Consider the following 143,706-nt stretch of genomic DNA (forward strand, 5'->3'; position numbering starts at 1 on the left):
TTCAAAAGGCAGTGGGATTATTGTCCAGTTGCTTTTCAGTTTAAGGCAAGTGTTTTAGGGGCTTCCAAAGCCTCCCTCCTGAATCAATTTATGAAAAAAAAAACAAAAACAAAAAATGAAGGAAAGGCATTATTAACCCAACTACATTGTCTTGGTGTAAAAATCCTAACATATAGCATAGTGGGGAAAGGTTCTGAATCATGACCTAAGAGATGTGAGTTCTAGACCCAGTTTTGTGAATGCATAGCTTGGTGGTTTTGTCAAGTCTCCTATTTAACAGGGAGGGATGAGAATTTTTCTGTATGGTTTCTGTACTATTCAGTAGTATTGTCCACAATTACTTTTGCCTAAGGAGTTTAGAAAATGGAGAGACACATGATAATGTTGCAGGAAGAGGGACCTCTTCCAGGGCCCAAGGGTGGGCTCTTGTCTACCACTCAGAAAAGAATTTTCTGAGGAGACACACGTGCTGACAAAGCAACAGACTTTATTGGGAAGGGGTGTCCGGGTGCAGAGCAGCAGGGGAAGGGAACCCAGGAGAACTGCTCTGCCATGTGGCTCGCAGTCTCAGGTTTTATGGTAATGGGGTTAGTTTCTGGGTTGTCTCCGGCCAGTCATTCTGACTCAGGATCCTTTCTGGTGGTGCACACATTGCTCAGCTAAGATAGGTTCCAGCGAGAAGGATTCTGGGAGGTTGGTAGGACATATGGACAGGAGTCTCCACTCTCCTTTTGACCTTTCCCGAATTCTTCCGGTTGGTGGTAGTTGGTTAGTGCCGCATTCCTTACCAGGACCTCCTGTTTTAAGATAACTCGTGCAAGTGGTTACTATCGGGCCTAGTCAGGGCAGGCAGTTTTGGGCAGTGGTTTCCCTAAAAATAAGATTGTGGTCAACAATTTTGGGTGGAAGTGATGTGTGTTACTTTTGGGCCAGAACTCACACTGCCAGTGTGAGGCTCCAGAATTCTTTCTCTCTACAAAGATGACTGAGAGAGGTGGCTTTGTCAAGCTGGGGGCAGGAATAAGGAAAATGAAGAGCAGAGCTCCTAGGCAGCCCATGATGGGCATGTACAAGGAGCAGGAAATGAACCTTTGTTGTTTTAAACCACTGAGATTTGGAGGAATTATTCAAGCTTATTCCTTTTTGTTTGTTTGTTTTGCAATATGCGGGCCTCTCACTGCTGTGAGAGGAAGATAATAACAATGACAAGTAGCAAAAGCTCTAAAATGGAGACTATACTCCATTATAGCCAATTAATGGGAGTGGGAAGCTCGGGCTCACTGTCCAGGACATAGAACTAAAAGCTGAGGAGGAGCTGAGGCATCTCTTGGATCTCTATAAGCCTCCATCATTTCTGCTGAGTAGGGTTGACAGATAAAATATAGGCTGTTGAGTTAAATATGAATGTCAGAAAAACAACGAGTACATTTTGAAGATAAGTATGCCCCAAATAGTACATAGGATCTACTTATACTAAAAGTGATGACTTATTATTCATGTGAAGTTCAAGTTTAACTGGGTATCCTGTATTTTTATTTAGTAAATCTGACAGCCCTACTGATGATCCACAATGGAGGCAGTTCAGGAGCGGTACATGCTGGCTCTCGGACAGTCAGAAATGGCTTCAGCAGATCCAGGTACAGTATGAAATTCTTTTTGGATGTAGCTCAGAAGCCATGGGCAGCCCTTGACTGCAAGTACTGCCTCGGGTTTCCCTGAGGTGGGGTAAACCTTCCTCTTAATGGCCTTTTGGTAAGTCTGGAAGACCATATCCAAGGGGAGCCCCAAAGTCAGTTTCATCCTCACAACCATGTTTCCAATTCCTGGAATTGGCTGCATGTGACTCCCAAGAGATGAGGAGGTTTGTGAAAATTGGGAGTGTCATAGCTTGAACCCTTTGTAGGTAAAGTTTTGGTGTTCTGAGAGTTTTAACAGGAGCAATGTGAAAGACTCCAGGTCCCCAGGTAGATAGAAATAATCCTGTTCTACTTCTGTGTATGTGACAAGTCTCTAATAGTTCACAGAGCAAATATCTGGTCTTAGAAAGAGTGATCCAAGCTTGGATGTTTCTGGTGACAAGGCAAGGTCGTGAGTTTGAAGTTCACCTTTTATGGTTGAGGAGACAATAAAGTTGTCAGAAGGGCAATCATGGAGGAGACGTTGGCTTCATCCATTGTGCAGGCTTGTATATGTGGTTCTATCTAGATTGTGTTTCAAAGGTGGAGCTTGTTTACAATTACGAACATTCTCTAACGTGCTTTTTGGCCCTTCATTCCCAGAGCAAGAGCAGTGCCGAGGCTCTAGAAATGCCATGGATATTCTGAGCTGTCGGTGGCCTTTCCCAGGTACTGTTCCCTTGGTGCTGCTCCTTGAAATGTCCAAAGGGATTATCATCTGTTTTGTGGCCGGTCCTAGCATTGTGAAAGGAAGCTGCTGCTCCGGGCTCAGAGGATTTGTGCTGTGGTGGGAGGAGTAGTAGTACTACGACTATAAATTGTATCACAGCATATCTATTCCAGCTTGAGAGTGGGGTTGGGGGGTTATGAAGGGGGACTTTTATTGTACTTTTATACATTGTCCCCTTGAAAATAATTCAATTTTTAAAAATTAATTAATTTATTTTGGGCTGCATTGGGTCTTTGTTGCTGCTAGCGGGCGTTCTCTAGTTGCAGTGAGCGGGGGCTGCTCTTGGCTGTGGTGCACGGGCTTTTCATTGCAGTGGCTTCTCTTGTTGCGGAGCACGGGCTCTAGGCACGCAGGCTTCCGTAGTTGTGGCACGTGGGCTCAGTAGTTGTGACACACGGGCTCTAGAGCGCAGGCTCAGTAGTTGTGGCACGCGGGCTTAGTTACTCCGTGGCACGTGGGATCTTCCCAGAACAGGGCTCGAACCCATGTCCCCTGCCTTCGCAGGCATATTCTTAACCACTGCGCCACCAGGGAAGCCCAATAATTCAGTTTTTTATAAAGAGAATATTCCTAATATTCTTCCAAAATTTTAAAAATATATAGTTGGATAACACTATGAAAAGTTAACTGATATATTTTTTTATTATTTCTCTTTGCTCCCTGGATTTTTTTCCCCCTGCAGTCAGCTAGGCACTCTGAGTTCACTGCATTAGGAAGGTAAAGACTCAGCAGAAATGAGGGAGAAAAAAAGAAAATTCTCAGCTTTGGAATGTTCAAAACAGAGGCCACAGTAGAACAGGTGAGAATTCTGTGCACAAAAAATAAATGTCGTCTCAAATGTAGAAAAGTATTCTCTGCACTGGGAGGCAGGAGAGGGAGGGAGGGAAGGACTGAAGGAGAGAGATCAGTGTGACCAGGGACATGGAGACTGTGCTTGAGGACGATAGGCCCAGGAAGAGAATCAGAATCTGGAGAAGATTCAGCCTGCACGCGATCATTGCCTCCAGCCAGCACCCTCATCTCAGACCTCGGGAAATTCAGAGAGAGAGTGGGAGTAAGTCAGGAGGGCCACGCGCATAGTCTGTGTGGCAGGGGTTGTGGCCATTCCCTATTTGTGAGAAGTCCCCAGCAATTTCCAGGCCTCCTTCTGGAAAATGCTGGCGGACGTCTCTAGTGCTTATGTGAAAGCTTGTTCACAAACCTTGAAAGATACAGATGTAGATGACTGATAGATAGATGCATAGATAGAAAAATGTAATTAACTCAAACATCCAGGAAAGGTTTGGAAAATGCCCTTTATTGCATAGGACGTTCATATTGTCATATGATGTTAGACTGAGTGCCGGTCTCTTCATCCTCCTTCAGACCACGGCATTCTGTCTGCTACTATCCCGAGGATCCTTTCTTCTCCCTGGAAGGGATAAAACAAATGAGGTAGAACAGGAAGAGACAAGCAGCACTACAAGCTCTGCTGGTCAGGGTTACCCTCCAGCGTTGCCTTAACGCTCAGAGCCACACACACCACAGTGAGCTTGGCTCCAGATCAACGACCACGCAACGAAGGTTCTGGAACATTTCAATTTCTTGGGGAACCTCATTTCCACGTGACTCTCTTTCATATTCCCCTTTGTCACAGAAGGCTAGGTACAGTGGTCTGGGTGAGATCTCAGCTCAGGCCAAAGGCTCTCAGACCTCAAAGTTCTGGTCCTGCAAGGGCCCCTGTCCTCTCTTGAGACCACTCCTGGCTCTCTCTGCCGAGAAGGAGCTGCTGGCGGTACGTCCTGTAAGAGTTGAGGTCCATCGTGCAGACCCTGAGAAAACTCCTAGGAAAAGGGTCCACATTCTTGTTGAAGTCAACAGAGCTCAATTCCTTTGGAAGTGCTGGGTGTGTCCCAAGTTGATGCAACTGCAGAGCCATTAGGTAAACCAGCACATGTGTGCGGCCCCTTCCCTTAGACTCCTCTGGGCCCTCGTGACATAGGCTCAGAAGACTGCCAGCCTCAAGCCTTACCTCTTCCAAGGCCACACCGTGTCCAGGATCTTCTGTCCCATGAATCTCAGTTGCTGTGTGGAAATCAAAAGAGAGAAAAGACCCTGCCTGCGGGGTCTCTTCGGGTTGGGGCCTTCTAGCTTCTCTTCCTCCTCCTCCTCGTCCTCCTCGTCCTCCTCGTCTCTCAGAGGTGGTCTCGGGTTCCACACTGCCCTCCTCCTCAGGGGTGCTCTCGAATTCCACATTGCCCATCCACTGGGCGATGTTGAGATGGAAGAAACGGCAGCCGAAGCCCTCCAGGACGCCGCCCTTCACGTGCTGCTGGAGGATCTCCAAGGTGGGGAAGACCCGGCAGCCGGCCATGCACCTGAAGCCAGTCTCCGTGGTCACCATCCAGTCCGGTGTCTTGGCCCTGGGTGTCTCCTGGACTGCAGGTGACCCTGATGGGCTGCCTGGCTCTGCCCTTTCCTCATACTCTTTCTCCTCCCCAGTGGGCTCACTGTCAGACAGGAGGCTTTCGGTGAACACATCAGAGGGTTAAGTGCCTACTGTGCACGCATCCTCAGGAGGGGTCACTGCTTCTATCGTCAGCTGCTTTTCAGGCAACTCCAAGGGTTTCTTTGTCTTCCAGGAGACAGCTACACCCTTGTTCACTTGTACCTGCATGTAGTAGATTTTCATGCCCCTTTCCTCTTTGTCTGGGTGCAGATAGTTCTTACAGGGTGAAGAGGGTGAGGAGGAGACACAGTGTGAAGGGGGAGCGGTCTCCCCTTTTTCCTGAACCTGGGCTAGGGGTGCTTTAGGCTGGGAAGTGTCTCGATGTGATCTCCGGATTCCTGAAAAAGGAAATTAAAAACATAATAACATGCATGGGCCGTGCCGGAAGTTGAGGGAGCAGGTGTGGTAGACGAGAGAGGGACATTTGCATGACGTAGCTATGTGGTGAGCTTGGTGTCTGTTGGGTGTAGGACGGAGCGGTGTATCTGGTGTCATCTGTGGGCTTTTCATGTGCGTGTGGGGGGATACTGGAGCGGTGTCTGTATACAGGGGTGTGGAGTATGGTGGTGAGGGCTGTGGTATGTGAGGGATGCGGCTGGATGCGTGTACGACGAGGAGTGTGAGTTTGGGAATATCGGTGGTGCATTACTTGTGGAATGGGGCTGTGGTGCTTGGGGTTTATGTGTGCTCTGAGAAGGGCTGTGCCTGGAGGGCGGATGTATGTGTCAGCTGTGTGGACCTGAGCTGGATGGTCCTGCTCTCAGGCTGGAGATCTATGATGTAGAATTCTGTCCTTCTCTGGAAGCAAAGGCAAAGAGAAACCCTACATTTTCCTCTGAAGATGCTTAATCTGGTCCCTCTTCCCTCCACCTCAAGCCCAGACCTTTCCGGCCCCTGCTCCTTGACTTCCCCACCATGGTGTTACCAGGATTCACACACCCCCGCCCCAGACTCAGCTGGGATCCACGCCCTCGTAACAGCTCAGCCATCCTGCCCAGGCTCCTCCACAGAGCCCTCATCACCTCTGATGACCCTGGGTTTCCTCTCAGCCTCCCTGTGATCTGTGTGCCTCCTGCCTCACAGCCAAGCACCCCCTCACCTGAGGAGCCCCGCGCCCTTACCAGCGTAGATGAGCTTGCGCGGAGAAGAAGCACAGGAGAAGTATGTAGAGGCAGAGGAGACCTCCCCTGCCCCTGGGCTGCAGCCTTGGGCCACCACAGTGGATCCAAGCTGAGGGGGATCCTCTTGTGACTTCGAGATTCCTGAGGGAGGAATGAAAGGCTCAGGGTGGGTTCATCAGTCCTCTGTCCACAAATATTTACCGAGTGTCTGGCACGTGTCAGGTGCAGTGAATACACACAGTTGAGAGTGTGGTTCCCAGTGGATACTCCAGTATTTAATTCAAATCAGTACTTACTCTGTCACTGTCTTGGTAATGTAGGCCTCGGTGGTGACTGTGAGTATGTGGGAAGAGTGAGTGATGTGTATCAGTTAAGTCTGTGGTAAGTGTGGGGTTGGCATGGGGAGCACAGTGCAGATGTGTCTTATCTGTGTCTGTGGCCTTTGTGTGCATGGTTTCTGTTCACAAGTCAGGAATTCTGGGACATGTAACTTTTCCTCATTACATGGTGTGGCTTGTATTTATGGTGTGTGTTCATTCATTCATTCACCAAGATTCAGTAAGCAGCTACTCCTGTGTATCCGGCACTCTTGCATTGTTCTAGTCTCTGGTAATGCTGCACATTCTACTAGAGGAAGACACACACTAAACAAAAATACAATAAATATATAATACCTGAGCTGGTGGTAAGTATATAAGGGTTGCCAGACTAAGCGAAGAAAAATACAGGGCACCCAGTTAAATTTCAGTTTCAGATAAACCCAGAATAATTTTTTCGTGTAAGTATTCCCATGCAGTATTTGGTCTTACTTATTTTTAGTGTAAGTATGGCCCATACAATATTTGGGACATACTGATACTGAAAAATTACTTGTTGTTTATCTGGAATTCAAATTGAACTGGATAGCCCATATTTTATCTGGCAACCCTGACATGGGTTAGTGAGACTGTGGTTTACTGTGGTTTGTACAAAGCGGGTCTGGCATTACTCAAGAATGTGTTACAAGTGTGGTGTGTATGACACGTGACTGGTTATTATAGAGGTATTTAGCAATGGCTGAAGTTAGCTGTGTTTGTGCGAGAGTTGAGGAGATACACACACATATATATATATATAGAGAGAGAGTGTGTGTGTGTGTGTCCTATATATATAGTGTGTGTGTCTATATACATATCTCATCTCCAGCGTTTGGTGTTGGAGGAGAGGATTGTGATACAGGTGGGTTGTATGAGAAGGTAGTACAGGAGGGATGCGTGTATATACCTACATGTGCTGTGTGTGGTTTAATACGGAAGTTATATATGGGGTGTGTGATATTTTTGCTGTATCAGAGTGTACATGGGTGTATGAGTTACTGTCTCATAAAACACCCCTAACAAGAATTCTGTATACACTCTTACGTACGCCGAGTGTCACCCAGGTCCAGACAGGGTGACAAGAACTTTACCACGCAGAGTTTATATCTGATAAGCACTCTACCCCCATTCATCCTGCTCTCCTCTGTACTACCACACACACACACACACACACACACACACACACACACACACACACAGGAACATAGCGAAAAATATTCTGAATGGTCAGGGGCAGTCATTGCCTTCCCCAGTCTGTCCCAGCCACTGCCTGAAAATCTGCCTGCTGTGTAGACCTCCATTCCCAGGGCCCATCCTACAGTCTCCAGGGCCCTGGGCCTGGTAGGAGCTACTGGGCTCTAATCTGGGGCAGAGACCTCTAGCTGGAACTCTGGTGTGACCACCCCCTCCCAGGGCAAGCTACTCGCCTACATTTAATGCACGCAGGCACCACGTGGCCCGTGGCTCTCAGAGCTCCCCGCAGGACCCTGAGGACATTTCTCATCCCCGCCCACGCGGTCTCATTCTCTGGAAAGCCCTTCCCTTCCCTTGGTCTCCTTTGGGAAATTGTTCCTGTTGAAGGAATAAAACCTCCTTGCTTTCAATATGACACCATCCCTAGGCAAACAATCGTCTTTCGAACTGCATTCCACTTGTCAAGATATTTTTCAACAGGGCCTTCAACTCATGGGGCTTCTCTTTCCACTTTGGTAAAAGAGGCCAAGCAACTCATGGGTCTCTCTCAGCATCCTTGCATCCTTCACATCCCCCACCTCATGACCCCAGGAAAAGATCCAAGAGAATAAGAGAGAAATCGGGGACTGAGAAAAGCTGCACCTCTAGGCAGGATGCAGCCTGCTGTGAGTCCGACAAAGCTCCAGGCCCGGCTGCCCCAGGAGAGAGTCCTCAGACCAGCGGAGCTGACCTCCCATCTCCCAGGGGCATCTGGCCGTTCTGTGCCGTCTCGCACCACAGGGACCCTCCGGATGGATACGGCAGCATCAGTGAGACAAGGTCTCTCGCTCCCTGCTTCACAGGTGACACGTTCTCAGTCCCCCGCTTCCTAGAGAAGGTTCAGTTTGGCAGAAACCCATGTGCCCCAGACAAGTTGCCCCCCACATACCTCCTCCGTTCTCGGCAGTTTCCTGGGACTCTTCATTTTCCAGATGTTTCCTCTTTTGTCGCCGTTTCATCGTACCAACTAGAAGTCTCCCTTAGGAGATGCCTCAAGAGATGTCCAACTCCTCCTCTCCCCTACAGGTTGGCCCTTCTTGGCTCTTGGGAAGTCCGTTGAAATGATTCAATACAAATAAAAATAGTCAAGTCTCCTAAATGGCTGAAAAACTTGTACCACTTAGTGAACCAGCAGTGCTGCCTAGTGCTCACCAGGGCTGTTAAGTTTGCAAGGTTGCCAGGCGCACAGCAGGATTCTGTGACCTCAATGATGACATCAGAGCATTCTGTGGACCTAGGTTCAGCACAGTCTCTGCAATAGCACAGGCCCCGTTTTCAAGAACAATTCCTGTTTCCCAGCCGAACCTTTCCCATGAAAGGGAAAGGTTCATACCATATCTATTATAAATTGTATCATACCATATCTATTATAAAATGAACATTTTTTTTAATTTATTTTTTATTTTTTTATTTTTTATTGCTTTATAACAAATTTAATCAGTTATACATATACATATGTTCCCATATCCCCTCCCTTTTGCGTCTCCCTCCCACCCTCCCTATCCCACCCCTCCAGGCGGTCACAAAGCACCGAGCTGATCTCCCTGTGCTATGCGGCTGCTTCCCACTAGCTATCTACCTTACGTTTGGTAGTGTATATATGTCCATGCCGCTCTTTCACTTTGTCACAGCTTACCCTTCCCCCTCCCCATATCCTCAAGTCCATTCTCTAGTAGGTCTGTGTCTTTATTCCTGTCTTACCCCTATGTTCTTCATGACATTTTTTTTTTCTTAAATTCCATATATATGTGTCAGCATACAGTATTTGTCTTTCTCTTTCTGACTTACTTCACTCTGTATGACAGACTCTAGGTCCATCCACCTCATTACAAATAGCTCAATTTCATTTCTTTTTATGGCTGAGTAATATTCCATTGTATATATGTGCCACATCTTCTTTACCCATTCATCCGATGATGGACACTTAGGTTGTTTCCATCTCTGGGCTATTGTAAATAGGGCTGCTATGAACATTTTGGTACATGTCTCTTTTTGAATTATGGTTTTCTCAGGGTATATGCCCAGCAGTGGGATTGCTGGGTCATATGGTAGTTCTATTTGTAGTTTCTTAAGGAACCTCCATACCGTTCTCCATAGTGGCTGTACCAATTCACATTCCCACCAGCAGTGCAAGAGTGTTCCCTTTTTTCCACACCCTCTCCAGCATTTATTGTTTCTAGATTTTTTGATGATGGCCATTCTGACTGGTGTGAGATGATATCTCATTGTAGTTTTGATTTGCATTTCTCTAATGAGTAAAGATGTTGAGCATCCTTTCATGTGTTTGTTGGCAGTCTGTATATCTTCTGTGGAGAAATGTCTATTTAGGTCTTCTGCCCATTTTTGGATTGGGCTGTTTGTCTTTTTGTTATTGAGCTGCATGAGCTGCTTATAAATTTTGGAGATTAATCCTTTGTCAGTTGCTTCATTTGCAAATATTTTCTCCCATTCTGAGGGTTGTCTTTTGGTCTTGTTTATGGTTTCCTTTGCTGTGCAAAAGCTTTTAAGTTTCATTAGGTCCCATGTGTTTATTTTTGTCTTTATTTCCATTTCTCTAGGAGGTGGGTCCAAAAGGATCTTGCTGTGATTTATGTCATAGAGTGTTCTACCTATGTTTTCCTCTAAGAGTTTGATAGTGTCTGGCCTTACATTTAGGTCTTTAATCCATTTTGAGCTTATTTTTGTGTATGGTGTTAGGGAGTGATCTAATCTCATACTTTTACATGTCCCTATCCAGTTTTCCCAGCACCACTGTCCTTTCTCCACTGTACATTCCTGCCTCCTTTATCAAAGATAAGGTGACCATATGTCCGTGGGTTTATCTCTGGGCTTTCTATCCTGTTCCATGGATCTATCTTTCTGTTTTTGTGCCAGTACCATACTGTCTTGATTACTGTAGCTTTGTAGTATAGTCTGAAGTCAGGGAGCCTGATTCCTCCAGCTCCATTTTTCGTTCTCAAGATTGCTTTGGCTATTCGGGGTCTTTTGTGTTTCCATACAAATTGTGAAATTTTTTGCTCTAGTTTTGTGAAAAATGCCAGTGGTAGTTTGATAGGGATTGCATTGAATCTGTAGACTGCTTTGGGTAGTAGAGTCATTTTCACAATGTTGATTCTTCCAATCCAAGAACATGGTATATCTCTCCATCTATTTGTATCATCTTTAATTTCTTTCATCAGTGTCTTATAATTTTCTGCATACAGGTCTTTTGTCTCCTTAGGTAGGTTTATTCCTAGATATAAAATGAACATTTTGATTGGAGATCTTTTAATGTCTTTTATATAGAGATTTAATATGAATATTTTAAATGGTCTCCAGTTTCCCTGTGGATTATTGACATTTTAAACTCTGCGCTTCCATTTTCCCTCAATACCTGTAATTTTGTCACGGCTATTTCTGTACTTAAAGATGAGGAACTATATAATTGATTTCTTCATTTTTTTCCCATCTCTTTCCAAGGTACTGAATTTGATTGTGTCTTACGAATTAGTGAAAAATGCTAGTCCTTGAGTCAGGACATTGGGCCCTTTACCAAGTCACTCAACCTGTCTGGGCTTCAGCTTCTGTCTGTGCTATCGAGAGGCTTGGCCAAGCTGACTTTTCAAATGCTGTGTTTCTTTGATTCACTCTCACTTACTGATCTGCTACTTAAGAAGAGGGCCTGTTCTCATAAAGTAAGAACAGTCGTTTTCTAATCCTTGGGTTGGGCGGAGTTTAAGTGGTCGTACTCAGTTTGTTAGTTATATTTACTTTTACGTATGCTTAGCTCTAAATAATTTATATGGCTCTTGTGACTATTTTTAGATCTTCTTTTTTTCTTATTTTCTTTTACAGTTTCTAATTTGTTATCGCCAGTGTAGAGGAGCCTGATTGATTTTTAAAATTTATTGATCTTGTATCTGTCTGCCTTGTTGAACCGTCTTATTAGTTCCTGCTAGTTTATCTGTGGGTTCTTTTGGGTTTCCTACATAAATGAACATATTAAATGTAAATAATGTGTTCTTTGGATAAAGTTTATTTTCTTGCATCTCTATATATAGAAGCAATATGTTGAATTGATTTAAATATTTAAATACTTACATACCTGTTATCATACTCTAAGATTCTTTATCTTATTTTCTTTCAATCAATATTATGTTTTCAAGATTTATCCACATCAGTCCATATAGATCTAGGTCTTTGATTTTTGACTGTTTGATATTATTTCATCACATGCGTATAGCATCATTTATTTTCCATTCAAGCATTATTGGACAATTGGATTGTTTCCCTCCCTTCTCTAGAACAAACAACGTTTCCTAGAATATCCCTGAAGATGTCTGACAGTCGAGAAGGGCCAGGCTCCCCGAAGATTCCTACTTGCTTTTAGCCACCTTCCAACAGGCCATCTCCAGCCAGCAATTTGAAGCACAGATGAAATGAAAACTCCCCCAAGTGTGGAGATCTTCGGAGCTTCCTAGAAGGTGGGAGGTTAATGATAGGCATCCTGCTGGGATCCCAGGGGAGTCTGAGCTGGCCTGAAGCTGATCTTCCTCCTCCACCTCTCAAGAGAAATGTGGAGGAAAGAAGACTTCAAAAACTGTGAGTAGGCAGAGGGAGAGAGATTGAGGGCCGAAGCTGCAGCTGAGGTCTTGGAGTGGGCTGTGAGGACGCAGAGCCTCTAGAGAGCCAGGCTCTGCCTTCTGAGCACTTCTCCCCTAAGGCTGCTCATCATTCAGGTGATAGCAGGCATATACAGCCGACTCGGCCCACACTGTCACAGAAAGCCTTATCAGGATCTCTTCGTCTTCATACACTCTTGTGTCTGTTACTTGGTTATTGCCTTTGGTACTCCACTGATGTGAACCACAGCTGCTAGGGGATGGAGGACACTAGTGACCCATCTTGCTCTGTGGCCTCAGTCCACAGCTTGAGGGTAAGGGAAGAGGCCAAATGAAGGTCAAGAAGGAAAGATGGAGTTTGAAGAGAAGACCTGAGTTAAGGGTGTCTTCTCAAGTCTTGATGAATGAAATGTAGCTCCAGTACCTGAAGTCCTGCTTGTTCTCAAGGCTGACCACGGGGCTGGGTGTACTCAGTGAAGGAACCGTATACACTTAGTATTTCATTGCTTGCTCACACTTGCCCTCCTCTGATACACACTCTGCAAGACTGATGTTCCCCTGAAACAACTTTCCACCTGCCACTGTCATCCCATGAATATTTGCTTCCCCTTCCTAGTGTCCCCCTAGAATGCTATTGCAGCCAATTCATAATTCGATAATCATGCTTCTTACCGTAGTCTCAGCAACTTCTGATAAATTTTAGTCACTTCATTCCATAGTCTTCACACGTCAATAATCTTCCTTAACTTCCTAGCTGCAGGTTAACCCATTCGGAATCATTTCTTTTTCTTTCTCTTCTTTGGCAAATCCTTTCTATCTTTTAAGGTCCTTTTCTTGTCTCTCTACCATCCTGCCTTCCTGAACTTTTTTTTTTTCCATTTAAGTAACCTTTCAATCTCCTTCCCCAATTTCCTCATAAACATTTAGAGTTTATTCCTCACAAGTTAGACAGAGGTTTATGAGTGGCCAGGCATAATGGACTCAGAATGAGTTGGCACCCCCGAGGTACCTGTTTTGCTGGGGAGCCACAGGTGAAGGGCTGGCTGCTGGACACATGTTTGCATGGAGTCAGGCTGAGTGGCCTCGGGGTGTTTGCTCTGCACTTGTGTGTGTTTCTCCCTAGTTGGTTTCCTTGTCCAGCCACCTCTGACCTCCCTCCATCCAGCCCAGGGCATCCTTCTCATCACAGGGGTAGGATGTTTGTCTCGTTTTCCATCACATCCTTTCCCCAAAGTTTGGTTGTGAGTTGTTCCCATTCCAAAGACCTTTCCTCTTTGAAGAGAAAAGAGAAAATCTTTTCTCTCCTTTTCTCTCACTTCACTTCTGCTCTATTATCTCCTCCGTCCAGAATGGCCCACTGACTCAAATGGGTGTAGATCCGAAGATGGCAAGAAATGCCAGCAATTCTGAAATAATAATACGGATGTATCAGGAAAACTTGAAAACCTTTATCCTGCCACATTAAAAAAAATTGCACTTCCAGTGTATTCAAAGTCTCAGTGTAGAAACACAAATGATGTAGAAATTGAATGACACTCAAGTTTTTCTTTCCTCCTTTCCTGATTTATTCTAATCCTCAAAGTTAACATGATTAACTATCTGTTATGTAAACTTTCAGACATTTTCTACGCATGCACACTTTTCTTTTTTTCACATAAGAGTGTGAACTAGGTCACTTTCAACACGCTGTGATTCTGTGATTCACTGTCTCCCACCGAGTCATCCACTGATAAAGTAATCTGTTTCATGGAGAAATATTTCCAATAGCTAATAGCCAATGTCTGTGGAGTGCTTACTCTGTGTCGGTTTCTTCTAACTACTTTACAGATAATTTGTACAACATACCCATGGACTAGGTACAATTATAACCCCCAAGGGACAGAAAAGTGCAGATAAGTACAAATAAATACAGAGGCCAAGTGACTTGCCCAAGACACTGGAGCAAATCAAAATCCCTGCCTCTGTAATGATTTTGCTCTATTGCCTCTGTCTGGGAGGCTTGATGATTTTGCAACTAAAACCTTAAATACCATGTTCCATTTTTATATCTCTGACAAAAGCGTGGGGCTGTGATACGGGGTAACTAACCTGACGACTTTTGAAAACCCTTATGCACCTGGATGAAAGTAAGCCAGGGACTGTAAGCTATAGATTTAAGATTTCCTACCAACTTTTAAAAATAGCTTCCTGAATGCAATTTATGTAATGTCAAGGCTAGGATGTAGTCCAAATAGTAACAGAAAAATGGAGATCTGTAGAAAAATACTTAAAGTTGACAAGTATTGGGAGTGTAGTATTTTTGGGGCCAGCGTGTAGACCACAGGAAAACTTGCTGTTTCCATCCCAAAGGGAAGAGCTCTGTATTGCAACTGCCAAGGTCCCTGGGGCAGCAAGTGTGCTCACTGCTTAGTAAAGAAGCATCCTCAGTTTGATAGAATCATATGGGAGCCTTACATTTGGTTAGCAGGTTCTACATTCTTGATGTAATAATATTTTCAGGGTGTGGGAGGGTATCAAGCTATGAAAATACCCTTGGAGAGATTTGCTTATTAAGTTTGGCTTTTTCAATCTCCCTAATACTTCTTTACTGAACACCGGGAGGTTTCCTTCACTTTTCAGAATCATGTTGTTTCTCCCTTGTCGAATGAACTTCCAAATACTTTTGGATGAGCTATTAAGTTTGGAAAAAAATAAACATGTCTTCAAAATAAGGAAGAAGATAACAATGACAAGTAGAGAAGGCTCTAAAATGGAGAATATACTCCATTATAGCCAATTAATGGGAGTGGGAAGCTCGTGCTCACTGTCCAGGACATAGAACTAAAAGCTGAGGAGGAGCTGAGGCATCTCTTGGATCTCTATAAGCCTCCATCATTTCTGCTGAGTAGGGTTGACAGATAAAATATAGGCTGTTGAGTTAAATATGAATGTCAGAAAAACAACGAGTACATTTTGAAGATAAGTATGCCCCAAATAGTACATAGGATCTACTTATACTAAAAGTGATGACTTATTATTCATGTGAAGTTCAAGTTTAACTGGGTATCCTGTATTTTTATTTAGTAAATCTGACAGCCCTACTGATGATCCACAATGGAGGCAGTTCAGGAGCGGTACATGCTGGCTCTCGGACAGTCAGAAATGGCTTCAGCAGATCCAGGTACAGTATGAAATTCTTTTTGGATGTAGCTCAGAAGCCATGGGCAGCCCTTGACTGCAAGTACTGCCTCGGGTTTCCCTGAGGTGGGGTAAACCTTCCTCTTAATGGCCTTTTGGTAAGTCTGGAAGACCATATCCAAGGGGAGCCCCAAAGTCAGTTTCATCCTCACAACCATGTTTCCAATTCCTGGAATTGGCTGCATGTGACTCCCAAGAGATGAGGAGGTTTGTGAAAATTGGGAGTGTCATAGCTTGAACCCTTTGTAGGTAAAGTTTTGGTGTTCTGAGAGTTTTAACAGGAGCAATGTGAAAGACTCCAGGTCCCCAGGTAGATAGAAATAATCCTGTTCTACTTCTGTGTATGTGACAAGTCTCTAATAGTTCACAGAGCAAATATCTGGTCTTAGAAAGAGTGATCCAAGCTTGGATGTTTCTGGTGACAAGGCAAGGTCGTGAGTTTGAAGTTCACCTTTTATGGTTGAGGAGACAATAAAGTTGTCAGAAGGGCAATCATGGAGGAGACGTTGGCTTCATCCATTGTGCAGGCTTGTATATGTGGTTCTATCTAGATTGTGTTTCAAAGGTGGAGCTTGTTTACAATTACGAACATTCTCTAACGTGCTTTTTGGCCCTTCATTCCCAGAGCAAGAGCAGTGCCGAGGCTCTAGAAATGCCATGGATATTCTGAGCTGTCGGTGGCCTTTCCCAGGTACTGTTCCCTTGGTGCTGCTCCTTGAAATGTCCAAAGGGATTATCATCTGTTTTGTGGCCGGTCCTAGCATTGTGAAAGGAAGCTGCTGCTCCGGGCTCAGAGGATTTGTGCTGTGGTGGGAGGAGTAGTAGTACTACGACTATAAATTGTATCACAGCATATCTATTCCAGCTTGAGAGTGGGGTTGGGGGGTTATGAAGGGGGACTTTTATTGTACTTTTATACATTGTCCCCTTGAAAATAATTCAATTTTTAAAAATTAATTAATTTATTTTGGGCTGCATTGGGTCTTTGTTGCTGCTAGCGGGCGTTCTCTAGTTGCAGTGAGCGGGGGCTGCTCTTGGCTGTGGTGCACGGGCTTTTCATTGCAGTGGCTTCTCTTGTTGCGGAGCACGGGCTCTAGGCACGCAGGCTTCCGTAGTTGTGGCACGTGGGCTCAGTAGTTGTGACACACGGGCTCTAGAGCGCAGGCTCAGTAGTTGTGGCACGCGGGCTTAGTTACTCCGTGGCACGTGGGATCTTCCCAGAACAGGGCTCGAACCCATGTCCCCTGCCTTCGCAGGCATATTCTTAACCACTGCGCCACCAGGGAAGCCCAATAATTCAGTTTTTTATAAAGAGAATATTCCTAATATTCTTCCAAAATTTTAAAAATATATAGTTGGATAACACTATGAAAAGTTAACTGATATATTTTTTTATTATTTCTCTTTGCTCCCTGGATTTTTTTCCCCCTCCAGTCAGCTAGGCACTCTGAGTTCACTGCATTAGGAAGGTAAAGACTCAGCAGAAATGAGGGAGAAAAAAAGAAAATTCTCAGCTTTGGAATGTTCAAAACAGAGGCCACAGTAGAACAGGTGAGAATTCTGTGCACAAAAAATAAATGTCGTCTCAAATGTAAAAAAGTATTCTCTGCACTGGGAGGCAGGAGAGGGAGGGAGGGAAGGACTGAAGGAGAGAGATCAGTGTGACCAGGGACATGGAGACTGTGCTTGAGGACGATAGGCCCAGGAAGAGAATCAGAATCTGGAGAAGATTCAGCCTGCACGCGATCATTGCCTCCAGCCAGCACCCTCATCTCAGACCTCGGGAAATTCAGAGAGAGAGTGGGAGTAAGTCAGGAGGGCCACGCGCATAGTCTGTGTGGCAGGGGTTGTGGCCATTCCCTATTTGTGAGAAGTCCCCAGCAATTTCCAGGCCTCCTTCTGGAAAATGCTGGCGGACGTCTCTAGTGCTTATGTGAAAGCTTGTTCACAAACCTTGAAAGATACAGATGTAGATGACTGATAGATAGATGCATAGATAGAAAAATGTAATTAACTCAAACATCCAGGAAAGGTTTGGAAAATGCCCTTTATTGCATAGGACGTTCATATTGTCATATGATGTTAGACTGAGTGCCGGTCTCTTCATCCTCCTTCAGACCACGGCATTCTGTCTGCTACTATCCCGAGGATCCTTTCTTCTCCCTGGAAGGGATAAAACAAATGAGGTAGAACAGGAAGAGACAAGCAGCACTACAAGCTCTGCTGGTCAGGGTTACCCTCCAGCGTTGCCTTAACGCTCAGAGCCACACACACCACAGTGAGCTTGGCTCCAGATCAACGACCACGCAACGAAGGTTCTGGAACATTTCAATTTCTTGGGGAACCTCATTTCCACGTGACTCTCTTTCATATTCCCCTTTGTCACAGAAGGCTAGGTACAGTGGTCTGGGTGAGATCTCAGCTCAGGCCAAAGGCTCTCAGACCTCAAAGTTCTGGTCCTGCAAGGGCCCCTGTCCTCTCTTGAGACCACTCCTGGCTCTCTCTGCCGAGAAGGAGCTGCTGGCGGTACGTCCTGTAAGAGTTGAGGTCCATCGTGCAGACCCTGAGAAAACTCCTAGGAAAAGGGTCCACATTCTTGTTGAAGTCAACAGAGCTCAATTCCTTTGGAAGTGCTGGGTGTGTCCCAAGTTGATGCAACTGCAGAGCCATTAGGTAAACCAGCACATGTGTGCGGCCCCTTCCCTTAGACTCCTCTGGGCCCTCGTGACATAGGCTCAGAAGACTGCCAGCCTCAAGCCTTACCTCTTCCAAGGCCACACCGTGTCCAGGATCTTCTGTCCCATGAATCTCAGTTGCTGTGTGGAAATCAAAAGAGAGAAAAGACCCTGCCTGCGGGGTCTCTTCGGGTTGGGGCCTTCTAGCTTCTCTTCCTCCTCCTCCTCGTCCTCCTCGTCCTCCTCGTCTCTCAGAGGTGGTCTCGGGTTCCACACTGCCCTCCTCCTCAGGGGTGCTCTCGAATTCCACATTGCCCATCCACTGGGCGATGTTGAGATGGAAGAAACGGCAGCCGAAGCCCTCCAGGACGCCGCCCTTCACGTGCTGCTGGAGGATCTCCAAGGTGGGGAAGACCCGGCAGCCGGCCATGCACCTGAAGCCAGTCTCCGTGGTCACCATCCAGTCCGGTGTCTTGGCCCTGGGTGTCTCCTGGACTGCAGGTGACCCTGATGGGCTGCCTGGCTCTGCCCTTTCCTCATACTCTTTCTCCTCCCCAGTGGGCTCACTGTCAGACAGGAGGCTTTCGGTGAACACATCAGAGGGTTAAGTGCCTACTGTGCACGCATCCTCAGGAGGGGTCACTGCTTCTATCGTCAGCTGCTTTTCAGGCAACTCCAAGGGTTTCTTTGTCTTCCAGGAGACAGCTACACCCTTGTTCACTTGTACCTGCATGTAGTAGATTTTCATGCCCCTTTCCTCTTTGTCTGGGTGCAGATAGTTCTTACAGGGTGAAGAGGGTGAGGAGGAGACACAGTGTGAAGGGGGAGCGGTCTCCCCTTTTTCCTGAACCTGGGCTAGGGGTGCTTTAGGCTGGGAAGTGTCTCGATGTGATCTCCGGATTCCTGAAAAAGGAAATTAAAAACATAATAACATGCATGGGCCGTGCCGGAAGTTGAGGGAGCAGGTGTGGTAGACGAGAGAGGGACATTTGCATGACGTAGCTATGTGGTGAGCTTGGTGTCTGTTGGGTGTAGGACGGAGCGGTGTATCTGGTGTCATCTGTGGGCTTTTCATGTGCGTGTGGGGGGATACTGGAGCGGTGTCTGTATACAGGGGTGTGGAGTATGGTGGTGAGGGCTGTGGTATGTGAGGGATGCGGCTGGATGCGTGTACGACGAGGAGTGTGAGTTTGGGAATATCGGTGGTGCATTACTTGTGGAATGGGGCTGTGGTGCTTGGGGTTTATGTGTGCTCTGAGAAGGGCTGTGCCTGGAGGGCGGATGTATGTGTCAGCTGTGTGGACCTGAGCTGGATGGTCCTGCTCTCAGGCTGGAGATCTATGATGTAGAATTCTGTCCTTCTCTGGAAGCAAAGGCAAAGAGAAACCCTACATTTTCCTCTGAAGATGCTTAATCTGGTCCCTCTTCCCTCCACCTCAAGCCCAGACCTTTCCGGCCCCTGCTCCTTGACTTCCCCACCATGGTGTTACCAGGATTCACACACCCCCGCCCCAGACTCAGCTGGGATCCACGCCCTCGTAACAGCTCAGCCATCCTGCCCAGGCTCCTCCACAGAGCCCTCATCACCTCTGATGACCCTGGGTTTCCTCTCAGCCTCCCTGGGATCTGTGTGCCTCCTGCCTCACAGCCAAGCACCCCCTCACCTGAGGAGCCCCGCGCCCTTACCAGCGTAGATGAGCTTGCGCGGAGAAGAAGCACAGGAGAAGTATGTAGAGGCAGAGGAGACCTCCCCTGCCCCTGGGCTGCAGCCTTGGGCCACCACAGTGGATCCAAGCTGAGGGGGATCCTCTTGTGACTTCGAGATTCCTGAGGGAGGAATGAAAGGCTCAGGGTGGGTTCATCAGTCCTCTGTCCACAAATATTTACCGAGTGTCTGGCACGTGTCAGGTGCAGTGAATACACACAGTTGAGAGTGTGGTTCCCAGTGGATACTCCAGTATTTAATTCAAATCAGTACTTACTCTGTCACTGTCTTGGTAATGTAGGCCTCGGTGGTGACTGTGAGTATGTGGGAAGAGTGAGTGATGTGTATCAGTTAAGTCTGTGGTAAGTGTGGGGTTGGCATGGGGAGCACAGTGCAGATGTGTCTTATCTGTGTCTGTGGCCTTTGTGTGCATGGTTTCTGTTCACAAGTCAGGAATTCTGGGACATGTAACTTTTCCTCATTACATGGTGTGGCTTGTATTTATGGTGTGTGTTCATTCATTCATTCACCAAGATTCAGTAAGCAGCTACTCCTGTGTATCCGGCACTCTTGCATTGTTCTAGTCTCTGGTAATGCTGCACATTCTACTAGAGGAAGACACACACTAAACAAAAATACAATAAATATATAATACCTGAGCTGGTGGTAAGTATATAAGGGTTGCCAGACTAAGCGAAGAAAAATACAGGGCACCCAGTTAAATTTCAGTTTCAGATAAACCCAGAATAATTTTTTCGTGTAAGTATTCCCATGCAGTATTTGGTCTTACTTATTTTTAGTGTAAGTATGGCCCATACAATATTTGGGACATACTGATACTGAAAAATTACTTGTTGTTTATCTGGAATTCAAATTGAACTGGATAGCCCATATTTTATCTGGCAACCCTGACATGGGTTAGTGAGACTGTGGTTTACTGTGGTTTGTACAAAGCGGGTCTGGCATTACTCAAGAATGTGTTACAAGTGTGGTGTGTATGACACGTGACTGGTTATTATAGAGGTATTTAGCAATGGCTGAAGTTAGCTGTGTTTGTGCGAGAGTTGAGGAGATACACACACATATATATATATATAGAGAGAGAGTGTGTGTGTGTGTGTCCTATATATATAGTGTGTGTGTCTATATACATATCTCATCTCCAGCGTTTGGTGTTGGAGGAGAGGATTGTGATACAGGTGGGTTGTATGAGAAGGTAGTACAGGAGGGATGCGTGTATATACCTACATGTGCTGTGTGTGGTTTAATACGGAAGTTATATATGGGGTGTGTGATATTTTTGCTGTATCAGAGTGTACATGGGTGTATGAGTTACTGTCTCATAAAACACCCCTAACAAGAATTCTGTATACACTCTTACGTACGCCGAGTGTCACCCAGGTCCAGACAGGGTGACAAGAACTTTACCACGCAGAGTTTATATCTGATAAGCACTCTACCCCCATTCATCCTGCTCTCCTCTGTACTACCACACACACACACACACACACACACACACACACACACACACACACAGGAACATAGCGAAAAATATTCTGAATGGTCAGGGGCAGTCATTGCCTTCCCCAGTCTGTCCCAGCCACTGCCTGAAAATCTGCCTGCTGTGTAGACCTCCATTCCCAGGGCCCATCCTACAGTCTCCAGGGCCCTGGGCCTGGTAGGAGCTACTGGGCTCTAATCTGGGGCAGAGACCTCTAGCTGGAACTCTGGTGTGACCACCCCCTCCCAGGGCAAGCTACTCGCCTACATTTAATGCACGCAGGCACCACGTGGCCCGTGGCTCTCAGAGCTCCCCGCAGGACCCTGAGGACATTTCTCATCCCCGCCCACGCGGTCTCATTCTCTGGAAAGCCCTTCCCTTCCCTTGGTCTCCTTTGGGAAATTGTTCCTGTTGAAGGAATAAAACCTCCTTGCTTTCAATATGACACCATCCCTAGGCAAACAATCGTCTTTCGAACTGCATTCCACTTGTCAAGATATTTTTCAACAGGGCCTTCAACTCATGGGGCTTCTCTTTCCACTTTGGTAAAAGAGGCCAAGCAACTCATGGGTCTCTCTCAGCATCCTTGCATCCTTCACATCCCCCACCTCATGACCCCAGGAAAAGATCCAAGAGAATAAGAGAGAAATCGGGGACTGAGAAAAGCTGCACCTCTAGGCAGGATGCAGCCTGCTGTGAGTCCGACAAAGCTCCAGGCCCGGCTGCCCCAGGAGAGAGTCCTCAGACCAGCGGAGCTGACCTCCCATCTCCCAGGGGCATCTGGCCGTTCTGTGCCGTCTCGCACCACAGGGACCCTCCGGATGGATACGGCAGCATCAGTGAGACAAGGTCTCTCGCTCCCTGCTTCACAGGTGACACGTTCTCAGTCCCCCGCTTCCTAGAGAAGGTTCAGTTTGGCAGAAACCCATGTGCCCCAGACAAGTTGCCCCCCACATACCTCCTCCGTTCTCGGCAGTTTCCTGGGACTCTTCATTTTCCAGATGTTTCCTCTTTTGTCGCCGTTTCATCGTACCAACTAGAAGTCTCCCTTAGGAGATGCCTCAAGAGATGTCCAACTCCTCCTCTCCCCTACAGGTTGGCCCTTCTTGGCTCTTGGGAAGTCCGTTGAAATGATTCAATACAAATAAAAATAGTCAAGTCTCCTAAATGGCTGAAAAACTTGTACCACTTAGTGAACCAGCAGTGCTGCCTAGTGCTCACCAGGGCTGTTAAGTTTGCAAGGTTGCCAGGCGCACAGCAGGATTCTGTGACCTCAATGATGACATCAGAGCATTCTGTGGACCTAGGTTCAGCACAGTCTCTGCAATAGCACAGGCCCCGTTTTCAAGAACAATTCCTGTTTCCCAGCCGAACCTTTCCCATGAAAGGGAAAGGTTCATACCATATCTATTATAAATTGTATCATACCATATCTATTATAAAATGAACATTTTTTTTAATTTATTTTTTATTTTTTTATTTTTTATTGCTTTATAACAAATTTAATCAGTTATACATATACATATGTTCCCATATCCCCTCCCTTTTGCGTCTCCCTCCCACCCTCCCTATCCCACCCCTCCAGGCGGTCACAAAGCACCGAGCTGATCTCCCTGTGCTATGCGGCTGCTTCCCACTAGCTATCTACCTTACGTTTGGTAGTGTATATATGTCCATGCCGCTCTTTCACTTTGTCACAGCTTACCCTTCCCCCTCCCCATATCCTCAAGTCCATTCTCTAGTAGGTCTGTGTCTTTATTCCTGTCTTACCCCTATGTTCTTCATGACATTTTTTTTTTCTTAAATTCCATATATATGTGTCAGCATACAGTATTTGTCTTTCTCTTTCTGACTTACTTCACTCTGTATGACAGACTCTAGGTCCATCCACCTCATTACAAATAGCTCAATTTCATTTCTTTTTATGGCTGAGTAATATTCCATTGTATATATGTGCCACATCTTCTTTACCCATTCATCCGATGATGGACACTTAGGTTGTTTCCATCTCTGGGCTATTGTAAATAGGGCTGCTATGAACATTTTGGTACATGTCTCTTTTTGAATTATGGTTTTCTCAGGGTATATGCCCAGCAGTGGGATTGCTGGGTCATATGGTAGTTCTATTTGTAGTTTCTTAAGGAACCTCCATACCGTTCTCCATAGTGGCTGTACCAATTCACATTCCCACCAGCAGTGCAAGAGTGTTCCCTTTTTTCCACACCCTCTCCAGCATTTATTGTTTCTAGATTTTTTGATGATGGCCATTCTGACTGGTGTGAGATGATATCTCATTGTAGTTTTGATTTGCATTTCTCTAATGAGTAAAGATGTTGAGCATCCTTTCATGTGTTTGTTGGCAGTCTGTATATCTTCTGTGGAGAAATGTCTATTTAGGTCTTCTGCCCATTTTTGGATTGGGCTGTTTGTCTTTTTGTTATTGAGCTGCATGAGCTGCTTATAAATTTTGGAGATTAATCCTTTGTCAGTTGCTTCATTTGCAAATATTTTCTCCCATTCTGAGGGTTGTCTTTTGGTCTTGTTTATGGTTTCCTTTGCTGTGCAAAAGCTTTTAAGTTTCATTAGGTCCCATGTGTTTATTTTTGTCTTTATTTCCATTTCTCTAGGAGGTGGGTCCAAAAGGATCTTGCTGTGATTTATGTCATAGAGTGTTCTACCTATGTTTTCCTCTAAGAGTTTGATAGTGTCTGGCCTTACATTTAGGTCTTTAATCCATTTTGAGCTTATTTTTGTGTATGGTGTTAGGGAGTGATCTAATCTCATACTTTTACATGTCCCTATCCAGTTTTCCCAGCACCACTGTCCTTTCTCCACTGTACATTCCTGCCTCCTTTATCAAAGATAAGGTGACCATATGTCCGTGGGTTTATCTCTGGGCTTTCTATCCTGTTCCATGGATCTATCTTTCTGTTTTTGTGCCAGTACCATACTGTCTTGATTACTGTAGCTTTGTAGTATAGTCTGAAGTCAGGGAGCCTGATTCCTCCAGCTCCATTTTTCGTTCTCAAGATTGCTTTGGCTATTCGGGGTCTTTTGTGTTTCCATACAAATTGTGAAATTTTTTGCTCTAGTTTTGTGAAAAATGCCAGTGGTAGTTTGATAGGGATTGCATTGAATCTGTAGACTGCTTTGGGTAGTAGAGTCATTTTCACAATGTTGATTCTTCCAATCCAAGAACATGGTATATCTCTCCATCTATTTGTATCATCTTTAATTTCTTTCATCAGTGTCTTATAATTTTCTGCATACAGGTCTTTTGTCTCCTTAGGTAGGTTTATTCCTAGATATAAAATGAACATTTTGATTGGAGATCTTTTAATGTCTTTTATATAGAGATTTAATATGAATATTTTAAATGGTCTCCAGTTTCCCTGTGGATTATTGACATTTTAAACTCTGCGCTTCCATTTTCCCTCAATACCTGTAATTTTGTCACGGCTATTTCTGTACTTAAAGATGAGGAACTATATAATTGATTTCTTCATTTTTTTCCCATCTCTTTCCAAGGTACTGAATTTGATTGTGTCTTACGAATTAGTGAAAAATGCTAGTCCTTGAGTCAGGACATTGGGCCCTTTACCAAGTCACTCAACCTGTCTGGGCTTCAGCTTCTGTCTGTGCTATCGAGAGGCTTGGCCAAGCTGACTTTTCAAATGCTGTGTTTCTTTGATTCACTCTCACGTACTGATCTGCTACTTAAGAAGAGGGCCTGTTCTCATAAAGTAAGAACAGTCGTTTTCTAATCCTTGGGTTGGGCGGAGTTTAAGTGGTCGTACTCAGTTTGTTAGTTATATTTACTTTTACGTATGCTTAGCTCTAAATAATTTATATGGCTCTTGTGACTATTTTTAGATCTTCTTTTTTTCTTATTTTCTTTTACAGTTTCTAATTTGTTATCGCCAGTGTAGAGGAGCCTGATTGATTTTTAAAATTTATTGATCTTGTATCTGTCTGCCTTGTTGAACCGTCTTATTAGTTCCTGCTAGTTTATCTGTGGGTTCTTTTGGGTTTCCTACATAAATGAACATATTAAATGTAAATAATGTGTTCTTTGGATAAAGTTTATTTTCTTGCATCTCTATATATAGAAGCAATATGTTGAATTGATTTAAATATTTAAATACTTACATACCTGTTATCATACTCTAAGATTCTTTATCTTATTTTCTTTCAATCAATATTATGTTTTCAAGATTTATCCACATCAGTCCATATAGATCTAGGTCTTTGATTTTTGACTGTTTGATATTATTTCATCACATGCGTATAGCATCATTTATTTTCCATTCAAGCATTATTGGACAATTGGATTGTTTCCCTCCCTTCTCTAGAACAAACAACGTTTCCTAGAATATCCCTGAAGATGTCTGACAGTCGAGAAGGGCCAGGCTCCCCGAAGATTCCTACTTGCTTTTAGCCACCTTCCAACAGGCCATCTCCAGCCAGCAATTTGAAGCACAGATGAAATGAAAACTCCCCCAAGTGTGGAGATCTTCGGAGCTTCCTAGAAGGTGGGAGGTTAATGATAGGCATCCTGCTGGGATCCCAGGGGAGTCTGAGCTGGCCTGAAGCTGATCTTCCTCCTCCACCTCTCAAGAGAAATGTGGAGGAAAGAAGACTTCAAAAACTGTGAGTAGGCAGAGGGAGAGAGATTGAGGGCCGAAGCTGCAGCTGAGGTCTTGGAGTGGGCTGTGAGGACGCAGAGCCTCTAGAGAGCCAGGCTCTGCCTTCTGAGCACTTCTCCCCTAAGGCTGCTCATCATTCAGGTGATAGCAGGCATATACAGCCGACTCGGCCCACACTGTCACAGAAAGCCTTATCAGGATCTCTTCGTCTTCATACACTCTTGTGTCTGTTACTTGGTTATTGCCTTTGGTACTCCACTGATGTGAACCACAGCCGCTAGGGGATGGAGGACACTAGTGACCCATCTTGCTCTGTGGCCTCAGTCCACAGCTTGAGGGTAAGGGAAGAGGCCAAATGAAGGTCAAGAAGGAAAGATGGAGTTTGAAGAGAAGACCTGAGTTAAGGGTGTCTTCTCAAGTCTTGATGAATGAAATGTAGCTCCAGTACCTGAAGTCCTGCTTGTTCTCAAGGCTGACCACGGGGCTGGGTGTACTCAGTGAAGGAACCGTATACACTTAGTATTTCATTGCTTGCTCACACTTGCCCTCCTCTGATACACACTCTGCAAGACTGATGTTCCCCTGAAACAACTTTCCACCTGCCACTGTCATCCCATGAATATTTGCTTCCCCTTCCTAGTGTCCCCCTAGAATGCTATTGCAGCCAATTCATAATTCGATAATCATGCTTCTTACCGTAGTCTCAGCAACTTCTGATAAATTTTAGTCACTTCATTCCATAGTCTTCACACGTCAATAATCTTCCTTAACTTCCTAGCTGCAGGTTAACCCATTCGGAATCATTTCTTTTTCTTTCTCTTCTTTGGCAAATCCTTTCTATCTTTTAAGGTCCTTTTCTTGTCTCTCTACCATCCTGCCTTCCTGAACTTTTTTTTTTTCCATTTAAGTAACCTTTCAATCTCCTTCCCCAATTTCCTCATAAACATTTAGAGTTTATTCCTCACAAGTTAGACAGAGGTTTATGAGTGGCCAGGCATAATGGACTCAGAATGAGTTGGCACCCCCGAGGTACCTGTTTTGCTGGGGAGCCACAGGTGAAGGGCTGGCTGCTGGACACATGTTTGCATGGAGTCAGGCTGAGTGGCCTCGGGGTGTTTGCTCTGCACTTGTGTGTGTTTCTCCCTAGTTGGTTTCCTTGTCCAGCCACCTCTGACCTCCCTCCATCCAGCCCAGGGCATCCTTCTCATCACAGGGGTAGGATGTTTGTCTCGTTTTCCATCACATCCTTTCCCCAAAGTTTGGTTGTGAGTTGTTCCCATTCCAAAGACCTTTCCTCTTTGAAGAGAAAAGAGAAAATCTTTTCTCTCCTTTTCTCTCACTTCACTTCTGCTCTATTATCTCCTCCGTCCAGAATGGCCCACTGACTCAAATGGGTGTAGATCCGAAGATGGCAAGAAATGCCAGCAATTCTGAAATAATAATACGGATGTATCAGGAAAACTTGAAAACCTTTATCCTGCCACATTAAAAAAAATTGCACTTCCAGTGTATTCAAAGTCTCAGTGTAGAAACACAAATGATGTAGAAATTGAATGACACTCAAGTTTTTCTTTCCTCCTTTCCTGATTTATTCTAATCCTCAAAGTTAACATGATTAACTATCTGTTATGTAAACTTTCAGACATTTTCTACGCATGCACACTTTTCTTTTTTTCACATAAGAGTGTGAACTAGGTCACTTTCAACACGCTGTGATTCTGTGATTCACTGTCTCCCACCGAGTCATCCACTGATAAAGTAATCTGTTTCATGGAGAAATATTTCCAATAGCTAATAGCCAATGTCTGTGGAGTGCTTACTCTGTGTCGGTTTCTTCTAACTACTTTACAGATAATTTGTACAACATACCCATGGACTAGGTACAATTATAACCCCCAAGGGACAGAAAAGTGCAGATAAGTACCAATAAATACAGAGGCCAAGTGACTTGCACAAGACACTGGAGCAAATCAAAATCCCTGCCTCTGTAATGATTTTGCTCTATTGCCTCTGTCTGGGAGGCTTGATGATTTTGCAACTAAAACCTTAAATACCATGTTCCATTTTTATATCTCTGACAAAAGCGTGGGGCTGTGATACGGGGTAACTAACCTGACGACTTTTGAAAACCCTTATGCACCTGGATGAAAGTAAGCCAGGGACTGTAAGCTATAGATTTAAGATTTCCTACCAACTTTTAAAAATAGCTTCCTGAATGCAATTTATGTAATGTCAAGGCTAGGATGTAGTCCAAATAGTAACAGAAAAATGGAGATCTGTAGAAAAATACTTAAAGTTGACAAGTATTGGGAGTGTAGTATTTTTGGGGCCAGCGTGTAGACCACAGGAAAACTTGCTGTTTCCATCCCAAAGGGAAGAGCTCTGTATTGCAACTGCCAAGGTCCCTGGGGCAGCAAGTGTGCTCACTGCTTAGTAAAGAAGCATCCTCAGTTTGATAGAATCATATGGGAGCCTTACATTTGGTTAGCAGGTTCTACATTCTTGATGTAATAATATTTTCAGGGTGTGGGAGGGTATCAAGCTATGAAAATACCCTTGGAGAGATTTGCTTATTAAGTTTGGCTTTTTCAATCTCCCTAATACTTCTTTACTAAACACCGGGAGGTTTCCTTCACTTTTCAGAATCATGTTGTTTCTCCCTTGTCGAATGAACTTCCAAATACTTTTGGATGAGCTATTAAGTTTGGAAAAAAATAAACATGTCTTCAAAATAAGGAAGAAGATAACAATGACAAGTAGAGAAGGCTCTAAAATGGAGAATATACTCCATTATAGCCAATTAATGGGAGTGGGAAGCTCGTGCTCACTGTCCAGGACATAGAACTAAAAGCTGAGGAGGAGCTGAGGCATCTCTTGGATCTCTATAAGCCTCCATCATTTCTGCTGAGTAGGGTTGACAGATAAAATATAGGCTGTTGAGTTAAATATGAATGTCAGAAAAACAACGAGTACATTTTGAAGATAAGTATGCCCCAAATAGTACATAGGATCTACTTATACTAAAAGTGATGACTTATTATTCATGTGAAGTTCAAGTTTAACTGGGTATCCTGTATTTTTATTTAGTAAATCTGACAGCCCTACTGATGATCCACAATGGAGGCAGTTCAGGAGCGGTACATGCTGGCTCTCGGACAGTCAGAAATGGCTTCAGCAGATCCAGGTACAGTATGAAATTCTTTTTGGATGTAGCTCAGAAGCCATGGCCAGCCCTTGACTGCAAGTACTGCCTCGGGTTTCCCTGAGGTGGGGTAAACCTTCCTCTTAATGGCCTTTTGGTAAGTCTGGAAGACCATATCCAAGGGGAGCCCCAAAGTCAGTTTCATCCTCACAACCATGTTTCCAATTCCTGGAATTGGCTGCATGTGACTCCCAAGAGATGAGGAGGTTTGTGAAAATTGGGAGTGTCATAGCTTGAACCCTTTGTAGGTAAAGTTTTGGTGTTCTGAGAGTTTTAACAGGAGCAATGTGAAAGACTCCAGGTCCCCAGGTAGATAGAAATAATCCTGTTCTACTTCTGTGTATGTGACAAGTCTCTAATAGTTCACAGAGCAAATATCTGGTCTTAGAAAGAGTGATCCAAGCTTGGATGTTTCTGGTGACAAGGCAAGGTCGTGAGTTTGAAGTTCACCTTTTATGGTTGAGGAGACAATAAAGTTGTCAGAAGGGCAATCATGGAGGAGACGTTGGCTTCATCCATTGTGCAGGCTTGTATATGTGGTTCTATCTAGATTGTGTTTCAAAGGTGGAGCTTGTTTACAATTACGAACATTCTCTGACGTGCTTTTTGGCCCTTCATTCCCAGAGCAAGAGCAGTGCCGAGGCTCTAGAAATGCCATGGATATTCTGAGCTGTCAGTGGCATTTCCCAGGTACTGTTCCCTTGGTGCTGATCCTTGAAATGTCCAAAGGGATTATCATCTGTTTTGTGGCCGGTCCTAGCATTGTGAAAGGAAGCTGCTGCTCCGGGCTCAGAGGATTTGGGCTGTGGTGGGAGGAGTAGTAGTACTACGACTATAAATTGTATCACAGCATATCTATTCCAGCTTGAGAGTGGGGTTCGGGGGTTATGAAGGGGGACTTTTATTGTACTTTTATACATTGTCCCCTTGAAAATAATTCAATTTTTAAAAATTAATTAATTTATTTTGGGCTGCATTGGGTCTTTGTTGCTGCTAGCGGGCGTTCTCTAGTTGCAGTGAGCGGGGGCTACTCTTGGCTGTGGTGCACGGGCTTTTCATTGCAGTGGCTTCTCTTGTTGTGGAGCACGGGCTCTAGGCACGCAGGCTTCCGTAGTTGTGGCACGTGGGCTCAGTAGTTGTGACACACGGGCTCTAGAGCGCAGGCTCAGTAGTTGTGGCACGCGGGTTTAGTTACTCCGTGGCACGTGGGATCTTCCCAGAACAGGGCTCGAACCCATGTCCCCTGCCTTCGCAGGCATATTCTTAACCACTGCGCCACCAGGGAAGCCCAATAATTCAGTTTTTTATAAAGAGAATATTCCTAATATTCTTCCAAAATTTTAAAAATATATAGTTGGATAACACTATGAAAAGTTAACTGATATATTTTTTTATTATTTCTCTTTGCTCCCTGGATTTTTTTCCCCCTGCAGTCAGCTAGGCACTCTGAGTTCACTGCATTAGGAAGGTAAAGACTCAGCAGAAATGAGGGAGAAAAAAAGAAAATTCTCAGCTTTGGAATGTTCAAAACAGAGGCCACAGTAGAACAGGTGAGAATTCTGTGCACAAAAAATAAATGTCGTCTCAAATGTAAAAAAGTATTCTCTGCACTGGGAGGCAGGAGAGGGAGGGAGGGAAGGACTGAAGGAGAGAGATCAGTGTGACCAGGGACATGGAGACTGTGCTTGAGGACGATAGGCCCAGGAAGAGAATCAGAATCTGGAGAAGATTCAGCCTGCACGCGATCATTGCCTCCAGCCAGCACCCTCATCTCAGACCTCGGGAAATTCAGAGAGAGAGTGGGAGTAAGTCAGGAGGGCCACGCGCATAGTCTGTGTGGCAGGGGTTGTGGCCATTCCCTATTTGTGAGAAGTCCCCAGCAATTTCCAGGCCTCCTTCTGGAAAATGCTGGCGGACGTCTCTAGTGCTTATGTGAAAGCTTGTTCACAAACCTTGAAAGATACAGATGTAGATGACTGATAGATAGATGCATAGATAGAAAAATGTAATTAACTCAAACATCCAGGAAAGGTTTGGAAAATGCCCTTTATTGCATATGATGTTCATATTGTCATATGATGTTAGACTGAGTGCCGGTCTCTTCATCCTCCTTCAGACCACGGCATTCTGTCTGCTACTATCCCGAGGGTCCTTTCTTCTCCCTGGAAGGGATAAAACAAATGAGGTAGAACAGGAAGAGACAAGCAGCACTACAAGCTCTGCTGGTCAGCATTACCCTCCAGCGTTGCCTTAATGCTCAGAGCCACACACACCACAGTGAGCTTGGCTCCAGATCAACGACCACGCAACGAAGGTTCTGGAACATTTCCATATCTCGGCGAACCTCATTTCCACGTGACTCTCTTTCATATTCCCCTTTGTCACAGAAGGCTAGGTACAGTGGTCCAGGTGAGATCTCAGCTCAGGCCAAAGGCTCTCAGACCTCAAAGTTCCGGTCCTGCAAGGGCCCCTGTCCTCTCTTGAGACCACTCCTGGCTCTCTCTGCCGAGAAGGAGCTGCTGGCAGTACATCCTCTAAGAGTTGAGGTCCATCGTGCAGACCCTGAGAAAACTCCTAGGAAAAGGGTCCACATTCTTGTTGAAGTCAACAGAGCTCAATTCCTTTGGAAGTGCTGGGTGTGTCCCAAGTTGATGCAACTGCAGAGCCATTAGGTAAACCAGCACATGTGTGCGGCCCCTTTCCTTAGACTCCTCTGGGCCCTCGTGACATAGGCTCAGAAGACTGCCAGCCTCAAGCCTTACCTCTTCCAAGGCCACACCGTCTCCAGGATCTTCTGTCCCATGAATCTCAGTTGCTGTGTGGAAATCAAAAGAGAGGAAAGACACTGCCTGCAGGGTCTCTTCGGGTTGGGGCCTTCTAGCTTCTCTTCCTCGTCCTCCTCGTCCTCCTCGTCCTCCTCGTCCTCCTCGTCCTCAGAGGTGGTCTTAGGTTCCACACTGCCCTCCCCCTCAGGGGTGCTCTCGGATTCCACATTGCCCATGCACTGGGCCATGTTGAGATGAAAGACACGGCAGCTGAAGCCCTCCAGGACGCCGAACTTCACGTGCTGCTGGAGGATCTCCAAGGTGGGGAAGACCCGGCAGCAGGCCATGCACCTGAAGCCGGTCTCCATGGTCACCATCCAGTCCGGTGTCTTGGCCCTGGGTGTCTCCTGGACTGCAGGTGACCCTGATGGGCTGCCTGGCTCTGCCCTTTCCTCATACTCTTTCTCCTCCCCAGTGGGCTCACTGTCAGACAGGAGGCTTTCGGTGGACACATCAGAAGAGGAGTCAGTGGCTAGTGTGCACACATCCTCAGGAAGGATCACTTCTTCTATCGTCAGCTGCTTTTGAGGCAACTCCAAGGGTTTCTTTGTCTTCCAGGAGACAGCTACACCCTTGTTCACTTGTACCTGCATGTAGTATATTTTCATGCCCCTTTCCTCTTTGTCTGGGTGCAGATCGTTCTTACAGGGTGAAGAGGGTGAGGAGGAGACACAGTGTGATGGGGGAGCGGTCTCTCCTTCTTCCTGATCCTGGGCTAGGGGTGCTGTAGGCTGGGCAGTGTCTCGATGTGATCTCTGCATTCCTGAAAAAGGAAATTAAAAACATAGTAACATGCATGGGCCGTGCCGGAAGCTGAGGGAGCAGGTGTGGTAGACGAGAGAGGGACATTTGCGTGACGTAGCTATGTCGTGAGCTTGGTGTCTGTTGGCCGTAGGACGGAGCAGTGTATCTGGTGTCATCTGTGGGCTTTTCATGTGCGTGTGGGGGGATACTGGAGCGGTGTCTGTATACAGGGTTGTGGAGTATGGTGGTGAGGGCTGTGGTATGTGAGGGATGCGGCTGGATGCGTGTACAACGAGGAGTGTGAGTTTGGGAATATCAGTGGTGCATTACTTGTGGAATGGGGCTGTGGTGCTTGGGGTTTATGTGTGCACTGAGAAGGGCTGTGCCTGGAGGGCGGATGTATGTGTGAGCTGTGTGGACCTGAGCTGGATGGTCCTGCTCTCAGGCTGGAGGTCTGTGATGCAGAACTCTGTCCTTCTCTGGAAGCAAAGGCAAGATAAACCCTACATTTTCCTCTGAAGATGCTTAATCTGGTCCCTCTTCCCTCCACCTCAAGCCCAGACCTTTCCGGCCCCTGCTCCTTGACTTCCCCACCATGGTAGTACCAGGATTCACACACACACCCCCAGACTCAGCTGGGATCCACGCCCTCGTAACATCTCAGCCATCCTGCCCAGGCTCCTCCACAGAGCCCTCATCACCTCTGATGACCCTGGGTTTCCTCTCAGCCTCCCTGGGATCTGTGTGCCTCCTGCCTCACAGCCAAGCACCCCCTCACCTGAGGAGCCCCGCGCCCTTACCAGCGTAGATGAGCTTGCGTGGAGAAGAAGCACAGGAGAAGTATGTAGAGGCAGAGGAGACCTCCCCTGCCCCTGGGCTGCAGCCTTGGGCCACCACAGTGGATCCAAGCTGAGGGGGATCCTCTTGTGACTTCGAGATTCCTGAGGGAGGAATGAAAGGCTCAGGGTGGGTTCATCAGTCCTCTGTACAAATATTTACCGAGTGTCTGGCACGTGTCAGGTGCAGTGAATACACACAGTTGAGAGTGTGGTTCCCAGTGGATACTCCAGTATTTAATTCAAATCAGTACTTACTCTGTCACTGTCTTGGTAATGTAGGCCTCGGTGGTGACTGTGAGTATGTGGGAAGAGTGAGTGATGTGTATCAGTTAAGTCTGTGGTAAGTGTGGGGTTGGCATGGGGAGCACAGTGCAGATGTGTCTTATCTGTGTCTGTGGCCTTTGTGTGCATGGTTTCTGTTCACAAGTCAGGAATTCTGGGACATGTAACTTTTCCTCATTACATGGTATGGCTTGTATTTATGGTGTGTGTTCATTCATTCATTCTCCAGGTTTCAGTAAGCAGCTACTCCTGTGTATCCGGCACTCTTGCATTGTTCTAGTCTCTGGTAATGCTGCATATTCTAGTAGAGGAAGACACACACTAAACAAAAATACAATAAATATATAATACCTGAGCTGGTGGTAAGTATATAAGGGTTGCCAGACTAAGCGAAGAAAAATACAGGGCACCCAGTTAAATTTCAGTTTCAGATAAACCCAGAATAATTTTTTCGTGTAAGTATTCCCATGCAGTATTTGGTCTTACTTATTTTTAGTGTAAGTATGGCCCATACAATATTTGGGACATACTGATACTGAAAAATTACTTGTTGTTTATCTGGAATTCAAATTGAACTGGATAGCCCATATTTTATCTGGCAACCCTGACATGGGTTAGTGAGACTGTGGTTTACTGTGGTTTGTACAAAGCGGGTCTGGCATTACTCAAGAATGTGTTACAAGTGTGGTGTGTATGACACGTGACTGGTTATTATAGAGGTATTTAGCAATGGCTGAAGTTAGCTGTGTTTGTGCGAGAGTTGAGGAGATACACACACATATATATATATATAGAGAGAGAGTGTGTGTGTGTGTGTCCTATATATATAGTGTGTGTGTCTATATACATATCTCATCTCCAGCGTTTGGTGTTGGAGGAGAGGATTGTGATACAGGTGGGTTGTATGAGAAGGTAGTACAGGAGGGATGCGTGTATATACCTACATGTGCTGTGTGTGGTTTAATACGGAAGTTATATATGGGGTGTGTGATATTTTTGCTGTATCAGAGTGTACATGGGTGTATGAGTTACTGTCTCATAAAACACCCCTAACAAGAATTCTGTATACACTCTTACGTACGCCGAGTGTCACCCAGGTCCAGACAGGGTGACAAGAACTTTACCACGCAGAGTTTATATCTGATAAGCACTCTACCCCCATTCATCCTGCTCTCCTCTGTACTACCACACACACACACACACACACACACACACACACACACACACACACAGGAACATAGCGAAAAATATTCTGAATGGTCAGGGGCAGTCATTGCCTTCCCCAGTCTGTCCCAGCCACTGCCTGAAAATCTGCCTGCTGTGTAGACCTCCATTCCCAGGGCCCATCCTACAGTCTCCAGGGCCCTGGGCCTGGTAGGAGCTACTGGGCTCTAATCTGGGGCAGAGACCTCTAGCTGGAACTCTGGTGTGACCACCCCCTCCCAGGGCAAGCTACTCGCCTACATTTAATGCACGCAGGCACCACGTGGCCCGTGGCTCTCAGAGCTCCCCGCAGGACCCTGAGGACATTTCTCATCCCCGCCCACGCGGTCTCATTCTCTGGAAAGCCCTTCCCTTCCCTTGGTCTCCTTTGGGAAATTGTTCCTGTTGAAGGAATAAAACCTCCTTGCTTTCAATATGACACCATCCCTAGGCAAACAATCGTCTTTCGAACTGCATTCCACTTGTCAAGATATTTTTCAACAGGGCCTTCAACTCATGGGGCTTCTCTTTCCACTTTGGTAAAAGAGGCCAAGCAACTCATGGGTCTCTCTCAGCATCCTTGCATCCTTCACATCCCCCACCTCATGACCCCAGGAAAAGATCCAAGAGAATAAGAGAGAAATCGGGGACTGAGAAAAGCTGCACCTCTAGGCAGGATGCAGCCTGCTGTGAGTCCGACAAAGCTCCAGGCCCGGCTGCCCCAGGAGAGAGTCCTCAGACCAGCGGAGCTGACCTCCCATCTCCCAGGGGCATCTGGCCGTTCTGTGCCGTCTCGCACCACAGGGACGCTCCGGATGGATACGGCAGCATCAGTGAGACAAGGTCTCTCGCTCCCTGCTTCACAGGTGACACGTTCTCAGTCCCCCGCTTCCTAGAGAAGGTTCAGTTTGGCAGAAACCCATGTGCCCCAGACAAGTTGCCCCCCACATACCTCCTCCGTTCTCGGCAGTTTCCTGGGACTCTTCATTTTCCAGATGTTTCCTCTTTTGTCGCCGTTTCATCGTACCAACTAGAAGTCTCCCTTAGGAGATGCCTCAAGAGATGTCCAACTCCTCCTCTCCCCTACAGGTTGGCCCTTCTTGGCTCTTGGGAAGTCCGTTGAAATGATTCAATACAAATAAAAATAGTCAAGTCTCCTAAATGGCTGAAAAACTTGTACCACTTAGTGAACCAGCAGTGCTGCCTAGTGCTCACCAGGGCTGTTAAGTTTGCAAGGTTGCCAGGCGCACAGCAGGATTCTGTGACCTCAATGATGACATCAGAGCATTCTGTGGACCTAGGTTCAGCACAGTCTCTGCAATAGCACAGGCCCCGTTTTCAAGAACAATTCCTGTTTCCCAGCCGAACCTTTCCCATGAAAGGGAAAGGTTCATACCATATCTATTATAAATTGTATCATACCATATCTATTATAAAATGAACATTTTTTTTAATTTATTTTTTATTTTTTTATTTTTTATTGCTTTATAACAAATTTAATCAGTTATACATATACATATGTTCCCATATCCCCTCCCTTTTGCGTCTCCCTCCCACCCTCCCTATCCCACCCCTCCAGGCGCTCACAAAGCACCGAGCTGATCTCCCTGTGCTATGCGGCTGCTTCCCACTAGCTATCTACCTTACGTTTGGTAGTGTATATATGTCCATGCCGCTCTTTCACTTTGTCACAGCTTACCCTTCCCCCTCCCCATATCCTCAAGTCCATTCTCTAGTAGGTCTGTGTCTTTATTCCTGTCTTACCCCTATGTTCTTCATGACATTTTTTTTTTCTTAAATTCCATATATATGTGTCAGCATACAGTATTTGTCTTTCTCTTTCTGACTTACTTCACTCTGTATGACAGACTCTAGGTCCATCCACCTCATTACAAATAGCTCAATTTCATTTCTTTTTATGGCTGAGTAATATTCCATTGTATATATGTGCCACATCTTCTTTACCCATTCATCCGATGATGGACACTTAGGTTGTTTCCATCTCTGGGCTATTGTAAATAGGGCTGCTATGAACATTTTGGTACATGTCTCTTTTTGAATTATGGTTTTCTCAGGGTATATGCCCAGCAGTGGGATTGCTGGGTCATATGGTAGTTCTATTTGTAGTTTCTTAAGGAACCTCCATACCGTTCTCCATAGTGGCTGTACCAATTCACATTCCCACCAGCAGTGCAAGAGTGTTCCCTTTTTTCCACACCCTCTCCAGCATTTATTGTTTCTAGATTTTTTGATGATGGCCATTCTGACTGGTGTGAGATGATATCTCATTGTAGTTTTGATTTGCATTTCTCTAATGAGTAAAGATGTTGAGCATCCTTTCATGTGTTTGTTGGCAGTCTGTATATCTTCTGTGGAGAAATGTCTATTTAGGTCTTCTGCCCATTTTTGGATTGGGCTGTTTGTCTTTTTGTTATTGAGCTGCATGAGCTGCTTATAAATTTTGGAGATTAATCCTTTGTCAGTTGCTTCATTTGCAAATATTTTCTCCCATTCTGAGGGTTGTCTTTTGGTCTTGTTTATGGTTTCCTTTGCTGTGCAAAAGCTTTTAAGTTTCATTAGGTCCCATGTGTTTATTTTTGTCTTTATTTCCATTTCTCTAGGAGGTGGGTCCAAAAGGATCTTGCTGTGATTTATGTCATAGAGTGTTCTACCTATGTTTTCCTCTAAGAGTTTGATAGTGTCTGGCCTTACATTTAGGTCTTTAATCCATTTTGAGCTTATTTTTGTGTATGGTGTTAGGGAGTGATCTAATCTCATACTTTTACATGTCCCTATCCAGTTTTCCCAGCACCACTGTCCTTTCTCCACTGTACATTCCTGCCTCCTTTATCAAAGATAAGGTGACCATATGTCCGTGGGTTTATCTCTGGGCTTTCTATCCTGTTCCATGGATCTATCTTTCTGTTTTTGTGCCAGTACCATACTGTCTTGATTACTGTAGCTTTGTAGTATAGTCTGAAGTCAGGGAGCCTGATTCCTCCAGCTCCATTTTTCGTTCTCAAGATTGCTTTGGCTATTCGGGGTCTTTTGTGTTTCCATACAAATTGTGAAATTTTTTGCTCTAGTTTTGTGAAAAATGCCAGTGGTAGTTTGATAGGGATTGCATTGAATCTGTAGACTGCTTTGGGTAGTAGAGTCATTTTCACAATGTTGATTCTTCCAATCCAAGAACATGGTATATCTCTCCATCTATTTGTATCATCTTTAATTTCTTTCATCAGTGTCTTATAATTTTCTGCATACAGGTCTTTTGTCTCCTTAGGTAGGTTTATTCCTAGATATAAAATGAACACTTTGATTGGAGATCTTTTAATGTCTTTTATATAGAGATTTAATATTAATATTTTAAATGGTCTCCAGTTTCCCTGTGGATTATTGACATTTTAAACTCTGCGCTTCCATTTTCCCTCAATACCTGTAATTTTGTCACGGCTATTTCTGTACTTAAAGATGAGGAACTATATAATTGATTTCTTCATTTTTTTCCCATCTCTTTCCAAGGTACTGAATTTGATTGTGTCTTACGAATTAGTGAAAAATGCTAGTCCTTGAGTCAGGACATTGGGCCCTTTACCAAGTCACTCAACCTGTCTGGGCTTCAGCTTCTGTCTGTGCTATCGAGAAGCTTGGCCAAGCTGACTTTTCAAATGCTGTGTTTCTTTGATTCACTCTCACTTACTGACCTGCTACTTAAGAAGAGGGCCTGTTCTCATAAAGTAAGAACAGTCGTTTTCTAATCCTTGGGTTGGGCGGAGTTTAAGTGGTCGTACTCAGTTTGTTAGTTATATTTACTTTTACGTATGCTTAGCTCTAAATAATTTATATGGCTCTTGTGACTATTTTTAGATCTTCTTTTTTTCTTATTTTCTTTTACAGTTTCTAATTTGTTATCGCCAGTGTAGAGGAGCCTGATTGATTTTTAAAATTTATTGATCTTGTATCTGTCTGCCTTGTTGAACCGTCTTATTAGTTCCTGCTAGTTTATCTGTGGGTTCTTTTGGGTTTCCTACATAAATGAACATATTAAATGTAAATAATGTGTTCTTTGGATAAAGTTTATTTTCTTGCATCTCTATATATAGAAGCAATATGTTGAATTGATTTAAATATTTAAATACTTACATACCTGTTATCATACTCTAAGATTCTTTATCTTATTTTCTTTCAATCAATATTATCTTTTCAAGATTTATCCACATCAGTCCATATAGATCTAGGTCTTTGATTTTTGACTGTTTGATATTATTTCATCACATGCGTATAGCATCATTTATTTTCCATTCAAGCATTATTGGACAATTGGATTGTTTCCCTCCCTTCTCTAGAACAAACAACGTTTCCTAGAATATCCCTGAAGATGTCTGACAGTCGAGAAGGGCCAGGCTCCCCGAAGATTCCTACTTGCTTTTAGCCACCTTCCAACAGGCCATCTCCAGCCAGCAATTTGAAGCACAGATGAAATGAAAACTCCCCCAAGTGTGGAGATCTTCGGAGCTTCCTAGAAGGTGGGAGGTTAATGATAGGCATCCTGCTGGGATCCCAGGGGAGTCTGAGCTGGCCTGAAGCTGATCTTCCTCCTCCACCTCTCAAGAGAAATGTGGAGGAAAGAAGACTTCAAAAACTGTGAGTAGGCAGAGGGAGAGAGATTGGGGGCCGAAGCTGCAGCTGAGGTCTTGGAGTGGGCTGTGAGGACGCAGAGCCTCTAGAGAGCCAGGCTCTGCCTTCTGAGCACTTCTCCCCTAAGGCTGCTCATCATTCAGGTGATAGCAGGCATATACAGCCGACTCGGCCCACACTGTCACAGAAAGCCTTATCAGGATCTCTTCGTCTTCATACACTCTTGTGTCTGTTACTTGGTTATTGCCTTTGGTACTCCACTGATGTGAACCACAGCCGCTAGGGGATGGAGGACACTAGTGACCCATCTTGCTCTGTGGCCTCAGTCCACAGCTTGAGGGTAAGGGAAGAGGCCAAATGAAGGTCAAGAAGGAAAGATGGAGTTTGAAGAGAAGACCTGAGTTAAGGGTGTCTTCTCAAGTCTTGATGAATGAAATGTAGCTCCAGTACCTGAAGTCCTGCTTGTTCTCAAGGCTGACCACGGGGCTGGGTGCACTCAGTGAAGGAACCGTATACACTTAGTATTTCATTGCTTGCTCACACTTGCCCTCCTCTGATACACACTCTGCAAGACTGATGTTCCCCTGAAACAACTTTCCACCTGCCACTGTCATCCCATGAATATTTGCTTCCCCTTCCTAGTGTCCCCCTAGAATGCTATTGCAGCCAATTCATAATTCGATAATCATGCTTCTTACCGTAGTCTCAGCAACTTCTGATAAATTTTAGTCACTTCATTCCATAGTCTTCACACGTCAATAATCTTCCTTAACTTCCTAGCTGCAGGTTAACCCATTCGGAATCATTTCTTTTTCTTTCTCTTCTTTGGCAAATCCTTTCTATCTTTTAAGGTCCTTTTCTTGTCTCTCTACCATCCTGCCTTCCTGAACTTTTTTTTTTTCCATTTAAGTAACCTTTCAATCTCCTTCCCCAATTTCCTCATAAACATTTAGAGTTTATTCCTCACAAGTTAGACAGAGGTTTATGAGTGGCCAGGCATAATGGACTCAGAATGAGTTGGCACCCCCGAGGTACCTGTTTTGCTGGGGAGCCACAGGTGAAGGGCTGGCTGCTGGACACATGTTTGCATGGAGTCAGGCTGAGTGGCCTCAGGGTGTTTGCTCTGCACTTGTGTGTGTTTCTCCCTAGTTGGTTTCCTTGTCCAGCCACCTCTGACCTCCCTCCATCCAGCCCAGGGCATCCTTCTCATCACAGGGGTAGGATGTTTGTCTCGTTTTCCATCACATCCTTTCCCCAAAGTTTGGTTGTGAGTTGTTCCCATTCCAAAGACCTTTCCTCTTTGAAGAGAAAAGAGAAAATCTTTTCTCTCCTTTTCTCTCACTTCACTTCTGCTCTATTATCTCCTCCGTCCAGAATGGCCCACTGACTCAAATGGGTGTAGATCCGAAGATGGCAAGAAATGCCAGCAATTCTGAAATAATAATACGGATGTATCAGGAAAACTTGAAAAACTTTTATCCCGCCACATTAAAAAAAATTGCACTTCCAGTGTATTCAAAGTCTCAGTGTAGAAACACAAATGATGTAGAAATTGAATGACACTCAAGTTTTTCTTTCCTCCTTTCCTGATTTATTCTAATCCTCAAAGTTAACATGATTAACTATCTGTTATGTAAACTTTCAGACATTTTCTACGCATGCACACTTTACTTTTATTCACATAAGAGTGTGAACTAGGTCACTTTCAACACGCTGTGATTCTGTGATTCACTCCCACCGAGTCATCCACTGATAAAGTAATCTGTTTCATGGAGAAATATTTCCAATAGCTAATAGCCAATGTCTGTGGAGTGCTTACTCTGTGTCGGTTTCTTCTAACTACTTTACAGATAATTTGTACAACATACCCATGGACTAGGTACAATTATAACCCCCAAGGGACAGAAAAGTGCAGATAAGTACCAATAAATACAGAGGCCAAGTGACTTGCACAAGACACTGGAGCAAAGCAAAATCCCTGCCTCTGTAATGATTTTGCTCTATTGCCTCTGTCTGGGAGGCTTGATGATTTTGCAACTAAAACCTTAAATACCATGTTACATTTTTATATCTCTGACAAAAGCGTGGGGCTGTGATACGGGGTAACTAACCTGACGACTTTTGAAAACCCTTATGCACCTGGATGAAAGTAAGCCAGGGACTGTAAGCTATAGATTTAAGATTTCCTACCAACTTTTAAAAATAGCTTCTGAATGCAATTTATGTAATGTCAAGGCTAGGATGTAGTCCAAATAGTAACAGAAAAATGGAGATCTGTAGAAAAATACTTAAAGTTGACAAGTATTGGGAGTGTAGTATTTTTGGGGCCAGCGTGTAGACCACAGGAAAACTTGCTGTTTCCATCCCAAAGGGAAGAGCTCTGTATTGCAACTGCCAAGGTCCCTGGGGCAGCAAGTGTGCTCACTGCTTAGTAAAGAAGCATCCTCAGTTTGATAGAATCATATGGGAGCCTTACATTTGGTTAGCAGGTTCTACATTCTTGATGTAATAATATTTTCAGGGTGTGGGAGGGTATCAAGCTATGAAAATACCCTTGGAGAGATTTGCTTATTAAGTTTGGCTTTTTCAATCTCCCTAATACTTCTTTACTGAACACCGGGAGGTTTCCTTCACTTTTCAGAATCATGTTGTTTCTCCCTTGTCGAATGAACTTCCAAATACTTTTGGATGAGCTATTAAGTTTGGAAAAAAATAAACATGTCTTCAAAATAAGGAAGATGATAACAATGACAAGTAGAGAAGGCTCTAAAATGGAGAATATACTCCATTATAGCCAATTAATGGGAGTGGGAAGCTCGTGCTCACTGTCCAGGACATAGAACTAAAAGCTGAGGAGGAGCTGAGGCATCTCTTGGATCTCTATAAGCCTCCATCATTTCTGCTGAGTAGGGTTGACAGATAAAATATAGGCTGTTGAGTTAAATATGAATGTCAGAAAAACAACGAGTACATTTTGAAGATAAGTATGCCCCAAATAGTACATAGGATCTACTTATACTAAAAGTGATGACTTATTATTCATGTGAAGTTCAAGTTTAACTGGGTATCCTGTATTTTTATTTAGTAAATCTGACAGCCCTACTGATGATCCACAATGGAGGCAGTTCAGGAGCGGTACATGCTGGCTCTCGGACAGTCAGAAATGGCTTCAGCAGATCCAGGTACAGTATGAAATTCTTTTTGGATGTAGCTCAGAAGCCATGGCCAGCCCTTGACTGCAAGTACTGCCTCGGGTTTCCCTGAGGTGGGGTAAACCTTCCTCTTAATGGCCTTTTGGTAAGTCTGGAAGACCATATCCAAGGGGAGCCCCAAAGTCAGTTTCATCCTCACAACCATGTTTCCAATTCCTGGAATTGGCTGCATGTGACTCCCAAGAGATGAGGAGGTTTGTGAAAATTGGGAGTGTCATAGCTTGAACCCTTTGTAGGTAAAGTTTTAGTGTTCTGAGAGTTTTAACAGGAGCAATGTGAAAGACTCCAGGTCCCCAGGTAGATAGAAATAATCTTGTTCTACTTCTGTGTATGGGACAAGTCTCTAATAGTTCACAGAGCAAATATCTGGTCTTAGAAAGAGTGATCCAAGCTTGGATGTTTCTGGTGACAAGGCAAGGTCGTGAGTTTGAAGTTCACCTTTTATGGTTGAGGAGACAATAAAGTTGTCAGAAGGGCAATCATGGAGGAGACGTTGGCTTCATCCATTGTGCAGGCTTGTATATGTGGTTCTATCTAGATTGTGTTTCAAAGGTGGAGCTTGTTTACAGTTACGAACATTCTCTGACGTGCTTTTTGGCCCTTCATTCCCAGAGCAAGAGCAGTGCCGAGGCTCTAGAAATGCCATGGATATTCTGAGCTGTCAGTGGCATTTCCCAGGTACTGTTCCCTTGGTGCTGCTCCTTGAAATGTCCAAAGGGATTATCATCTGTTTTGTGGCCGGTCCTAGCATTGTGAAAGGAAGCTGCTGCTCCGGGCTCAGAGGATTTGGGCTGTGGTGGGAGGAGTAGTAGTACTACGACTATAAATTGTATCACAGCATATCTATTCCAGCTTGAGAGTGGGGTTCGGGGGTTATGAAGGGGGACTTTTATTGTACTTTTATACATTGTCCCCTTGAAAATAATTCAATTTTTAAAAATTAATTAATTTATTTTGGGCTGCATTGGGTCTTTGTTGCTGCTAGCGGGCGTTCTCTAGTTGCAGTGAGCGGGGGCTACTCTTGGCTGTGGTGCACGGGCTTTTCATTGCAGTGGCTTCTCTTGTTGTGGAGCACGGGCTCTAGGCACGCAGGCTTCCGTAGTTGTGGCACGTGGGCTCAGTAGTTGTGACACACGGGCTCTAGAGCGCAGGCTCAGTAGTTGTGGCACGCGGGCTTAGTTACTCCGTGGCACGTGGGATCTTCCCAGAACAGGGCTCGAACCCATGTCCCCTGCCTTCGCAGGCATATTCTTAACCACTGCGCCACCAGGGAAGCCCAATAATTCAGTTTTTTATAAAGAGAATATTCCTAATATTCTTCCAAAATTTTAAAAATATATAGTTGGATAACACTATGAAAAGTTAACTGATATATTTTTTTATTATTTCTCTTTGCTCCCTGGATTTTTTTCCCCCTCCAGTCAGCTAGGCACTCTGAGTTCACTGCATTAGGAAGGTAAAGACTCAGCAGAAATGAGGGAGAAAAAAAGAAAATTCTCAGCTTTGGAATGTTCAAAACAGAGGCCACAGTAGAACAGGTGAGAATTCTGTGCACAAAAAATAAATGTCGTCTCAAATGTAGAAAAGTATTCTCTGCACTGGGAGGCAGGAGAGGGAGGGAGGGAAGGACTGAAGGAGAGAGATCAGTGTGACCAGGGACATGGAGACTGTGCTTGAGGACGATAGGCCCAGGAAGAGAATCAGAATCTGGAGAAGATTCAGCCTGCACGCGGTCATTGCCTCCAGCCAGCACCCTCATCTCAGACCTCGGGAAATTCAGAGAGAGAGTGGGAGTAAGTCAGGAGGGCCACGCGCATAGGCTGTGTGGCAGGGGTTGTGGCCATTCCCTATTTGTGAGAAGTCCCCAGCAATTTCCAGGCCTCCTTCTGGAAAATGGTGGCGGACGTCTCTAGCGCTTACGTGAAAGCTTGTTCACAAACCTTGAAAGATACAGATGTAGATGACTGATAGATAGATGCATAGATAGAAAAATGTAATTAACTCAAACATCCAGGAAAGGTTTGGAAAATGCCCTTTATTGCATAGGACGTTCCTATTGTCATATGATGTTAGACTGAGTGCCGGTCCCTTCATCCTCCTTCAGACCACGGCATTCTGTCTGCTACTATCCCGAGGGTCCTTTCTTCTCCCTGGAAGGGATAAAACAAATGAGGTAGAACAGGAAGAAACAAGAAGCACTACAAGCTCTGCTGGTCAGGGTTACCCTCCATCGTTGCCTTAACGCTCACAGCCACACACACCACAGTGAGCTTGGCTCCAGATCAACGACCACGCAACGAAGGTTCTGGAACATTTCCATATCTCGGCGAACCTCATTTCCACGTGACTCTCTTTCATATTCCCCTTTGTCACAGAAGGCTAGGTACAGTGGTCCGGGTGAGATCTCAGCTCAGGCCAAAGGCTCTCAGACCTCAAAGTTCCGGTCCTGCAAGGGCCCCTGTCCTCTCTTGAGACCACTCCTGGCTCTCTCTGCCGAGAAGGAGCTGCTGGCAGTACATCCTCTAAGAGTTGAGGTCCATCGTGCAGACCCTGAGAAAACTCCTAGGAAAAGGGTCCACATTCTTGTTGAAGTCAACAGAGCTCAATTCCTTTGGAAGTGCTGGGTGTGTCCCAAGTTGATGCAACTGCAGAGCCATTAGGTCAACCAGCACATGTGTGCGGCCCCTTCCCTTAGACTCCTCTGGGCCCTCGTGACATAGGCTCAGAAGACTGCCAGCCTCAAGCCTTACCTCTTCCAAGGCCACACCGTCTCCAGGATCTTCTGTCCCATGAATCTCAGTTGCTGTGTGGAAATCAAAAGAGAGGAAAGACACTGCCTGCAGGGTCTCTTCGGGTTGGGGCCTTCTAGCTTCTCTTCCTCGTCCTCCTCGTCCTCCTCGTCCTCCTCATCCTCCTCGTCCTCCTCGTCCTCAGAGGTGGTCTTAGGTTCCACACTGCCCTCCTCCTCATGGGTGCTCTCGGATTCCACATTGCCCATGCACTGGGCCATGTTGAGATGAAAGACACGGCAGCTGAAGCCCTCCAGGACGCCGAACTTCACGTGCTGCTGGAGGATCTCCAAGGTGGGGAAGACCCGGCAGCAGGCCATGCACCTGAAGCCGGTCTCCATGGTCACCATCCAGTCCGGTGTCTTGGCCCTGGGTGTCTCCTGGACTGCAGGTGACCCTGATGGGCTGCCTGGCTCTGCCCTTTCCTCATACTCTTTCTCCTCCCCAGTGGGCTCACTGTCCGACAGGAGGCTTTCGGTGGACACATCAGAAGAGGAGTCAGTGGCTAGTGTGCACACATCCTCAGGAAGGATCACTTCTTCTATCGTCAGCTGCTTTTGAGGCAACTCCAAGGGTTTCTTTGTCTTCCAGGAGACAGCTACACCCTTGTTCACTTGTACCTGCATGTAGTATATTTTCATGCCCCTTTCCTCTTTGTCTGGGTGCAGATCGTTCTTACAGGGTGAAGAGGGTGAGGAGGAGACACAGTGTGATGGGGGAGCGGTCTCTCCTTCTTCCTGATCCTGGGCTAGGGGTGCTGTAGGCTGGGCAGTGTCTCGATGTGATCTCTGCATTCCTGAAAAAGGAAATTAAAAACATAGTAACATGCATGGGCCGTGCCGGAAGCTGAGGGAGCAGGTGTGGTAGACGAGAGAGGGACATTTGCGTGACGTAGCTATGTCGTGAGCTTGGTGTCTGTTGGCCGTAGGACGGAGCAGTGTATCTGGTGTCATCTGTGGGCTTTTCATGTGCGTGTGGGGGGATACTGGAGCGGTGTCTGTATACAGGGTTGTGGAGTATGGTGGTGAGGGCTGTGGTATGTGAGGGATGCGGCTGGATGCGTGTACAACGAGGAGTGTGAGTTTGGGAATATCAGTGGTGCATTACTTGTGGAATGGGGCTGTGGTGCTTGGGGTTTATGTGTGCACTGAGAAGGGCTGTGCCTGGAGGGCGGATGTATGTGTGAGCTGTGTGGACCTGAGCTGGATGGTCCTGCTCTCAGGCTGGAGGTCTGTGATGCAGAACTCTGTCCTTCTCTGGAAGCAAAGGCAAGATAAACCCTACATTTTCCTCTGAAGATGCTTAATCTGGTCCCTCTTCCCTCCACCTCAAGCCCAGACCTTTCCGGCCCCTGCTCCTTGACTTCCCCACCATGGTAGTACCAGGATTCACACACACACCCCCAGACTCAGCTGGGATCCACGCCCTCGTAACATCTCAGCCATCCTGCCCAGGCTCCTCCACAGAGCCCTCATCACCTCTGATGACCCTGGGTTTCCTCTCAGCCTCCCTGGGATCTGTGTGCCTCCTGCCTCACAGCCAAGCACCCCCTCACCTGAGGAGCCCCGCGCCCTTACCAGCGTAGATGAGCTTGCGTGGAGAAGAAGCACAGGAGAAGTATGTAGAGGCAGAGGAGACCTCCCCTGCCCCTGGGCTGCAGCCTTGGGCCACCACAGTGGATCCAAGCTGAGGGGGATCCTCTTGTGACTTCGAGATTCCTGAGGGAGGAATGAAAGGCTCAGGGTGGGTTCATCAGTCCTCTGTACAAATATTTACCGAGTGTCTGGCACGTGTCAGGTGCAGTGAATACACACAGTTGAGAGTGTGGTTCCCAGTGGATACTCCAGTATTTAATTCAAATCAGTACTTACTCTGTCACTGTCTTGGTAATGTAGGCCTCGGTGGTGACTGTGAGTATGTGGGAAGAGTGAGTGATGTGTATCAGTTAAGTCTGTGGTAAGTGTGGGGTTGGCATGGGGAGCACAGTGCAGATGTGTCTTATCTGTGTCTGTGGCCTTTGTGTGCATGGTTTCTGTTCACAAGTCAGGAATTCTGGGACATGTAACTTTTCCTCATTACATGGTATGGCTTGTATTTATGGTGTGTGTTCATTCATTCATTCTCCAGGTTTCAGTAAGCAGCTACTCCTGTGTATCCGGCACTCTTGCATTGTTCTAGTCTCTGGTAATGCTGCATATTCTAGTAGAGGAAGACACACACTAAACAAAAATACAATAAATATATAATACCTGAGCTGGTGGTAAGTATATAAGGGTTGCCAGACTAAGCGAAGAAAAATACAGGGCACCCAGTTAAATTTCAGTTTCAGATAAACCCAGAATAATTTTTTCGTGTAAGTATTCCCATGCAGTATTTGGTCTTACTTATTTTTAGTGTAAGTATGGCCCATACAATATTTGGGACATACTGATACTGAAAAATTACTTGTTGTTTATCTGGAATTCAAATTGAACTGGATAGCCCATATTTTATCTGGCAACCCTGACATGGGTTAGTGAGACTGTGGTTTACTGTGGTTTGTACAAAGCGGGTCTGGCATTACTCAAGAATGTGTTACAAGTGTGGTGTGTATGACACGTGACTGGTTCTTATAGAGGTATTTAGCGATGGCTGAAGTTAGCTGTGTTTGTGCGAGAGTTGAGGAGATACACACACACACATATATATATATATATATATATATATATAGTGTGTGTGTGTGTGTTTCCTATATATATAGTGTGTGTGTCTATATACATATCTCATCTCCAGCGTTTGGTGTTGGAGGAGAGGATTGTGATACAGGTGGGTTGTATGAGAAGGTAGTACAGGAGGGATGCGTGTATATACCTACATGTGCTGTGTGTGGTTTAATACGGAAGTTATATATGGGGTGTGTGATATTTTTGCTGTATCAGAGTGTACATGGGTGTATGAGTTACTGTCTCATAAAACACCCCTAACAAGAATTCTGTATACACTCTTACGTACGCCGAGTGTCACCCAGGTCCAGACAGGGTGACAAGAACTTTACCACGCAGAGTTTATATCTGATAAGCACTCTACCCCCATTCATCCTGCTCTTCTCTGTACTACCACACACACACACACACACACACACACACACACACACACACAGGAAAATAGCGAAAAATATTCTGAATGGTCAGGGGCAGTCATTGCCTTCCCCAGCCTGTCCCAGCCACTGCCTGAAAATCTGCGTGCTGTGTAGACCTCCATTCCCAGGGCCCATCCTACAGTCTCCAGGGCCCTGGGCCTGGTAGGAGCTACTGGGCTCTAATCTGGGGCAGAGACCTCTAGCTGGAACTCTGGTGTGACCACCCCCTCCCAGGGCAAGCTACTCGCCTACATTTAATGCACGCAGGCACCACGTGGCCCGTGGCTCTCAGAGCTCCCCGCAGGACCCTGAGGACATTTCTCATCCCCGCCCACGCGGTCTCATTCTCTGGAAAGCCCTTCCCTTCCCTTGGTCTCCTTTGGGAAATTGTTCCTGTTGAAGGAATAAAACCTCCTTGCTTTCAATATGACACCATCCCTAGGCAAACAATCGTCTTTCGAACTGCATTCCACTTGTCAAGATATTTTTCAACAGGGCCTTCAACTCATGGGGCTTCTCTTTCCACTTTGGTAAAAGAGGCCAAGCAACTCATGGGTCTCTCTCAGCATCCTTGCATCCTTCACATCCCCCACCTCATGACCCCAGGAAAAGATCCAAGAGAATAAGAGAGAAATCGGGGACTGAGAAAAGCTGCACCTCTAGGCAGGATGCAGCCTGCTGTGAGTCCGACAAAGCTCCAGGCCCGGCAGCCCCGGAGAGAGTCCTCAGACCAGCGGAGCTGACCTCCCATCTCCCAGGGGCATCTGGCCGTTCTGTGCCGTCTCGCACCACAGGGACGCTCCGGATGGATACGGCAGCATCAGTGAGACAAGGTCTCTCGCTCCCTGCTTCACAGGTGACACGTTCTCAGTCCCCCGCTTCCTAGAGAAGGTTCAGTTTGGCAGAAACCCATGTGCCCCAGACAAGTTGCCCCCCACATACCTCCTCCGTTCTCGGCAGTTTCCTGGGACTCTTCATTTTCCAGATGTTTCCTCTTTTGTCGCCGTTTCATCGTACCAACTAGAAGTCTCCCTTAGGAGATGCCTCAAGAGATGTCCAACTCCTCCTCTCCCCTACAGGTTGGCCCTTCTTGGCTCTTGGGAAGTCCGTTGAAATGATTCAATACAAATAAAAATAGTCAAGTCTCCTAAATGGCTGAAAAACTTGTACCACTTAGTGAACCAGCAGTGCTGCCTAGTGCTCACCAGGGCTGTTAAGTTTGCAAGGTTGCCAGGCGCACAGCAGGATTCTGTGACCTCAATGATGACATCAGAGCATTCTGTGGACCTAGGTTCAGCACAGTCTCTGCAATAGCACAGGCCCCGTTTTCAAGAACAATTCCTGTTTCCCAGCCGAACCTTTCCCATGAAAGGGAAAGGTTCATACCATATCTATTATAAATTGTATCATACCATATCTATTATAAAATGAACATTTTTTTTAATTTATTTTTTATTTTTTTATTTTTTTTTTTGCTTTATAACAAATTTAATCAGTTATACATATACATATGTTCCCATATCCCCTCCCTTTTGCGTCTCCCTCCCACCCTCCCTATCCCACCCCTCCAGGCGCTCACAAAGCACCGAGCTGATCTCCCTGTGCTATGCGGCTGCTTCCCACTAGCTATCTACCTTACGTTTGGTAGTGTATATATGTCCATGCCGCTCTTTCACTTTGTCACAGCTTACCCTTCCCCCTCCCCATATCCTCAAGTCCATTCTCTAGTAGGTCTGTGTCTTTATTCCTGTCTTACCCCTATGTTCTTCATGACATTTTTTTTTTCTTAAATTCCATATATATGTGTCAGCATACAGTATTTGTCTTTCTCTTTCTGACTTACTTCACTCTGTATGACAGACTCTAGGTCCATCCACCTCATTACAAATAGCTCAATTTCATTTCTTTTTATGGCTGAGTAATATTCCATTGTATATATGTGCCACATCTTCTTTACCCATTCATCCGATGATGGACACTTAGGTTGTTTCCATCTCTGGGCTATTGTAAATAGGGCTGCTATGAACATTTTGGTACATGTCTCTTTTTGAATTATGGTTTTCTCAGGGTATATGCCCAGCAGTGGGATTGCTGGGTCATATGGTAGTTCTATTTGTAGTTTCTTAAGGAACCTCCATACCGTTCTCCATAGTGGCTGTACCAATTCACATTCCCACCAGCAGTGCAAGAGTGTTCCCTTTTTTCCACACCCTCTCCAGCATTTATTGTTTCTAGATTTTTTGATGATGGCCATTCTGACTGGTGTGAGATGATATCTCATTGTAGTTTTGATTTGCATTTCTCTAATGAGTAAAGATGTTGAGCATCCTTTCATGTGTTTGTTGGCAGTCTGTATATCTTCTGTGGAGAAATGTCTATTTAGGTCTTCTGCCCATTTTTGGATTGGGCTGTTTGTCTTTTTGTTATTGAGCTGCATGAGCTGCTTATAAATTTTGGAGATTAATCCTTTGTCAGTTGCTTCATTTGCAAATATTTTCTCCCATTCTGAGGGTTGTCTTTTGGTCTTGTTTATGGTTTCCTTTGCTGTGCAAAAGCTTTTAAGTTTCATTAGGTCCCATGTGTTTATTTTTGTCTTTATTTCCATTTCTCTAGGAGGTGGGTCCAAAAGGATCTTGCTGTGATTTATGTCATAGAGTGTTCTACCTATGTTTTCCTCTAAGAGTTTGATAGTGTCTGGCCTTACATTTAGGTCTTTAATCCATTTTGAGCTTATTTTTGTGTATGGTGTTAGGGAGTGATCTAATCTCATACTTTTACATGTCCCTATCCAGTTTTCCCAGCACCACTGTCCTTTCTCCACTGTACATTCCTGCCTCCTTTATCAAAGATAAGGTGACCATATGTCCGTGGGTTTATCTCTGGGCTTTCTATCCTGTTCCATGGATCTATCTTTCTGTTTTTGTGCCAGTACCATACTGTCTTGATTACTGTAGCTTTGTAGTATAGTCTGAAGTCAGGGAGCCTGATTCCTCCAGCTCCATTTTTCGTTCTCAAGATTGCTTTGGCTATTCGGGGTCTTTTGTGTTTCCATACAAATTGTGAAATTTTTTGCTCTAGTTCTGTGAAAAATGCCAGTGGTAGTTTGATAGGGATTGCATTGAATCTGTAGACTGCTTTGGGTAGTAGAGTCATTTTCACAATGTTGATTCTTCCAATCCAAGAACATGGTATATCTCTCCATCTATTTGTATCATCTTTAATTTCTTTCATCAGTGTCTTATAATTTTCTGCATACAGGTCTTTTGTCTCCTTAGGTAGGTTTATTCCTAGATATAAAATGAACACTTTGATTGGAGATCTTTTAATGTCTTTTATATAGAGATTTAATATTAATATTTTAAATGGTCTCCAGTTTCCCTGTGGATTATTGACATTTTAAACTCTGCGCTTCCATTTTCCCTCAATACCTGTAATTTTGTCACGGCTATTTCTGTACTTAAAGATGAGGAACTATATAATTGATTTCTTCATTTTTTTCCCATCTCTTTCCAAGGTACTGAATTTGATTGTGTCTTACGAATTAGTGAAAAATGCTAGTCCTTGAGTCAGGACATTGGGCCCTTTACCAAGTCACTCAACCTGTCTGGGCTTCAGCTTCTGTCTGTGCTATCGAGAAGCTTGGCCAAGCTGACTTTTCAAATGCTGTGTTTCTTTGATTCACTCTCACTTACTGACCTGCTACTTAAGAAGAGGGCCTGTTCTCATAAAGTAAGAACAGTCGTTTTCTAATCCTTGGGTTGGGCGGAGTTTAAGTGGTCGTACTCAGTTTGTTAGTTATATTTACTTTTACGTATGCTTAGCTCTAAATAATTTATATGGCTCTTGTGACTATTTTTAGATCTTCTTTTTTTCTTATTTTCTTTTACAGTTTCTAATTTGTTATCGCCAGTGTAGAGGAGCCTGATTGATTTTTAAAATTTATTGATCTTGTATCTGTCTGCCTTGTTGAACCGTCTTATTAGTTCCTGCTAGTTTATCTGTGGGTTCTTTTGGGTTTCCTACATAAATGAACATATTAAATGTAAATAATGTGTTCTTTGGATAAAGTTTATTTTCTTGCATCTCTATATATAGAAGCAATATGTTGAATTGATTTAAATATTTAAATACTTACATACCTGTTATCATACTCTAAGATTCTTTATCTTATTTTCTTTCAATCAATATTATCTTTTCAAGATTTATCCACATCAGTCCATATAGATCTAGGTCTTTGATTTTTGACTGTTTGATATTATTTCATCACATGCGTATAGCATCATTTATTTTCCATTCAAGCATTATTGGACAATTGGATTGTTTCCCTCCCTTCTCTAGAACAAACAACGTTTCCTAGAATATCCCTGAAGATGTCTGACAGTCGAGAAGGGCCAGGCTCCCCGAAGATTCCTACTTGCTTTTAGCCACCTTCCAACAGGCCATCTCCAGCCAGCAATTTGAAGCACAGATGAAATGAAAACTCCCCCAAGTGTGGAGATCTTCGGAGCTTCCTAGAAGGTGGGAGGTTAATGATAGGCATCCTGCTGGGATCCCAGGGGAGTCTGAGCTGGCCTGAAGCTGATCTTCCTCCTCCACCTCTCAAGAGAAATGTGGAGGAAAGAAGACTTCAAAAACTGTGAGTAGGCAGAGGGAGAGAGATTGGGGGCCGAAGCTGCAGCTGAGGTCTTGGAGTGGGCTGTGAGGACGCAGAGCCTCTAGAGAGCCAGGCTCTGCCTTCTGAGCACTTCTCCCCTAAGGCTGCTCATCATTCAGGTGATAGCAGGCATATACAGCCGACTCGGCCCACACTGTCACAGAAAGCCTTATCAGGATCTCTTCGTCTTCATACACTCTTGTGTCTGTTACTTGGTTATTGCCTTTGGTACTCCACTGATGTGAACCACAGCCGCTAGGGGATGGAGGACACTAGTGACCCATCTTGCTCTGTGGCCTCAGTCCACAGCTTGAGGGTAAGGGAAGAGGCCAAATGAAGGTCAAGAAGGAAAGATGGAGTTTGAAGAGAAGACCTGAGTTAAGGGTGTCTTCTCAAGTCTTGATGAATGAAATGTAGCTCCAGTACCTGAAGTCCTGCTTGTTCTCAAGGCTGACCACGGGGCTGGGTGCACTCAGTGAAGGAACCGTATACACTTAGTATTTCATTGCTTGCTCACACTTGCCCTCCTCTGATACACACTCTGCAAGACTGATGTTCCCCTGAAACAACTTTCCACCTGCCACTGTCATCCCATGAATATTTGCTTCCCCTTCCTAGTGTCCCCCTAGAATGCTATTGCAGCCAATTCATAATTCGATAATCATGCTTCTTACCGTAGTCTCAGCAACTTCTGATAAATTTTAGTCACTTCATTCCATAGTCTTCACACGTCAATAATCTTCCTTAACTTCCTAGCTGCAGGTTAACCCATTCGGAATCATTTCTTTTTCTTTCTCTTCTTTGGCAAATCCTTTCTATCTTTTAAGGTCCTTTTCTTGTCTCTCTACCATCCTGCCTTCCTGAACTTTTTTTTTTTCCATTTAAGTAACCTTTCAATCTCCTTCCCCAATTTCCTCATAAACATTTAGAGTTTATTCCTCACAAGTTAGACAGAGGTTTATGAGTGGCCAGGCATAATGGACTCAGAATGAGTTGGCACCCCCGAGGTACCTGTTTTGCTGGGGAGCCACAGGTGAAGGGCTGGCTGCTGGACACATGTTTGCATGGAGTCAGGCTGAGTGGCCTCAGGGTGTTTGCTCTGCACTTGTGTGTGTTTCTCCCTAGTTGGTTTCCTTGTCCAGCCACCTCTGACCTCCCTCCATCCAGCCCAGGGCATCCTTCTCATCACAGGGGTAGGATGTTTGTCTCGTTTTCCATCACATCCTTTCCCCAAAGTTTGGTTGTGAGTTGTTCCCATTCCAAAGACCTTTCCTCTTTGAAGAGAAAAGAGAAAATCTTTTCTCTCCTTTTCTCTCACTTCACTTCTGCTCTATTATCTCCTCCGTCCAGAATGGCCCACTGACTCAAATGGGTGTAGATCCGAAGATGGCAAGAAATGCCAGCAATTCTGAAATAATAATACGGATGTATCAGGAAAACTTGAAAAACTTTTATCCCGCCACATTAAAAAAAATTGCACTTCCAGTGTATTCAAAGTCTCAGTGTAGAAACACAAATGATGTAGAAATTGAATGACACTCAAGTTTTTCTTTCCTCCTTTCCTGATTTATTCTAATCCTCAAAGTTAACATGATTAACTATCTGTTATGTAAACTTTCAGACATTTTCTACGCATGCACACTTTACTTTTATTCACATAAGAGTGTGAACTAGGTCACTTTCAACACGCTGTGATTCTGTGATTCACTCCCACCGAGTCATCCACTGATAAAGTAATCTGTTTCATGGAGAAATATTTCCAATAGCTAATAGCCAATGTCTGTGGAGTGCTTACTCTGTGTCGGTTTCTTCTAACTACTTTACAGATAATTTGTACAACATACCCATGGACTAGGTACAATTATAACCCCCAAGGGACAGAAAAGTGCAGATAAGTACCAATAAATACAGAGGCCAAGTGACTTGCACAAGACACTGGAGCAAAGCAAAATCCCTGCCTCTGTAATGATTTTGCTCTATTGCCTCTGTCTGGGAGGCTTGATGATTTTGCAACTAAAACCTTAAATACCATGTTACATTTTTATATCTCTGACAAAAGCGTGGGGCTGTGATACGGGGTAACTAACCTGACGACTTTTGAAAACCCTTATGCACCTGGATGAAAGTAAGCCAGGGACTGTAAGCTATAGATTTAAGATTTCCTACCAACTTTTAAAAATAGCTTCTGAATGCAATTTATGTAATGTCAAGGCTAGGATGTAGTCCAAATAGTAACAGAAAAATGGAGATCTGTAGAAAAATACTTAAAGTTGACAAGTATTGGGAGTGTAGTATTTTTGGGGCCAGCGTGTAGACCACAGGAAAACTTGCTGTTTCCATCCCAAAGGGAAGAGCTCTGTATTGCAACTGCCAAGGTCCCTGGGGCAGCAAGTGTGCTCACTGCTTAGTAAAGAAGCATCCTCAGTTTGATAGAATCATATGGGAGCCTTACATTTGGTTAGCAGGTTCTACATTCTTGATGTAATAATATTTTCAGGGTGTGGGAGGGTATCAAGCTATGAAAATACCCTTGGAGAGATTTGCTTATTAAGTTTGGCTTTTTCAATCTCCCTAATACTTCTTTACTGAACACCGGGAGGTTTCCTTCACTTTTCAGAATCATGTTGTTTCTCCCTTGTCGAATGAACTTCCAAATACTTTTGGATGAGCTATTAAGTTTGGAAAAAAATAAACATGTCTTCAAAATAAGGAAGATGATAACAATGACAAGTAGAGAAGGCTCTAAAATGGAGAATATACTCCATTATAGCCAATTAATGGGAGTGGGAAGCTCGTGCTCACTGTCCAGGACATAGAACTAAAAGCTGAGGAGGAGCTGAGGCATCTCTTGGATCTCTATAAGCCTCCATCATTTCTGCTGAGTAGGGTTGACAGATAAAATATAGGCTGTTGAGTTAAATATGAATGTCAGAAAAACAACGAGTACATTTTGAAGATAAGTATGCCCCAAATAGTACATAGGATCTACTTATACTAAAAGTGATGACTTATTATTCATGTGAAGTTCAAGTTTAACTGGGTATCCTGTATTTTTATTTAGTAAATCTGACAGCCCTACTGATGATCCACAATGGAGGCAGTTCAGGAGCGGTACATGCTGGCTCTCGGACAGTCAGAAATGGCTTCAGCAGATCCAGGTACAGTATGAAATTCTTTTTGGATGTAGCTCAGAAGCCATGGCCAGCCCTTGACTGCAAGTACTGCCTCGGGTTTCCCTGAGGTGGGGTAAACCTTCCTCTTAATGGCCTTTTGGTAAGTCTGGAAGACCATATCCAAGGGGAGCCCCAAAGTCAGTTTCATCCTCACAACCATGTTTCCAATTCCTGGAATTGGCTGCATGTGACTCCCAAGAGATGAGGAGGTTTGTGAAAATTGGGAGTGTCATAGCTTGAACCCTTTGTAGGTAAAGTTTTAGTGTTCTGAGAGTTTTAACAGGAGCAATGTGAAAGACTCCAGGTCCCCAGGTAGATAGAAATAATCTTGTTCTACTTCTGTGTATGGGACAAGTCTCTAATAGTTCACAGAGCAAATATCTGGTCTTAGAAAGAGTGATCCAAGCTTGGATGTTTCTGGTGACAAGGCAAGGTCGTGAGTTTGAAGTTCACCTTTTATGGTTGAGGAGACAATAAAGTTGTCAGAAGGGCAATCATGGAGGAGACGTTGGCTTCATCCATTGTGCAGGCTTGTATATGTGGTTCTATCTAGATTGTGTTTCAAAGGTGGAGCTTGTTTACAGTTACGAACATTCTCTGACGTGCTTTTTGGCCCTTCATTCCCAGAGCAAGAGCAGTGCCGAGGCTCTAGAAATGCCATGGATATTCTGAGCTGTCAGTGGCATTTCCCAGGTACTGTTCCCTTGGTGCCGCTCCTTGAAATGTCCAAAGGGATTATCATCTGTCTTGTGGCGGGTCCTAGCATTGTGAAAGGAAGCTGCTGCACCTGGCTCAGAGGATTTGGGCTGTGGTGGGAGTAGTAGTAGTACTACGACTATAAATTGTATCACAGCATATCTATTCCAGCTTGAGAGTGTGGTTGGGGGGGTAATGAAGGGGGGCTTTTATTGTACTTTTATACATTGTACCCTTGAAACTAATTCAATTTTTTAAAATTAATTAATTTATTTTGGGCTGCATTGGGTCTTTGTTGCTGCTAGCGGGCGTTCTCTAGTTGCAGTGAGCGGGGGCTACTCTTGGCTGTGGTGCACGGGCTCCTCATTGCAGTGGCTTCTCTTGTTGCAGAGCATGGGCTCTAGGCACGCAGGCTTCCGTAGCTGTGGCACGTGGGCTCGGTAGATGTGGCACACGGGCTCTAGAGCGCAGGCTCAGTAGTTGTGGCACGCGGCCTTAGTTACTCCGTGGCACGTGGGATCTTCCCAGACCAGGGCTCGAACCCATGTCCCCTGCATTCGCAGGCATATTCTTAACCACTGCTCCACCAGGGAAGCCCAATAATTCAGTTTTTTATAAAGAGAATATTCCTAATATTATTCCAAAATTTAAAAAATATATAGTTGGATAACACTAAGAAAAATTAACTGTTATATTCTTTTATTATTTCTCTTTGCTCCCAGATTTTTTTCCCCATCCAGTCAGCTAGGCACTCTGAGTTCACTGCATTAGGAAGGTAAAGACTCAGCAGAAATGAGGGAGAAAAAAAGAAAATTCTCAGCTTTGGAATGTTCAAAACAGAGGCCACTGTAGAACAGGTGAGAATTCTGTGCACAAAAAATAAATGTCGTCTCAAATGTAAAAAAGTATTCTCTGCACTGGGAGGCAGGAGAGGGAGGGAGGGAAGGACTGAAGGAGAGAGATCAGTGTGACCAGGGACATGGAGACTGTGCTTGAGGACGATAGGCCCAGGAAGAGAATCAGAATCTGGAGAGGATTCAGCCTGCACGCGGTCATTGCCTCCAGCCAGCACCCTCATCTCAGACCTCGGGAAATTCAGAGAGAGAGTGGGAGTAAGTCAGGAGGGCCACGCGCATAGTCTGTGTGGCAGGGGTTGTGGCCATTCCCTATTTGTGAGAAGTCCCCAGCAATTTCCAGGCCTCCTTCTGGAAAATGGTGGCGGACGTCTCTAGCGCTTACGTGAAAGCTTGTTCACAAACCTTGAAAGATACAGATGTAGATGACTGATAGATAGATGCATAGATAGAAAAATGTAATTAACTCAAACATCCAGGAAAGGTTTGGAAAATGCCCTTTATTGCATAGGACGTTCCTATTGTCATATGATGTTAGACTGAGTGCCGGTCCCTTCATCCTCCTTCAGACCACGGCATTCTGTCTGCTACTATCCCGAGGGTCCTTTCTTCTCCCTGGAAGGGATAAAACAAATGAGGTAGAACAGGAAGAAACAAGAAGCACTACAAGCTCTGCTGGTCAGGGTTACCCTCCATCGTTGCCTTAACGCTCACAGCCACACACACCACAGTGAGCTTGGCTCCAGATCAACGACCACGCAACGAAGGTTCTGGAACATTTCCATATCTCGGCGAACCTCATTTCCACGTGACTCTCTTTCATATTCCCCTTTGTCACAGAAGGCTAGGTACAGTGGTCCGGGTGAGATCTCAGCTCAGGCCAAAGGCTCTCAGACCTCAAAGTTCCGGTCCTGCAAGGGCCCCTGTCCTCTCTTGAGACCACTCCTGGCTCTCTCTGCCGAGAAGGAGCTGCTGGCAGTACATCCTCTAAGAGTTGAGGTCCATCGTGCAGACCCTGAGAAAACTCCTAGGAAAAGGGTCCACATTCTTGTTGAAGTCAACAGAGCTCAATTCCTTTGGAAGTGCTGGGTGTGTCCCAAGTTGATGCAACTGCAGAGCCATTAGGTCAACCAGCACATGTGTGCGGCCCCTTCCCTTAGACTCCTCTGGGCCCTCGTGACATAGGCTCAGAAGACTGCCAGCCTCAAGCCTTACCTCTTCCAAGGCCACACCGTCTCCAGGATCTTCTGTCCCATGAATCTCAGTTGCTGTGTGGAAATCAAAAGAGAGGAAAGACACTGCCTGCAGGGTCTCTTCGGGTTGGGGCCTTCTAGCTTCTCTTCCTCGTCCTCCTCGTCCTCCTCGTCCTCCTCGTCCTCAGAGGTGGTCTTAGGTTCCACACTGCCCTCCCCCTCAGGGGTGCTCTCGGATTCCACATTGCCCATGCACTGGGCCATGTTGAGATGAAAGACACGGCAGCTGAAGCCCTCCAGGACGCCGAACTTCACGTGCTGCTGGAGGATCTCCAAGGTGGGGAAGACCCGGCAGCAGGCCATGCACCTGAAGCCGGTCTCCATGGTCACCATCCAGTCCGGTGTCTTGGCCCTGGGTGTCTCCTGGACTGCAGGTGACCCTGATGGGCTGCCTGGCTCTGCCCTTTCCTCATACTCTTTCTCCTCCCCAGTGGGCTCACTGTCAGACAGGAGGCTTTCGGTGGACACATCAGAAGAGGAGTCAGTGGCTAGTGTGCACACATCCTCAGGAAGGATCACTTCTTCTATCGTCAGCTGCTTTTGAGGCAACTCCAAGGGTTTCTTTGTCTTCCAGGAGACAGCTACACCCTTGTTCACTTGTACCTGCATGTAGTATATTTTCATGCCCCTTTCCTCTTTGTCTGGGTGCAGATCGTTCTTACAGGGTGAAGAGGGTGAGGAGGAGACACAGTGTGATGGGGGAGCGGTCTCTCCTTCTTCCTGATCCTGGGCTAGGGGTGCTGTAGGCTGGGCAGTGTCTCGATGTGATCTCTGCATTCCTGAAAAAGGAAATTAAAAACATAGTAACATGCATGGGCCGTGCCGGAAGCTGAGGGAGCAGGTGTGGTAGACGAGAGAGGGACATTTGCGTGACGTAGCTATGTCGTGAGCTTGGTGTCTGTTGGCCGTAGGACGGAGCAGTGTATCTGGTGTCATCTGTGGGCTTTTCATGTGCGTGTGGGGGGATACTGGAGCGGTGTCTGTATACAGGGTTGTGGAGTATGGTGGTGAGGGCTGTGGTATGTGAGGGATGCGGCTGGATGCGTGTACAACGAGGAGTGTGAGTTTGGGAATATCAGTGGTGCATTACTTGTGGAATGGGGCTGTGGTGCTTGGGGTTTATGTGTGCACTGAGAAGGGCTGTGCCTGGAGGGCGGATGTATGTGTGAGCTGTGTGGACCTGAGCTGGATGGTCCTGCTCTCAGGCTGGAGGTCTGTGATGCAGAACTCTGTCCTTCTCTGGAAGCAAAGGCAAGATAAACCCTACATTTTCCTCTGAAGATGCTTAATCTGGTCCCTCTTCCCTCCACCTCAAGCCCAGACCTTTCCGGCCCCTGCTCCTTGACTTCCCCACCATGGTAGTACCAGGATTCACACACACACCCCCAGACTCAGCTGGGATCCACGCCCTCGTAACATCTCAGCCATCCTGCCCAGGCTCCTCCACAGAGCCCTCATCACCTCTGATGACCCTGGGTTTCCTCTCAGCCTCCCTGGGATCTGTGTGCCTCCTGCCTCACAGCCAAGCACCCCCTCACCTGAGGAGCCCCGCGCCCTTACCAGCGTAGATGAGCTTGCGTGGAGAAGAAGCACAGGAGAAGTATGTAGAGGCAGAGGAGACCTCCCCTGCCCCTGGGCTGCAGCCTTGGGCCACCACAGTGGATCCAAGCTGAGGGGGATCCTCTTGTGACTTCGAGATTCCTGAGGGAGGAATGAAAGGCTCAGGGTGGGTTCATCAGTCCTCTGTACAAATATTTACCGAGTGTCTGGCACGTGTCAGGTGCAGTGAATACACACAGTTGAGAGTGTGGTTCCCAGTGGATACTCCAGTATTTAATTCAAATCAGTACTTACTCTGTCACTGTCTTGGTAATGTAGGCCTCGGTGGTGACTGTGAGTATGTGGGAAGAGTGAGTGATGTGTATCAGTTAAGTCTGTGGTAAGTGTGGGGTTGGCATGGGGAGCACAGTGCAGATGTGTCTTATCTGTGTCTGTGGCCTTTGTGTGCATGGTTTCTGTTCACAAGTCAGGAATTCTGGGACATGTAACTTTTCCTCATTACATGGTATGGCTTGTATTTATGGTGTGTGTTCATTCATTCATTCTCCAGGTTTCAGTAAGCAGCTACTCCTGTGTATCCGGCACTCTTGCATTGTTCTAGTCTCTGGTAATGCTGCATATTCTAGTAGAGGAAGACACACACTAAACAAAAATACAATAAATATATAATACCTGAGCTGGTGGTAAGTATATAAGGGTTGCCAGACTAAGCGAAGAAAAATACAGGGCACCCAGTTAAATTTCAGTTTCAGATAAACCCAGAATAATTTTTTCGTGTAAGTATTCCCATGCAGTATTTGGTCTTACTTATTTTTAGTGTAAGTATGGCCCATACAATATTTGGGACATACTGATACTGAAAAATTACTTGTTGTTTATCTGGAATTCAAATTGAACTGGATAGCCCATATTTTATCTGGCAACCCTGACATGGGTTAGTGAGACTGTGGTTTACTGTGGTTTGTACAAAGCGGGTCTGGCATTACTCAAGAATGTGTTACAAGTGTGGTGTGTATGACACGTGACTGGTTCTTATAGAGGTATTTAGCGATGGCTGAAGTTAGCTGTGTTTGTGCGAGAGTTGAGGAGATACACACACACACATATATATATATATATATATATATATATATAGTGTGTGTGTGTGTGTTTCCTATATATATAGTGTGTGTGTCTATATACATATCTCATCTCCAGCGTTTGGTGTTGGAGGAGAGGATTGTGATACAGGTGGGTTGTATGAGAAGGTAGTACAGGAGGGATGCGTGTATATACCTACATGTGCTGTGTGTGGTTTAATACGGAAGTTATATATGGGGTGTGTGATATTTTTGCTGTATCAGAGTGTACATGGGTGTATGAGTTACTGTCTCATAAAACACCCCTAACAAGAATTCTGTATACACTCTTACGTACGCCGAGTGTCACCCAGGTCCAGACAGGGTGACAAGAACTTTACCACGCAGAGTTTATATCTGATAAGCACTCTACCCCCATTCATCCTGCTCTTCTCTGTACTACCACACACACACACACACACACACACACACACACACACACACAGGAAAATAGCGAAAAATATTCTGAATGGTCAGGGGCAGTCATTGCCTTCCCCAGTCTGTCCCAGCCACTGCCTGAAAATCTGCCTGCTGTGTAGACCTCCATTCCCAGGGCCCATCCTACAGTCTCCAGGGCCCTGGGCCTGGTAGGAGCTACTGGGCTCTAATCTGGGGCAGAGACCTCTAGCTGGAACTCTGGTGTGACCACCCCCTCCCAGGGCAAGCTACTCGCCTACATTTAATGCACGCAGGCACCACGTGGCCCGTGGCTCTCAGAGCTCCCCGCAGGACCCTGAGGACATTTCTCACCCCTGCCCACGCGGTCTCATTCTCTGGAAAGCCCTTCCCTTCCCTTGGTCTCCTTTGGGAAATTGTTCCTGTTGAAGGAATAAAACCTCCTTGCTTTCAATATGACACCATCCCTAGGCAAACAATCGTCTTTCGAACTGCATTCCACTTGTCAAGATATTTTTCAACAGGGCCTTCAACTCATGGGGCTTCTCTTTCCACTTTGGTAAAAGAGGCCAAGCAACTCATGGGTCTCTCTCAGCATCCTTGCATCCTTCACATCCCCCACCTCATGACCCCAGGAAAAGATCCAAGAGAATCAGAGAGAAATCGGGGACTGAGAAAAGCTGCACCTCTAGGCAGGATGCAGCCTGCTGTGAGTCCGACAAAGCTCCAGGCCCGGCAGCCCCAGGAGAGAGTCCTCAGACCAGCGGAGCTGACCTCCCATCTCCCAGGGGCATCTGGCCGTTCTGTGCCGTCTCGCACCACAGGGACGCTCCGGATGGATACGGCAGCATCAGTGAGACAACGTCTCTCGCTCCCTGCTTCACAGGTGACACGTTCTCAGTCCCCCGCTTCCTAGAGAAGGTTCAGTTTGGCAGAAACCCATGTGCCCCAGACAAGTTGCCCCCCACATACCTCCTCCGTTCTCGGCAGTTTCCTGGGACTCTTCATTTTCCAGATGTTTCCTCTTTTGTCGCCGTTTCATCGTACCAACTAGAAGTCTCCCTTAGGAGATGCCTCAAGAGATGTCCAGCTCCTCCTCTCCCCTACAGGTTGGCCCTTCTTGGCTCTTGGGAAGTCCGTTGAAATGATTCAATACAAATAAAAATAGTCAAGTCTCCTAAATGGCTGAAAAACTTGTACCACTTAGTGAACCAGCAGTGCTGCCTAGTGCTCACCAGGGCTGTTAAGTTTGCAAGGTTGCCAGGCGCACAGCAGGATTCTGTGACCTCAATGATGACATCAGAGCATTCTGTGGACCTAGGTTCAGCACAGTCTCTGCAATAGCACAGGCCCCGTTTTCAAGAACAATTCCTGTTTCCCAGCCGAACCTTTCCCATGAAAGGGAAAGGTTCATACCATATCTATTATAAATTGTATCATACCATATCTATTATAAAATGAACATTTTTTTTAATTTATTTTTTATTTTTTTATTTTTTATTGCTTTATAACAAATTTAATCAGTTATACATATACATATGTTCCCATATCCCCTCCCTTTTGCGTCTCCCTCCCACCCTCCCTATCCCACCCCTCCAGGCGCTCACAAAGCACCGAGCTGATCTCCCTGTGCTATGCGGCTGCTTCCCACTAGCTATCTACCTTACGTTTGGTAGTGTATATATGTCCATGCCGCTCTTTCACTTTGTCACAGCTTACCCTTCCCCCTCCCCATATCCTCAAGTCCATTCTCTAGTAGGTCTGTGTCTTTATTCCTGTCTTACCCCTATGTTCTTCATGACATTTTTTTTTTCTTAAATTCCATATATATGTGTCAGCATACAGTATTTGTCTTTCTCTTTCTGACTTACTTCACTCTGTATGACAGACTCTAGGTCCATCCACCTCATTACAAATAGCTCAATTTCATTTCTTTTTATGGCTGAGTAATATTCCATTGTATATATGTGCCACATCTTCTTTACCCATTCATCCGATGATGGACACTTAGGTTGTTTCCATCTCTGGGCTATTGTAAATAGGGCTGCTATGAACATTTTGGTACATGTCTCTTTTTGAATTATGGTTTTCTCAGGGTATATGCCCAGCAGTGGGATTGCTGGGTCATATGGTAGTTCTATTTGTAGTTTCTTAAGGAACCTCCATACCGTTCTCCATAGTGGCTGTACCAATTCACATTCCCACCAGCAGTGCAAGAGTGTTCCCTTTTTTCCACACCCTCTCCAGCATTTATTGTTTCTAGATTTTTTGATGATGGCCATTCTGACTGGTGTGAGATGATATCTCATTGTAGTTTTGATTTGCATTTCTCTAATGAGTAAAGATGTTGAGCATCCTTTCATGTGTTTGTTGGCAGTCTGTATATCTTCTGTGGAGAAATGTCTATTTAGGTCTTCTGCCCATTTTTGGATTGGGCTGTTTGTCTTTTTGTTATTGAGCTGCATGAGCTGCTTATAAATTTTGGAGATTAATCCTTTGTCAGTTGCTTCATTTGCAAATATTTTCTCCCATTCTGAGGGTTGTCTTTTGGTCTTGTTTATGGTTTCCTTTGCTGTGCAAAAGCTTTTAAGTTTCATTAGGTCCCATGTGTTTATTTTTGTCTTTATTTCCATTTCTCTAGGAGGTGGGTCCAAAAGGATCTTGCTGTGATTTATGTCATAGAGTGTTCTACCTATGTTTTCCTCTAAGAGTTTGATAGTGTCTGGCCTTACATTTAGGTCTTTAATCCATTTTGAGCTTATTTTTGTGTATGGTGTTAGGGAGTGATCTAATCTCATACTTTTACATGTCCCTATCCAGTTTTCCCAGCACCACTGTCCTTTCTCCACTGTACATTCCTGCCTCCTTTATCAAAGATAAGGTGACCATATGTCCGTGGGTTTATCTCTGGGCTTTCTATCCTGTTCCATGGATCTATCTTTCTGTTTTTGTGCCAGTACCATACTGTCTTGATTACTGTAGCTTTGTAGTATAGTCTGAAGTCAGGGAGCCTGATTCCTCCAGCTCCATTTTTCGTTCTCAAGATTGCTTTGGCTATTCGGGGTCTTTTGTGTTTCCATACAAATTGTGAAATTTTTTGCTCTAGTTCTGTGAAAAATGCCAGTGGTAGTTTGATAGGGATTGCATTGAATCTGTAGACTGCTTTGGGTAGTAGAGTCATTTTCACAATGTTGATTCTTCCAATCCAAGAACATGGTATATCTCTCCATCTATTTGTATCATCTTTAATTTCTTTCATCAGTGTCTTATAATTTTCTGCATACAGGTCTTTTGTCTCCTTAGGTAGGTTTATTCCTAGATATAAAATGAACACTTTGATTGGAGATCTTTTAATGTCTTTTATATAGAGATTTAATATTAATATTTTAAATGGTCTCCAGTTTCCCTGTGGATTATTGACATTTTAAACTCTGCGCTTCCATTTTCCCTCAATACCTATAATTTTGTCACGGCTATTTCTGTACTTAAAGATGAGGAACTATATAATTGATTTCTTCATTTTTTTCCCATCTCTTTCCAAGGTACTGAATTTGATTGTGTCTTACGAATTAGTGAAAAATGCTAGTCCTTGAGTCAGGACATTGGGCCCTTTACCAAGTCACTCAACCTGTCTGGGCTTCAGCTTCTGTCTGTGCTATCGAGAGGCTTGGCCAAGCTGACTTTTCCAATGCTGTGTTTCTTTGATTCACTCTCACTTACTGATCTGCTACTTAAGAAGAGGGCCTGTTCTCATAAAGTAAGAACAGTCGTTTTCTAATCCTTGGGTTGGGCGGAGTTTAAGTGGTCGTACTCAGTTTGTTAGTTATATTTACTTTTACGTATGCTTAGCTCTAAATAATTTATATGGCTCTTGTGACTATTTTTAGATCTTCTTTTTTTCTTATTTTCTTTTACAGTTTCTAATTTGTTATCGCCAGTGTAGAGGAGCCTGATTGATTTTTAAAATTTATTGATCTTGTATCTGTCTGCCTTGTTGAACCGTCTTATTAGTTCCTGCTAGTTTATCTGTGGGTTCTTTTGGGTTTCCTACATAAATGAACATATTAAATGTAAATAATGTGTTCTTTGGATAAAGTTTATTTTCTTGCATCTCTATATATAGAAGCAATATGTTGAATTGGTTTAAATATTTAAATACTTACATACCTGTTATCATACTCTAAGATTCTTTATCTTATTTTCTTTCAATCAATATTATGTTTTCAAGATTTATCCACATCAGTCCATATAGATCTAGGTCTTTGATTTTTGACTGTTTGATATTATTTCATCACATGCGTATAGCATCATTTATTTTCCATTCAAGCATTATTGGACAATTGGATTGTTTCCCTCCCTTCTCTAGAACAAACAACGTTTCCTAGAATATCCCTGAAGATGTCTGACAGTCGAGAAGGGCCAGGCTCCCCGAAGATTCCTACTTGCTTTTAGCCACCTTCCAACAGGCCATCTCCAGCCAGCAATTTGAAGCACAGCTGAAATGAAAACTCCCCCAAGTGTGGAGATCTTAGGAGCTTCCTAGAAGGTGGGAGGTTAATGATAGGCATCCTGCTGGGATCCCAGGGGAGTCTGAGCTGGCCTGAAGCTCATCTTCCTCCCCCACCTCTCAAGGCAAATGTGGAGGAAAGAAGACTTCAAAAACTGTGAGTAAGCAGAGGGAGAGAGATTGGGGGTCGAAGCTGCAACTGAGGTTTTGGAGTGTGCTGTGAGGACGCAGAGCCTCTAGAGAGCCAGGCTCTGCCTTCTGAGCACTTCTCCCCTAAGGCTGCTCATCATTCAGGTGATAGCAGGCATATACAGCCGACTCGGCCCACACTGTCACAGAAAGCCTTATCAGAATCTCTTTGTCTTCATACACTCTTGTGTCTGTTACTTGGTTATTGCCTTTGGTACTCCACTGATGTGAACCACAGTCGCTAGGGGATGGAGGACACTAGTGACCCATCTTGCTCTGTGGCCTCAGTCCACAGCTTGAGGGTAAGGGAAGAGGCCAAATGAAGGTCAAGAAGGAAAGATGGAGTTTGAAGAGAAGACCTGAGTTAAGGGTGTCTTCTCAAGTCTTGATGAATGAAATGTAGCTCCAGTACCTGAAGTCCTGCTTGTTCTCAAGGCTGACCACGGGGCTGGGTGTACTCAGTGAAGGAACCGTATACACTTAGTATTTCCTTGCTTGCTCACACTTGCCCTCCTCTGATACACACTCTGCAAGACTGATGTTCCCCTGAAACAACTTTCCACCTGCCACTGTCATCCCATGAACATTTGCTTCCCCTTCCTAGTGTCCCCCTAGAATGCTATTGCAGCCAATTCATAATTTGATAATCATGCTTCTTACTGTAGTCTCAGCAACTTCTGATAAATTTTAGTCACTTCATTCCATAGTCTTCACACGTCAATAATCTTCCTTAACTTCCTAGCTGCAGGTTAACCCATTCGGAATCATTTCTTTTTCTTTCTCTTCTTTGGCAAATCCTTTCTACCTTTTAAGGTCCTTTTCTTGTCTCTCTACCATCCTGCCTTCCTGAACTTTTTTTTTTTCCATTTAAGTAACCTTTCAATCTCCTTCCCCAATTTCCTCATAAACATTTAGAGTTTACTCCTCACAAGTTAGACAGAGGTTTATGAGTGGCCAGGCATAATGGACTCAGAATGAGTTGGCACCCCCGAGGTACCTGTTTTGCTGGGGAGCCACAGGTGAAGGGCTGGCTGCTGGACACATGTTTGCATGGAGTCAGGCTGAGTGGCCTCAGGGTGTTTGCTCTGCACTTGTGTGTGTTTCTCCCTAGTTGGTTTCCTTGTCCAGCCACCTCTGACCTCCCTCCATCCAGCCCAGGGCATCCTTCTCATCACAGGGGTAGGATGTTTGTCTCGTTTTCCATCACATCCTTTCCCCAAAGTTTGGTTGTGAGTTGTTCCCATTCCAAAGACCTTTCCTCTTTGAAGAGAAAAGAGAAAATCTTTTCTCTCCTTTTCTCTCACTTCACTTCTGCTCTATTATCTCCTCCGTCCAGAATGGCCCACTGACTCAAATGGGTGTAGATCCGAAGATGGCAAGAAATGCCAGCAATTCTGAAATAATAATACGGATGTATCAGGAAAACTTGAAAACCTTTATCCCGCCACATTAAAAAAAATTGCACTTCCAGTGTATTCAAAGTCTCAGTGTAGAAACACAAATGATGTAGAAATTGAATGACACTCAAGTTTTTCTTTCCTCCTTTCCTGATTTATTCTAATCCTCAAAGTTAACATGATTAACTATCTGTTATGTAAACTTTCAGACATTTTCTACGCATGCACACTTTACTTTTATTCACATAAGAGTGTGAACTAGGTCACTTTCAACACGCTGTGATTCTGTGATTCACTGTCTCCCACCGAGTCATCCACTGATAAAGTAATCTGTTTCATGGAGAAATATTTCCAATAGCTAATAGCCAATGTCTGTGGAGTGCTTACTCTGTGTCGGTTTCTTCTAACTACTTTACAGATAATTTGTACAACATACCCATGGACTAGGTACAATTATAACCCCCAAGGGACAGAAAAGTGCAGATAAGTACCAATAAATACAGAGGCCAAGTGACTTGCACAAGACACTGGAGCAAATCAAAATCCCTGCCTCTGTAATGATTTTGCTCTATTGCCTCTGTCTGGGAGGCTTGATGATTTTGCAACTAAAACCTTAAATACCATGTTCCATTTTTATATCTCTGACAAAAGCGTGGGGCTGTGATACGGGGTAACTAACCTGACGACTTTTGAAAACCCTTATGCACCTGGATGAAAGTAAGCCAGGGACTGTAAGCTATAGATTTAAGATTTCCTACCAACTTTTAAAAATAGCTTCTGAATGCAATTTATGTAATGTCAAGGCTAGGATGTAGTCCAAATAGTAACAGAAAAATGGAGATATGTAGAAAAATACTTAAAGTTGACAAGTATTGGGAGTGTAGTATTTTTGGGGCCAGCGTGTAGACCACAGGAAAACTTGCTGTTTCCATCCCAAAGGGAAGAGCTCTGTATTGCAACTGCCAAGGTCCCTGGGGCAGCAAGTGTGCTCACTGCTTAGTAAAGAAGCATCCTCAGTTTGATAGAATCATATGGGAGCCTTACATTTGGTTAGCAGGTTCTACATTCTTGATGTAATAATATTTTCAGGGTGTGGGAGGGTATCAAGCTCTGAAAATACCCTTGGAGAGATTTGCTTATTAAGTTTGGCTTTTTCAATCTCCCTACTACTTCTTTACTAAACACCAGGCGGTTTCCTTCACTTTTCAGAACCATGTGGTTTTTCCCTTGTCTAATGAACTTTGAAATACTTTTGGATGAGCTATTAAGTTTGGGAAAAAATAAACATCTCTTTAAAACAAGGAAGATAATAACAGTGACAAGTAGAAAAAGCTCTAAAACAGAGAATATCCTCTATTATGGCCAATGACTGGGGGTGGAAGGTTCGTGCTCGCTGTCCAGGACGTAGAAATAAAAGCTGACGAGGCGCTGAGGCATCTCCTGGATCCCTATAAGCCTCCATCATTTCTGCTGAGTAGGGTTGACAGATAAAATATAGGCTGTTGAGTTAAATATGAATGTCAGAAAAACAACGAGTACATTTTGAAGATAAGTATGCCCCAAATAGTACATAGGATCTACTTATACTAAAAGTGATGACTTATTATTCATGTGAAGTTCAAGTTTAACTGGGTATCCTGTATTTTTATTTAGTAAATCTGACAGCCCTACTGATGATCCACAATGGAGGCAGTTGAGGAGCGGTACATGCTGGCTCTCGGACAGTCAGGAATTGCTTCAGCAGATCCAGGTACAGTATGAAATTCTTTTTGGATGTAGCTCAGAAGCCATGGGCAGCCCTTGACTGCAAGTACTGCCTCGGGTTTCCCTGAGGTGGGGTAAACCTTCCTCTTAATGGCCTTTTGGTAAGTCTGGAAGACCATATCCAAGGGGAGCCCCAAATTCAGCTTCATCCTCACAACCATGTTTCCAATTCCTGGAATTGGCTGCATGTGACTCACAAGAGATGAGGAGGTTTGTGAAAATTGGGGGTGTCATAGCTTGAACCCTTTGTAGGTAACGTTTCCTGTTCTGAGAGTTTTAACAGGAGCAATGTGAAAGACTCCAGGTCCCCAGGTAGATAGAAATAATCCTGTTCTACTTCTGTGTATGTGACAAGTCTCTAATAGTTCAGAGAGCAAGTATCTGGTCTTAGAAAGAGTGATCCAAGCTTGGATGTTTCTGGTGACAAGGCAAGGTCGTGAGTTTGAAGTTCACCTTTTATGGTTGAGGAGACAATAAGGTTGTCAGAAGGGCAATCATGGAGGAGACCTTGGCTTCATCCATTGGGCAGGCTTGTATATGTGGTTCTATGTAGATTGTGTTTCAAAGGTGGAGCTTGTTTACAACTATGAACATTCTCCGATGTGCTTTTTGGACCTTCATTCCCAGAGCGAGAGCAGTGCCTAGGCTCTAGACATGCCATGGATATTCTGAGCTGTCAGTGGCATTTCCCAGGTACTGTTGCCTTGGTGCCGCTCCTTGAAATGTCCAAAGGGATTATCATCTGTCTTGTGGCGGGTCCTAGCATTGTGAAAGGAAGCTGCTGCACCTGGCTCAGAGGATTTGGGCTGTGGTGGGAGTAGTAGTAGTACTACGACTATAAATTGTATCACAGCATATCTATTCCAGCTTGAGAGTGTGGTTGGGGGGGTAATGAAGGGGGGCTTTTATTGTACTTTTATACATTGTACCCTTGAAACTAATTCAATTTTTTAAAATTAATTAATTTATTTTGGGCTGCATTGGGTCTTTGTTGCTGCTAGCGGGCGTTCTCTAGTTGCAGTGAGCGGGGGCTACTCTTGGCTGTGGTGCACGGGCTCCTCATTGCAGTGGCTTCTCTTGTTGCAGAGCATGGGCTCTAGGCACGCAGGCTTCCGTAGCTGTGGCACGTGGGCTCGGTAGATGTGGCACACGGGCTCTAGAGCGCAGGCTCAGTAGTTGTGGCACGCGGCCTTAGTTACTCCGTGGCACGTGGGATCTTCCCAGACCAGGGCTCGAACCCATGTCCCCTGCATTCGCAGGCATATTCTTAACCACTGCTCCACCAGGGAAGCCCAATAATTCAGTTTTTTATAAAGAGAATATTCCTAATATTATTCCAAAATTTAAAAAATATATAGTTGGATAACACTAAGAAAAATTAACTGTTATATTCTTTTATTATTTCTCTTTGCTCCCAGATTTTTTTCCCCATCCAGTCAGCTAGGCACTCTGAGTTCACTGCATTAGGAAGGTAAAGACTCAGCAGAAATGAGGGAGAAAAAAAGAAAATTCTCAGCTTTGGAATGTTCAAAACAGAGGCCACTGTAGAACAGGTGAGAATTCTGTGCACAAAAAATAAATGTCGTCTCAAATGTAAAAAAGTATTCTCTGCACTGGGAGGCAGGAGAGGGAGGGAGGGAAGGACTGAAGGAGAGAGATCAGTGTGACCAGGGACATGGAGACTGTGCTTGAGGACGATAGGCCCAGGAAGAGAATCAGAATCTGGAGAGGATTCAGCCTGCACGCGGTCATTGCCTCCAGCCAGCACCCTCATCTCAGACCTCGGGAAATTCAGAGAGAGAGTGGGAGTAAGTCAGGAGGGCCACGCGCATAGTCTGTGTGGCAGGGGTTGTGGCCATTCCCTATTTGTGAGAAGTCCCCAGCAATTTCCAGGCCTCCTTCTGGAAAATGGTGGCGGACGTCTCTAGCGCTTACGTGAAAGCTTGTTCACAAACCTTGAAAGATACAGATGTAGATGACTGATAGATAGATGCATAGATAGAAAAATGTAATTAACTCAAACATCCAGGAAAGGTTTGGAAAATGCCCTTTATTGCATAGGACGTTCCTATTGTCATATGATGTTAGACTGAGTGCCGGTCCCTTCATCCTCCTTCAGACCACGGCATTCTGTCTGCTACTATCCCGAGGGTCCTTTCTTCTCCCTGGAAGGGATAAAACAAATGAGGTAGAACAGGAAGAAACAAGAAGCACTACAAGCTCTGCTGGTCAGGGTTACCCTCCATCGTTGCCTTAACGCTCACAGCCACACACACCACAGTGAGCTTGGCTCCAGATCAACGACCACGCAACGAAGGTTCTGGAACATTTCCATATCTCGGCGAACCTCATTTCCACGTGACTCTCTTTCATATTCCCCTTTGTCACAGAAGGCTAGGTACAGTGGTCCGGGTGAGATCTCAGCTCAGGCCAAAGGCTCTCAGACCTCAAAGTTCCGGTCCTGCAAGGGCCCCTGTCCTCTCTTGAGACCACTCCTGGCTCTCTCTGCCGAGAAGGAGCTGCTGGCAGTACATCCTCTAAGAGTTGAGGTCCATCGTGCAGACCCTGAGAAAACTCCTAGGAAAAGGGTCCACATTCTTGTTGAAGTCAACAGAGCTCAATTCCTTTGGAAGTGCTGGGTGTGTCCCAAGTTGATGCAACTGCAGAGCCATTAGGTCAACCAGCACATGTGTGCGGCCCCTTCCCTTAGACTCCTCTGGGCCCTCGTGACATAGGCTCAGAAGACTGCCAGCCTCAAGCCTTACCTCTTCCAAGGCCACACCGTCTCCAGGATCTTCTGTCCCATGAATCTCAGTTGCTGTGTGGAAATCAAAAGAGAGGAAAGACACTGCCTGCAGGGTCTCTTCGGGTTGGGGCCTTCTAGCTTCTCTTCCTCGTCCTCCTCGTCCTCCTCGTCCTCCTCGTCCTCAGAGGTGGTCTTAGGTTCCACACTGCCCTCCCCCTCAGGGGTGCTCTCGGATTCCACATTGCCCATGCACTGGGCCATGTTGAGATGAAAGACACGGCAGCTGAAGCCCTCCAGGACGCCGAACTTCACGTGCTGCTGGAGGATCTCCAAGGTGGGGAAGACCCGGCAGCAGGCCATGCACCTGAAGCCGGTCTCCATGGTCACCATCCAGTCCGGTGTCTTGGCCCTGGGTGTCTCCTGGACTGCAGGTGACCCTGATGGGCTGCCTGGCTCTGCCCTTTCCTCATACTCTTTCTCCTCCCCAGTGGGCTCACTGTCAGACAGGAGGCTTTCGGTGGACACATCAGAAGAGGAGTCAGTGGCTAGTGTGCACACATCCTCAGGAAGGATCACTTCTTCTATCGTCAGCTGCTTTTGAGGCAACTCCAAGGGTTTCTTTGTCTTCCAGGAGACAGCTACACCCTTGTTCACTTGTACCTGCATGTAGTATATTTTCATGCCCCTTTCCTCTTTGTCTGGGTGCAGATCGTTCTTACAGGGTGAAGAGGGTGAGGAGGAGACACAGTGTGATGGGGGAGCGGTCTCTCCTTCTTCCTGATCCTGGGCTAGGGGTGCTGTAGGCTGGGCAGTGTCTCGATGTGATCTCTGCATTCCTGAAAAAGGAAATTAAAAACATAGTAACATGCATGGGCCGTGCCGGAAGCTGAGGGAGCAGGTGTGGTAGACGAGAGAGGGACATTTGCGTGACGTAGCTATGTCGTGAGCTTGGTGTCTGTTGGCCGTAGGACGGAGCAGTGTATCTGGTGTCATCTGTGGGCTTTTCATGTGCGTGTGGGGGGATACTGGAGCGGTGTCTGTATACAGGGTTGTGGAGTATGGTGGTGAGGGCTGTGGTATGTGAGGGATGCGGCTGGATGCGTGTACAACGAGGAGTGTGAGTTTGGGAATATCAGTGGTGCATTACTTGTGGAATGGGGCTGTGGCGCTTGGGGTTTATGTGTGCACTGAGAAGGGCTGTGCCTGGAGGGCGGATGTATGTGTGAGCTGTGTGGACCTGAGCTGGATGGTCCTGCTCTCAGGCTGGAGGTCTGTGATGCAGAACTCTGTCCTTCTCTGGAAGCAAAGGCAAGATAAACCCTACATTTTCCTCTGAAGATGCTTAATCTGGTCCCTCTTCCCTCCACCTCAAGCCCAGACCTTTCCGGCCCCTGCTCCTTGACTTCCCCACCATGGTAGTACCAGGATTCACACACACACCCCCAGACTCAGCTGGGATCCACGCCCTCGTAACATCTCAGCCATCCTGCCCAGGCTCCTCCACAGAGCCCTCATCACCTCTGATGACCCTGGGTTTCCTCTCAGCCTCCCTGGGATCTGTGTGCCTCCTGCCTCACAGCCAAGCACCCCCTCACCTGAGGAGCCCCGCGCCCTTACCAGCGTAGATGAGCTTGCGTGGAGAAGAAGCACAGGAGAAGTATGTAGAGGCAGAGGAGACCTCCCCTGCCCCTGGGCTGCAGCCTTGGGCCACCACAGTGGATCCAAGCTGAGGGGGATCCTCTTGTGACTTCGAGATTCCTGAGGGAGGAATGAAAGGCTCAGGGTGGGTTCATCAGTCCTCTGTACAAATATTTACCGAGTGTCTGGCACGTGTCAGGTGCAGTGAATACACACAGTTGAGAGTGTGGTTCCCAGTGGATACTCCAGTATTTAATTCAAATCAGTACTTACTCTGTCACTGTCTTGGTAATGTAGGCCTCGGTGGTGACTGTGAGTATGTGGGAAGAGTGAGTGATGTGTATCAGTTAAGTCTGTGGTAAGTGTGGGGTTGGCATGGGGAGCACAGTGCAGATGTGTCTTATCTGTGTCTGTGGCCTTTGTGTGCATGGTTTCTGTTCACAAGTCAGGAATTCTGGGACATGTAACTTTTCCTCATTACATGGTATGGCTTGTATTTATGGTGTGTGTTCATTCATTCATTCTCCAGGATTCAGTAAGCAGCTACTCCTGTGTATCCGGCACTCTTGCATTGTTCTAGTCTCTGGTAATGCTGCATATTCTAGTAGAGGAAGACACACACTAAACAAAAATACAATAAATATATAATACCTGAGCTGGTGGTAAGTATATAAGGGTTGCCAGACTAAGCGAAGAAAAATACAGGGCACCCAGTTAAATTTCAGTTTCAGATAAACCCAGAATAATTTTTTCGTGTAAGTATTCCCATGCAGTATTTGGTCTTACTTATTTTTAGTGTAAGTATGGCCCATACAATATTTGGGACATACTGATACTGAAAAATTACTTGTTGTTTATCTGGAATTCAAATTGAACTGGATAGCCCATATTTTATCTGGCAACCCTGACATGGGTTAGTGAGACTGTGGTTTACTGTGGTTTGTACAAAGCGGGTCTGGCATTACTCAAGAATGTGTTACAGGGCCTCCCTGGTGGCGCAGTGGTTGAGAGTCCGCCTGCCGATGCAGGGGATACGGGTTCGTGCCCCGGTCTGGGAGGATCCCATATGCCGCGGAGCGGCTGGGCCCGTGAGCCATGGCTGCTGAGCCTGCGCATCCGGAGCCTGTGCTCCGCAACGGGAGAGGCCACAACAGTGAGAGGCCCGCATACCACAAAAAAAAAAAAAAAAAAAAAAAAAAAAGAATGTGTTACAAGTGTGGTGTGTATGACACGTGACTGGTTCTTATAGAGGTATTTAGCGATGGCTGAAGTTAGCTGTGTTTGTGCGAGAGTTGAGGAGATACACACACACATATATATATATATATATATATATATATATATATATATATAGTGTGTGTGTGTGTGTGTCCTATATATATAGTGTGTGTGTCTATATACATATCTCATCTCCAGCGTTTGGTGTTGGAGGAGAGGATTGTGATACAGGTGGGTTGTATGAGAAGGTAGTACAGGAGGGATGCGTGTATATACCTACATGTGCTGTGTGTGGTTTAATACGGAAGTTATATATGGGGTGTGTGATATTTTTGCTGTATCAGAGTGTACATGGGTGTATGAGTTACTGTCTCATAAAACACCCCTAACAAGAATTCTGTATACACTCTTACGTACGCCGAGTGTCACCCAGGTCCAGACAGGGTGACAAGAACTTTACCACGCAGAGTTTATATCTGATAAGCACTCTACCCCCATTCATCCTGCTCTTCTCTGTACTACCACACACACACACACACACACACACACACACACACAGGAAAATAGCGAAAAATATTCTGAATGGTCAGGGGCAGTCATTGCCTTCCCCAGCCTGTCCCAGCCACTGCCTGAAAATCTGCGTGCTGTGTAGACCTCCATTCCCAGGGCCCATCCTACAGTCTCCAGGGCCCTGGGCCTGGTAGGAGCTACTGGGCTCTAATCTGGGGCAGAGACCTCTAGCTGGAACTCTGGTGTGACCACCCCCTCCCAGGGCAAGCTACTCGCCTACATTTAATGCACGCAGGCACCACGTGGCCCGTGGCTCTCAGAGCTCCCCGCAGGACCCTGAGGACATTTCTCATCCCCGCCCACGCGGTCTCATTCTCTGGAAAGCCCTTCCCTTCCCTTGGTCTCCTTTGGGAAATTGTTCCTGTTGAAGGAATAAAACCTCCTTGCTTTCAATATGACACCATCCCTAGGCAAACAATCGTCTTTCGAACTGCATTCCACTTGTCAAGATATTTTTCAACAGGGCCTTCAACTCATGGGGCTTCTCTTTCCACTTTGGTAAAAGAGGCCAAGCAACTCATGGGTCTCTCTCAGCATCCTTGCATCCTTCACATCCCCTACCTCATGACCCCAGGAAAAGATCCAAGAGAATAAGAGAGAAATCGGGGACTGAGAAAAGCTGCACCTCTAGGCAGGATGCAGCCTGCTGTGAGTCCGACAAAGCTCCAGGCCCGGCAGCCCCAGGAGAGAGTCCTCAGACCAGCGGAGCTGACCTCCCATCTCCCAGGGGCATCTGGCCGTTCTGTGCCGTCTCGCACCACAGGGACGCTCCGGATGGATACGGCAGCATCAGTGAGACAACGTCTCTCGCTCCCTGCTTCACAGGTGACACGTTCTCAGTCCCCCGCTTCCTAGAGAAGGTTCAGTTTGGCAGAAACCCATGTGCCCCAGACAAGTTGCCCCCCACATACCTCCTCCGTTCTCGGCAGTTTCCTGGGACTCTTCATTTTCCAGATGTTTCCTCTTTTGTCGCCGTTTCATCGTACCAACTAGAAGTCTCCCTTAGGAGATGCCTCAAGAGATGTCCAGCTCCTCCTCTCCCCTACAGGTTGGCCCTTCTTGGCTCTTGGGAAGTCCGTTGAAATGATTCAATACAAATAAAAATAGTCAAGTCTCCTAAATGGCTGAAAAACTTGTACCACTTAGTGAACCAGCAGTGCTGCCTAGTGCTCACCAGGGCTGTTAAGTTTGCAAGGTTGCCAGGCGCACAGCAGGATTCTGTGACCTCAATGATGACATCAGAGCATTCTGTGGACCTAGGTTCAGCACAGTCTCTGCAATAGCACAGGCCCCGTTTTCAAGAACAATTCCTGTTTCCCAGCCGAACCTTTCCCATGAAAGGGAAAGGTTCATACCATATCTATTATAAATTGTATCATACCATATCTATTATAAAATGAACATTTTTTTTAATTTATTTTTTATTTTTTTATTTTTTATTGCTTTATAACAAATTTAATCAGTTATACATATACATATGTTCCCATATCCCCTCCCTTTTGCGTCTCCCTCCCACCCTCCCTATCCCACCCCTCCAGGCGGTCACAAAGCACCGAGCTGATCTCCCTGTGCTATGCGGCTGCTTCCCACTAGCTATCTACCTTACGTTTGGTAGTGTATATATGTCCATGCCGCTCTTTCACTTTGTCACAGCTTACCCTTCCCCCTCCCCATATCCTCAAGTCCATTCTCTAGTAGGTCTGTGTCTTTATTCCTGTCTTACCCCTATGTTCTTCATGACATTTTTTTTTTCTTAAATTCCATATATATGTGTCAGCATACAGTATTTGTCTTTCTCTTTCTGACTTACTTCACTCTGTATGACAGACTCTAGGTCCATCCACCTCATTACAAATAGCTCAATTTCATTTCTTTTTATGGCTGAGTAATATTCCATTGTATATATGTGCCACATCTTCTTTACCCATTCATCCGATGATGGACACTTAGGTTGTTTCCATCTCTGGGCTATTGTAAATAGGGCTGCTATGAACATTTTGGTACATGTCTCTTTTTGAATTATGGTTTTCTCAGGGTATATGCCCAGCAGTGGGATTGCTGGGTCATATGGTAGTTCTATTTGTAGTTTCTTAAGGAACCTCCATACCGTTCTCCATAGTGGCTGTACCAATTCACATTCCCACCAGCAGTGCAAGAGTGTTCCCTTTTTTCCACACCCTCTCCAGCATTTATTGTTTCTAGATTTTTTGATGATGGCCATTCTGACTGGTGTGAGATGATATCTCATTGTAGTTTTGATTTGCATTTCTCTAATGAGTAAAGATGTTGAGCATCCTTTCATGTGTTTGTTGGCAGTCTGTATATCTTCTGTGGAGAAATGTCTATTTAGGTCTTCTGCCCATTTTTGGATTGGGCTGTTTGTCTTTTTGTTATTGAGCTGCATGAGCTGCTTATAAATTTTGGAGATTAATCCTTTGTCAGTTGCTTCATTTGCAAATATTTTCTCCCATTCTGAGGGTTGTCTTTTGGTCTTGTTTATGGTTTCCTTTGCTGTGCAAAAGCTTTTAAGTTTCATTAGGTCCCATGTGTTTATTTTTGTCTTTATTTCCATTTCTCTAGGAGGTGGGTCCAAAAGGATCTTGCTGTGATTTATGTCATAGAGTGTTCTACCTATGTTTTCCTCTAAGAGTTTGATAGTGTCTGGCCTTACATTTAGGTCTTTAATCCATTTTGAGCTTATTTTTGTGTATGGTGTTAGGGAGTGATCTAATCTCATACTTTTACATGTCCCTATCCAGTTTTCCCAGCACCACTGTCCTTTCTCCACTGTACATTCCTGCCTCCTTTATCAAAGATAAGGTGACCATATGTCCGTGGGTTTATCTCTGGGCTTTCTATCCTGTTCCATGGATCTATCTTTCTGTTTTTGTGCCAGTACCATACTGTCTTGATTACTGTAGCTTTGTAGTATAGTCTGAAGTCAGGGAGCCTGATTCCTCCAGCTCCATTTTTCGTTCTCAAGATTGCTTTGGCTATTCGGGGTCTTTTGTGTTTCCATACAAATTGTGAAATTTTTTGCTCTAGTTCTGTGAAAAATGCCAGTGGTAGTTTGATAGGGATTGCATTGAATCTGTAGATTGCTTTGGGTAGTAGAGTCATTTTCACAATGTTGATTCTTCCAATCCAAGAACATGGTATATCTCTCCATCTATTTGTATCATCTTTAATTTCTTTCATCAGTGTCTTATAATTTTCTGCATACAGGTCTTTTGTCTCCTTAGGTAGGTTTATTCCTAGATATAAAATGAACACTTTGATTGGAGATCTTTTAATGTCTTTTATATAGAGATTTAATATTAATATTTTAAATGGTCTCCAGTTTCCCTGTGGATTATTGACATTTTAAACTCTGCGCTTCCATTTTCCCTCAATACCTGTAATTTTGTCACGGCTATTTCTGTACTTAAAGATGAGGAACTATATAATTGATTTCTTCATTTTTTTCCCATCTCTTTCCAAGGTACTGAATTTGATTGTGTCTTACGAATTAGTGAAAAATGCTAGTCCTTGAGTCAGGACATTGGGCCCTTTACCAAGTCACTCAACCTGTCTGGGCTTCAGCTTCTGTCTGTGCTATCGAGAGGCTTGGCCAAGCTGACTTTTCCAATGCTGTGTTTCTTTGATTCACTCTCACTTACTGATCTGCTACTTAAGAAGAGGGCCTGTTCTCATAAAGTAAGAACAGTCGTTTTCTAATCCTTGGGTTGGGCGGAGTTTAAGTGGTCGTACTCAGTTTGTTAGTTATATTTACTTTTACGTATGCTTAGCTCTAAATAATTTATATGGCTCTTGTGACTATTTTTAGATCTTCTTTTTTTCTTATTTTCTTTTACAGTTTCTAATTTGTTATCGCCAGTGTAGAGGAGCCTGATTGATTTTTAAAATTTATTGATCTTGTATCTGTCTGCCTTGTTGAACCGTCTTATTAGTTCCTGCTAGTTTATCTGTGGGTTCTTTTGGGTTTCCTACATAAATGAACATATTAAATGTAAATAATGTGTTCTTTGGATAAAGTTTACTTTCTTGCATCTCTATATATAGAAGCAATATGTTGAATTGGTTTAAATATTTAAATACTTACATACCTGTTATCATACTCTAAGATTCTTTATCTTATTTTCTTTCAATCAATATTATCTTTTCAAGATTTATCCACATCAGTCTATATAGATCTAGGTCTTTTATTTTTGACTGTTTGATATTATTTCATCACATGCGTATAGCATCATTTATTTTCCATTCAAGCATTATTGGACAATTGGATTGTTTCCCTCCCTTCTCTAGAACAAACAACGTTTCCTAGAATATCCCTGAAGATGTCTGACAGTCGAGAAGGGCCAGGCTCCCCGAAGATTCCTACTTGCTTTTAGCCACCTTCCAACAGGCCATCTCCAGCCAGCAATTTGAAGCACAGATGAAATGAAAACTCCCCCAAGTGTGGAGATCTTCGGAGCTTCCTAGAAGGTGGGAGGTTAATGATAGGCATCCTGCTGGGATCCCAGGGGAGTCTGAGCTGGCCTGAAGCTCATCTTCCTCCCCCACCTCTCAAGACAAATGTGGAGGAAAGAAGACTTCAAAAACTGTGAGTAAGCAGAGGGAGAGAGATTGGGGGTCGAAGCTGCAACTGAGGTTTTGGAGTGGGCTGTGAGGACGCAGAGCCTCTAGAGAGCCAGGCTCTGCCTTCTGAGCACTTCTCCCCTAAGGCTGCTCATCATTCAGGTGATAGCAGGCATATACAGCCGACTCGGCCCACACTGTCACAGAAAGCCTTATCAGAATCTCTTTGTCTTCATACACTCTTGTGTCTGTTACTTGGTTATTGCCTTTGGTACTCCACTGATGTGAACCACAGTCGCTAGGGGATGGAGGACACTAGTGACCCATCTTGCTCTGTGGCCTCAGTCCACAGCTTGAGGGTAAGGGAAGAGGCCAAATGAAGGTCAAGAAGGAAAGATGGAGTTTGAAGAGAAGACCTGAGTTAAGGGTGTCTTCTCAAGTCTTGATGAATGAAATGTAGCTCCAGTACCTGAAGTCCTGCTTGTTCTCAAGGCTGACCACGGGGCTGGGTGTACTCAGTGAAGGAACCGTATACACTTAGTATTTCCTTGCTTGCTCACACTTGCCCTCCTCTGATACACACTCTGCAAGACTGATGTTCCCCTGAAACAACTTTCCACCTGCCACTGTCATCCCATGAACATTTGCTTCCCCTTCCTAGTGTCCCCCTAGAATGCTATTGCAGCCAATTCATAATTTGATAATCATGCTTCTTACTGTAGTCTCAGCAACTTCTGATAAATTTTAGTCACTTCATTCCATAGTCTTCACACGTCAATAATCTTCCTTAACTTCCTAGCTGCAGGTTAACCCATTCGGAATCATTTCTTTTTCTTTCTCTTCTTTGGCAAATCCTTTCTACCTTTTAAGGTCCTTTTCTTGTCTCTCTACCATCCTGCCTTCCTGAACTTTTTTTTTTTCCATTTAAGTAACCTTTCAATCTCCTTCCCCAATTTCCTCATAAACATTTAGAGTTTACTCCTCACAAGTTAGACAGAGGTTTATGAGTGGCCAGGCATAATGGACTCAGAATGAGTTGGCACCCCCGAGGTACCTGTTTAGCTGGGGAGCCACAGGTGAAGGGCTGGCTGCTGGACACATGTTTGCATGGAGTCAGGCTGAGTGGCCTCAGGGTGTTTGCTCTGCACTTGTGTGTGTTTCTCCCTAGTTGGTTTCCTTGTCCAGCCACCTCTGACCTCCCTCCATCCAGCCCAGGGCATCCTTCTCATCACAGGGGTAGGATGTTTGTCTCGTTTTCCATCACATCCTTTCCCCAAAGTTTGGTTGTGAGTTGTTCCCATTCCAAAGACCTTTCCTCTTTGAAGAGAAAAGAGAAAATCTTTTCTCTCCTTTTCTCTCACTTCACTTCTGCTCTATTATCTCCTCCGTCCAGAATGGCCCACTGACTCAAATGGGTGTAGATCCGAAGATGGCAAGAAATGCCAGCAATTCTGAAATAATAATACGGATGTATCAGGAAAACTTGAAAACCTTTATCCCGCCACATTAAAAAAAATTGCACTTCCAGTGTATTCAAAGTCTCAGTGTAGAAACACAAATGATGTAGAAATTGAATGACACTCAAGTTTTTCTTTCCTCCTTTCCTGATTTATTCTAATCCTCAAAGTTAACATGATTAACTATCTGTTATGTAAACTTTCAGACATTTTCTACGCATGCACACTTTACTTTTTTTCACATAAGAGTGTGAACTAGGTCACTTTCAACACGCTGTGATTCTGTGATTCACTGTCTCCCACCGAGTCATCCACTGATAAAGTAATCTGTTTCATGGAGAAATATGTCCAATAGCTAATAGCCAATGTCTGTGGAGTGCTTACTCTGTGTCGGTTTCTTCTAACTACTTTACAGATAATTTGTACAACATACCCATGGACTAGGTACAATTATAACCCCCAAGGGACAGAAAAGTGCAGATAAGTACCAATAAATACAGAGGCCAAGTGACTTGCCCAAGACACTGGAGCAAATCAAAATCCCTGCCTCTGTAATGATTTTGCTCTATTGCCTCTGTCTGGGAGGCTTGATGATTTTGCAACTAAAACCTTAAATACCATGTTCCATTTTTATATCTCTGACAAAAGCGTGGGGCTGTGATACGGGGTAGCTAACCTGACGACTTTTGAAAACCCTTATGCACCTGGATGAAAGTAAGCCAGGGACTGTAAGCTATAGATTTAAGATTTCCTACCAACTTTTAAAAATAGCTTCTGAATGCAATTTATGTAATGTCAAGGCTAGGATGTAGTCCAAATAGTAACAGAAAAATGGAGATCTGTAGAAAAATACTTAAAGTTGACAAGTATTGGGAGTGTAGTATTTTTGGGGCCAGCGTGTAGACCACAGGAAAACTTGCTGTTTCCATCCCAAAGGGAAGAGCTCTGTATTGCAACTGCCAAGGTCCCTGGGGCAGCAAGTGTGCTCACTGCTTAGTAAAGAAGCATCCTCAGTTTGATAGAATCATATGGGAGCCTTACATTTGGTTAGCAGTTCTACATTCTTGATGTAATAATATTTTCAGGGTGTGGGAGGGTATCAAGCTCTGAAAATACCCTTGGAGAGATTTGCTTATTAAGTTTGGCTTTTTCAATCTCCCTACTACTTCTTTACTAAACACCAGGCGGTTTCCTTCACTTTTCAGAACCATGTGGTTTTTCCCTTGTCTAATGAACTTTGAAATACTTTTGGATGAGCTATTAAGTTTGGGAAAAAATAAACATCTCTTTAAAACAAGGAAGATAATAACAGTGACAAGTAGAAAAAGCTCTAAAACAGAGAATATCCTCTATTATGGCCAATGACTGGGGGTGGAAGGTTCGTGCTCGCTGTCCAGGACGTAGAAATAAAAGCTGACGAGGCGCTGAGGCATCTCCTGGATCTCTATAAGCCTCCATCATTTCTGCTGAGTAGGGTTGACAGATAAAATATAGGCTGTTGAGTTAAATATGAATGTCAGAAAAACAACGAGTACATTTTGAAGATAAGTATGCCCCAAATAGTACATAGGATCTACTTATACTAAAAATAATGACTTATTATTCATGTGAAGTTCAAGCTTAACTGGGTATCCTGTATTTTTATTTAGTAAATCTGACAGCCCTACTGATGATCCACAATGGAGGCAGTTGAGGAGCGGTACATGCTGGCTCTCGGACAGTCAGGAATTGCTTCAGCAGATCCAGGTACAGTATGAAATTCTTTTTGGATGTAGCTCAGAAGCCATGGGCAGCCCTTGACTGCAAGTACTGCCTCGGGTTTCCCTGAGGTGGGGTAAACCTTCCTCTTAATGGCCTTTTGGTAAGTCTGGAAGACCATATCCAAGGGGAGCCCCAAAGTCAGCTTCATCCTCACAACCATGTTTCCAATTCCTGGAATTGGCTGCATGTGACTCACAAGAGATGAGGAGGTTTGTGAAAATTGGGGGTGTCATAGCTTGAACCCTTTGTAGGTAACGTTTCCTGTTCTGAGAGTTTTAACAGGAGCAATGTGAAAGACTCCAGGTCCCCAGGTAGATAGAAATAATCCTGTTCTACTTCTGTGTATGTGACAAGTCTCTAATAGTTCAGAGAGCAAGTATCTGGTCTTAGAAAGAGTGATCCAAGCTTGGATGTTTCTGGTGACAAGGCAAGGTCGTGAGTTTGAAGTTCACCTTTTATGGTTGAGGAGACAATAAGGTTGTCAGAAGGGCAATCATGGAGGAGACCTTGGCTTCATCCATTGGGCAGGCTTGTATATGTGGTTCTATGTAGATTGTGTTTCAAAGGTGGAGCTTGTTTACAACTATGAACATTCTCCGATGTGCTTTTTGGACCTTCATTCCCAGAGCGAGAGCAGTGCCTAGGCTCTAGACATGCCATGGATATTCTGAGCTGTCAGTGGCATTTCCCAGGTACTGTTGCCTTGGTGCCGCTCCTTGAAATGTCCAAAGGGATTATCATCTGTCTTGTGGCGGGTCCTAGCATTGTGAAAGGAAGCTGCTGCACCTGGCTCAGAGGATTTGGGCTGTGGTGGGAGTAGTAGTAGTACTACGACTATAAATTGTATCACGGCATATCTATTCCAGCTTGAGAGTGTGGTTGGGGGGGTAATGAAGGGGGGCTTTTATTGTACTTTTATACATTGTACCCTTGAAACTAATTCAATTTTTTAAAATTAATTAATTTATTTTGGGCTGCATTGGGTCTTTGTTGCTGCTAGCGGGCGTTCTCTAGTTGCAGTGAGCGGGGGCTACTCTTGGCTGTGGTGCACGGGCTCCTCATTGCAGTGGCTTCTCTTGTTGCAGAGCATGGGCTCTAGGCACGCAGGCTTCCGTAGCTGTGGCACGTGGGCTCGGTAGATGTGGCACACGGGCTCTAGAGCGCAGGCTCAGTAGTTGTGGCACGCGGCCTTAGTTACTCCGTGGCACGTGGGATCTTCCCAGACCAGGGCTCGAACCCATGTCCCCTGCATTCGCAGGCATATTCTTAACCACTGCTCCACCAGGGAAGCCCAATAATTCAGTTTTTTATAAAGAGAATATTCCTAATATTATTCCAAAATTTAAAAAATATATAGTTGGATAACACTAAGAAAAATTAACTGTTATATTCTTTTATTATTTCTCTTTGCTCCCAGATTTTTTTCCCCATCCAGTCAGCTAGGCACTCTGAGTTCACTGCATTAGGAAGGTAAAGACTCAGCAGAAATGAGGGAGAAAAAAAGAAAATTCTCAGCTTTGGAATGTTCAAAACAGAGGCCACTGTAGAACAGGTGAGAATTCTGTGCACAAAAAATAAATGTCGTCTCAAATGTAAAAAAGTATTCTCTGCACTGGGAGGCAGGAGAGGGAGGGAGGGAAGGACTGAAGGAGAGAGATCAGTGTGACCAGGGACATGGAGACTGTGCTTGAGGACGATAGGCCCAGGAAGAGAATCAGAATCTGGAGAAGATTCAGCCTGCACGCGGTCATTGCCTCCAGCCAGCACCCTCATCTCAGACCTCGGGAAATTCAGAGAGAGAGTGGGAGTAAGTCAGGAGGGCCACGCGCATAGTCTGTGTGGCAGGGGTTGTGGCCATTCCCTATTTGTGAGAAGTCCCCAGCAATTTCCAGGCCTCCTTCTGGAAAATGGTGGCGGACGTCTCTAGCGCTTACGTGAAAGCTTGTTCACAAACCTTGAAAGATACAGATGTAGATGACTGATAGATAGATGCATAGATAGAAAAATGTAATTAACTCAAACATCCAGGAAAGGTTTGGAAAATGCCCTTTATTGCATAGGACGTTCCTATTGTCATATGATGTTAGACTGAGTGCCGGTCCCTTCATCCTCCTTCAGACCACGGCATTCTGTCTGCTACTATCCCGAGGGTCCTTTCTTCTCCCTGGAAGGGATAAAACAAATGAGGTAGAACAGGAAGAAACAAGAAGCACTACAAGCTCTGCTGGTCAGGGTTACCCTCCATCGTTGCCTTAACGCTCACAGCCACACACACCACAGTGAGCTTGGCTCCAGATCAACGACCACGCAACGAAGGTTCTGGAACATTTCCATATCTCGGCGAACCTCATTTCCACGTGACTCTCTTTCATATTCCCCTTTGTCACAGAAGGCTAGGTACAGTGGTCCGGGTGAGATCTCAGCTCAGGCCAAAGGCTCTCAGACCTCAAAGTTCCGGTCCTGCAAGGGCCCCTGTCCTCTCTTGAGACCACTCCTGGCTCTCTCTGCCGAGAAGGAGCTGCTGGCAGTACATCCTCTAAGAGTTGAGGTCCATCGTGCAGACCCTGAGAAAACTCCTAGGAAAAGGGTCCACATTCTTGTTGAAGTCAACAGAGCTCAATTCCTTTGGAAGTGCTGGGTGTGTCCCAAGTTGATGCAACTGCAGAGCCATTAGGTCAACCAGCACATGTGTGCGGCCCCTTCCCTTAGACTCCTCTGGGCCCTCGTGACATAGGCTCAGAAGACTGCCAGCCTCAAGCCTTACCTCTTCCAAGGCCACACCGTCTCCAGGATCTTCTGTCCCATGAATCTCAGTTGCTGTGTGGAAATCAAAAGAGAGGAAAGACACTGCCTGCAGGGTCTCTTCGGGTTGGGGCCTTCTAGCTTCTCTTCCTCGTCCTCCTCGTCCTCCTCGTCCTCCTCATCCTCCTCGTCCTCCTCGTCCTCAGAGGTGGTCTTAGGTTCCACACTGCCCTCCTCCTCATGGGTGCTCTCGGATTCCACATTGCCCATGCACTGGGCCATGTTGAGATGAAAGACACGGCAGCTGAAGCCCTCCAGGACGCCGAACTTCACGTGCTGCTGGAGGATCTCCAAGGTGGGGAAGACCCGGCAGCAGGCCATGCACCTGAAGCCGGTCTCCATGGTCACCATCCAGTCCGGTGTCTTGGCCCTGGGTGTCTCCTGGACTGCAGGTGACCCTGATGGGCTGCCTGGCTCTGCCCTTTCCTCATACTCTTTCTCCTCCCCAGTGGGCTCACTGTCAGACAGGAGGCTTTCGGTGGACACATCAGAAGAGGAGTCAGTGGCTAGTGTGCACACATCCTCAGGAAGGATCACTTCTTCTATCGTCAGCTGCTTTTGAGGCAACTCCAAGGGTTTCTTTGTCTTCCAGGAGACAGCTACACCCTTGTTCACTTGTACCTGCATGTAGTATATTTTCATGCCCCTTTCCTCTTTGTCTGGGTGCAGATCGTTCTTACAGGGTGAAGAGGGTGAGGAGGAGACACAGTGTGATGGGGGAGCGGTCTCTCCTTCTTCCTGATCCTGGGCTAGGGGTGCTGTAGGCTGGGCAGTGTCTCGATGTGATCTCTGCATTCCTGAAAAAGGAAATTAAAAACATAGTAACATGCATGGGCCGTGCCGGAAGCTGAGGGAGCAGGTGTGGTAGACGAGAGAGGGACATTTGCGTGACGTAGCTATGTCGTGAGCTTGGTGTCTGTTGGCCGTAGGACGGAGCAGTGTATCTGGTGTCATCTGTGGGCTTTTCATGTGCGTGTGGGGGGATACTGGAGCGGTGTCTGTATACAGGGTTGTGGAGTATGGTGGTGAGGGCTGTGGTATGTGAGGGATGCGGCTGGATGCGTGTACAACGAGGAGTGTGAGTTTGGGAATATCAGTGGTGCATTACTTGTGGAATGGGGCTGTGGTGCTTGGGGTTTATGTGTGCACTGAGAAGGGCTGTGCCTGGAGGGCGGATGTATGTGTGAGCTGTGTGGACCTGAGCTGGATGGTCCTGCTCTCAGGCTGGAGGTCTGTGATGCAGAACTCTGTCCTTCTCTGGAAGCAAAGGCAAGATAAACCCTACATTTTCCTCTGAAGATGCTTAATCTGGTCCCTCTTCCCTCCACCTCAAGCCCAGACCTTTCCGGCCCCTGCTCCTTGACTTCCCCACCATGGTAGTACCAGGATTCACACACACACCCCCAGACTCAGCTGGGATCCACGCCCTCGTAACATCTCAGCCATCCTGCCCAGGCTCCTCCACAGAGCCCTCATCACCTCTGATGACCCTGGGTTTCCTCTCAGCCTCCCTGGGATCTGTGTGCCTCCTGCCTCACAGCCAAGCACCCCCTCACCTGAGGAGCCCCGCGCCCTTACCAGCGTAGATGAGCTTGCGTGGAGAAGAAGCACAGGAGAAGTATGTAGAGGCAGAGGAGACCTCCCCTGCCCCTGGGCTGCAGCCTTGGGCCACCACAGTGGATCCAAGCTGAGGGGGATCCTCTTGTGACTTCGAGATTCCTGAGGGAGGAATGAAAGGCTCAGGGTGGGTTCATCAGTCCTCTGTACAAATATTTACCGAGTGTCTGGCACGTGTCAGGTGCAGTGAATACACACAGTTGAGAGTGTGGTTCCCAGTGGATACTCCAGTATTTAATTCAAATCAGTACTTACTCTGTCACTGTCTTGGTAATGTAGGCCTCGGTGGTGACTGTGAGTATGTGGGAAGAGTGAGTGATGTGTATCAGTTAAGTCTGTGGTAAGTGTGGGGTTGGCATGGGGAGCACAGTGCAGATGTGTCTTATCTGTGTCTGTGGCCTTTGTGTGCATGGTTTCTGTTCACAAGTCAGGAATTCTGGGACATGTAACTTTTCCTCATTACATGGTATGGCTTGTATTTATGGTGTGTGTTCATTCATTCATTCTCCAGGATTCAGTAAGCAGCTACTCCTGTGTATCCGGCACTCTTGCATTGTTCTAGTCTCTGGTAATGCTGCATATTCTAGTAGAGGAAGACACACACTAAACAAAAATACAATAAATATATAATACCTGAGCTGGTGGTAAGTATATAAGGGTTGCCAGACTAAGCGAAGAAAAATACAGGGCACCCAGTTAAATTTCAGTTTCAGATAAACCCAGAATAATTTTTTCGTGTAAGTATTCCCATGCAGTATTTGGTCTTACTTATTTTTAGTGTAAGTATGGCCCATACAATATTTGGGACATACTGATACTGAAAAATTACTTGTTGTTTATCTGGAATTCAAATTGAACTGGATAGCCCATATTTTATCTGGCAACCCTGACATGGGTTAGTGAGACTGTGGTTTACTGTGGTTTGTACAAAGCGGGTCTGGCATTACTCAAGAATGTGTTACAAGTGTGGTGTGTATGACACGTGACTGGTTCTTATAGAGGTATTTAGCGATGGCTGAAGTTAGCTGTGTTTGTGCGAGAGTTGAGGAGATACACACACACATATATATATATATATATATATATATATATATATATATATATATATATATAGTGTGTGTGTGTGTGTGTCCTATATATATAGTGTGTGTGTCTATATACATATCTCATCTCCAGCGTTTGGTGTTGGAGGAGAGGATTGTGATACAGGTGGGTTGTATGAGAAGGTAGTACAGGAGGGATGCGTGTATATACCTACATGTGCTGTGTGTGGTTTCATACGGAAGTTATATATGGGGTGTGTGATATTTTTGCTGTATCAGAGTGTACATGGGTGTATGAGTTACTGTCTCATAAAACACCCCTAACAAGAATTCTGTATAAACTCTTACGTACGCCGAGTGTCACCCAGGTCCAGACAGGGTGACAAGAACTTTACCACGCAGAGTTTATATCTGATAAGCACTCTACCCCCATTCATCCTGCTCTTCTCTGTACTACCACACACACACACACACACACACACACACACACACACACACACACACACAGGAAAATAGCGAAAAATATTCTGAATGGTCAGGGGCAGTCATTGCCTTCCCCAGCCTGTCCCAGCCACTGCCTGAAAATCTGCGTGCTGTGTAGACCTCCATTCCCAGGGCCCATCCTACAGTCTCCAGGGCCCTGGGCCTGGTAGGAGCTACTGGGCTCTAATCTGGGGCAGAGACCTCTAGCTGGAACTCTGGTGTGACCACCCCCTCCCAGGGCAAGCTACTCGCCTACATTTAATGCACGCAGGCACCACGTGGCCCGTGGCTCTCAGAGCTCCCCGCAGGACCCTGAGGACATTTCTCATCCCCGACCACGCGGTCTCATTCTCTGGAAAGCCCTTCCCTTCCCTTGGTCTCCTTTGGGAAATTGTTCCTGTTGAAGGAATAAAACCTCCTTGCTTTCAATATGACACCATCCCTAGGCAAACAATCGTCTTTCGAACTGCATTCCACTTGTCAAGATATTTTTCAACAGGGCCTTCAACTCATGGGGCTTCTCTTTCCACTTTGGTAAAAGAGGCCAAGCAACTCATGGGTCTCTCTCAGCATCCTTGCATCCTTCACATCCCCCACCTCATGACCCCAGGAAAAGATCCAAGAGAATCAGAGAGAAATCGGGGACTGAGAAAAGCTGCACCTCTAGGCAGGATGCAGCCTGCTGTGAGTCCGACAAAGCTCCAGGCCCGGCAGCCCCAGGAGAGAGTCCTCAGACCAGCGGAGCTGACCTCCCATCTCCCAGGGGGCATCTGGCCGTTCTGTGCCGTCTCACACCACAGGGAGCCTCCGGATGGATACGGCAGCATCAGTGAGACAAGGTCTCTCGCTCCCTTCTTCACAGGTGACACACGTTCTCAGTCCCCCGCTTCCTAGAGAAGGTTCAGTTTGGCAGAAACCCATGTGCCCCAGACAAGTTGCCCCCCACATACCTCCTCCGTTCTCGGCAGTTTCCTGGGACTCTTCATTTTCCAGATGTTTCCTCTTTTGTCGCCGTTTCATCGTACCAACTAGAAGTCTCCCTTAGAAGATGCCTCAAGAGATGTCCAACTCCTCCTCTTCCCTACAGGTTGGCCCTTCTTGGCTCTTGGGAAGTCCGTTGAAATGATTCAATACAAATAAAAATAGTCAAGTCTCCTAAATGGCTGAAAAACTTGTACCACTTATTGAACCAGCAGTGCTGCCTAGTGCTCACCAGGGCTGTTAAGTTTGCAAGGTTGCCAGGCGCACAGCAGGATTCTGTGACCTCAATGATGACATCAGAGCATTCTGTGGACCTAGGTTCAGCACAGTCTCTGCAATAGCACAGGCCCCGTTTTCAAGAACAATTCCTGTTTCCCAGCCGAACCTTTCCCATGAAAGGGAAAGGTTCATACCATATCTATTATAAATTGTATCATACCATATCTATTATAAAATGAACATTTTTTAAATTTATTTTTTATTTTTTTTTGCTTTATAACAAATTTAATCAGTTATACATATACATATGTTCCCATATCCCCTCCCTTTTGCGTCTCCCTCCCACCCTCCCTATCCCACCCCTCCAGGCGGTCACAAAGCACCGAGCTGATCTCCCTGTGCTATGCGGCTGCTTCCCACTAGCTATCTACCTTACGTTTGGTAGTGTATATATGTCCATGCCGCTCTTTCACTTTGTCACAGCTTACCCTTCCCCCTCCCCATATCCTCAAGTCCATTCTCTAGTAGGTCTGTGTCTTTATTCCTGTCTTACCCCTATGTTCTTCATGACATTTTTTTTTCTTAAATTCCATATATATGTGTCAGCATACAGTATTTGTCTTTCTCTTTCTGACTTACTTCACTCTGTATGACAGACTCTAGGTCCATCCACCTCATTACAAATAGCTCAATTTCATTTCTTTTTATGGCTGAGTAATATTCCATTGTATATATGTGCCACATCTTCTTTACCCATTCATCCGATGATGGACACTTAGGTTGTTTCCATCTCTGGGCTATTGTAAATAGGGCTGCTATGAACATTTTGGTACATGTCTCTTTTTGAATTATGGTTTTCTCAGGGTATATGCCCAGCAGTGGGATTGCTGGGTCATATGGTAGTTCTATTTGTAGTTTCTTAAGGAACCTCCATACCGTTCTCCATAGTGGCTGTACCAATTCACATTCCCACCAGCAGTGCAAGAGTGTTCCCTTTTTTCCACACCCTCTCCAGCATTTATTGTTTCTAGATTTTTTGATGATGGCCATTCTGACTGGTGTGAGATGATATCTCATTGTAGTTTTGATTTGCATTTCTCTAATGAGTAAAGATGTTGAGCATCCTTTCATGTGTTTGTTGGCAGTCTGTATATCTTCTGTGGAGAAATGTCTATTTAGGTCTTCTGCCCATTTTTGGATTGGGCTGTTTGTCTTTTTGTTATTGAGCTGCATGAGCTGCTTATAAATTTTGGAGATTAATCCTTTGTCAGTTGCTTCATTTGCAAATATTTTCTCCCATTCTGAGGGTTGTCTTTTGGTCTTGTTTATGGTTTCCTTTGCTGTGCAAAAGCTTTTAAGTTTCATTAGGTCCCATGTGTTTATTTTTGTCTTTATTTCCATTTCTCTAGGAGGTGGGTCCAAAAGGATCTTGCTGTGATTTATGTCATAGAGTGTTCTACCTATGTTTTCCTCTAAGAGTTTGATAGTGTCTGGCCTTACATTTAGGTCTTTAATCCATTTTGAGCTTATTTTTGTGTATGGTGTTAGGGAGTGATCTAATCTCATACTTTTACATGTCCCTATCCAGTTTTCCCAGCACCACTTATTGAAGAGACTGTCCTTTCTCCACTGTACATTCCTGCCTCCTTTATCAAAGATAAGGTGACCATATGTCCGTGGGTTTATCTCTGGGCTTTCTATCCTGTTCCATGGATCTATCTTTCTGTTTTTGTGCCAGTACCATACTGTCTTGATTACTGTAGCTTTGTAGTATAGTCTGAAGTCAGGGAGCCTGATTCCTCCAGCTCCATTTTTCGTTCTCAAGATTGCTTTGGCTATTCGGGGTCTTTTGTGTTTCCATACAAATTGTGAAATTTTTTGCTCTAGTTCTGTGAAAAATGCCAGTGGTAGTTTGATAGGGATTGCATTGAATCTGTAGATTGCTTTGGGTAGTAGAGTCATTTTCACAATGTTGATTCTTCCAATCCAAGAACATGGTATATCTCTCCATCTATTTGTATCATCTTTAATTTCTTTCATCAGTGTCTTATAATTTTCTGCATACAGGTCTTTTGTCTCCTGAGGTAGGTTTATTCCTAGATATAAAATGAACATTTTGATTGGAGATCTTTTAATGTCTTTTATATAGAGATTTAATATTAATATTTTAAATGGTCTCCAGTTTCCCTGTGGATTATTGACATTTTAAACTCTGCGCTTCCATTTTCCCTCAATACCTGTAATTTTGTCACGGCTATTTCTGTACTTAAAGATGAGGAACTATATAATTGATTTCTTCATTTTTTCCCCATCTCTTTCCAAGGTACTGAATTTGATTGTGTCTTACGAATTAGTGAAAAATGCTAGTCCTTGAGTCAGGACATTGGGCCCTTTACCAAGTCACTCAACCTGTCTGGGCTTCAGCTTCTGTCTGTGCTATCGAGAGGCTTGGCCAAGCTGACTTTTCAAATGCTGTGTTTCTTTGATTCACTCTCACGTACTGATCTGCTACTTAAGAAGAGGGCCTGTTCTCATAAAGTAAGAACAGTCGTTTTCTAATCCTTGGGTTGGGCGGAGTTTAAGTGGTCGTACTCAGTTTGTTAGTTATATTTACTTTTACGTATGCTTAGCTCTAAATAATTTATATGGCTCTTGTGACTATTTTTAGATCTTCTTTTTTTCTTATTTTCTTTTACAGTTTCTAATTTGTTATCGCCAGTGTAGAGGAGCCTGATTGATTTTTATAATTTATTGACCTTGTATCTGTCTGCCTTGTTGAACCGTCTTATTAGTTCCTGCTAGTTTACCTGTGGGTTCTTTTGGGTTTCCTACATAAATGAACATATTAAATGTAAATAATGTGTTCTTTGGATAAAGTTTATTTTCTTGCATCTCTATATATAGAAGCAATATGTTGAATTGATTTAAATATTTAAATACTTACATACCTGTTATCATACTCTAAGATTCTTTATCTTATTTTCTTTCAATCAATATTATGTTTTCAAGATTTATCCACATCAGTCCATATAGATCTAGGTCTTTGATTTTTGACTGTTTGATATTATTTCATCACATGCGTATAGCATCATTTATTTTCCATTCAAGCATTATTGGACAATTGGATTGTTTCCCTCTCTTCTCTAGAACAAACAACGTTTCCTAGAATATCCCTGAAGATGTCTGACAGTCGAGAAGGGCCAGGCTGCCCGAAGATTCCTACTTGCTTTTAGCCACCTTCCAACAGGCCATCTCCAGCCAGCAATTTGAAGCACAGATGAAATGAAAACTCCCCCAAGTGTGGAGATCTTCGGAGCTTCCTAGAAGGTGGGAGGTTAATGATAGGCATCCTGCTGGGATCCCAGGGGAGTCTGAGCTGGCCTGAAGCTCATCTTCCTCCTCCACCTCTCAAGAGAAATGTGGAGGAAAGAAGACTTCAAAAACTGTGAGTAAGCAGAGGGAGAGAGATTGGGGGCCGAAGCTGCAACTGAGTTCTTGGAGTGGGCTGTGAGGACGCAGAGCCTCTAGAGAGCCAGGCTCTGCCTTCTGAGCACTTCTCCCCTAAGGCTGCTCATCATTCAGGTGATAGCAGGCATATACAGCCGACTCGGCCCACACTGTCACAGAAAGCCTTATCAGAATCTCTTTGTCTTCATACACTCTTGTGTCTGTTACTTGGTTATTGCCTTTGGTACTCCACTGATGTGAACCACAGTCGCTAGGGGATGGAGGACACTAGTGACCCATCTTGCTCTTGTGGCCTCAGTCCACAGGTTGAGGGTAAGGGAAGAGGCCAAATGAAGGTCAAGAAGGAAAGATGGAGTTTGAAGAGAAGACCTGAGTTAAGGGTGTCTTCTCAAGTCTTGATGAATGAAATGTAGCTCCAGTACCTGAAGTCCTGCTTGTTCTCAAGGCTGACCACGGGGCTGGGTGCACTCAGTGAAGGAACCGTATACACTTAGTATTTCCTTGCTTGCTCACACTTGCCCTCCTCTGATACACACTCTGCAAGACTGATGTTCCCCTGAAACAACTTTCCACCTGCCACTGTCATCTCATGAACATTTGCTTCCCCTTCCTAGTGTCCCCGTAGAATGCCATTGCAGCCAATTCATAATTTGATAATCATGCTTCTTACCATAGTCTCAGCAACTTCTGATAAATTTTATTCACTTTATTCCATAGTCTTCACACATCACTAATCTTCCTTAACTTCCTAGCTGCAGGTTAACCCATTCGGAATCATTTCTTTTTCTTTCTCTTCTTTGGCAAATCCTTTCTATGTTTTAAGGTCTTTTTCTTGTCTCTCTACCATCCTGCCTTCCTGAACTTCTTTTTTTTCCGTTTAAGTAACCTTTCAATCTCCTTCCCCAACTTCCTCATAAACATTTAGAGTTTATTCCTCACAAGTTAGACAGCCGTTTATGAATGGCCAGGCATAATGGACTCAGAATGAGTTGGCACCCCCGAGGTACCTGTCTTGCTGGGGAGCCACAGGTGAAGGGCTGGCTGCTGGACACATGTTTGCATGGAGTCAGGCTGAGTGGCCTCGGGGTGTTTGCTCTGCACTTGTGTGTGTTTCTCCCTAGTTGGTTTCCTTGTCCAGCCACCTCTGACCTCCCTCCATCCAGCCCAGGGCATCCTTCTAATCAAGGGGGAAGGATGTTTGTCTCGTTTTCCATCACATCCTTTCCCCAAAGTTTGGTTGTGAGTTGTTCCCATTCCAAAGACCTTTCCTCTTTGAAGAGAAAAGAGAAAATCTTTTCTCTCCTTTTCTCTCACTTCACTTCTGCTCTATTATCTCCTCCGTCCAGAATGGCCCACTGACTCAAATGGGTGTAGATCCGAAGATGGCAAGAAATGCCAGCAATTGTGAAATAATAATACGGATGTATCAGGAGAACTTGAAAACTTTTATCCCGCCACATTAAAAAAAATTGCACTTCCAGTGTATTCAAAGTCTCAGTGTAGAAACACAAACGATGTAGAAATTGAATGACACTCAAGTTTTTCTTTCCTCCTTTCCTGATTTATTCTAATCCTCAAAGTTAACATGATGAACTATTTGTTATATAAACTTTCAGACATTTTCTACACACGCACACTTTTCTTTTTTTTCACATAAGAGTGTGAACTAGGTCACTTTCAACATGCTGTGATTCTGTGATTCACTGTCTCCCACCGAGTCATCCACTGATAAAGTAATCTGTTTCATGGAGAAATATGTCCAATAGCTAATAGCCAATGTCTGTGGAGTGCTTACTCTGTGTCGGTTTCTTGTAACTACTTTACAGATCTTTTGTACAACGTACCCATGGACCAGGTACAATTATAACCCCCAAGTGACAGATAAGTGCAGATAAGTACAAATAAATACAGAGGCCAAGTGACTTGCCCAAGACACTGGAGCAAATCAAAATCCATGCCTCTGTAATCATTTTGCTCTATTGCCTCTGTCTGGGAGGCTTGATGATTTGGCAACTAAAACCTTAAATATCATGTTCCATTTTTATATCTGTGACACAAGCGTGGGGCTGTGATACGGGGTAACTAACCTGACTACTTTTGAAAACCCTTATGCACCTGGATGAAAGTAAGCCAGGGACTGCAAGCTATAGATTTAAGATTTCCTACCAACTTTCAAAAATAGCTTCTTGAATGCAATTTATGTAATGTCAAGGCTAGGATGTAGTCCAAATAGTAACAGAAAAATGGAGATCTGTAGAAAAATACTTAAAGTTGACAAGTATTGGGAGTGTAGTATTTTTGGGGCCAGCGTGTAGACCACAGGAAAACTTGCTGTTTCCATCCCAAAGGGAAGAGCTCTGTATTGCAACTGCCAAGGTCCCTGGGGCAGCAAGTGTGCTCACTGCTTAGTAAAGAAGCATCCTCAGTTTGATAGAATCATATGGGAGCCTTACATTTGGTTAGCAGGTTCTACATTCTTGATGTAATAATATTTTCAGGGTGTGGGAGGGTATCAAGCTCTGAAAATACCCTTGGAGAGATTTGCTTATGAAGTTTGGATTTTCAATCTCCCTAATACTTCTTTACTGAACACCGGGAGGTTTCCTTCACTTTTCAGAATCATGTTGTTTCTCCCTTGTCGAATGAACTTCCAAATACTTTTGGATGAGCTATTAAGTTTGGAAAAAAATAAACATCTCTTCAAAATAAGGAAGATGATAACAATGACAAGTAGAGAAGGCTCTAAAATGGAGAATATACTCCATTATAGCCAATTAATGGGAGTGGGAAGCTCGTGCTCACTGTCCAGGACATAGAACTAAAAGCTGAGGATGCTCTGAGGCATCTCTTGGATCTCTATAAGCCTCCATCATTTCTGCTGAGTAGGGTTGACAGATAAAATATAGGCTGTTGAGTTAAATATGAATGTCAGAAAAACAACGAGTACATTTTGAAGATAAGTATGCCCCAAATAGTACATAGGATCTACTTATACTAAAAGTGATGACTTATTATTCATGTGAGGTTCAAGTTTAACTGGTTATCCTGTATTTTTATTTAGTAAATCTGACAGCCCTACTGATGATCCACAATGGAGGCAGTTCAGGAGCGGTACATGCTGGCTCTCGGACAGTCAGAAATGGCTTCAGCAGATCCAGGTACAGTATGAAATTCTTTTTGGATGTAGCTCAGAAGCCATGGCCAGCCCTTGACTGCAAGTACTGCCTCGGGTTTCCCTGAGGTGGGGTAAACCGTCCTCTTAATGGCCTTTTGGTAAGTCTGGAAGACCATATCCAAGGGGAGCCCCAAAGTCAGTTTCATCCTCACAACCATGTTTCCAATTCCTGGAATTGGCTGCATGTGACTCACAAGAGATGAGGAGGTTTGTGAAAATTGGGAGTGTCATAGCTTGAACCCTTTGTAGGTAAAGTTTTGGTGTTCTGAGAGTTTTAACAGGAGCAATGTGAAAGACTCCAGGTCCCCAGGTAGATAGAAATAATCCTGTTCTACTTCTGTGTATGTGACACGTCTCTAATAGTTCACAGAGCAAATATCTGGTCTTAGAAAGAGTGATCCAAGCTTGGATGTTTCTGGTGACGAGGCAAGGTCGTGAGTTTGAAGTTCACCTTTTATGGTTGAGGAGACAATAAAGTTGTCAGAAGGGCAATCATGGAGGAGACGTTGGCTTCATCCATTGTGCAGGCTTGTATATGTGGTTCTATCTAGATTGTGTTTCAAAGGTGGAGCTTGTTTACAATTACGAACATTCTCTGACGTGCTTTTTGGACCTTCATTCCCAGAGCAAGAGCAGTGCCAAGGCTCTAGACATGCCATGGATATTCTGAGCTGTCGGTGGCATTTCCCAGGTACTGTTCCCTTGGTGCCGCTCCTTGAAATGTCCAAAGGGATGATCATCTGTCTTGTGGCGGGTCCTAGCATTGTGAAAGGAAGCTGCTGCACCGGGCTCAGAGGATTTGGGCTGTGGTGGGAGGAGTAGTAGTACTACGACTATAAATTGTATCACAGCATATCTATTCCAGCTTGAGAGTGGGGTTGGGGGGTTATGAAGGGGGACTTTTATTGTACTTTTATACATTGTCCCCTTGAAAATAATTCAATTTATAAAAATTAATTAATTTATTTTGGGCTGCATTGGGTCTTTGTTGCTGCTAGCGGGCGTTCTCTAGTTGCAGTGAGCGGGGGCTACTCTTGGCTGTGGTGCACGGGCTTTTCATTGCAGTGGCTTCTCTTGTTGCGGAGCACGGGCTCTAGGCACGCAGGCTTCCGTAGTTGTGGCACGTGGGCTCAGTAGTTGTGACACACGGGCTCTAGAGCGCAGGCTCAGTGTTTGTGGCGCGCGGGCTTAGTTACTCCGTGGCACGTGGGATCTTCCCAGAACAGGGCTCGAACCCATGTCCCCTGCCTTCGCAGGCATATTCTTAACCACTGCGCCACCAGGGAAGCCCAATAATTCAGTTTTTTATAAAGAGAATATTCCTAATATTCTTCCAAAATTTTAAAAATATATAGTTGGATAACACTATGAAAAGTTAACTGATATATTTTTTTATTATTTCTCTTTGCTCCCTGGATTTTTTCCCCCGTCCAGTCAGCTAGGCACTCTGAGTTCACTGCATTAGGAAGGTAAAGACTCAGCAGAAATGAGGGAGAAAAAAAGAAAATTCTCAGCTTTGGAATGTTCAAAACAGAGGCCACAGTAGAACAGGTGAGAATTCTGTGCACAAAAAATAAATGTCGTCTCAAATGTAAAAAAGTATTCTCTGCACTGGGAGGCAGGAGAGGGAGGGAGGGAAGGACTGAAGGAGAGAGATCAGTGTGACCAGGGACATGGAGACTGTGCTTGAGGACGATAGGCCCAGGAAGAGAATCAGAATCTGGAGAAGATTCAGCCTGCACGCGATCATTGCCTCAGCTCAGACCTCGGGAAATTCAGAGAGAGAGTGGGAGTAAGTCAGGAGGGCCACGCGCATAGTCTGTGTGGCAGGGGTTGTGGCCATTCCCTATTTGTGAGAAGTCCCCAGCAATTTCCAGGCCTCCTTCTGGAAAATGCTGGCGGACGTCTCTAGTGCTTATGTGAAAGCTTGTTCACAAACCTTGAAAGATACAGATGTAGATGACTGATAGATAGATGCATAGATAGAAAAATGTAATTAACTCAAACATCCAGGAAAGGTTTGGAAAATGCCCTTTATTGCATATGATGTTCATATTGTCATATGATGTTAGACTGAGTGCCGGTCTCTTCATCCTCCTTCAGACCACGGCATTCTGTCTGCTACTATCCCGAGGGTCCTTTCTTCTCCCTGGAAGGGATAAAACAAATGAGGTAGAACAGGAAGAGACAAGCAGCACTACAAGCTCTGCTGGTCAGCGTTACCCTCCAGCGTTGCCTTAATGCTCAGAGCCACACACACCACAGTGAGCTTGGCTCCAGATCAACTACCACGCAACGAAGGTTCTGGAACATTTCCATATCTCGGGGAACCTCATTTCCACGTGACTCTCTTTCATATTCCCCTTTGTCACAGAAGGCTAGGTACAGTGGTCCAGGTGAGATCTCAGCTCAGGCCAAAGGCTCTCAGACCTCAAAGTTCTGGTCCTGCAAGGGCCCCTGTCCTCTCTTGAGACCACTCCTGGCTCTCTCTGCCGAGAAGGAGCTGCTGGCAGTACACCCTCTAAGAGTTGAGGTCCATCGTGCAGACCCTGAGAAAACTCCTAGGAAAAGGGTCCACATTCTTGTTGAAGTCAACAGAGCTCAATTCCTTTGGAAGTGCTGGGTGTGTCCCAAGTTGATGCAACTGCAGAGCCATTAGGTAAACCAGCACATGTGTGCGGCCCCTTCCCTTAGACTCCTCTGGGCCCTCGTGACATAGGCTCAGAAGACTGCCAGCCTCAAGCCTTACCTCTTCCAAGGCCACACCGTCTCCAGGATCTTCTGTCCCATGAATCTCAGTTGCTGTGTGGAAATCAAAAGAGAGGAAAGACACTGCCTGCAGGGTCTCTTCGGGTTGGGGCCTTCTAGCTTCTCTTCCTCCTCCTCCTCGTCCTCCTCGTCCTCCTCGTCCTCCTCGTCCTCAGAGGTGGTCTTAGGTTCCACACTGCCCTCCTCCTCAGGGGTGCTCTCGGATTCCACATTGCCCATGCACTGGGCCATGTTGAGATGAAAGACACGGCAGCTGAAGCCCTCCAGGACGCCGAACTTCACGTGCTGCTGGAGGATCTCCAAGGTGGGGAAGACCCGGCAGCAGGCCATGCACCTGAAGCCGGTCTCCATGGTCACCATCCAGTCCGGTGTCTTGGCCCTGGGTGTCTCCTGGACTGCAGGTGACCCTGATGGGCTGCCTGGCTCTGCCCTTTCCTCATACTCTTTCTCCTCCCCAGTGGGCTCACTGTCAGACAGGAGGCTTTCGGTGGACACATCAGAAGAGGAGTCAGTGGCTAGTGTGCACACATCCTCAGGAAGGATCACTTCTTCTATCGTCAGCTGCTTTTGAGGCAACTCCAAGGGTTTCTTTGTCTTCCAGGAGACAGCTACACCCTTGTTCACTTGTACCTGCATGTAGTATATTTTCATGCCCCTTTCCTCTTTGTCTGGGTGCAGATCGTTCTTACAGGGTGAAGAGGGTGAGGAGGAGACACAGTGTGATGGGGGAGCGGTCTCTCCTTCTTCCTGATCCTGGGCTAGGGGTGCTGTAGGCTGGGCAGTGTCTCGATGTGATCTCCGGATTCCTGAAAAAGGAAATTAAAAACATAGTAACATGCATGGGCCGTGCCGGAAGCTGAGGGAGCAGGTGTGGTAGACGAGAGAGGGACATTTGCATGACGTAGCTATGTCGTGAGCTTGGTGTCTGTTGGCCGTAGGACGGAGCGGTGTATCTGGTGTCATCTGAGGGCTTTTCATGTGCTTGTGGGGGGATACTGGAGCGGTGTCTGTATACAGGGGTGTGGAGTATGGTGGTGAGGGCTGTGGTATGTGAGGGATGCGGCTGGATGCGTGTACGACGAGGAGTGTGAGTTTGGGAATATCGGTGGTGCATTACTTGTGGAATGGGGCTGTGGTGCTTGGGGTTTATGTGTGCTCTGAGAAGGGCTGTGCCTGGAGGGCGGATGTATGTGTGAGCTGTGTGGACCTGAGCTGGATGGTCCTGCTCTCAGGCTGGAGATCTATGATGTAGAACTCTGTCCTTCTCTGGAAGCAAAGGCAAAGAGAAACCCTACATTTTCCTCTGAAGATGCTTAATCTGGTCCCTCTTCCCTCCACCTCAAGCCCAGACCTTTCCGGCCCCTGCTCCTTGACTTCCCCACCATGGTAGTACCAGGATTCACACACCCCCGCCCCAGACTCAGCTGGGATCCACGCCCTCGTAACAGCTCAGCCATCCTGCCCAGGCTCCTCCACAGAGCCCTCATCACCTCTGATGACCCTGGGTTTCCTCTCAGCCTCCCTGGGATCTGTGTGCCTCCTGCCTCACAGCCAAGCACCCCCTCACCTGAGGAGCCCCGCGCCCTTACCAGCGTAGATGAGCTTGCGTGGAGAAGAAGCACAGGAGAAGTATGTAGAGGCAGAGGAGACCTCCCCTGCCCCTGGGCTGCAGCCTTGGGCCACCACAGTGGATCCAAGCTGAGGGGGATCCTCTTGTGACTTCGAGATTCCTGAGGGAGGAATGAAAGGCTCAGGGTGGGTTCATCAGTCCTCTGTCCACAAATATTTACCGAGTGTCTGGCACGTGTCAGGTGCAGTGAATACACACAGTTGAGAGTGTGGTTCCCAGTGGATACTCCAGTATTTAATTCAAATCAGTACTTACTCTGTCACTGTCTTGGTAATGTAGGCCTCGGTGGTGACTGTGAGTATGTGGGAAGAGTGAGTGATGTGTATCAGTTAAATCTGTGGTAAGTGTGGGGTTGCCATGGGGAGCACAGTGCAGATGTGTCTTATCTGTGTCTGTGGCCTTTGTGTGCATGGTTTCTGTTCACAAGTCAGGAATTCTGGGACATGTAACTTTTCCTCATTACATGGTGTGGCTTGTATTTATGGTGTGTGTTCATTCATTCATTCACCAAGATTCAGTAAGCAGCTACTCCTGTGTATCCGGCACTCTTGCATTGTTCTAGTCTCTGGTAATGCTGCACATTCTAGTAGAGGAAGACACACACTAAACAAAAATACAATAAATATATAATACCTGAGCTGGTGGTAAGTATATAAGGGTTGCCAGACTAAGCGAAGAAAAATACAGGGCACCCAGTTAAATTTCAGTTTCAGATAAACCCAGAATAATTTTTTCGTGTAAGTATTCCCATGCAGTATTTGGTCTTACTTATTTTTAGTGTAAGTATGGCCCATACAATATTTGGGACATACTGATACTGAAAAATTACTTGTTGTTTATCTGGAATTCAAATTGAACTGGATAGCCCATATTTTATCTGGCAACCCTGACATGGGTTAGTGAGACTGTGGTTTACTGTGGTTTGTACAAAGCGGGTCTGGCATTACTCAAGAATGTGTTACAAGTGTGGTGTGTATGACACGTGACTGGTTCTTATAGAGGTATTTAGCGATGGCTGAAGTTAGCTGTGTTTGTGCGAGAGTTGAGGAGATACATATATATATATATATATATATATATATATATGTAGTGTGTGTGTGTGTGTCCTATATATATAGTGTGTGTGTCTATATACATATCTCATCTCCAGCGTTTGGTGTTGGAGGAGAGGATTGTGATACAGGTGGGTTGTATGAGAAGGTAGTACAGGAGGGATGCATGTATATACCTACATGTGCTGTGTGTGGTTTAATACGGAAGTTATATGTGGGGTGTGTGATATTTTTGCTGTATCAGAGTGTACATGGGTGTATGAGTTACTGTCTCATAAAACACCCCTAACAAGAATTCTGTATACACTCTTACGTACACCGAGTGTCACCCAGGTCCAGACAGGGTGACAAGAACTTTACCACACAGAGTTTATATCTGATAAGCACTCTACCCCCATTCATCTTGCTCTTCTCTGCACTACCACACACACACACACACACACACACACACACACAGGAACATAGCGAAAAATATTCTGAATGGTCAGGGGCAGTCATTGCCTTCCCCAGCCTGTCCCAGCCACTGCCTGAAAATCTGCGTGCTGTGTAGACCTCCATTCCCAGGGCCCATCCTACAGTCACCAGGGCCCTGGGCCTGGTAGGAGCTACTGGGCTCTAATCTGGGGCAGAGACCTCTAGCTGGAACTCTGGGGTGACCACCCCCTCCCAGGGCAAGCTACTCACCTACATTTAATGCACGCAGGCACCACGTGGCCCGTGGCTCTCAGAGCTCCCCGCAGGACCCTGAGGACATTTCTCACCCCCGCCCACGCGGTCTCATTCTCTGGAAAGCCCTTCCCTTCCCTTGGTCTCCTTTGGGAAATTGTTCCTGTTGAAGGAATAAAACCTCCTTGCTTTCAATATGACACCATCCCTAGGCAAACAATCGTCTTTCGAACTGCATTCCACTTGTCAAGATATTTTTCAACAGGGCCTTCAACTCATGGGGCTTCTCTTTCCACTTTGGTAAAAGAGGCCAAGCAACTCATGGGTCTCTCTCAGCATCCTTGCATCCTTCACATCCCCCACCTCATGACCTCAGGAAAAGATCCAAGAGAATCAGAGAGAAATCGGGGACTGAGAAAAGCTGCACCTCTAGGCAGGATGCAGCCTGCTGTGAGTCCGACAAAGCTCCAGGCCCGGCTGCCCCGGAGAGAGTCCTCAGACCAGCGGAGCTGACCTCCCATCTCCCAGGGGCATCTGGCCGTTCTGTGCCGTCTCACACCACAGGGATGCTCCGGATGGATACGGCAGCATCAGTGAGACAAGGTCTCTCGCTCCCTGCTTCACAGGTGACACGTTCTCAGTCCCCCGCTTCCTAGAGAAGGTTCAGTTTGGCAGAAACCCATGTGCCCCAGACAAGTTGCCCCCCACATACCTCCTCCGTTCTCGGCAGTTTCCTGGGACTCTTCATTTTCCAGATGTTTCCTCTTTTGTCGCCGTTTCATCGTACCAACTAGAAGTCTCCCTTAGAAGATGCCTCAAGAGATGTCCAACTCCTCCTCTTCCCTACAGGTTGGCCCTTGTTGGCTCTTGGGCAATCCGTTGAAATGATTCAATACAAATAAAAATAGTCAAGTCTCCTAAATGGCTGAAAAACTTGTACCACTTATTGAACCAGCAGTGCTGCCTAGTGCTCACCAGGGCTGTTAAGTTTGCAAGGTTGCCAGGCGCACAGCAGGATTCTGTGACCTCAATGATGACATCAGAGCATTCTGTGGACCTAGGTTCAGCACAGTCTCTGCAATAGCACAGGCCCCGTTTTCAAGAACAATTCCTGTTTCCCAGCCGAACCTTTCCCATGAAAGGGAAAGGTTCATACCATATCTATTATAAATTGTATCATAACATATCTATTATAAAATGAACATTTTTTTTAATTTATTTTTTATTTTTTTATTTTTTTTTGCTTTATAACAAATTTAATCAGTTATACATATACATATGTTCCCATATCCTCTCCCTTTTGCGTCTCCCTCCCACCCTCCCTATCCCACCCCTCCAGGCGGTCACAAAGCACCGAGCTGATCTCCCTGTGCTATGCGGCTGCTTCCCACTAGCTATCTACCTTACGTTTGGTAGTGTATATATGTCCATGCCACTCTTTCACTTTGTCACAGCTTACCCTTCCCCCTCCCCATATCCTCAAGTCCATTCTCTAGTAGGTCTGTGTCTTTATTCCTGTCTTACCCCTATGTTCTTCATGACATTTTTTTTTCTTAAATTCCATATATATGTGTCAGCATACAGTATTTGTCTTTCTCTTTCTGACTTACTTCACTCTGTATGACAGACTCTAGGTCCATCCACCTCATTACAAATAGCTCAATTTCATTTCTTTTTATGGCTGAGTAATATTCCATTGTATATATGTGCCACATCTTCTTTACCCATTCATCCGATGATGGACACTTAGGTTGTTTCCATCTCTGGGCTATTGTAAATAGGGCTGCTATGAACATTTTGGTACATGTCTCTTTTTGAATTACGGTTTTCTCAGGGTATATGCCCAGCAGTGGGATTGCTGGGTCATATGGTAGTTCTATTTGTAGTTTCTTAAGGAACCTCCATACCGTTCTCCATAGTGGCTGTACCAATTCACATTCCCACCAGCAGTGCAAGAGTGTTCCCTTTTTTCCACACCCTCTGCAGCATTTATTGTTTCTAGATTTTTTGATGATGGCCATTCTGACTGGTGTGAGATGATATCTCATTGTAGTTTTGATTTGCATTTCTCTAATGAGTAAAGATGTTGAGCATCCTTTCATGTGTTTGTTGGCAGTCTGTATATCTTCTGTGGAGAAATGTCTATTTAGGTCTTCTGCCCATTTTTGGATTGGGCTGTTTGTCTTTTTGTTATTGAGCTGCATGAGCTGCTTATAAATTTTGGAGATTAATCCTTTGTCAGTTGCTTCATTTGCAAATATTTTCTCCCATTCTGAGGGTTGTCTTTTGGTCTTGTTTATGGTTTCCTTTGCTGTGCAAAAGCTTTTAAGTTTCATTAGGTCCCATGTGTTTATTTTTGTCTTTATTTCCATTTCTCTAGGAGGTGGGTCCAAAAGGATCTTGCTGTGATTTATGTCATAGAGTGTTCTACCTATGTTTTCCTCTAAGAGTTTGATAGTGTCTGGCCTTACATTTAGGTCTTTAATCCATTTTGAGCTTATTTTTGTGTATGGTGTTAGGGAGTGATCTAATCTCATACTTTTACATGTCCCTATCCAGTTTTCCCAGCACCACTGTCCTTTCTCCACTGTACATTCCTGCCTCCTTTATCAAAGATAAGGTGACCATATGTCCGTGGGTTTATCTCTGGGCTTTCTATCCTGTTCCATGGATCTATCTTTCTGTTTTTGTGCCAGTACCATACTGTCTTGATTACTGTAGCTTTGTAGTATAGTCTGAAGTCAGGGAGCCTGATTCCTCCAGCTCCATTTTTCGTTCTCAAGATTGCTTTGGCTATTCGGGGTCTTTTGTGTTTCCATACAAATTGTGAAATTTTTTGCTCTAGTTCTGTGAAAAATGCCAGTGGTAGTTTGATAGGGATTGCATTGAATCTGTAGATTGCTTTGGGTAGTAGAGTCATTTTCACAATGTTGATTCTTCCAATCCAAGAACATGGTATATCTCTCCATCTATTTGTATCATCTTTAATTTCTTTCATCAGTGTCTTATAATTTTCTGCATACAGGTCTTTTGTCTCCTGAGGTAGGTTTATTCCTAGATATAAAATGAACATTTTGATTGGAGATCTTTTAATGTCTTTTATATAGAGATTTAATATTAATATTTTAAATGGTCTCCAGTTTCCCTGTGGATTATTGACATTTTAAACTCTGCGCTTCCATTTTCCCTCAATACCTGTAATTTTGTCACGGCTATTTCTGTACTTAAAGATGAGGAACTATATAATTGATTTCTTCATTTTTTCCCCATCTCTTTCCAAGGTACTGAATTTGATTGTGTCTTACGAATTAGTGAAAAATGCTAGTCCTTGAGTCAGGACATTGGGCCCTTTACCAAGTCACTCAACCTGTCTGGGCTTCAGCTTCTGTCTGTGCTATCGAGAGGCTTGGCCAAGCTGACTTTTCAAATGCTGTGTTTCTTTGATTCACTCTCACGTACTGATCTGCTACTTAAGAAGAGGGCCTGTTCTCATAAAGTAAGAACAGTCGTTTTCTAATCCTTGGGTTGGGCGGAGTTTAAGTGGTCGTACTCAGTTTGTTAGTTATATTTACTTTTACGTATGCTTAGCTCTAAATAATTTATATGGCTCTTGTGACTATTTTTAGATCTTCTTTTTTTCTTATTTTCTTTTACAGTTTCTAATTTGTTATCGCCAGTGTAGAGGAGCCTGATTGATTTTTATAATTTATTGACCTTGTATCTGTCTGCCTTGTTGAACCGTCTTATTAGTTCCTGCTAGTTTACCTGTGGGTTCTTTTGGGTTTCCTACATAAATGAACATATTAAATGTAAATAATGTGTTCTTTGGATAAAGTTTATTTTCTTGCATCTCTATATATAGAAGCAATATGTTGAATTGATTTAAATATTTAAATACTTACATACCTGTTATCATACTCTAAGATTCTTTATCTTATTTTCTTTCAATCAATATTATCTTTTCAAGATTTATCCACATCAGTCCATATAGATCTAGGTCTTTGATTTTTGACTGTTTGATATTATTTCATCACATGCGTATAGCATCATTTATTTTCCATTCAAGCATTATTGGACAATTGGATTGTTTCCCTCCCTTCTCTAGAACAAACAACGTTTCCTAGAATATCCCTGAAGATGTCTGACAGTCGAGAAGGGCCAGGCTGCCCGAAGATTCCTACTTGCTTTTAGCCACCTTCCAACAGGCCATCTCCAGCCAGCAATTTGAAGCACAGATGAAATGAAAACTCCCCCAAGTGTGGAGATCTTCGGAGCTTCCTAGAAGGTGGGAGGTTAATGATAGGCATCCTGCTGGGATCCCAGGGGAGTCTGAGCTGGCCTGAAGCTCATCTTCCTCCTCCACCTCTCAAGAGAAATGTGGAGGAAAGAAGACTTCAAAAACTGTGAGTAGGCAGAGGGAGAGAGATTGGGGGCCGAAGCTGCAGCTGAGGTCTTGGAGTGGGCTGTGAGGACGCAGAGCCTCTAGAGAGCCAGGCTCTGCCTTCTGAGCACTTCTCCCCTAAGGCTGCTCATCATTCAGGTGATAGCAGGCATATACAGCCGACTCGGCCCACACTGTCACAGAAAGCCTTATCAGAATCTCTTTGTCTTCATACACTCTTGTGTCTGTTACTTGGTTATTGCCTTTGGTACTCCACTGATGTGAACCACAGTCGCTAGGGGATGGAGGACACTAGTGACCCATCTTGCTCTTGTGGCCTCAGTCCACAGGTTGAGGGTAAGGGAAGAGGCCAAATGAAGGTCAAGAAGGAAAGATGGAGTTTGAAGAGAAGACCTGAGTTAAGGGTGTCTTCTCAAGTCTTGATGAATGAAATGTAGCTCCAGTACCTGAAGTCCTGCTTGTTCTCAAGGCTGACCACGGGGCTGGGTGCACTCAGTGAAGGAACCGTATACACTTAGTATTTCCTTGCTTGCTCACACTTGCCCTCCTCTGATACACACTCTGCAAGACTGATGTTCCCCTGAAACAACTTTCCACCTGCCACTGTCATCTCATGAACATTTGCTTCCCCTTCCTAGTGTCCCCCTAGAATGCCATTGCAGCCAATTCATAATTTGATAATCATGCTTCTTACCATAGTCTCAGCAACTTCTGATAAATTTTATTCACTTTATTCCATAGTCTTCACACATCACTAATCTTCCTTAACTTCCTAGCTGCAGGTTAACCCATTCGGAATCATTTCTTTTTCTTTCTCTTCTTTGGCAAATCCTTTCTATGTTTTAAGGTCTTTTTCTTGTCTCTCTACCATCCTGCCTTCCTGAACTTCTTTTTTTTCCGTTTAAGTAACCTTTCAATCTCCTTCCCCAACTTCCTCATAAACATTTAGAGTTTATTCCTCACAAGTTAGACAGCCGTTTATGAATGGCCAGGCATAATGGACTCAGAATGAGTTGGCACCCCCGAGGTACCTGTCTTGCTGGGGAGCCACAGATGAAGGGCTGGCTGCTGGACACATGTTTGCATGGAGTCAGGCTGAGTGGCCTCGGGGTGTTTGCTCTGCACTTGTGTGTGTTTCTCCCTAGTTGGTTTCCTTGTCCAGCCACCTCTGACCTCCCTCCATCCAGCCCAGGGCATCCTTCTAATCAAGGGGGAAGGATGTTTGTCTCGTTTTCCATCACATCCTTTCCCCAAAGTTTGGTTGTGAGTTGTTCCCATTCCAAAGACCTTTCCTCTTTGAAGAGAAAAGAGAAAATCTTTTCTCTCCTTTTCTCTCACTTCACTTCTGCTCTATTATCTCCTCCGTCCAGAATGGCCCACTGACTCAAATGGGTGTAGATCCGAAGATGGCAAGAAATGCCAGCAATTGTGAAATAATAATACGGATGTATCAGGAGAACTTGAAAACTTTTATCCCGCCACATTAAAAAAAATTGCACTTCCAGTGTATTCAAAGTCTCAGTGTAGAAACACAAACGATGTAGAAATTGAATGACACTCAAGTTTTTCTTTCCTCCTTTCCTGATTTATTCTAATCCTCAAAGTTAACATGATGAACTATTTGTTATGTAAACTTTCAGACATTTTCTACACACGCACACTTTTCTTTTTTTTCACATAAGAGTGTGAACTAGGTCACTTTCAACATGCTGTGATTCTGTGATTCACTGTCTCCCACCGAGTCATCCACTGATAAAGTAATCTGTTTCATGGAGAAATATGTCCAATAGCTAATAGCCAATGTCTGTGGAGTGCTTACTCTGTGTCGGTTTCTTGTAACTACTTTACAGATCTTTTGTACAACGTACCCATGGACCAGGTACAATTATAACCCCCAAGTGACAGATAAGTGCAGATAAGTACAAATAAATACAGAGGCCAAGTGACTTGCCCAAGACACTGGAGCAAATCAAAATCCATGCCTCTGTAATCATTTTGCTCTATTGCCTCTGTCTGGGAGGCTTGATGATTTGGCAACTAAAACCTTAAATATCATGTTCCATTTTTATATCTGTGACACAAGCGTGGGGCTGTGATACGGGGTAACTAACCTGACTACTTTTGAAAACCCTTATGCACCTGGATGAAAGTAAGCCAGGGACTGCAAGCTATAGATTTAAGATTTCCTACCAACTTTCAAAAATAGCTTCTTGAATGCAATTTATGTAATGTCAAGGCTAGGATGTAGTCCAAATAGTAACAGAAAAATGGAGATCTGTAGAAAAATACTTAAAGTTGACAAGTATTGGGAGTGTAGTATTTTTGGGGCCAGCGTGTAGACCACAGGAAAACTTGCTGTTTCCATCCCAAAGGGAAGAGCTCTGTATTGCAACTGCCAAGGTCCCTGGGGCAGCAAGTGTGCTCACTGCTTAGTAAAGAAGCATCCTCAGTTTGATAGAATCATATGGGAGCCTTACATTTGGTTAGCAGGTTCTACATTCTTTTTTTTTTTTTTTTTTTTTGTGGTACGCGGGCCTCTCACCGTTGTGGCCTCTCCCGCTGCGGAGCACAGGCTCCGGACGCGCAGGCCCAGCAGCCATGGCTCACGGGCCCAGCCGCTCCGCGGCATATGGGATCCTCCCAGACCGGGGCACGAACCCGTATCCCCTGCATCGGCAGGCGGACTCTCAACCACTGCGCCACCAGGGAGGCCCTACATTCTTGATGTAATAATATTTTCAGGGTGTGGGAGGGTATCAAGCTCTGAAAATACCCTTGGAGAGATTTGCTTATGAAGTTTGGATTTTCAATCTCCCTAATACTTCTTTACTGAACACCGGGAGGTTTCCTTCACTTTTCAGAATCATGTTGTTTCTCCCTTGTCGAATGAACTTCCAAATACTTTTGGATGAGCTATTAAGTTTGGAAAAAAATAAACATCTCTTCAAAATAAGGAAGATGATAACAATGACAAGTAGAGAAGGCTCTAAAATGGAGAATATACTCCATTATAGCCAATTAATGGGAGTGGGAAGCTCGTGCTCACTGTCCAGGACATAGAACTAAAAGCTGAGGATGCTCTGAGGCATCTCTTGGATCTCTATAAGCCTCCATCATTTCTGATGAGTAGGGTTGACAGATAAAATATAGGCTGTTCAGTTAAATATGAATGTCAGAAAAACAACGAGTACATTTTGAAGATAAGTATGCCCCAAATAGTACATAGGATCTACTTATACTAAAAGTGATGACTTATTATTCATGTGAGGTTCAAGTTTAACTGGTTATCCTGTATTTTTATTTAGTAAATCTGACAGCCCTACTGATGATCCACAATGGAGGCAGTTCAGGAGCGGTACATGCTGGCTCTCGGACAGTCAGAAATGGCTTCAGCAGATCCAGGTACAGTATGAAATTCTTTTTGGATGTAGCTCAGAAGCCATGGCCAGCCCTTGACTGCAAGTACTGCCTCGGGTTTCCCTGAGGTGGGGTAAACCGTCCTCTTAATGGCCTTTTGGTAAGTCTGGAAGACCATATCCAAGGGGAGCCCCAAAGTCAGTTTCATCCTCACAACCATGTTTCCAATTCCTGGAATTGGCTGCATGTGACTCACAAGAGATGAGGAGGTTTGTGACAATTGGGAGTGTCATAGCTTGAACCCTTTGTAGGTAAAGTTTTGGTGTTCTGAGAGTTTTAACAGGAGCAATGTGAAAGACTCCAGGTCCCCAGGTAGATAGAAATAATCCTGTTCTACTTCTGTGTATGTGACACGTCTCTAATAGTTCACAGAGCAAATATCTGGTCTTAGAAAGAGTGATCCAAGCTTGGATGTTTCTGGTGACGAGGCAAGGTCGTGAGTTTGAAGTTCACCTTTTATGGTTGAGGAGACAATAAAGTTGTCAGAAGGGCAATCATGGAGGAGACGTTGGCTTCATCCATTGTGCAGGCTTGTATATGTGGTTCTATCTAGATTGTGTTTCAAAGGTGGAGCTTGTTTACAATTACGAACATTCTCTGACGTGCTTTTTGGACCTTCATTCCCAGAGCAAGAGCAGTGCCAAGGCTCTAGACATGCCATGGATATTCTGAGCTGTCGGTGGCATTTCCCAGGTACTGTTCCCTTGGTGCCGCTCCTTGAAATGTCCAAAGGGATGATCATCTGTCTTGTGGCGGGTCCTAGCATTGTGAAAGGAAGCTGCTGCACCGGGCTCAGAGGATTTGGGCTGTGGTGGGAGGAGTAGTAGTACTACGACTATAAATTGTATCACAGCATATCTATTCCAGCTTGAGAGTGGGGTTGGGGGTTATGAAGGGGGACTTTTATTGTACTTTTATACATTGTCCCCTTGAAAATAATTCAATTTATAAAAATTAATTAATTTATTTTGGGCTGCATTGGGTCTTTGTTGCTGCTAGCGGGCGTTCTCTAGTTGCAGTGAGCGGGGGCTACTCTTGGCTGTGGTGCACGGGCTTTTCATTGCAGTGGCTTCTCTTGTTGCGGAGCACGGGCTCTAGGCACGCAGGCTTCCGTAGTTGTGGCACGTGGGCTCAGTAGTTGTGACACACGGGCTCTAGAGCGCAGGCTCAGTGTTTGTGGCGCGCGGGCTTAGTTACTCCGTGGCACGTGGGATCTTCCCAGAACAGGGCTCGAACCCATGTCCCCTGCCTTCGCAGGCATATTCTTAACCACTGCGCCACCAGGGAAGCCCAATAATTCAGTTTTTTATAAAGAGAATATTCCTAATATTCTTCCAAAATTTTAAAAATATATAGTTGGATAACACTATGAAAAGTTAACTGATATATTTTTTTATTATTTCTCTTTGCTCCCTGGATTTTTTCCCCCGTCCAGTCAGCTAGGCACTCTGAGTTCACTGCATTAGGAAGGTAAAGACTCAGCAGAAATGAGGGAGAAAAAAAGAAAATTCTCAGCTTTGGAATGTTCAAAACAGAGGCCACAGTAGAACAGGTGAGAATTCTGTGCACAAAAAATAAATGTCGTCTCAAATGTAAAAAAGTATTCTCTGCACTGGGAGGCAGGAGAGGGAGGGAGGGAAGGACTGAAGGAGAGAGATCAGTGTGACCAGGGACATGGAGACTGTGCTTGAGGACGATAGGCCCAGGAAGAGAATCAGAATCTGGAGAAGATTCAGCCTGCACGCGATCATTGCCTCAGCTCAGACCTCGGGAAATTCAGAGAGAGAGTGGGAGTAAGTCAGGAGGGCCACGCGCATAGTCTGTGTGGCAGGGGTTGTGGCCATTCCCTATTTGTGAGAAGTCCCCAGCAATTTCCAGGCCTCCTTCTGGAAAATGCTGGCGGACGTCTCTAGCGCTTATGTGAAAGCTTGTTCACAAACCTTGAAAGATACAGATGTAGATGACTGATAGATAGATGCATAGATAGAAAAATGTAATTAACTCAAACATCCAGGAAAGGTTTGGAAAATGCCCTTTATTGCATATGATGTTCATATTGTCATATGATGTTAGACTGAGTGCCGGTCTCTTCATCCTCCTTCAGACCATGGCATTCTGTCTGCTACTATCCCGAGGGTCCTTTCTTCTCCCTGGAAGGGATAAAACAAATGAGGTAGAACAGGAAGAGACAAGCAGCACTACAAGCTCTGCTGGTCAGCGTTACCCTCCAGCGTTGCCTTAATGCTCAGAGCCACACACACCACAGTGAGCTTGGCTCCAGATCAACTACCACGCAACGAAGGTTCTGGAACATTTCCATATCTCGGGGAACCTCATTTCCACGTGACTCTCTTTCATATTCCCCTTTGTCACAGAAGGCTAGGTACAGTGGTCCAGGTGAGATCTCAGCTCAGGCCAAAGGCTCTCAGACCTCAAAGTTCCGGTCCTGCAAGGGCCCCTGTCCTCTCTTGAGACCACTCCTGGCTCTCTCTGCCGAGAAGGAGCTGCTGGCAGTACACCCTCTAAGAGTTGAGGTCCATCGTGCAGACCCTGAGAAAACTCCTAGGAAAAGGGTCCACATTCTTGTTGAAGTCAACAGAGCTCAATTCCTTTGGAAGTGCTGGGTGTGTCCCAAGTTGATGCAACTGCAGAGCCATTAGGTAAACCAGCACATGTGTGCGGCCCCTTCCCTTAGACTCCTCTGGGCCCTCGTGACATAGGCTCAGAAGACTGCCAGCCTCAAGCCTTACCTCTTCCAAGGCCACACCGTCTCCAGGATCTTCTGTCCCATGAATCTCAGTTGCTGTGTGGAAATCAAAAGAGAGGAAAGACACTGCCTGCAGGGTCTCTTCGGGTTGGGGCCTTCTAGCTTCTCTTCCTCCTCCTCCTCGTCCTCCTCGTCCTCCTCGTCCTCCTCGTCCTCAGAGGTGGTCTTAGGTTCCACACTGCCCTCCTCCTCAGGGGTGCTCTCGGATTCCACATTGCCCATGCACTGGGCCATGTTGAGATGAAAGACACGGCAGCTGAAGCCCTCCAGGACGCCGAACTTCACGTGCTGCTGGAGGATCTCCAAGGTGGGGAAGACCCGGCAGCAGGCCATGCACCTGAAGCCGGTCTCCATGGTCACCATCCAGTCCGGTGTCTTGGCCCTGGGTCTCTCCTGGACTGCAGGTGACCCTGATGGGCTGCCTGGCTCTGCCCTTTCCTCATACTCTTTCTCCTCCCCAGTGGGCTCACTGTCAGACAGGAGGCTTTCGGTGGACACATCAGAAGAGGAGTCAGTGGCTAGTGTGCACACATCCTCAGGAAGGATCACTTCTTCTATCGTCAGCTGCTTTTGAGGCAACTCCAAGGGTTTCTTTGTCTTCCAGGAGACAGCTACACCCTTGTTCACTTGTACCTGCATGTAGTATATTTTCATGCCCCTTTCCTCTTTGTCTGGGTGCAGATCGTTCTTACAGGGTGAAGAGGGTGAGGAGGAGACACAGTGTGATGGGGGAGCGGTCTCTCCTTCTTCCTGATCCTGGGCTAGGGGTGCTGTAGGCTGGGCAGTGTCTCGATGTGATCTCTGCATTCCTGAAAAAGGAAATTAAAAACATAGTAACATGCATGGGCCGTGCCGGAAGCTGAGGGAGCAGGTGTGGTAGACGAGAGAGGGACATTTGCATGACGTAGCTATGTCGTGAGCTTGGTGTCTGTTGGCCGTAGGACGGAGCAGTGTATCTGGTGTCATCTGTGGGCTTTTCATGTGCGTGTGGGGGGATACTGGAGCGGTGTCTGTATACAGGGTTGTGGAGTATGGTGGTGAGGGCTGTGGTATGTGAGGGATGCGGCTGGATGCGTGTACAACGAGGAGTGTGAGTTTGGGAATATCGGTGGTGCATTACTTGTGGAATGGGGCTGTGGTGCTTGGGGTTTATGTGTGCACTGAGAAGGGCTGTGCCTGGAGGGCGGATGTATGTGTGAGCTGTGTGGACCTGAGCTGGATGGTCCTGCTCTCAGGCTGGAGGTCTGTGATGCAGAACTCTGTCCTTCTCTGGAAGCAAAGGCAAAGAGAAACCCTACATTTTCCTCTGAAGATGCTTAATCTGGTCCCTCTTCCCTCCACCTCAAGCCCAGACCTTTCCGGCCCCTGCTCCTTGACTTCCCCACCATGGTAGTACCAGGATTCACACACCCCCGCCCCAGACTCAGCTGGGATCCACGCCCTCGTAACAGCTCAGCCATCCTGCCCAGGCTCCTCCACAGAGCCCTCATCACCTCTGATGACCCTGGGTTTCCTCTCAGCCTCCCTGGGATCTGTGTGCCTCCTGCCTCACAGCCAAGCACCCCCTCACCTGAGGAGCCCCGCGCCCTTACCAGCGTAGATGAGCTTGCGTGGAGAAGAAGCACAGGAGAAGTATGTAGAGGCAGAGGAGACCTCCCCTGCCCCTGGGCTGCAGCCTTGGGCCACCACAGTGGATCCAAGCTGAGGGGGATCCTCTTGTGACTTCGAGATTCCTGAGGGAGGAATGAAAGGCTCAGGGTGGGTTCATCAGTCCTCTGTCCACAAATATTTACCGAGTGTCTGGCACGTGTCAGGTGCAGTGAATACACACAGTTGAGAGTGTGGTTCCCAGTGGATACTCCAGTATTTAATTCAAATCAGTACTTACTCTGTCACTGTCTTGGTAATGTAGGCCTCGGTGGTGACTGTGAGTATGTGGGAAGAGTGAGTGATGTGTATCAGTTAAGTCTGTGGTAAGTGTGGGGTTGGCATGGGGAGCACAGTGCAGATGTGTCTTATCTGTGTCTGTGGCCTTTGTGTGCATGGTTTCTGTTCACAAGTCAGGAATTCTGGGACATGTAACTTTTCCTCATTACATGGTGTGGCTTGTATTTATGGTGTGTGTTCATTCATTCATTCACCAAGATTCAGTAAGCAGCTACTCCTGTGTATCCGGCACTCTTCCATTTTTGTAGTCTCTGGTAACGCTGCACATTCTAGTAGAGGAAGACACACACTAAACAAAAATACAATAAATATATAATACCTGAGCTGGTGGTAAGTATATAAGGGTTGCCAGACTAAGCGAAGAAAAATACAGGGCACCCAGTTAAATTTCAGTTTCAGATAAACCCAGAATAATTTTTTCGTGTAAGTATTCCCATGCAGTATTTGGTCTTACTTATTTTTAGTGTAAGTATGGCCCACACAATATTTGGGACATACTGATACTGAAAAATTACTTGTTGTTTATCTGGAATTCAAATTGAACTGGATAGCCCATATTTTATCTGGCAACCCTGACATGGCTTAGTGAGACTGTGGTTCACTGTGGTTTGTACAAAGCGGGTCTGGCATTACTCAAGAATGTGTTACAAGTGTGGTGTGTATGACACGTGACTGGTTCTTATAGAGGTATTTAGCGATGGCTGAAGTTAGCTGTGTTTGTGCGAGAGTTGAGGAGATATATATATATATAGTGTGTGTGTGTGTGTGTGTCATATATATATAGTGTGTGTGTCTATATACATATCTCCAGCGTTTGGTGTTGGAGGAGAGGATTGTGATACAGGTGGGTTGTATGAGAACGTAGTACAGGAGGGATGCGTGTATATACCTACATGTGCTGTGTGTGGTTTAAAACGGAAGTTATATGTGGGGTATGTGATATTTTTGCTGTATCAGAGTGTACATGGGTGTATGAGTTACTGTCTCATAAAACACCCCTACCAAGATTTCTGTATACACTCTTACATACACCGAGTGTCACCCAGGTCCAGGCAGGGTGACAAGAACTTTACCACGCAGGCTTTATATCTGATAAGCACTCTACCCCCATTCATCCTGCTCTTCTCCGCACTACCACACACTTACACACACACACACACACACACACACACACACACACACACACACACACACAGGAATAGAGAGAAAAATATTCTGAATGGTCAGGGGCAGTCATTGCCTTTCCCAGCCTGTCCCAGCCACTACCTGAAAATCTGCCTGCTGTCTAGAGCTCCATTCCCAGGGCCCATCCTACAGTCTCCAGGGCCCTGGGCCTGGTAGGAGCTACTGGGCTCTAATCTGGGGCAGAGGCCTCTAGCTGGAACTCTGGGGTGACCACCCCCTCCCAGGGCAAGCTACTCGCCTACATTTAGTGCACGCAGGCATCACGTGGCCCGTGGCTCTCAGAGCTCCCCGCAGGACCCTGAGGACATTTCTCACCCCACCAACGCGGTCTCAGTCTCTGGAAAGCCCTTCCCTTCCCTTGGTCTCCTTTGGGAAATTGTTCCTGTTGAAGGAATAAAACCTCCTTGCTTTCAGTATGACACCATCCCTAGGCAAACAATTGTCTTTTGAACTGTATTCCACTTGTCAAGATATTTTTCAACAGCGCCTTCAACTCATGGGGCTTCTCTTTCCACTTTGGTAAAAGAGGCCAAGCAACTCATGGGTCTCTCTCCGCATCCTTGCATCCTTCACATCCCCCACCTCATGACCCCAAGGAAAGATCCAAGAGAATCAGAGAGAAATCGGGGACTGAGAAAAGCCTGCACCTCTAGGTCTCTGCAAGCAGGATGCAGCCTGCTGTGAGTCCGACAAAACTCCAGGCCCAGCAGCCCCAGGAGAGAGTCCTCAGACCAGCGGAGCTGACCTCCCATCTCCCAGGGGCATCTGGCCGTTCTGTGCCGTCTCACACCACAGGGACCCTCCGGATGGATACGGCAGGATCAGTGAGACAAGGTCTCTCGCTCCCTGCTTCACAGGTGACACGTTCTCAGTCCCCCGCTTCCTAGAGAAGGTTCAGTTTGGCAGAAACCCATGTGCCCCAGACAAGTTGCCCCCCACATACCTCCTCCGTTCTCGGCAGTTTCCTGGGACTCTTCGTTTTCCAGATGTTTCCTCTTTTGTCGCCGTTTCATCGTACCAACTAGAAGTCTCCCTTAGAAGATGCCTCAAGAGATGTCCAACTCCTCCTCTTCCCTACAGGTTGGCCCTTCTTGGCTCTTGGGAAATCCGTTGAAATGATTCAATACAAATAAAAATAGTCAAGTCTCCTAAATGGCTGAAAAACTTGTACCACTTATTGAACCAGCAGTGCTGCCTAGTGCTCACCAGGGCTGTTAAGTTTCCAAGGTTGCCAGGCGCACAGCAGGATTCTGTGACCTCAATGATGACATCAGAGCATTCTGTGGACATAGGTTCAGCACAGTCTCTGCAATAGCACAGGCCCCGTTTTCAAGAACAGTTCCTTTTTCCCAGCCGAACCTTTCCCGTGAAAGGGAAAGGTTCATACCATATCCATTATAAACTGTATCATACCGTATCTATTATAGAATGAACATTTTGATTGGAGATCTTTTAATGTCTTTTATATAGAGATTTAATATTAATATTTTAAATGGTCTCCAGTTTCCCTGTGGATTATTGACATTTTAAACTCTGCGCTTCCATTTTCCCTCAATACCTGTAATTTTGTCACGGTTATTTCTGTACTTAAAGATGAGTAACTATATAATTGATTTCTTCATTTTTTTGCCATCTCTTTCCAAGGTACTGAATTTGATTGTGTCTTACGAATTAGTGAAAAATGCTAGTCCTTGAGTCAGGACATTGGGCCCTGTACCAAGTAACTCAACCTGTCTGGGCTTCAGCTTCTGTATGTGCGATGAAGAGGCTTGGCCAAGCTGACTTTTCAAATGCTGTGTTTCTTTGATTCACTCTCACGTACTGATCTGCTACTTAAGAAGAGGGCCTGTTCTCATAAAGTAAGAACAGTCGTTTTCTAATCCTTGGGTTGGGCGGAGTTTAAGTGGTCGTACTCAGTTTGTTAGTTATATTTACTTCTACGTATGCTTAGCTCTAAATAATTTATATGGCTCTTGTGACTATTTTTAGATCTTTTTTTCTTATTTTCTTTTACAGTTTCTAATTTGTTATCGCCAGTGTAGAGGAGCCTGATTGATTTTTTAAATTTATTGATCTTGTATCTGTCTGCCTTGTTGAACCATCTTATTAGTTCCTGCTAGTTTATCTGTGGGTTCTTTCGGGTTTCCTACATAAATGAACATATTAAATGTAAATAATGTGTTCTTTGGATAAAGTTTATTTTCTTGCATCTCTATATATAGAAGCAATATGTTGAATTGATTTAAATATTTAAATACTTACATACCTGTTATCATACTCTAAGATTCTTTATCTTATTTTCTTTCAATGAATATTATCTTTTCAAGATTTATCCACATCAGTCCATATAGATCTAGGTCTTTGATTTTTGACTGTTTGATATTATTTCATCACATGCGTATAGCATCATTTATTTTCCATTCAAGCATTATTGGACAATTGGATTGTTTCCCTCCCTTCTCTAGAACAAACAACGTTTCCTAGAATATCCCTGAAGATGTCTGACAGTCGAGAAGGGCCAGACTGCCCAAAGATTCCTACTTGCTTTTAGCCACCTTCCAACAGGCCATCTCCAGCCAGCAATTTGAAGCACAGATGAAATGAAAACTCCCCCAAGTGTGGAGATCTTCGGAGCTTCCTAGAAGGTGGGAGGTTAATGATAGGCATCCTGCTGGGATCCCAGGGGAGTCTGAGCTGGCCTGAAGCTCATCTTCCTCCTCCACCTCTCAAGAGAAATGTGGAGGAAAGAAGACTTCAAAAACTGTGAGTAGGCAGAGGGAGAGAGATTGGGGGCCGAAGCTGCAGCTGAGGTCTTGGAGTGGGCTGTGAGGACGCAGAGCCTCTAGAGAGCCAGGCTCTGCCTTCTGAGCACTTCTCCCCTAAGGCTGCTCATCATTCAGGTGATAGCAGGCATATACAGCCGACTCGGCCCACACTGTCACAGAAAGCCTTATCAGAATCTCTTCTTCTACATACACTCTTGTGTCTGTTACTTGGTTATTGCCTTTGGTACTCCACTGATGTGAACCACAGTCGCTAGGGGATGGAGGACACTAGTGACCCATCTTGCTCTTGTGGCCTTAGTCCACAGCTTGAGGGTAAGGGAAGAGGCCAAATGAAGGTCAAGAAGGAAAGATGGAGTTTGAAGAGAAGACCTGAGTTAAGGGTGTCTTCTCAAGTCTTGATGAATGAAATGTAGCTCCAGTACCTGAAGTTCTGCTTGTTCTCAAGGCTGACCACGGGGCTGGGTGTACTCAGTGAAGGAACAGTATACACTTAGTATTTCATTGCTTGCTCACTCTTGCCCTCCTCTGATACACACTCTGCAAGACCGATCTTCCCCTGAAACAACTTTCCACCTGCCACTGTCATCTCATGAACATTTCCTTCCCCTTCCTAGTGTCCCCCTAGAATGCCATTGCAGCCAATTCATAATTTGATAATCATGCTTCTTACCATAGTCTCAGCAACTTCTGATAAATTTTAGTCACTTCATTCCATAGTCTTCACACATCAATAATCTTCCTTAACTTCCTAGCTGCAGGTTAACCCATTCGGAATCATTTCTTTTTCTTTCTCTTCTTTGGCAAATCCTTTCTATCTTTTAAGGTCCTTTTCTTGTCTCTCTACCATCCTGCCTTCCTGAACTTTTTTTTTTCCATTTAAGTAACCTTTCAATCTCCTTCCCCAATTTCCTCATAAACATTTAGAGTTTATTCCTCACAAGTTAGACAGAGGTTTATGAGTGGCCAGGCATAATGGACTCAGAATGAGTTGGCAACCCCGAGGTACCTGTTTTGCTGGGGAGCCACAGGTGAAGGGCTGGCTGCTGGACACATGTTTGCATGGAGTCAGGCTGAGTGGCCTCAGGGTGTTTGCTCTGCACTTGTGTGTGTTTCTCCCTAGTTGGTTTCCTTGTCCAGCCACCTCTGACCTCCCTCCATCCAGCCCAGGGCCTCCTTCTCATCACAGGGGTAGGATGTTTGTCTCGTTTTCCATCACATCCTTTCCCCAAAGTTTGGTTGTGAGTTGTTCCCATTCCAAAGACCTTTCCTCTTTGAAGAGAAAAGAGAAAATCTTTTCTCTCCTTTTCTCTCACTTCACTTCTGCTCTATTATCTCCTCCGTCCAGAATGGCCCACTGACTCAAATGGGTGTAGATCCGAAGATGGCAAGAAATGCCAGCAATTCTGAAATAATAATACGGATGTATCAGGAAAACTTGAAAACCTTTATCCCGCCACATTAAAAAAAATTGCACTTCCAGTGTATTCAAAGTCTCAGTGTAGAAACACAAACGATGTAGAAATTGAATGACACTCAAGTTTTTCTTTACTCCTTTCCTGATTTATTCTAATCCTCAAAGTTAACATGATGAACTATTTGTTATGTAAACTTTCAGACATTTTCTATGCATGCACACTTTTCTTTTTTTCAAATAAGAGTGTGAACTAGGTCACTTTCAACACGCTGTGATTCTGTGATTCACTGTCTCCCACCGAGTCATCCACTGATAAAGTAATCTGTTTCATGGAGAAATATGTCCAATAGCTAATAGCCAATGTCTGTGGAGTGCTTACTCTGTGTCGGTTTCTTCTAACTACTTTACAGATAATTTGTACAACATACCCATGGACTAGGTACAATTATAACCCCCAAGGGACAGAAAAGTGCAGATAAGTACAAATAAATACAGAGGCCAAGTGACTTGCCCAAGACACTGGAGCAAATCAAAATCCATGCCTCTGTAATGATTTTGCTCTATTGCCTCTGTCTGGGAGGCTTGATGATTTTGCAACTAAAACCTTAAGTACCATGTTACATTTTTATATCTCTGACAAAAGCGTGGGGCTGTGATACGGGGTAACTAACCTGACGACTTTTGAAAACCCTTATGCACCTGGATGAAAGTAAGCCAGGGACTGTAAGCTATAGATTTAAGATTTCCTACCAACTTTTTTTTTTTATTTTTTTATTTTTTTATTTTTTTTTATTTTTTTTTTTTTTGCGGTACGCAGGCCTCTCACTGTTGTGGCCTCTCCCGTTGCGGAGCACAGGCTCTGGATGCGCAGGCTCAGCGGCCATGGCTCACGGGCCCAGCCGCTCCGCGGCATATGGGATCCTCCCAGACCGGGGCACGAACCCGTATCCCCCGCATCAGCAGGCGGACTCTCAACCACTGCGCCACCAGGGAGGCCCTCCTACCAACTTTTAAAAATAGCTTGTTGAATGCAATTTATGTAATGTCAAGGCTAGGATGAAGTCCAAATAGTAACAGAAAAATGGAGATCTGTAGAAAAATACTTAAAGTTGACAAGTATTGGGAGTGTAGTATTTTTGGGGCCAGCGTGTAGACCACAGGAAAACTTGCTGTTTCCATCCCAAAGGGAAGAGCTCTGTATTGCAACTGCCAAGGTCCCTGGGGCAGCAAGTGTGCTCACTGCTTAGTAAAGAAGCATCCTCAGTTTGATAGAATCATATGGGAGCCTTACATTTGGTTAGCAGGTTCTACATTCTTGATGTAATAATATTTTCAGGGTGTGGGAGGGTATCAAGCTCTGAAAATACCCTTGGAGAGATTTGCTTATTAAGTTTGGCTTTTTCAATCTCCCTAATACTTCTTTACTAAACACCAGGCGGTTTCCTTCACTTTTCAGAATCATGTTGTTTCTCCCTTGTCGAATGAACTTCCAAATACTTTTGGATGAGCTATTAAGTTTGGAAAAAAATAAACATCTCTTCAAAATAAGGAAGATGATAACAATGACAAGTAGAGAAGGCTCTAAAATGGAGAATATACTCCATTATAGCCAATTAATGGGAGTGGGAAGCGCGTGCTCACTGTCCAGGACATAGAACTAAAAGCTGAGGATGCTCTGAGGCATCTCTTGGATCTCTATAAGCCTCCATCATTTCTGATGAGTAGAGCTGACAGATAAAATATAGGCTGTTCAGTTAAATATGAATGTCAGAAAACAACGAGTACATTTTGAAGATAAGTATGCCCCAAATAGTACATAGGATCTACTTATACTAAAAGTGATGACTTATTATTCATGTGAAGTTCAAGTTTAACTGGGTATCCTGTATTTTTATTTAGTAAATCTGACAGCCCTATTGATGATCCACAATGGAGGTAGTTCAGGAGCGATACATGCTGGCTCTCGGACAGTCAGAAATGGCTTCAGCAGATCCAGGTACAGTATGAAATTCTTTTTGGATGTAGCTCAGAAGCCATGGCCAGCCCTTGACTGCAAGTACTGCCTCGGGTTTCCCTGAGGTGGGGTAAACCGTCCTCTTAATGGCCTTTTGGTAAGTCTGGAAGACCATATCCAAGGGGAGCCCCAAAGTCAGTTTCATCCTCACAACCATGTTTCCAATTCCTGGAATTGGCTGCATGTGACTCACAAGAGATGAGGAGGTTTGTGACAATTGGGAGTGTCATAGCTTGAACCCTTTGTAGGTAAAGTTTTGCTGTTCTGAGAGTTTTAACAGGAGCAATGTGAAAGACTCCAGGTCCCCAGGTAGATAGAAATAATCCTGTTCTACTTCTGTGTATGGGACAAGTCTCTAATAGTTCAGAGAGCAAGTATCTGGTCTTAGAAAGAGTGATCCAAGCTTGAATGTTTCTGGTGACAAGGCAAGGTCCTGAGTTTCAAGTTCACCTTTTATGGTTGAGGAGACAATAAAGTTGTCAGAAGGGCAATCATGGAGGAGACGTTGGCTTCATCCATTGTGCAGGCTTGTATATTTGGTTCTATCTAGATTGTGTTTCAAAGGTGGAGCTTGTTTACAATTATGAACATTCTCTGATGTGCTTTTTGGACCTTCATTCCCAGAGCGAGAGCAGTGCCGAGGCTCTAGAAATGCCATGGATGTTCTGAGCTGTCAATGGCATTTCCCAGGTACTGTTCCCTTGGTGCTGTTCCTTGAAATGTGCAAAGGGATTATCATCTGTTTTGTGGCTGGTCCTAGCATTGTGAAAGGAAGCTGCTGCCCCTGGCTTAGAGGATTTAGGATGTGGTTGGGGTAGATGGGCCAAATTTAGGTAACTGGTGTTACTATAGACAAGGAGAACAAATTATTGGAAGTGGAGTTGTCTGGGATGGGAATGATGTTGTTGCAATTTCACAAATGCTCCAGGACCAAGGAAGACAACCAGAAGTACTGGGCTTTGTTTTAGGTTGCAGGTAAGAGAGGGAGGGATGGACTAGAGATTGAGCTCATACAGCTGGTCAGTGTGTTGTTCATTCATTCATTCATTCATTCATCCAACACGTATTTACTGAGTTACTATCATGTGTCACGTTAGTCTCTTAGGTTTTGTGATACGATAGTGAAGAAAACAACTTCTCAGTCTTTAAGGAGTGTATAGTTCAGTCAGAGAGACTGGTAAAGAAATAGGTAATTACAACATAGGAAATAAGTCATTTGATAGAGGAAGTAGGTGTTTGTGGGTGTAAACAGGAGGGTAAATTTAACTAAGTCCAGTGGTGGAGGTAGGGAATGGGAGACCCAGAGGGACTTCTTGAACGAAGTGATAGTGGAGATCAGCAGGGTGAGTAGCAATTTTCCAGGACCTTCCCAGGCAAAGATGGAAGGAAGAAAGAAAGTTTCAGGCAGAGGGACCACTCTGAACAGAATCCTTAAGATAAAGACAATATTTTATGTTCTTCAGCATGGCTGGGGCATGAACTCTGAGAAAGGGGGTTGATAGGAGATATGGCTGGAAAGAGAGCCATGGCTCTGTCATTTAGACTTTGTTCTGTAAGCAATGGGGATTCATTAAAGGTGAAGGCAGAGGAATGACTCCATCAGACTGTGTCCTAGAAAAGTCACTTAGGTGACTGTGTATAGGGTGGGTTTAACTGAGCATCAGCGTGGACAGTAAGCTCAAATTTTTCTGTGTGGGACCAGTGTCACACATGGGACTATGTAGGGCACCAGATTCAATGGGGCAATGAATGTTTTTTGGTTTTTTCCCCTTTTTATATGAGGCTAGGCAGATGATGCCATGCCTTCGTTCCATTAAGAGCAATGTGAAATCAGTGAAATCTCCTAAGATTCTTCAAGGCAGATTTTTCTTTGTATTATTTTAAATTCCCTCAAGACCTGAAAGGGCCATTGCTGTAGAAAAGGGGTCTGGTACATGTAACACCTGGATGGAAATAACAGCTTATGGGAAAAAATGGAATTTGAGGAATTCTGGGGCAGGATGCTGGAAGTAGATGACCGCAAAAGGCCTTTCCAAGTCACAGCCTTATAGCTCCTGGTCCTCTTTACCTTCTCCTCTTCCTGACCCCAACCTCATGAGGATGACAGTGTACTCTAGAGACCTTTGATCAAATCCTGCCCACAACAGTCTGTGGTTTGAAAGTTACAAAATTCCCTGAGAATTGGTAAGCTATCTTCCTCATTAGTCATTTAGTACCATTTATAATTTCCGAACAGCTACTGTTTATAGAGCCCTTGCTTTCCATTTCTGAGTGTGTTTTATCATTATTCTTTTTGATCTTGGAAATGGAATCTTTAACAAACCACCAATTAACCATGAAATGTCACTGCAGCAAAACATCAGTATTCTCCATGGGGTTTGTTGTACTTGGATTTGACCTTCATTGTTCATTCTTGGACTGTCTTCCTAGTTTGTGGCTTATTTGGATTCGCATTTCTTCTTTTTGTTGATTACTTGAAAGCTTTTGTGTAGAAATTAAGCTGGTAAAATAACATAGAAAGCTTTTCCCCTATGATAGTCCCTTTCTTTTGATACCAGTAATTAAAAGTGTGCTGTGATAGCATTAGAGGACTTAAAGTTTGAAGGTTTTTTTTTTTTCCTTTTTTTTGCGGTACACGGGCCTCTCGCTGTTGTGGCCTCTCCCGTTGTGGAGCACAGGCTCCGGACGCGCAGGCCCAGCGGCCATGGCTCAGGGGCCCAGCCGCTCCACGGCACGTGGGATCCTCCCGGACCGGGGCACCAACCCGTGTCCCCTGCATCGGCAGGCGGACTCTCAACCACTGCGCCACCAGGGAAGCCCAAGTTTGAAGGTTTTAAGAATGACTTGGAGGCTCAGGAGTGAAAAGGGACTAATACAAGTGAGTATGAATTATTATTTTGCTCAAAATACTATTTAAAAGAGATTAGAATTTAGGTTTATTGAAGAAAATGGTTATATTTGAGCTATTTGAAGTTCTAACAGTCAGATATTCTTTGAAAATCTATTTTAAAGTTCTAACTGGTGATCGTAGAATAAAATTGCCACTTGATGGAATGTGGAATGTGAAGAGGTGAAAGAAAAGTCAGACTGGAATGATGCTACAAAAAAAGAAACTTCCCATCATGACCAGGCAGAGCGAATGGAAATCAGGTGGGAAAGGACATAGAAGCAGAGATGGTTTTGTGATTCCTGGAGCCTGCAGCCCTTTGAAAGTGCTACCCACCATGGGGCAGGTGCAGAGCACCAAATGAGAGCCTCTCGTAAAAGTCCACGCGGCAGAGGTGGCAGGGGCACCAGGTGGGAAGTCTCTCCGTGTTTGGTACACAGGCTGGAATTTCCAAGATATGAAGACACAGGTCTTTCTCTGAAAGGGGCGGACTGTGACGTGTTTTAGATAGAATTTCCAGAGCTAATGACATACTCAAGCTAAAGAAAATATATCTGTCCATCTAGGGACACTGAAAACAGTGGGAGGCAGAAAGAGAAAATGTGTTGGCAACTGAGAGACCTGGGCTGGTGTCTGTTACTTCAGTAAATTACTTAATGCCTCTGAGTCCAGCTTCCTCCTCTATAAACTGGTGATGTACTAATAAGATTGTTGTGGGCATTAAATGAGATCATGGACGTTGGGCCATTGGTACAGTACCTGGCACATAAGAACTGTTTAATAAATGGAAACCAGCACTCATTATTCAAATGATAAGAATAGTGCATCTCAGGCTCTTGTTGAGAGAGGTTTCTTATTATCTATTCTAATTGCTAAGATGACTTGTGAAGCCCTCTGAATTTGCATTTGCCAGTTGCCTGCTATTGGCAATTTGTTCAATGTCCCTCCTATATTTCTTAGACCCTACCATTTTGTGCATGTGGCAAACTTTCAATTGCCATTATTTGGCATTTTCCAGCCCAGGAACTTCTGAAGCTGTTGAAGTCTGCTCTGCCTGTGTAGATGGCAGGAAGGAAGTGAGGGGAATTAATAGCTTCCCAGCAGCAGTCCTCAACCAAGGACTGATGGGAGTGGGTATCTAAATGCCCCAGCTCCCTGGCCCTTCAAGTTGGAAGCTTGTGTTTCCCAGAGTTTCTCTGTGGATTACCTCCACTTTTCCACACTATTACCTGGCTATAACACAGTATTTAATGCTTGCCTTCTCTTCCCTATCTCACTTTCCTATTGGAGTTTCTTCCATTTCTCATATTAACTATTTGAACTGGAATGTTTATGACTGGGTTTGATTCTGGGAGAACCCATAGGAAGTCATTTTCTTGAGAGAAAACAGTTGTCAAGTTGCCTTCTATGAAAAGGTATTAAATAATAGAAAAACTTAAGCTTTCTTTATGGTCGCTTCATTTTTCCCTATGCGCATTAATTGGCTACAGTATTGTTTAAATAATGATATAATATAGAAGTGATACAAAAAGCAAAAGGACACTGCTGATTTTAGAATATTTGTTTTCATGTTAAGCATCTAAGACACATCAGTTATGTGAAATGAAAACATGATGACCCAAAACCTATGGGATGCAGCAACTGCAGTTCTAAGAGGGAAGTTTATAGCAATACAATCCTACCTCAAGAAACAGGAAAAATCTCAAATAAACAACCTAACCTTACACCTAAAGCAATTAGAGAAAGAAAAACAAAAAAAGACCCAAAGTTAGCAAAAGGAAAGAAATCATTAAGATCACATCAGAAATAAACAAAAAAGAAATGAAGGAAACAGTAGCGAAGATCAATAAAGCTAAAAGCTGGTTCTTTGAGAAGAGAAGCAAAATTGATAAACCATTAGTCAGACTCATCAGGAAAAAAAGGGAGAAGATGCAAATCAACAGTTAGAAATGAAGAAGGAGAAGTAACAACTGACACTGCAGAAATACAAAGGATCATGAGAGATGACTACAAGCAACTCTGTGCCAATAAAATGGACAACCTGGAAGAAATGGACAAATTCTTAGAAAAGCATAACCTTCCGAGACCGAACCAGGAAGGAATAGAAAATATAAACAGACCAATCACAAGTGCTGAAATTGAGACTGTGATTAAAAATCTTCCAAGAAACAAAAGCCCAGGACCAGATGGCTTCACAGGCAAATTCTATCAAACATTTAGAGAAGAGCTAACACGTCTCCTTCTCAAGCTCTTCCAAAATGTAGCAGAAGGAGCAACACTCCCAAACTCATTCTACAAGGCCACCATCACCCTGATACCAAAACCAGACAAATATGTCACATTGATAGCAAACTACAGGCCAATATCATTGATGAACAGAGATGAAAAAACCCTCAACAAAATACTAGCAAACAGAATCCAGCAGCACATTAAAAGGATCATACACCACGATCAAGTGGGCTTTATCCCAGGATGCAAGGATTCTTCAATATACGCAAATCAATCAATGTGATAAACCATATTAACAAATTGAAGGAGTAAAACAATATGATCATCTCAATAGATGCAGAAAAAGCTTTTGTTACTCTCAATACAATCTGGCCAGGCTCACTTTCTGTCTTTATTTTTGACTACTCTCCACCTCACTTATTCTGCACCAGCCACAATGGCCTCCTTGATGTTCCTTACATACCAAACATGCTCTGGCCTCAGGGTCTCTATCTTTTCCCTCTACATATCGATATAGGTAGCTCCTTTATCTCCTTCAGGTCTTTACTCAAATGGTACCACTTCTGTGAGGTTTTCCCTGACCAGCACTTTACTTGGCACTCCATACTACTTTTGCAACATTGTTTCTCTCCGAAGTATTAATATATTTTTACCTTTTTTCTATATTCTTTCACTAGAAGGTAAGCTTAGGTTTTTGTCTGTTTTGCTCACATCTAAATTTCCAGCACTTAAAACAATTCCTGAAAAATAGAAGGCCCTCAAGAAATGTACGTTTCTACTATAACACTATGTATGTTTTGAAAAACTTTGTGTTCTGTAAAACCATGCAATAAAAATAACAGGGAAAAAACAAGATTGGAGCAGACCACTGACATCTATGCAATTCTGTAACCAGAGCATTAACAAAGACATTAATTGATGGTTGAGAGGACAGTTTGACTCTCCTGAACAGGAAGCTCAGTATGGCTGAAAGTTACCTCAGGGCATATTTAAAAACACAAAAACCAAAAGAATGGAAATACTGGCTTGTTGGAGGTGCTGAGACAACGCAGATGGTGGGTTGCTATTAGTTGGGCACAGGAACAAGTGCCCTCTGTCATAAGACAAAGGTTTGCAATGGTGTTGAAAAAACTCCTGCCTGTAGTGTAACCAAGCTGAAAGCTCTTTCCTCTTGGTTAAGATTAAAATTCCAGGGACTTCCCTGGTGGCGCAGTGGTTAAGAATCTGCCTGCCAACACAGAGGACGCGGGTTCGAGCCTTAGTCCTGGAAGATCCCACATGCTGTGGAGCAACTAAGCCCGTGTGCTCTAGAGCCTGCGAGCCACAACTGCTGAGCCCACGTGCCACAACTACTGAAGTCCGGGCGACTAGAGCCCGTGCTCCACAACAAGAGAAGCAATAAGAAGGCAGCGCACCACAACGAAGAGCAGCTCCTGCTCGCCGCAACTAGACAAAGCCCGTGTGCAATAACGAAGACCCAATGCAGCCAAAAATAAATAAAATAAATTTATTTAAAAAAAAAAAAAAAAAATTCCACTCCTGTTATTTCAGCTTCCCTTGCCTAGGAAAAAACCTGCAGATAAACCATCATAATTCCACATTATACTGTCAGTAGTCCCCATTTATCCCTGAGCAAAGAAGTACAACAGAAACACATATTGTAGGACGCTAGACTCTACTTTTGGAATGAATGAAAGATATGGTTTCTTTTTAAAGGAGGTTAGAATCACTGTAAGAGTACAATGCAATTGTGAAAAAAATTACTAAAAAATATACACATTTTATTACAAATTATATGTCACAATTCTAGAACATGCCCAATAAGTATAAATTAAGTATCTAAAAACATATTATATTCTTAGCTTCAAAAGCCATTTACTTACAGAAATTTCAGGATTGGAAAGCTCATATAGAAGTTTCTTGGCATCAATAACTGCTTCATATAATCTCAGATATTGTCCATCACTTGCTACAAAGCATGCACTAGGAGAGTTGCAGTATGCACCTAGATGTATTTTAAAAACATTTGAAATTTCACCCTTAAGCAATAATGTCAGAAAATCTCAAGTTCTTAAATAAAAATCAGAATCCTTACCTAGACAATAACTGGGTATAAGAGTGGGCAGCCATGCCACATTGGAAAATGCAGAAACATGAAGAGAATTAATCCGGGCAAGCTCAGAAACACCTCCAGAAAAAGACAATGGCCCAACTGGATCAACTCTCCAAAGAATAAGCTCACTGTAAACTGCATTGGGATCCTGAAAGGCCACGTCAATAGTGCTTTTATTCTGTTGTGCCAAAGAACATTCTTCAATATTCACAGCACCATAAGGTTCCTTTTGGTTATCAACATCTGGTGTCCTTCATGCGTTATGGTGTGACGTTGTCAGCAATAATGGTAATACTGAGTGACAAGCTAAATCATTAAGATGAAAGCGATGACCACAATATCTGGATTTGTGGGAAATACTGAGAACTGTAGAAAAGGCAGGTTCCTCGGCAAAACTGACAAGCCATTGATTCAGGGAGCCATCAGCATGCTTTGAAATCATCATAACATTAGGGGTAAAAATGCTTAATTTTAAACTATTAGTTGATTTACTGTGACCAGAAGATATAAGCATTGACGTGGAACGTGTCAGGCTGGAAGTTTTTTGTTTCCCTTGCTGAATAGCCAAGTCAACATTCTTGGTACAGGCATACATCACTATGCTTTTACAGAGAGAGTTTGCATCACCTGTGGGGAAAGCTACAGGAATTCTGGAAACAAAGGACACCTAGAATTAAGAAAGCAGCATTAGAATTCATGAAATTATATAAAGAGGTTTTACAAAACAGTACCCACATTTAACAAGAAGTAGCTCTCCAGAGATCATAAAAATAATACCTGTACTTGACGAAACATACCAGGCTGGTATTCATCCAGCCAATCCACGTGCCAAACCAGCAAAGAACCATCCATGGGATGAATACTGAATAGCATGTCTGCATTTTTACTCCATTCAGACAGAAGTACTTCAATCTGATGATCAATGGCAGCTGATGGTAATGGTACAGAACTTGAATTTGGTACCAATTTATCACTGCCCAATTCCTCCTTTTCAAGATTTATTTTCAGATCATCAACACCGTCATCAATCTCTATAATCAAAAGGGTTCATGAACCAAGTAAATACAATCAAGCTACTACTAAAAAGTAAGAAATACCTTTACAAATGCATTCCAAATGAAAAACATAAGTTTTCATATAAACAAGAAATGGGGTTCCCTTTAAAAAATAACTTTGCTCCAGGAATATAAGGCCACGGAGTTAACTCAGTACTCAGAAGGCCTATAAGGCTGATTCAGTGGATTATTAGTAGAAGGACTAATACTAGACTGGAAAATAGGTAAACTGGTTTCTATACCCAGATGTACCACAATTAACTACTTAGAAGTAAGACACAGTACTTCCCTGGACCCTAGTTTTGCTCATGTTAACATGAGGGAGTTGAAATTAGGCTGAATTTTTAAAATATATTATTGGAATGTAATTTGTACTTTCTTCATGATGTCAGATTCATAAAACCTAAGTCAACCACACTAGCCATCCTCTAGGTGTAAGCATTTATAACTGATATGACACCTTAAAGAAACTATTTTAAAGAAATACATTTTGTAGTGCCTAATTTCCAGATTTCCTTCAACACATGCCAACTTATTAATACAAATAAATATGTATATTCTGACCTCTACATCCCAGCCCCTATTCCTGGTTAGGAATACAAAACCTTTCTTAAGAGACTCTCAAAAAATGTTAGCTTGTTTACCAGATTTTAAAAATTAGTCAGCATCATCGGATGAATGGATAAAGATGTGGCACATATATACAACGGAATATTACTCAGCCATAAGAAGAAACGAAATTGAGCTATATGTAATGAGGTGGATAGACCTAGAGTCCCTCATACAGAGTGAAGTAAGTCAGAAAGAGAAAGACAAATACCGTACGCTAACACATATATATGGAATTTAAGAAAAAAAATGTCATAAAGAACCCAGGGGTAAAACAGGAATAAAGACACAGACCTACTTGAGGATATGGGGAGGGGGAAGGGTAAGCTGTGACAAAGCGAGAGGGAGGCATGGACATATATACACTACCAAACGTAAGGTAGATAGATAGTGGGAAGCAGCCGCATAGCACAGGGAGATCAGCTCGGTGCTTTGTGACCGCCTGGAGGGGTGGGATAGGGAGGGTGGGAGGGAGGGAGACGCAAGAGGGAAGGGATATGGGAACAGATGTATATGTATAACTGATTCACTTTGTTATAAAGCAGAAACTAATAAAAAAAAAAGAAAAAAAAATAGTCAAGACATAAAATCATTAAGAAAAATAACAGAAAATTAGGCAAAAGGCACGAAGAGGCAAACCACAGAAGGGTTAACATAATTCTGCTCAATTTAACTCAAGAAAATTCAAAGTAAAACAAGACACCATTTTGTCCATATCAACGGCCAAAAAATAACAGAAAGATCCAGTGTTGGCAAGGATGTGAAAAAAGGATATCTGAATATACTTAGAGGGAACATATACTGGTAAAACATTACTAGAGGGTAATCTGACAGAAGTTATTGAAATTTAAAAATGCTTATACACCACGCTAATTCCCCATCTAGGAATCTACCTTACAGAAAAATTCACACAAAGATGAAGAGATGTGTTACTATACCATTATCAGTATATAGTGAAAAACAATTTAAATCAATTTAAATGGCTATCATCCGAAAAAATGTTTAAGTTTTCTCTTGAGTCTCTTGACTCAGGAGCTGTTAAAAATAATGAGAAAGAAAAGTGCCCATTACTGAATTTAAAAAGCAAGCTGCAGCACACTATTTTCATTGAAAAATGAACTCCCATAGTACAACTTTTTTAAAAAACTACCTTTATGCATATATTTGTGCGAGCACAGAAAAGAATAAATCTGGAAGGACACTCATCAAACTTAACAATATGGAAACTTTATACACGCCTGTATTGTTTTTTAATTTTTTTTTAAAGGGGTACGTGCAATCTTGTAATTAAAACAAAGAACAAAAACATTTTTGATTTCTCTCTCTCTACTTGACTGAGGCTGAATGCAAACCTGAAGGCCCTAGTGTACTGCTTCTCAAACTTTAATATACATATAACTCATCTGGGAATTTCATTAAATTACAGATTCTTGTAGCTCCAGGTGGAGCCTGAGATTGTACATTCCTAATAATGACAATGCTGCTAGTCTGCAGATAGTCCTCTAAGTAGCAAGACCCTAGTGGCTGACAGAAGCATAAGTATGGAGAAGTCTAAGTCCCTATATCATCATCAGGAAAGAAGCCACCTGGAACAGGAGCATCTACATTGGATTATTAAATGAGCTAGTCCAAATTTGTATTAAGCCCCTGCAATTTGAAAGTTATTTCTAACAGTAGCTGGTGTTACCATAATATAAAAATCTTTGCTATTTTAAATAAAACTTTATAATTTTTATCCTTCTTAAAGCTTTACCTTCATCAGATTTTACATCTGCCTGATTAGAGTCTTCTACACTCATCTCAGAAGATGGTTGCTCAAAACTTTTTCTAAGTTGTTGTAAAAAGACTTCCATGGACAAAGAAAAATGCAATTCTTTATTGTTTAGCCAGTGTACCACAAAAGGTCCACTCTTCTCTTCATTTTCACTTAGACTCAGAGATGTAATAGAAGGAAGAAGTGGGATGTCTATAAAGAACAACAACAACAAAATATTAAAATTTCTATCATGCTAGCATACAAAACATCCATGTCTTTTATTTTTATTATTTACTGTTACATTTATCTTTAAACCTCTGCCATACATTTTATTTAACCTATAAATAAGACTCACAATATAATGGCTCACACAATTATTATTAATGAAAACAGACTTAAATGGTAAATTTAATACACTTACTGTAAAGGAAATAAAATTATACATTCTACGTTATATACCGTAACTTATTTATATATACATACATATACATTTTTTTCTATAATTTTAAAAAATATTCTCATTAAGAAATATGTCTATAATTTGCAGACATGTTAATAGGGTAGTCTTCTTAATTTGTATAGAAACTTTGGTTAGAAATATATTTTAACCTGATCTACCATTAAAAATGCCATCATTAAGTTGTCAAAGGAACCAGTGATATGTTTATCTCAACAGCAACAACTTTCTTTTACTTAACAGACTCTCATATTAATTTTTTTCATGACATACCTAATTCTAAGATAGGTACTGCTTATTTATTAGCATCAAGATTGAAGTTAGAAAGTATGAAACTGAGGTTCCCTTATATTCAAGAAAAGCATTCAAGACAAGCCAACTCAGCTAAAAAAAATTGTTCCTTGGCATTACTTTTGAAATCATTGCTAAGTATACTGAAGTACAAATTCAGAGTACATTGTGAAAAATGACAATCCTAACTTAACAGAGGTAAAGAAAAATTTGTCTATCATTATTAAATAAAATCCAAATCTAGATCATGCTGGTGTCTGCTGAACATTATAGGCTGAAATGGATTCAGGGAAGGTAAATAATTTTCTCCAGAGCAAATCTACTGATTTTTTTTAAAAGGAAATATAAACAGTTTTAAGTATTTGTTCAAATACCGTCTATTGCTGGACACCAATAGGAACAGTATTATAGGGGATGAATGGTAAAAGAAAGGACAGAAGAATCTTTTTCCTGGTGGGAGGGAGGGAGACGCAAGAGGGAGGAGATACGGGGACATATGTATATGTATAGCTGATTCATTTTGTTATAAAGCAGAAACTAACACACCATTGTAAAGCAATTATACTCCAATAAAGATGTTAAAAAAAAAAGAATCGTTTTTCTGTCCCTTCTTATTGGCGTTGGGTTCTAAGAGTTGATGGATATTATCTAATCCAAGAGCTCTGTTTATTACTATATATTCATTAGTATAATTATTTGATTAATATTTATCTATCTCCTACCTAGTTATATGCTTCGTAAGAGCAAGGACCACACTGTTTTGATCACTACTGTATCTCCAGTTCCTACCACTATCTCCAGTTCCTATACTGGCACAGACTAAACACCCAATAAAACCCTTGAGGGGCTGAACTGCCAATCCCACTGTTCGTAGGTAGATACACAATAGTGTTAGGGTTTGAAAGAGTGTCCCCAAGAAAACTAAATGGGTAGGATTTTCTGATTTTCAACTTACAATCAACTCAGAAGAGATAAGCAGTGCCTAAAGTAGATCACAGGCCTAGCTGTTAAGTACACAAAACTAGGGGCTTATGCTGACTTTTAGCAGAAGCATTCTGGCTGAAAAGATACTCACATTTCCTTTGCCTCCTGACCTCACTCAAAGAATCTGATAAAGTCATTTTTTATGAGACATCTTCATGGAAAGCGTATAAGAACTAGAGCTAAGAGAACATGCTATTATGAACTCCTCTCCTGTATCATTTTCCATTGATGGACAAATAAGTGAAGCCATATCTGAGTTGGGCCTTGCAGGAAAGTCATTCTAACAGACCTAATTTAGGGAAAGGAGTTTTCACAAGATCTAACATAGCTCTTAATATTATTATTTTGCTTTGATTTGCCCTACATGTATGAATTTTTCTTAGGGACCTACAACCTAAAGAAAGGTTTTAGAGTTTTCCTTATTGGAAGGTAGTCAGGGAGATGTTACACAGGAACTTAGGGTTTCTTTTTTTCATAATACCTCAGCCTTTTCCATTAAAGTGAGAATTCAAGCTTTCTTTATTCTCAAAATATTGTCCTTTACTCAGCAAAGACTTTCAAAATTATTCCACTGACCTAGAGTTGCCTCTGTATATTATAAGCGCTGACAATGTACGTTTTTTGATAAGGTAATAAAACAATATTTTAATGAAAATAATTCAATATTCTCCCATTTACATTTTCATGGCTCACGGATTCTGGATTCTTTTAGAGCTGGGACTCTTGTTAACCATATAAAATTTTAAAAATCAGCAAATACTCTTTATTCCTACCACAGGTATCTCAGCACTTTTTAACTTATCAAAGTACTTCTCACTTTGATTCAAGTAACTAATGGACTGTATTTATTGCTATGTTTCTTGAAGAATGCAACACTACAAATCCAGTGTGTTATATGGAAATAGGTTATGCTTAATTTATGTTTAAGAATATCTCAAAATACATAAAAACTCATCAACAGTGGTCATCTTCTGGGAAGGAAGACTAGGGTGGAGTAGAGGCAAAAGGAGGATTTTACTTTACACTTCTTGTACAGATGGCATTTATCGTGTGCAAATATTATTTTAACTTTTTTCCCAGTAACAGTCTAAGGTTCCACTTTAAATGCCCCAACTGTGACCACTTGGTTTTTAAACTCTCAGAAAATATTTACTAAAATGATAAACACCTCAGTCTTCAATTTCATAGATAAACCCAGGTATTTAGATCTTTCAATCTGTTTCACAGTACCTACTTGACTACAGAGATAAGTTTCTTAATTCTTCCAGTTATAACTTCTACATATTTCTGCCCTATTTCTGAAATGGCTCCAAAGATCAAGTACGAAACACATTGGTTTCGTGTGAACAACTATACAATAATTATAAAATACTACTGTGAGGTGTTAACCTCTTTGTTATGTATTAGCTCAAATCTCAACTTTTGAATAAACTAATACAGAATCTCAATGACTTATCAAGATCTAAAATTACAGACCAAATCACAGACTTAAGAAGCAAACAAGTAAATAAAAACTTCTTTTTCTATAATCAGTGAGCTGGCTATAATGAAAAGTTAGCTAAGAAAGTCACCTACAATTTTTTACTTACTAAAAAAGTAAAAGTATAACTTATTGGTGATAAAAATCCATCTACTCAATTTGAAAAACATTTTCTGAACAGTGCTTTATTACCCGTGGCTGGGTTGATGCTGGCTGCAATATGAAAGTGGCAAAGTGCATTGGCATGCAGTGGAGTGTTCCTGTGAACGTGATGAGGATCTTGCTGATGTGGCAGGTATCCAGTATGTGCTACAAGTGCAAGTGATCTCCTCCGACCTCTACGAAAATGTTTCAGATTTACCTGTGAGAATAAAAACAAAGTCAAACAATGCAAAACAAAGTAAAACTAATGCCTATATTGTCATAAGCATATATGTATAGGTTACATAATGAGTTAGATAGTACATATATCCTATTTCAGATAAGTTTATATGTACAAATATCTTGCAGTACTTTTGTACAGCAAAATTGAAACCTGAAATAAGCCTGGAACGTAAACTGCTTGACTCTTCTTTTAACCATCACACAATACTTTAAATTTTTATTTAATATTTTCTGAGAATTAATTTCCTAAACTTAAAAAAAGTTTACAATGTGTCTGTGGAAAATGATGTCCCTATGTATACTGTTCTCTTTGTGTCCTCAGTTTACTTCCTATGACCACAAAGCACTGAATAAAACTACCATCATACATTAGGATGATATTTCATAGTTTGCAAAGCACTTTCACAGAGATCATCTCATTTGACCCATAAAGCAGACAATGCAAATATCGTTATCCTCATCTTTCATATGATAAAATAGTTTATAGAGAACACAAGGTCATCTAAAAGTGGAACAAAGGTCTTCAGATTCCTAGTCAAGGACTTCTTTCAACTATTATTACACATAACTATTCTATCAGTGGTTGCGTCTCTACACAATATATACTTAATTATATTCTGTGTCACTAGAATACTATCTAAATTTGAGAAATAGTGGTTCCATATTCATACAAAACATTCAAAGATAAATCATTTTTAGGTCACTTTCTTATTTTCAATATTAAGAAAATAATAAGAAGAATCTGTGTTAACTAGTCTATGTTGAATTAGCCCCAACACCAAAAACTGACTTTTACTTTCCATACTATAGTAACTAGCAAGGTAAATAATTCAAGTTCTTGGAGATTTGGAAGATAACAAATGTAGAACAGAATCTGATAAACTACTCTAATCATTCCTGTAATTATGACAGGATGAACACCTCAAGCTCTACAGAAAGAAAAATAATAAATTATTTTTACAGTCAAATCTTTGCATTCTCAGATCTTAATTTACATTATTTTAGCTAAGTCAAGTATAATCATCCTTTTGTTATCATCAGTTAACCTAAGCTTAACTTTGTAATTATAGGCAGTTTTATGCTAGACAAAATCCTTAAGAATACTTGTTGAGCCCAAAAACACCCAAAAATCTTCTCAGAACTGTTTTCCTAAGACATATATGTTTTTTCATAACTATCCATGACTTTGAATATTAATTAAGATGAATGTTACAAAAAAGGCCACGTACTAAAGATTTAAAAACTTGTAGGAAATAACATCTAACAAAAACACTCACATCTAAAGCATTTTGAACTCGTTCTTTACTGGAAGCATTTCTCTTGAAGTTATTTGTTAAATTAACTGGTTCAGTCCAATGGTTGCAGTCACCTCCATAGAGCAAACAATCATTTGGTAAAAATGTCTCTACCCAAAGACGACATATGTTATCTTTGCAGCAAGTCAACAGTACATTACATACAGAAGCCCTAAGGAATAAAAAGATTTTAGAGGCAAAAGTATAAATTTCCCACAGTATCACATTCTACAATGTTTCTATAATTATTTAAATGCACCCAACTAAGGTATCAATGAAGAAAATGTCAATATACATTTATGTAATGTATTTAGCCAAAGCCATTACAACTGAGTTGGGTATTTGATTTCATCAAAGCAAATGCTTGCTAACCTCTTCTTTTCTGCCTGGAACTCAGTAGTTCCTGTTTCAGTAGTCTAAGATTCTTCTTACATCTAAAGAACAAAAACTGAAATCATACCATACTTGCTCAGTTAATAAACAAGGAAAAAACGTGACTTCTTCTATTAAAATTTTCTGATTTATTCAGTGGATGTTTATTTGAATTATTTCGCAATGCTTCATTTTTACTTTCTGTAAAGGTACAAGCACTTGTCACTAATAAGCTAAAGTAACTAGTACACTTACTCTTTCCTTGCCTAACATATGACAAAAGCAGTCAAGTGCAATAGAAAAATTCATGATTTTTTAGCCACCTCCTTCATTAGTCATTTTTGACTTTCAGTGCATTTACTGTCTTGCCACCCCACAAAATAATAACAAAACAATTACATATATGTTAACAAACCCCATAAGCATCAAGAGCTCAAAGGCTGAAACCCTATTAACAAAGACTACGTTTCTACTGGATAACCCAGCAAATTTAAAAAAAAAAAAGTTGCAATATCCTATAATAGACACTTATTCAAACATATCTGATTAAAAGAGAACAATCAGTAGAAGGTTTCTATCAAGTAACCCAGTAAGTTAAAGAAAAAAATTAAAATATTCCATAGTAGTCACTTTTTAAAACAAACGTATCTACTTGATTTAAGAACAATAGCAAAGGGGAAGAAAAGGGAGAACAGCTTGCTTTGTCTTGGTAGCTCTCTCCTTCAGGTTCCCTCCTCTGTTTTAACACCTCCCTCCCTTCCCCTCCCCCTCTGTGTATACTCCCCTACTTTTCTCCCCTTTCCAGCTACTCTCTGGGCTTCTCTCCCTCTGCTTTCTCCTATAATTCTCTGCTTCTCAGCTTCTCCAACCCACCCTCCCTTTCCACCTCTCCTACCTCTCACCGCTACCCCCCTCCTAGGGCCCCTCCTTCTTCTTACCTTTCCAAACCCTCTGTTTCTCCTTCCTTTCCCCGGCCTTATGCCTCTCCCTCCTCTTCCTCCTTCATTTTTCTCCCTTTTTCCCTCTATCTCCCTCTGACCTTTTCCTCCCCTCCTTCCCTTAGTTTCTCTCTAGTACATTTACATACACACAAGCAGTAGCAATGAGATTAAAAATAAACAGAAGCAGAAGAAAATACAAAAAGGCAATATGGAAGTTCAAGGTTCATAGTGCCAATCAGTAAACGGCAGAATGGGAAGGCTTATAAAGAAAGAGCAGAAGATAGGAGACTAAAGGCCTGAACAGACAGCAATCAGGAGAGGTAGAGAACTTAGGCAAGACCAACAAAGCAAGCTACAAAGTTGCACAACTCAGAAGCATGCACAGGGCTTCGACCCCAGATGACTCTCTTCAGGATACCACGCCTTACAAATAATGCCACACCTTACAAACAGCTGGCAGGTAATATAAGCATGGCATAGAAGAAATATCCTGATGTATTTGGGGCACTGCTCAGGCAATACCTCCCCCTTCCTCACTTCTTCATCAAGGTATCTTATTCTCTCTCCAATAAGCATATCATATTCAGGTATAGCACTCTCCTCTCCAACCAAAAAAAAAAAAAAAATATATATATATATATATATATATATATATATATATATAAATGAATGACCTCATATGGGGCAACCATGTGATGGGTAAGTGTCTGCAACAGCTGTCCTTTTTTTTTTAATTTTATTTTATTTAGCTGCCCTATGTTGATGAAACAACAGGCTGAGATGCTTTTGAAACTAGTTATGTAGAACCAACTTTTGGACGTTTTAGGGGGATATAACCAGACCTCGTAACCTGTCCTACATACATCAATTTTTAACTTGTAAAGAAGTACAGGCTCATTACAAACACTTCCCCATTCTTCTCTCTCAAGCCAGTAGGCCCTTTGTATAAAGTATTACCATTTGGTTAAGCATCTTAATTTTAAGATTCCATATCAGAAAGGATAATGGTCTTTGATGGGATCTCTTTCATCCTCATGAGAAAGGGTCAGCCTTCCCACTATATACCTGCAGGCAGCTGGTGAAACAAAAATGAAAACTAAAAGAACTAAGGGAGATTAGCTGGTTCTTTAATGAAATGGATCCAAAAGTGAAATTCTGGAAACCTTGAAAAGATGCCAGAACTAACAGAAAAGTCTAGTTCTGTATCAGTTCCCTATGCTGTAGAATTTAGTCGGTAAGAGATAAAATAAGCAGGGCAAAAAAAAACCCCCTAATATGCCTTTTTGCTGTCATTGGGCATTCGTAATGCCCCAGTTTAAGGTATTGCCTCTGCGTCCACCGTGATCACTTTCGCCAACACTAAGTGAACTAGGTCAGGAGCAGATGTGACTGTCCTCTCTCAAAAGATACAATATTTCACAAGCCTCTTTTTTAGTATTCTGGTGGTCTAACTGGCTGCATATGAAAATACCTGGAATAGAAGAAGAAATCAGCCTCCGAAATAATGTAATCTTCTGATAGTTCTAAAAGGTTAACGGTTTGTGATGACAGCTTTTTTCACTTTACATTTGTCATAGCTCATTCTATTCTAAACATGTTTTTATACGTGTGGGCAATGGTCTCAGAGGTACTAGAGCAACAGTCCTCAAAGTGAAGCTGGAGTGAAGGTGCTTTTGCTAACAATACAGATTGCCCACACCACTCTCCCTTAGCCCAAAAACTGTGAAACATACTTCTAACAAAAGAACCATCACTGTACCTACAGTGTCCTACTCCTATGCTTTGTTAGACTGTAGGACTGAGGTAGGAAGAATGGTAACTACTGCACTCCAAACTAGCTCAAAAAAGTCTAGGTATAACAATGATGGATACATGCCATTATACACTTATCCAAACCCATAGAATGCACAACACCAAGAGTGAACCACAAAGTAAACTATGAACTTTAAGTGAAAATAATGTGTTGAAATAAGCATCAACTGTAACAAATGTACCACTCTGGTGGAGGATGTTGATAATGGGGGAGGCTGTGCATATGTGGGGGACAGGATTATGTGAGAAATCTCTGTTCCTTCCCTTCAGCTTTGCTGTGAACCTTAAACTGCTCTAAAAAATGTCTAAAATAATTTTTAAAAAATTTAGGTATTCTCTGCTGGCTCAGAAGAGCAAAACTGAAGTCAACAAATGATCTAGGTATGCTACCATGGATCAGCTTAAGACATCTCAGATGACAAAAAGATAAGGGAAAACCTGTACTGATCCATAGTGTGGCCAAATTGAAAATGGCCATGTGGAACAAAAAGGATTTCTACCTATACTTAAGTAATACAATAGCTCTGTAACTTACTAAATATAGGCAAAAATTCAACAGGATTATCAAGTCTTGCAAGGACTACAGGAAAGAAAAGAAGTACTAACAGGTGTGTTTGTGCATGCATGTGTAGGTTAAACTAATACCTAGTTTAGGGCATCATAATGTATTAACCCATGCACTTCTCCTCAAAGATGCTGGGTGCAGTTAAAGAAATATTTGAGGCCTTATGGTATATGTTCTCAATAAAGCCTTTTTTTTTTTAATTTAAAAAAAAAGGGAAAACAGAGGAGATATAGAAGGGACAAGATAAGGGAGTAAAATGTGAAAAAGTTGATGCAAATGGCAATTTGGAGAATGATTAAGAGATGAAAGAATTGGATACATAACATAGAGAAGAAAAGGATGCACAACT

The 143,706-nt window shown here is 44.0% G+C and overlaps 9 protein-coding genes and 1 long non-coding RNA gene across 10 annotated transcripts; 1 reads left to right on the plus strand and 9 right to left on the minus strand.

The window, feature by feature from the left end:
• Nucleotides 1-4,099: 4,099 nt before the first annotated feature.
• LOC307051254 (protein FAM170A-like) lies at nt 4,100-8,563 on the minus strand (the record flags this gene model as incomplete). The annotated part of the gene is given in 4 exon segments (XM_079701581.1): nt 4,100-4,933; nt 4,937-5,232; nt 6,016-6,156; nt 8,494-8,563. Coding segments are annotated over 4 exon segments (1,341 nt in total).
• Nucleotides 8,564-17,827: 9,264 nt separating this feature from the next.
• On the minus strand, nt 17,828-22,291 carry LOC307051255 (protein FAM170A-like; the record flags this gene model as incomplete). Its single annotated transcript, XM_079701582.1, is given in 4 exon segments — nt 17,828-18,661; nt 18,665-18,960; nt 19,744-19,884; nt 22,222-22,291. Coding segments are annotated over 4 exon segments (1,341 nt in total).
• A 9,782-nt stretch (nt 22,292-32,073) lies between these two features.
• On the minus strand, nt 32,074-36,026 carry LOC307051256 (protein FAM170A-like; the record flags this gene model as incomplete). The annotated part of the gene is made up of 3 exons (XM_079701583.1): nt 32,074-32,699; nt 33,481-33,621; nt 35,957-36,026. Coding segments are annotated over 3 exons (837 nt in total), but the record flags the coding sequence as incomplete, so codon positions are not given.
• Nucleotides 36,027-39,764: 3,738 nt separating this feature from the next.
• On the minus strand, nt 39,765-49,773 carry LOC307051257 (protein FAM170A-like; the record flags this gene model as incomplete). The annotated part of the gene is made up of 5 exons (XM_079701584.1): nt 39,765-39,921; nt 40,985-41,074; nt 45,605-46,439; nt 47,221-47,361; nt 49,704-49,773. 5 exons carry the CDS (start codon nt 49,771-49,773, stop codon nt 39,765-39,767), a joined length of 1,293 nt encoding a protein of 430 aa, XP_079557710.1.
• Nucleotides 49,774-58,701: 8,928 nt separating this feature from the next.
• LOC307052939 (protein FAM170A-like) lies at nt 58,702-63,507 on the minus strand (the record flags this gene model as incomplete). Its single annotated transcript, XM_079704109.1, has 4 exons — nt 58,702-58,753; nt 59,354-60,170; nt 60,952-61,092; nt 63,438-63,507. 4 exons carry the CDS (start codon nt 63,505-63,507, stop codon nt 58,729-58,731), a joined length of 1,053 nt encoding a protein of 350 aa, XP_079560235.1. The 3' UTR covers nt 58,702-58,728.
• An 8,928-nt stretch (nt 63,508-72,435) lies between these two features.
• Nucleotides 72,436-77,475, minus strand: LOC307052552 (protein FAM170A-like; the record flags this gene model as incomplete). Its single annotated transcript, XM_079703518.1, has 4 exons — nt 72,436-72,487; nt 73,088-73,904; nt 74,686-74,826; nt 77,406-77,475. The coding sequence occupies 4 exons, from the start codon at nt 77,473-77,475 to the stop codon at nt 72,463-72,465; spliced, it is 1,053 nt and encodes a 350-aa protein (XP_079559644.1). The 3' UTR covers nt 72,436-72,462.
• A 9,575-nt stretch (nt 77,476-87,050) lies between these two features.
• On the minus strand, nt 87,051-91,255 carry LOC307051258 (protein FAM170A-like; the record flags this gene model as incomplete). Its single annotated transcript, XM_079701585.1, has 3 exons — nt 87,051-87,889; nt 88,671-88,811; nt 91,186-91,255. 3 exons carry the CDS (start codon nt 91,253-91,255, stop codon nt 87,051-87,053), a joined length of 1,050 nt encoding a protein of 349 aa, XP_079557711.1.
• A 9,402-nt stretch (nt 91,256-100,657) lies between these two features.
• Nucleotides 100,658-104,977, minus strand: LOC307052645 (protein FAM170A-like; the record flags this gene model as incomplete). The annotated part of the gene is made up of 3 exons (XM_079703675.1): nt 100,658-101,653; nt 102,437-102,577; nt 104,908-104,977. The coding sequence occupies 3 exons, from the start codon at nt 104,975-104,977 to the stop codon at nt 100,824-100,826; spliced, it is 1,041 nt and encodes a 346-aa protein (XP_079559801.1). The 3' UTR covers nt 100,658-100,823.
• A 3,737-nt stretch (nt 104,978-108,714) lies between these two features.
• Nucleotides 108,715-118,926, minus strand: LOC307051259 (protein FAM170A-like; the record flags this gene model as incomplete). The annotated part of the gene is made up of 4 exons (XM_079701586.1): nt 108,715-108,871; nt 114,765-115,590; nt 116,374-116,514; nt 118,857-118,926. 4 exons carry the CDS (start codon nt 118,924-118,926, stop codon nt 108,715-108,717), a joined length of 1,194 nt encoding a protein of 397 aa, XP_079557712.1.
• A 7,129-nt stretch (nt 118,927-126,055) lies between these two features.
• Nucleotides 126,056-128,800, plus strand: LOC307052063. Its single transcript, XR_013810851.1, has 3 exons — nt 126,056-127,005; nt 127,140-127,277; nt 128,591-128,800. It is a non-coding gene; the product is annotated as an uncharacterized lncRNA (long non-coding RNA).
• The last annotated feature ends 14,906 nt before the right edge of the window (nt 128,801-143,706 follow it).

This window comes from Hyperoodon ampullatus (genome assembly GCF_949752795.1).
Source record: "Hyperoodon ampullatus genome assembly, chromosome: 4".
NCBI classification, from domain to species: domain Eukaryota; kingdom Metazoa; phylum Chordata; class Mammalia; order Artiodactyla; family Ziphiidae; genus Hyperoodon; species Hyperoodon ampullatus.